Source organism: Rhopalosiphum padi, chromosome 4, assembly GCF_020882245.1.
Source record: "Rhopalosiphum padi isolate XX-2018 chromosome 4, ASM2088224v1, whole genome shotgun sequence".
Taxonomy (NCBI): Eukaryota; Metazoa; Arthropoda; class Insecta; order Hemiptera; family Aphididae; genus Rhopalosiphum; species Rhopalosiphum padi.
Genome location: NC_083600.1, coordinates 48,669,019 through 48,806,368, shown reverse-complemented (window position 1 = coordinate 48,806,368; position 137,350 = coordinate 48,669,019). Strand labels below are relative to the sequence as shown.

General features: G+C 27.2%; 12 protein-coding genes and 1 long non-coding RNA gene across 18 annotated transcripts; 7 read left to right on the top strand and 6 right to left on the bottom strand.

Annotated features, from left to right (window-relative positions):
- Positions 1–29,778: 29,778 nt before the first annotated feature.
- Positions 29,779–30,725, bottom strand: LOC132930782 (uncharacterized). The gene is made up of 2 exons (XR_009662277.1): positions 30,516–30,725; positions 29,779–30,109 (listed from the first exon to the last, which is right to left on the bottom strand). It is a non-coding gene; the product is annotated as an uncharacterized LOC132930782 (long non-coding RNA).
- A 4,154-nt stretch (positions 30,726–34,879) lies between these two features.
- Positions 34,880–35,615, top strand: LOC132929234 (receptor expression-enhancing protein 5-like). The gene is made up of 2 exons (XM_060994428.1): positions 34,880–35,375; positions 35,452–35,615. The coding sequence occupies exons 1-2, from the start codon at positions 34,880–34,882 to the stop codon at positions 35,613–35,615; spliced, it is 660 nt and encodes a 219-aa protein (XP_060850411.1).
- A 4,126-nt stretch (positions 35,616–39,741) lies between these two features.
- LOC132930781 (cytoplasmic aconitate hydratase-like) lies at positions 39,742–42,313 on the top strand. Its single transcript, XM_060996827.1, has 7 exons — positions 39,742–40,052; positions 40,985–41,220; positions 41,290–41,426; positions 41,496–41,643; positions 41,710–41,832; positions 41,878–42,063; positions 42,135–42,313. Exons 1-6 carry the CDS (start codon positions 39,959–39,961, stop codon positions 42,034–42,036), a joined length of 897 nt encoding a protein of 298 aa, XP_060852810.1. The 5' UTR covers positions 39,742–39,958; the 3' UTR covers positions 42,037–42,063; positions 42,135–42,313.
- A 1,900-nt stretch (positions 42,314–44,213) lies between these two features.
- Positions 44,214–51,106, bottom strand: LOC132929929 (vacuolar protein sorting-associated protein 54). Its single transcript, XM_060995572.1, has 19 exons — positions 50,780–51,106; positions 49,466–49,724; positions 49,255–49,377; positions 49,089–49,191; positions 48,484–48,662; positions 48,273–48,415; positions 47,914–48,013; positions 47,666–47,808; positions 47,431–47,560; positions 47,086–47,349; positions 46,712–46,788; positions 46,497–46,640; positions 46,208–46,403; positions 46,008–46,140; positions 45,814–45,907; positions 45,492–45,754; positions 45,194–45,374; positions 44,975–45,127; positions 44,214–44,894 (listed from the first exon to the last, which is right to left on the bottom strand). Exons 1-19 carry the CDS (start codon positions 50,866–50,868, stop codon positions 44,762–44,764), a joined length of 2,907 nt encoding a protein of 968 aa, XP_060851555.1. The 5' UTR covers positions 50,869–51,106; the 3' UTR covers positions 44,214–44,761.
- Positions 51,107–52,394: 1,288 nt separating this feature from the next.
- LOC132929162 (structural maintenance of chromosomes protein 2) lies at positions 52,395–57,942 on the bottom strand. Its single transcript, XM_060994304.1, has 3 exons — positions 57,732–57,942; positions 54,328–57,197; positions 52,395–53,619 (listed from the first exon to the last, which is right to left on the bottom strand). Exons 2-3 carry the CDS (start codon positions 57,188–57,190, stop codon positions 52,976–52,978), a joined length of 3,507 nt encoding a protein of 1,168 aa, XP_060850287.1. The 5' UTR covers positions 57,191–57,197; positions 57,732–57,942; the 3' UTR covers positions 52,395–52,975.
- A 14,144-nt stretch (positions 57,943–72,086) lies between these two features.
- LOC132929760 (farnesyl pyrophosphate synthase-like) lies at positions 72,087–75,680 on the top strand. 2 transcript variants are annotated; one of them, XM_060995317.1, is made up of 8 exons: positions 72,087–72,415; positions 72,491–72,677; positions 72,735–72,875; positions 74,010–74,213; positions 74,442–74,606; positions 74,668–74,745; positions 74,802–74,936; positions 74,994–75,680. In XM_060995317.1, exons 1-8 carry the CDS (start codon positions 72,324–72,326, stop codon positions 75,192–75,194), a joined length of 1,203 nt encoding a protein of 400 aa, XP_060851300.1. In that variant the 5' UTR covers positions 72,087–72,323; the 3' UTR covers positions 75,195–75,680. The 2 variants fall into 2 exon arrangements, with proteins under 2 accessions (XP_060851300.1, XP_060851301.1); XM_060995318.1 differs by having other exon boundaries at positions 72,089–72,415; positions 72,509–72,677.
- Positions 75,681–76,204: 524 nt separating this feature from the next.
- On the bottom strand, positions 76,205–79,008 carry LOC132929762 (ribonuclease kappa). The gene is made up of 3 exons (XM_060995321.1): positions 78,780–79,008; positions 78,569–78,694; positions 76,205–76,690 (listed from the first exon to the last, which is right to left on the bottom strand). The coding sequence occupies exons 1-3, from the start codon at positions 78,846–78,848 to the stop codon at positions 76,589–76,591; spliced, it is 297 nt and encodes a 98-aa protein (XP_060851304.1). The 5' UTR covers positions 78,849–79,008; the 3' UTR covers positions 76,205–76,588.
- Positions 79,009–79,148: 140 nt separating this feature from the next.
- LOC132929761 (NADH dehydrogenase [ubiquinone] 1 beta subcomplex subunit 10) lies at positions 79,149–81,218 on the top strand. The gene is made up of 4 exons (XM_060995320.1): positions 79,149–79,378; positions 79,498–79,633; positions 80,684–80,823; positions 80,893–81,218. The coding sequence occupies exons 1-4, from the start codon at positions 79,243–79,245 to the stop codon at positions 81,009–81,011; spliced, it is 531 nt and encodes a 176-aa protein (XP_060851303.1). The 5' UTR covers positions 79,149–79,242; the 3' UTR covers positions 81,012–81,218.
- LOC132929759 (ATP-dependent RNA helicase Ddx1) lies at positions 81,113–83,621 on the bottom strand. Of its 2 annotated transcripts, none has more exons than XM_060995316.1 (2): positions 83,543–83,621; positions 81,113–83,367 (listed from the first exon to the last, which is right to left on the bottom strand). In XM_060995316.1, exon 2 carries the CDS (start codon positions 83,346–83,348, stop codon positions 81,171–81,173), a length of 2,178 nt encoding a protein of 725 aa, XP_060851299.1. In that variant the 5' UTR covers positions 83,349–83,367; positions 83,543–83,621; the 3' UTR covers positions 81,113–81,170. The 2 variants fall into 2 exon arrangements, with proteins under 2 accessions (XP_060851299.1, XP_060851298.1); XM_060995315.1 differs by having other exon boundaries at positions 83,434–83,586.
- Positions 83,622–84,958: 1,337 nt separating this feature from the next.
- Positions 84,959–101,817, top strand: LOC132929757 (meiosis regulator and mRNA stability factor 1). Of its 4 annotated transcripts, none has more exons than XM_060995312.1 (27): positions 84,959–85,095; positions 86,382–86,557; positions 86,842–87,266; positions 87,331–87,474; positions 87,549–87,710; positions 87,772–87,894; positions 90,051–90,223; positions 90,703–90,803; positions 90,870–91,014; positions 91,099–91,243; positions 91,909–92,014; positions 92,092–92,204; positions 92,305–92,451; positions 92,544–92,720; positions 92,805–92,983; positions 93,074–93,323; positions 93,453–93,634; positions 93,725–93,936; positions 94,057–94,280; positions 95,064–95,387; positions 95,496–95,651; positions 96,513–96,731; positions 97,948–98,154; positions 98,217–98,487; positions 98,585–98,733; positions 99,937–100,189; positions 100,262–101,817. In XM_060995312.1, exons 2-27 carry the CDS (start codon positions 86,527–86,529, stop codon positions 100,309–100,311), a joined length of 4,668 nt encoding a protein of 1,555 aa, XP_060851295.1. In that variant the 5' UTR covers positions 84,959–85,095; positions 86,382–86,526; the 3' UTR covers positions 100,312–101,817. The 4 variants fall into 4 exon arrangements, with proteins under 4 accessions (XP_060851295.1, XP_060851297.1, XP_060851294.1 ...); XM_060995311.1 differs by lacking the exon at positions 84,959–85,095 and adding an exon at positions 85,210–85,392; XM_060995313.1 differs by lacking the exon at positions 84,959–85,095 and adding an exon at positions 85,957–85,971.
- Positions 101,818–108,532: 6,715 nt separating this feature from the next.
- On the top strand, positions 108,533–112,289 carry LOC132929925 (V-type proton ATPase subunit H). The gene is made up of 10 exons (XM_060995566.1): positions 108,533–108,733; positions 108,830–108,911; positions 108,990–109,173; positions 109,286–109,504; positions 109,995–110,200; positions 110,268–110,352; positions 110,556–110,734; positions 110,812–111,039; positions 111,116–111,229; positions 111,862–112,289. The coding sequence occupies exons 1-10, from the start codon at positions 108,676–108,678 to the stop codon at positions 111,938–111,940; spliced, it is 1,434 nt and encodes a 477-aa protein (XP_060851549.1). The 5' UTR covers positions 108,533–108,675; the 3' UTR covers positions 111,941–112,289.
- Positions 112,290–113,620: 1,331 nt separating this feature from the next.
- LOC132929121 (putative cystathionine gamma-lyase 2) lies at positions 113,621–123,658 on the top strand. The gene is made up of 6 exons (XM_060994229.1): positions 113,621–113,997; positions 116,651–116,938; positions 118,784–118,918; positions 119,802–119,937; positions 120,413–120,740; positions 123,379–123,658. The coding sequence occupies exons 1-6, from the start codon at positions 113,833–113,835 to the stop codon at positions 123,539–123,541; spliced, it is 1,215 nt and encodes a 404-aa protein (XP_060850212.1). The 5' UTR covers positions 113,621–113,832; the 3' UTR covers positions 123,542–123,658.
- Positions 123,529–134,331, bottom strand: LOC132929122 (cystathionine gamma-lyase). Its single transcript, XM_060994230.1, has 7 exons — positions 134,173–134,331; positions 128,604–128,774; positions 127,887–128,174; positions 125,383–125,517; positions 124,626–124,761; positions 123,945–124,272; positions 123,529–123,811 (listed from the first exon to the last, which is right to left on the bottom strand). Exons 2-7 carry the CDS (start codon positions 128,766–128,768, stop codon positions 123,661–123,663), a joined length of 1,203 nt encoding a protein of 400 aa, XP_060850213.1. The 5' UTR covers positions 128,769–128,774; positions 134,173–134,331; the 3' UTR covers positions 123,529–123,660.
- Positions 134,332–137,350: the final 3,019 nt, after the last annotated feature.

Here is a 137,350-nt window from a genome sequence, read left to right as displayed (position 1 = left end):
TTTCAGTGTTGTAATTTTATCTATATATTATGTTTTCATATAATACTATAAATATTTTGTTTAGTTAATGTATTCAAGAAGTTCTAAATGCAATAAACTACTTTCTACTTAATTTAATGTTTTTTTTTCAGTACCTAGCTACTTAAAACTATTACGTTTTTAAATAAAAACTAAAAGGGCTACGTGGTTGATTCTTTTTTCACCGTAATAATGGAAAATAGCATTCGAAAAGCCGTAAAGTCGTTGAGGTTTTACAATAAATGTCTCACCGACATGGACCGGCTACTTTTATCGAATATATATAGTTCTATGGTTACAATAGCAAAAGGATAGGAAGTTGTGTACAGTAAACAAACAAAGGAAAAATAAGAAACATAGAAGAAAGATCAAAATAAAACGAATTCTTTTATAGAAATATGAAACTTACACAGTTACTCCTATATTACAACATGAATACTATAACTTTAATTTTATTCTTTCTACTCTCGTGTAAAGAAAAATCTGATGTTTTTAATAATACGTATCGGTTTATTAAATTATAATATAATATATTATATTAACATTTTTTTTTTTTTGAATTATATACATTAAATATCCCATTTGAACAATTTAAAATGTATGTTAATTTATAATTTCTACATATAAATGATAATTAATAGTTAGTAAAAATCAACTTTAAATGAAAACAACTTATTAAACAGGTGATTTTTACAATACACATGAGCGCGTTGCAAGTAAAATCCAACCATTTTATCATCGTATTTAAAAAGAATAAAAATAATAATTTTTAAAATATTTCTAAAATATAGTTAATTTGTATGCATAAAGATCAATGAGTTTAAATCCAGGAAACATAATGATTAATGAGTAATAAATTATTATTATTATGCCTGTATTATGAAAATTCTTAGAAACAATTGATTTTATAAAGGTGACTTTTTTTCTCGGAAATTATCTTTCCGAACAGTAAAAGTACTCTAAAATATAATATCCCCATTATTGATTGAATATTGAACACACTAGATATAATACCTATTTTAACGGGTAACTTTTACAAATTAGTAAAATGTAATAATATTTAATTTTGCTGTTTTTATAATTTTAATTTTTAAGTGAAAATATCTAATTGAAATTTAAAATATCATGGAATGTAGATTTATTTTAGTAATTTGAATACTACGATAAAAAGTTGCCTTTATTTTTTAAATTTAATATTTTACAAATAAAAATCAATTTTGCTGGTTTTATGATGTTCCCTTACACTTGTTGCTTGTAACTACTAAGAAAAATGAAAATTGAATACTACGTTATGTTGACTCAATTTACTATCTATAAAAATCTCATATGTAATTTTTATAAGAAAATCGATACAATTTTAATAAAAGAAATAAAGAAATATTTATAAATTAACCATGAAACTAATAATTGCTCACTTTAAAATTCTATACATTCTTCATTTCGGTCATAATCTAAGAGTGTATTTAATAATATATTATTTTAAATAAACTTAATTAAAAGATTGAAATTTATATGATCCAAGACCTGAAAATTAAAAATCTTATATTAGCAATATCTTATGAGCACTTCTTAAAGACGAGTGTTAATCGAAAAATATGTAAATGAGCAAATCGTGCAGCAAAAGTTAATATTCCGAAACCCAAAATTGCGTATACTATTAGATTTTTAAAATAATAAACACTGTTATTTATTTAAACGAATCAAGTAGGTACCTATATAGCAAAATATATGCTTAACCACTTTAACTAATTTCAAACATAACCAAACAATCGTGATAAAATTAAGTGTCGAAAATTATACTTTTACACCATTAGTTTCATTGGAGAAATAAAATCTATGTAAGTTGCAAATTAATACGAAAATATATTTTACTCAATATCAACTACATTTTACTAAAAATAGGGCTCCACTGTGTGTAAATTGCAAAGTCAGCATTTGTTTAAATATTTTAAAACGTAAATTGAGAGAAAATGTTTAAATATGTTGTATAGTATATTTTTAAATTAATAGGTAATAACAATTTATTTTATTTTATTTTATTAATTATATATTTTAATTTTTAGGTTTAGATAGACATTTTATTTTATTTCGCGTAAATTCCTTATGATTATGTTAAGAATATAAATGTATAGAATAATATTCTTGAAAATCTAAAGCACTATAATATGAAACTATTATAAAATAAATTATATTATTACAATTAATTTCGTTATTATTTTGGTGTATTTCAGTTTTTATATAATATATATACACATAGGATAATACATTTTAAGTCAAGTTTTAAACTAAACATTAATTAATTCAATCTATTATTAAACATAATACTTGTTTTAATAAACAGAGAGATTATAATTTCACAAAATTTGTGCGTATAATATTGTTTTTCTATTTTAAATCAAAAGTTTTTGGCATTATTATCAAAAATTGTGTCATTATTAAATATTTATTGTTGAAATTCAAATTCGTTAATTTGCTATTCGATCTAAGTTGTTTTGTCAAAACCGGTGTAAAAATATTAATTAAAAAAAAAAAAAAAAATTGTTTCCGTCGAATAAACGTTTTTTATTTCGTTAAATGTCGCTATGACTGCGACTATAATGACACAGGTAGAAATCATTCGTCGTTACATAAATATCATCAACATATCATATTGTGTACGGTATAACGGTGCATAATAATAATATTATGTCGATATCTATACAAAATAATAATAATACGCCACACGAATTATTAACGTAAGCGGCGTAATTAATTGTATAAAACGAAAATTACCTTTTACGCGGCGCATCATCGGAGGAGACGGTTCGCTTTCGGGTCGCCACGCGTGTGACTACGGGGCGGTTTTCAACCGAACACTGCCGGCGCGCTCGGTGGTTGTGGTATGCGCTTGTGTGTGTGTGTGTGTGAGTGTTTGTATTTTCGGGCAAAAACGCAACTCTATGGCTTAACACACGGACGGCGGCGCGGCGGCGGCGGCGCAAACTCCACGGCGGCGCATTCTCGGAGGCTTTCGGATGGTTCCCCCCTCCCCGCCCCGCAACACCGCATTAACCAGCCCCGCGGTCCGCGTGTAGGTATACCGTGCTGGCGGCTCCTCTTCGTCTACCACGATTATGGTTAGAACGCTGACAAAATCTAACTGCACTGTCCCCCGCACACGCGCGCGCACGAGGAGGCCCACTTGCGAGCCTTACGCAGAGCGTGCTACACGTTACACAGGGTGTTGCTGGAACATGTGACGTGATTGTAAAACGAAATATTATAATAAGCAAAGTGTCGTCGAAATATCTATACAGTCACGCGTCTACAAGTGTACGAGATAAGGTACACTCTTCGCTCGCTAACCCTTTCGAGGCAATAAAATTAATAGTCATTAGAAGACAATATATTTATAATATATATATAATATATATATTGTGTTTGGGTACACTCTTTGCATACTATATTATATTGCCTAAGATCGTGAGTATACGCACCACTGCCAATTTACCTGACTATTGGAAGCTGCTGAAGATACTTAAAGTGATCTGATTTTAGTACGGTATAAAAAAACGATTATGAATTCATCAGGCTTAGAATCATTTATTTTTTCTTAGAATAAATAATCAAATTTTAATAAGTCAACATAAAATTGTATTCACAAGAAACCTAAAACTAAAGATAGCTAAAATAGTTTACAAAGAATTCAATTCAATTCGTTCTAAACGACGGCGTTTGATAATAATTTAATTAAAATGTAAAATATAAAACTAAAAATTAACAATAATAACGAGAATTCGCATAGCACAATCACTGCAGGCCACCACACACTTTTTAATTTACTACTGAACACTTACCAACGTTCCACATTATTGCGGTATCTCGTTCTGCGTCATACAATCCCAGTCGCTTCAACTGGGCAAACCGTTTGTTCTGGTTTTCTGAAACGGAAATCAAACTCACTCGCACGCGAATACGATTCTTGTGTTTTGTCAAAGAATTCGCATTCGGTGCCGGTTACAGCCCACAAGTCAAGTCAACAGGTGAAACAAAACGGAAACAAACACTTTTGATTTACTGCCGTAGTACACACACACACACACACACACACACACACACACACACACACACACACACACACACACACGCATACACACACAAGACCACCTCTTGTGCACTGTCGTCGCCGCGGTGCGCTCATCCCACAGCGATTGATTCAACAAAGTGCTTATACTATACGTTTCTTTATTATATTAATATTATTGTTATTTTTTTCCCTACTCATTCGCACTACCCGACTACCACTGAGCGACACTCACTCGCCGTCCCCCGTCTACCACCGTTGTTTACATTCGTCATGTTGCCGATACCGTCGTGTTGTTTGTTTATGCGCGTCGAGTTTGTATTTGCGTTCACGTCCGCCCCACGCGTGCACACGCCGTATGAGCTACGGTCGGCGGCGAACAACAGGTGTTGATCCGTTCCTTAACTCCTATCCACCGCAGCTAGTCTCTCATCCCCCGTGACGCGCGTGGGGTGGAGTACAGGTGGCGTAGTGTAGTGGTGCGTGCACATATATATATATATACGTATATATATATTCTACCCACACGCTATGTGTTACGTAGGCACTCGTGCGTAGTCGCCTACGCGCAAAAGGCGTCTAAAAACCTCGAGGTGAAAAACGAAAGAGATTATCGATAGTGGATTGTTTTTCTCAACGTCGGGACGTAATATTTTTCTCGTAGATTTTACACGTTATTTTTCTAGGGATAAGCACAAGTCTTGCTCAAAAAAAAAAAAACAATAATAATAATAAATAATCTACCTTAATATTCTATTTTGTTATTTCTCGACGACGACTTCATATTTCGTCGTGTTAAGTGCTAGACAAACAATTTAATAACAATGAGTAATTTGATTAGTATAACAAAAATGTTTAAACATTAATACAACCCTCAAGCGTTGAATTTTAAAAACAATGATTTTATCACGGCGTTATGAATAGGCTTTTTAAGCACATCCCTGTCGTGTGGTCATTTTCAGGTATTAAAATATCTAAATTATGTTAAAAATTAAAGTACGGGGTGGGATACTAAAAGGCCGATTTTCAGAGTTCAATTGGGTTTTAACAAATTATAATGAATTATTCATTTATTAAAATTAAATACATAGCATTGCATGTATTTAAAAAAAATAATTTCCTCAAACCGACAGTCTTCTTCGTAATAGATCATACCATATGAGTTTGAAATGAACGCAAAATTAAAGACAAGGTGTTGAGCAGTCACATCGTTATTTTTGTAAAATGATTAATTTTTGTAAACACATTGTTTATCACTATGGTGCTACATGTTTACCAAATAACGTTATGTCGATAACTAATACCATTAAGTGAGAATTTTTATCTTAAACCATTATCGAAAAACCAATTTTTGTAATAGGCTGTTTCATTTTGCTATCATATTATATAACATAAGTAAGTAGAAATGTAAGTAAAATAAAATTAGTACATTTATATTATGTCTATTATGTACGAATATCATTTTAAGTACTACCTAAATATAAAATAATTATCAATATCCAATAGACTGAAATTGTTATAAGTTGTTATGAAAAATTATAATTTAAATTACAATTATTTAAAAATAAATACCCAACTAATTCGTGTATTTATATATTTTGGTAACACTTGTTGCATTAATCTAAGATACTTTACAGAAAATAGTTTTATGTTTATATTGACATTATTAAAATAATAAGAAACACATACCTATAAACAACACGTCAAAAATGCAGATACCATACAAAATTATTAATGTATTATTAGATTCACAAAAATTCCCTAGTAAGAAAACATAATGGATACACTTATGTATAAAATTAAATGATAATATTATAATAGACACATATGTATTTTATCAATGATAACTTATCATACTTACTTTTGATAATCAATTTATTATATCTGTACTATATCCGTACTTGAGCATTCCAAGTGTTGATTAAAATAAATAATGATATTTAAATTTTAAATTGGTAACCAGATTATATTCTTATGCATTCATAAATCTATGAACATTTTTAAGAATTAGTAATCTTTTAAAAGTCTAGGGTTTTATTTTATCATATTTTTTTTTTTTACTCTGCCTCTACTCGCCCATCGAAATAGTAATAATAATGATGTAACATACACATACTCTTATGGATGTCAACTACCTGAAAATATAGATAATAAAATATATTGCTAACTATTCTTATCCATAATATAATAAAATAAAGAGATTTAATGCTTGTGACCGCTATTTTTAAAAAGGGCAGCTTTAAGGGTTTTAATATTTATATATATATAATAACGACGTATTATCATAATATAATAGCTGATCCTAGCATTGTCCGTGACAAATTAAATACCCGTGGATTTACCCCTTCTTAAACTGTTAAATGCAAACTGCACAGATTTTTAACACGATTAATTGGGTTATTTGACCAATATAAAATACTGCATATCCAACATTATACACAACCATAAAAACTATTTTATTTTCCGTAACTAATGATAATAGTTCATAAATAATAATAAAAAAATTATACATTTTCATGAGTCGCTGTATTCATTATTGATAGATTAAAAAGTAAAAAGTAAGTAATACATAACAGACACTGCGGTTTTTACCGATTCTATTGACGAACATTTTATGAAAATCAGTTGAAAACTGGATCATTATTCGTTTAATACCTTGGATTACAAATAGTAGATAATTTTTAAATTATAGCTAGTCGTGCAAAGCGTTGCCCGTGACAAATTAAATTTAACCTGATTTAAACTCCATTCAATTTAAACTGTACATACGTAAACACATTCATTTGGAGGTGGTTTTGATCAAATTTAAAATTAAAGTCTAAAATAAATTATATTCAATTATTTTATTTTGTGTAACCAATGGCAACCTCATTCAAACAAAAATGTATGCGATTTCCGTTTGCCGAAACAAAATTCCTATATGAGCTCATCTTTAAAATCCCTTCTTATTGGACATCTAGAACATGAGAGGAACTGATATTTCATATTCCAAGTTAATATAATATGTTATCGTTTTTGAGAAGAGTGACGATCGGTGAGTGAGTAAGTGGTGTTGAGCTTTTATTTAACAATATAGATTTATATTAAATTTACTAAAAAAATAAATAGTCAAATTAATGTAGTGTACAATCACAATTAGTAATAAATAGCAAAATATCAAGTAAAATGAGTCAATACAATTAATCAAGTTGTAATGATAATTTATCATGAAATATATTATTTAAGTTTACTGGATATTAAATAAAATTGTTTTATTTAATTTTTTTCCCATACTTATACCTACTTTTATTATTGGATTGGTTAAGATTCAACTGAATTAATTAAGTCATATACTTATTTAAATATATGTGGCTAATTAATGCATATATTATTATTTAACATGGAGTAGACTACATATAAGTCTACTTTGTGTTCATAAATCAAAATTTATTCACAAAACACATATTAAAATACATTACACATAATATAGTTGACTGACATTTTATTCAAAGAATTGAGGAAATTTAATTACAAAATATATTATTCATAGTTATTTATTATAACTTATAATATGAATTATATACTAAATATTTTACCAAATAAATAGATACTTAAAAAAAAAATTGCATAGTAATATCTTGCTCGTCACTATTAGAACAACCAAATGCAATGTACTCGTAACACGAAACTGCCATGATGGAATAGTGTTCTTTAACATTTTTAAAGTTTAAATTTATGAAATAAAATTATAATATTGTTCATACCATTTTTAAAGATAGTTGCACAATTAATCTCTGACTTTACTTTCTATCATAATTATTAGTTACCAATCTAGTATTCTAGTGTACTGTCAATGTGCAGTTTACTACTAACAAAATTCGACATACAAACGTGTCTTACACTTTCATCAACACTTCACTATCACAACCACCTCATTTATCAATTATCACATATTATGAAGAATAAATTAAATTTTTTTAAATATAACTGATATAGGTTTAACGAACTGTGCTTATTAAAACTCAGGAAATCGGATATACGATAATATGGTGATACTGGTGTATCTGAATAGTCTATATACAACGCCGTGTAATTATTTATTATTTTGTCATTTATTTTCATCATATCAATAATATTATGAATACTGAAAAAATCGAGTAGGCCGTTGATTAAAAATGTATATGCACATAAGTTATTTTACTGTAACATAATCGGTGTATAGATAGTTAACAGAAAATTAGATAATTTCAAATAAAAAAAAAAATCAATCCTACTGCCTACTGTTTTAAAATAATATGTACTTAAAAATAATTAGCGTAAAATAAATATTTCTATTTTATACTTAAACATTTTTTTTTTAATATATTAAAAATTTATTTGTTTAAATATGCTTAGTTTTACATCTAATTGTCAGTATTTTATAATATATAATATATTATTATTGCAAATATCATAATTTACTACTCCACAAACAAAACATAAAACATAATATACATTGTATATATTAGCTAGTTAGATTTGTTGTTATAACTATTGGAATATATATATATATAACATTGGTTATTAGCTTATGCACTGTACAGCTGTAAATTGTAATAATACACATTTGCAGACGATGATGTGAAAAACATTCGATCAAGAATCGAATGGAATGACGCACAGACGAAAAAAATATACAGTGATGACCCGGTTTTACTAAGGTTTTATAAAAATTAAATATAAATAAAACCTTGAAAAAATAATGGTATGATGATCAACTCTTCAAATACCACGTGTAAAATAAATATTTTTAAAAAAAATGGTCCCTACAGACTCTAACTAGGTATCCTTTGAAATTTCAAAATCTGAATTTGAATAAATAAATTATCTAAACACAAAATTGGATTGAGCGTGATTAAAAATCACCCTGCATAAATATATTATACACGGGACTAGATACGTATATTTATGCAGTGAGAAGATCGTTCTGGTTTGTGCTTTTTTTTATATGGGAATATTTGCATTTGTAATGCTTTGTATAACCTAACCTTGTTAGCTGTTAAGCAGGATATTTCATTTATCTCGTTATTATCCGTCGATTATATAAAAACCAACTAAAAAATACTATCCTGTGGGATGTTACTCTGTTTAAAATTATGAATTACTTTAAAAAATTAGAGTTATGGTTATTTCGATTATATAGTGGGGGGCGTTAAATTGCGCCTGAGCGTAAAAATGTTGAATACGATTTCTGACACACATCTCCGTTCGTAGATATGTAGTTAAAATGGTAAGTACAATACATGATTTAACAACACGCGTGACACATAATAGTCTTTGTTCATTAATAATAATGCTATACCATGTTATCATCGACAATTGTTCAATACATATATTTGTTTATTTAGATAATGATATTAAAAACATTGATAAAAACCATAGTATGTTGGTAACTCCTTATAATTTTAACTGTACACAACTAAATAAACACTACTCTTATTTTATTCATCATTATTCACTTTTCGAGTATCAAGGCCACTTAAACTTTCGGCGTTATTAAGGGGTTATGTGTAGACAATTCTTTCAATCCCGCAGTTACGGATTGTCGTACAAAATCATAATCTATGGTATCAATATGATTTGGTTAATTTTTATTTTTTTATAATTAACTTTAATTCATCATATTACACTTCATTACGATCAAATGATGAACTATAATTTCATTCTGAATATTTTCGTGTACAAAGTTAAATAAATAAATAATATAATAAAAAAAATGTAAAACTTATAACTTAATATCGTTTACCTGAAATCTTCATGGTTTTATGAAAAAATGGCATAGCTGAAAAATAAAATATAATAATTATTATTCACAAATGTAGGATTTTTTTTTTATAATTTCTAAATATTACAAATACAAATGTATATATTGTTTCACAACAATATTCTTCCGAATTTGTGTGACAGTCCACTTTGTCCAATAATTTCCATCTCTATAGGTTAAATGTATTCATTAATTATTATTAATGTACATTAAATTAAATCATTGAAACACTGGAGTAGCCATGATTTTTTTCATGGGAGGCTGATCAATTTTTGTAAAATACAATTTAAGATTTTTGTTGCGATTTGTATAGACCATTAAAAATTAAAATAATTTTTTTAATTTTCTGAATATTTCAGGGAGGGCTGCAGCTCCCTCAGCCACCCCCCTGGCTACGCCACTGCGATTGAAGTATACTATAACGTCTGAAATCTCCTATCATAAAAAGTGAGTAATTATGTAATTACTCTTAGTCTTAACGCTTTACGTATAATAAATGTACACGAGTATAAGCATCTAAACTTCAAACCAAATCCCATTAAAGTAAATTTGGAACAATATTTGTTTTTAAATTTGCATGATATTGGAGACACTATTGTGTATCACATACGGCAACACAATATTATGTTTGTCACAAAGAAATACATTTAGTTTAATCGGATTTCGTGGAAAAATATTCATATAAACGTTATATAATCTTTGTCAACAATATCCGTTTTTTTTATTTCGTGTTCACTCTCATTAACATCGACCAGCAGTTTCTTTTTTTGTTATAGGTCATACATAATAGTATAAAACAATGTCCAGATTCAATTGTAATAATTTGATATTCATTTTGAGATAAAAATCTGGTTTTATGCTCTGAGAAGTCAACGAACTACTAAATTCATTCATATACATATTTAAACAATTTGTATAGAATTTAGCATAGTGAGATTTTCGGGGTAAAAAAGATTACTTTTCAGAGGCCGTAAATAAAGTGCTTAAAGTGAATGACTATTATGGTATAATGTTATTATCAGAACAGTATAATACACCGAAAGTGATTCAAGTTAAATGTACGTGATGAGATTTCTTGGATAATTACGTGTATAATAGTGTATTCTATACTTCTATAGTTATTACTTATTAGTAAATAATAAGTAATAACGGATTAATTTCAAAAATAAATTAACTGTTTTAAATCTTAAAATAATGAAACCTTTAAACAAGTTTATAAATTTCCAATTACTATTAATTGTAGGTATATTAATTTCTATATCAAACTGTCAAAACTAAAAGCTTGACGCCATTGCGTATTGTCTGAAATCTGAATAATTGATAGTTTCATAACCTTATAAGTTATAACATTAATAGTGACAATAGTGGCATATAGTTAATAATTAATATTTCGTGAGAACAATGTATATACGAACTCAAAAATTAATTCAATTTCTTAGAGATTCTTAGCATCGCATATTTTATTTGTTTTAACAATATGTTGTTGTTGTAAAAATGTAATGCTAGAATAAAATATCCAGGTAGTGGTTCATTAAAATTGATTTTTAACAATATTTTTAAATAAATTAATAATATAACGTTTGTAAGACAGATACGCACTTTAAATTGTATATATTGGGATGTAACGGAAACCCGATAACATATACCTATACTAACATGATTTTATAAATATTTTAAATTATTTATTATTATAACAAACTACGGTTTCAAATATATTATAAGAGGTGATTACACTTTTTCCATAAGTAGATTACACGCTAGACTAACCTACACGTCATAATATATATATATATATATCGATTATCGAGATACATCAGAGAAATATCGACATTTTATACGGTTCAATGGAGCGGCGATAACAAATAATTATTGGTACTTTTTTGATATATATTATACTATATAGTATATACTAATATAACGAAAATAACAAAATATGAACAATATATTTTATTTGCCAAACCATGTAGAGATTTATTTAATTAATTATATATTTTAAATGATTTATAATACTTACTTTTTGTTTAATGTTTATAAATGTTTAAACTTTAAAGTTTGAAATACGGCAAAATGTACTATTTTGATTTATCCGGCCAGGGACCGGAGATGACGTCTTCTTTTAAGAACAACTTTTATGAAATATGTAGGCTACTTTTAATACTAAAACTTGAAAATGTATTATAGAATCTTATACGATTATTTGTACGATTGTAACTTATAATTAAATTCAATAAATGTGTTAAATTTGCAATTAGTCAGTTTTTGATAGTAACTTAAATGTTTAAAGACATTCAATAACGCAACACGCGGTATAGAGCCCACACTTAAAATTGCTTTTGGATGCTTTCCAGCAACGAATAATATCAATATAAAAACATCTCTGTCCTGAGTTCTATTATAAGTAAATATTGTAAGACAAGTGAGTAATATACCAATCTGTTGCAATGTGCAGACCTTCTGTATTCCGTTCGATTTGTAACCATCATCCTTATGAAAGGATAATCAATCAATTGATTTGCATTACATTTTATTTATTATTATTAAAATTTAAAATGCACTTAAATATCGAAGTATAAATTATAACAATACGAGTACATATTATTAGCTATTACTGTAGTTATCTAGTTTTAAAAAGAACTAAGTGTATGCTGCGACTTACAAGTTTGGGATCTGGACTCATAGTTGATCCTTTATGGTCTGCCACTGTATATATTAATATATAATATACATTTGTGTTCAAAGTATGTTTAAACAAAAATCGATTCACACATAGAATTGAGTACCTATTGCACACTCGTCTCATTTAATTCAACTAATAGTATAGAATAGAAATGTTGTATTATACATTTGTAATATTTTATTTAAAATCAGCAAAACGATAATCGTTCTATTCAAAAAACTATTCTGAATCAAGGTTAGTGTTAAATACTCGGTGATAATTCTTCTAACATTGTCCACTTAAAAAAATTTGAAATAAAACGTATGCATTTTATTATAATCAATTAAAGAAACGAGTGATAAAAAAAAATTTAGTCTTTAAATAATTAACTTTAAATGTTTTAACATAATATATTCATGTGTTATTGGTAGTGTCTACTGCCTATACGCAGTATCATTATAATCACTGATTAATATACTAATAAGTAATAACTAATATAATATATTAAACGGTATATATTATTATAACCACAGAATATATTGGCTATAGTATTTAACAATACGAATCTCAACTTACTAAAATTTAAACCGGTTTTATACACATTTTATACCGATAACCCAATTATCCAATTTACCAAAATTTTAATCCCAGACCAGTTTATTCGGCCTCCATATATGAAGTCTTTGCTTCATACCGTCCTTGAGTTTTTTGTACGACAAGCATAAGACCATTCTTTTTATTATTTTAAATACATTTATTTAATACAATATATAACTAATGTTTTAATATTTTTCACTTTAAAATGTTGAACAATTATTAAAACATTTCTAATAAATATTTAAAAAATAAGTATTTAATGTATATTTATTGTGGTATTTACTTTAATTATTTCTGATAGATAACACAAATTCATTAATAAAACAAATAATAATTAATTTATAGATATTTATTTACATAATAATAAAACTATAAAGTATTATCATTAATACATACATTGATACATGTCATACATATAATATAACTATAAAAGACTTAAAAGTAAGAATTTTAGACAGTAAATCACTATAGAGTACATCAATTATTGTATTTAATTACCTATACAGAAACCCAATTTAAAAAAAAAATAATATAATTAAGGAAATAATAATATATTTCTAGTTGTACGATAAGATAAAAAATAAAATCCCATTTTTAAGTTGGGAAAATATTTATTTTTGTAAATCTTATATTCTGACGACGGAGTTAACCACAACTTTATATAGGTGACTGTATAGGTAAATGTTATACATCCACCCATTTTATCGTTAACAAAACTATCACCCTTTAATTTTTATAGCACTATATTATAACTATAATTATGGTACTAATTTACTTTGTTATATATTAACTGTTCGTTATTTACTTAACGCATTTAGTCAGATGAATCACGTGTTATAATATTATTATTTACCGTGTTCAAAACTTTATATGGTACCCACTACTATTATCTAAATTAATACGCACCGATGGTTATTATTTAGTATTTACGTAGATACAACCTGTGCTTGAATCAGGGTTATTCTATAGCATGTAATTAAGATATGCCATGACAGCATTTTCTGCAGTCTCCCAATCAACCTAACTTTCAAAAGGATCTGATTGAAACTAGAGTCTTGTATTATTATGCGTAGATACTTCAAATCAAAGATACTTAGAATGTATAATAACCAATTAAAATATGGAAGGCTAAACCATTTTCAATATTTTTATTTTATACAATATATATACTACACAGTATTTCATAACAAAAATGACGAACAATATGTATATACCTACCATAGTGCTGGAATTGTAAAAATAAAGGAGGGACAGGTCTAATCATTTATAAATAATTTACATTAACCAAATACGATATATTGATGTTTAAAACTTTTATAAAGTACTATTAAATTATATTTCATAGCTGTAGTGCCACATACCATAATATTAGTAATAGTTGTGTATAATTTATCAAATTGAATTTTAATATCTCATTCAATACAGTTTTGATAAATAAACGTTACAAAAATGATGTGTGTTAAAAACATATTTTGTAAAAATGATCGCCCGTTCTAATGAAAATGACTAAGTAGTTAGGGTGTTCTACCAGCTGTTCTCAAACAATAAAAACTATACAACTATATGTATAGCAGCTCTGTTGCTCGTCTCTTCAATTCGAGACAATAGGTGTACGTACGTCAGAATATTGTGTGCTCATCTCGCTTCGCTCAACTATATAGTGGTATGTTGTGATATCAAATTCGAAATTAATAATAAAATCATCAGTCATCGCATTCGAAAAGATCGATTCTAATCAAAACTTCAATGGTTAACTATGGCTCACGCTTGCAGGAACAACTGTGGGAAAAAAAATCAAAATATTGCCTCTATTGGCTCTATTATATGTTATAATAATATATACCGTCAAAACTCTATTTCCGATCGATAGATATTGCACGTAAGGAAAAGAAATTCCGTTCGAGAGAAAAAAAATGATAACCGAAATTTTAAAAAATGTGCGAATAATAAACCAATATCACTACGTATATATTATTATAATATTATTAATATTCCGTCGGTGATGGAACGGTCGATTTCAATACCGTATAATACTAATCTGCACATATTATTATATGTGTATAATAAGTACGTGATGTGTAGTATATTATGTGCGTTATTGAAAATCATTTGACAGAAACCGCGAAAAGCTATGGGTCAGGAAGGGATCGTTGTTCGCACTGCAGGGAACGCGCCTGCTAAAAATTCGTTATTTAAAACATATATAAGGCGGTACTCGTTGAAAACGCTCACATAATCCGTATATAACTCGCAAGTTATTATTATCATTACGGTTCGTATATATAAGAGAGTATCCATATACACCTATATATATATTATATAATAAACGTGTTGTCTGTATGCGTGTGTACAGGCGTGCTTAAACGGCGGACGATACCCGCGTACCCAATAATACCTATGTATACCTATAATACCTATAATATTATAATACACATTATCTATACGTATAGTGTAATTTTTTTTTATTTTATTTTTTTTTCAGCGTACGCGCACGCGTCATCCCACCCGCCGCGTCCGACCGCCGTCCGGCCGGCCGACTATAATACGACGATAATAATATTATGCAGTATTGCAGTTGTACATATATATATTATATATATATATACCACTCGTACGTTTGTCGTGTGTGACCGTATAAAATATTATGTTACATACTCTCTCGCAGTCGTAACGCTAACGCAATAAAGAATCCCGCGGCCGCCGCAGTCTCGGGGAGTTAACGAAATGTATCTTATACCAGGCCGCTGCTATTATTATTATTATTATTATTATTATTGTGTTCTCGGTGCGAGGTGGGTGTACCTACGTTTACGAACGCCGCTAGGAAACTATGATATCGATTGTATATATACCGAGCCATAATAATGGACAGTGATACAGCAGTGATTTATTTATTAATTTATTTTTATAAATCATTTAACAAATCGAGTCTTGTGTTATAGATGATGTCTTGCAGGACTCCTCGCGGAGTCTCTATATACATGCGAGTCGCACAACACGGGAATGTAATTTTGCGCGTTTGCACTTTATATATACTGTATAGGTACAACGCACACGGGTACATCCTCACAGCCGAAATGGTGAAAGGCCGTTGAATGCTTGTATTATGCTCTATTCGTTATACGTCTTATAATATACGAAACCTTCTCATTATACAGTGGCCGAATCTCTATATTATATATATATTATATTGTTCGTGGTAAATTGTATTTTATAAGACAATGCGTTTTTATTTTTAACAACAGATTTTTCTATATTATGTACTCGTATACGTGTTTGTAAGAGCACTATTATTGAAACTATTTTAACTGTTCTATAATGTACGGTTTTGAATTCGATCTTCTTTTACATCTAATAGTTGTGCTTATTACTTTTTTATTAGTAATATTTTTTTCAATTTTTTATAAATATTCTATCGTACAATACTATTTCAATATATTTCACTGTATTATACTATATTATAATATCCATGGTTAATATAAGACAAATTATTATTTGTCAGATACACAAGATTACCTAAAAATACATTTTTTAATTCATAAATATTTTTATTTTATTCTATTATTTGTACGATTTAATCTCCGTGTAACAGAAATAATAATAAGTATTTTTAAAAAATAAATAAATGTATATAGGTGACGTACCGAGTGCCGCAGTACGTATTCTGTTTTTGCGAATAGAAATGATTTTGATGGAACAGAGTACAGAAGACACTGGTCTTTAAGGCCTCATATGTTTGGAAATACTACATTTATAAGACATTTGTTCAACGGAAACATAGATAGTACCTTATAACTACCTATGATGGCGTGGTACACTTATTTTACAAATATTTATAAGAGTTGTATGATAGCGTGTCCCGTGCGGAGTGTGTGAAGTGTTTTCCTTTTGTAGATCCTGTGAAAACCTAATTATATTATTGTAAGTGTACGACTTTTCATAGACGTACCGAACGGGAGATAATGTTAAATAATTGTACTTGGCCGCGTGCGCCTCGAGAATCTCCGTCCGCACACCGCACGACAGTACGACACTAGATTTAATGTACAGAAATCCTAGTTAGAAAAAAGACAAGTCAAAGTGGCGACGGCGGCGGCGGCGGCGGCGTCGTGTAGCCCGAAAAATATTATAAAATTTCCGTTACGGCGGTCGTAGACTTGGGTGAGTCTGGTGCGGGCGGTGGCGACGTTTAGCCGGTCAAACCTGTTTTCGTATGCGCAGACGGACACCCCGGGTCTCGGCGGTCCCCGCGTCCGTGGACTAGCTCACGGGCGAGTTGTGTTCAGCATCCGCAGCCGACGACGGCGATGACGATGACGGCGGCAGTTGCTCCGGTTTAGACGGTGGATTCTATTTTTACACGGGCGTCCAGTGGTTCCCAAACGGGGTGCCGCCGCCGCCGCCGCCGCCGGTATGATCAACGGTAATGAACCGCTGTGAACCGATCGGCGAGGGGAGGGATGAGATCGCGGCGGCGCGAGTCTCGACTATATAGCTCCGGTGACGCGATCGACGGATACGAAGACGTTTTAGTGCACGGAGAGCGGAGACTTAAACTCTGGAGAATGTGTACGCGTACAATATTATGTACCTATAATAGCGGGTATAATATTATAATGGGTGCTTATATTATTTTATTATATCCGACGACCTTGAGCTATAAAATCACCACTGTTTCTCCAGATACCAGCGATATCAGAGCCACTGCAACGCGGGGATACCCAACGAAATATTATTATATTATACTTACCCTCTGGCGAACAATATAAAATTAACTTATACCGGTGGAATATAGACATACTAATACGTATAACTAGTAACGCATTACATAATAGTGTATTATACTATTATGTGGGTACACCTATATATTAGTGTAATGGTGTATGCAGTGTGTGAACGCGTTATTCATCCAAAAATTAAACGCTACTGCGCGCAGCACAGGGTTATTATTATACGTCATCATCACGAACAATGCGGTCGTCCAATCGATCTCACGCTAATCGTTAATAAAAATACGTATACGTACAGGCATATTACAAATCGTATTTAAAACTACCTGCAAGCACACATTAACGGCATGGATGATGGATGTCTCGAATAAGTGCCTAAAACAATTATTTCGCTGTTATTGATGCATAAAACTTAGTATAATATCTCAGTAGAACTTGTATCAATTTAACAAAACGTATCGAAAATTAAAATTCTCATTTTTTAACTTAGGCACCAAATTGTAACAAAAATATAGTCAATTTTGCAAATAATTTATGTTTGGAGATATAGATATCGAATATTAATTGAGTAGCTAACAACTATTAATCATGAAATGTAACTACTTAGGCGTTATAAATTAATTAATTAATATTTTAAAAAAAATAGTAAGAGGACGTTGTACTCGCATGTATTGACTCTGTCTTACTAACGTACATCATAGCAAATTTACGTTTAACAGAACACATTTTATGTTGTTAACTTTAATATTGGAGTCAATTTATCTATTATTAAACTTAAAGCTAAGAATATTATCTAGGACTACATGTCATTTATTTTTATTAATATTACCATTTTAAAAGTGAGTTATGAATATTTTAAAGATGTAATATTTTACATAGCTATAACTCACAGTAAATTATAAAAACAATAAAAGCATATGCTGTGTCCTGAATATTATTGTTACCTTTAAGTTTGATAATAGGTATAATGTAAATAGACTCCAATATTAAAGCTAACAACATATTATAAAATGTGTTCTGCTGAACGTAAACTTACTATTATGTTAGTAAGACGGAGACAACACATGCGGGGGATAACGTCCTCTTAAAATCTCTATTATTATCAGTTGTTTTTAATTGTTAAACTGTACATCACATCTCTTACTATATATTATTTCCTTTTGTGTAAACAATAAATGATGATATTATATAATATATATTTTAGTCTAACTATATTTATTTACCATTTATAGTACATTATTTTTTTTTCATTTCTAATTCATAATTTTCGAATCAAAACATCTTTATTCTAAATAAAAATGCGTGCTTGGAGTACATAACGTACCTAATGTTATGTTTATGCAGAACGAAAAACAAAAATCTAATGGAGACTACATATTTTATACTGACGTCTGACATCATATTATTTAGTCTTATGTCCTTCTATAGGAAAACAATATTATAATTTAAAACACAATCAGTCGTATTGTGTAATATAATATTTTTTGGTTCCATTTTTAATTATTATAAATTGCTAAGTTAGTAATATTAGTTTATTATAGAAAGTATAAGTATAGAAAACTATGTATTCTTAATATTAGATTACGTATTTTAACAAAATAAAATCTATATTGTTTTTCAGTTTTAATTTATCACATTTCGCTAGTTTTTTTTATATGAAATACTATTTTCAGCATACTAATATACGGCTATACTGCATATAAGTAGGTATACAACATAGCATAGAATACTGGTTATATTGTTTCGACTATGAAAAACATTCCAAATAGCCTGTTCTAACATTTTTTTTTTTCATAATTTTATTTTAACCTAAAATTACAATTTTGGCCAACACAAGAAATATAAGTGCTAAGTATTTTTGTTGACTTTACAGTACCTAAACAATACATAAAAGATATAATACAAATATTTATTATATATATATATATAATACATATAATATTATCCATCGAGATCTACTACTATTATACCTATTACTTTTCTTATCATTATACAACTACATGTCTACACGAGCGTTTCTCTAAATTATTTGTGTAGTTTTTTACATTAATATTATTTCTAGAAGGATAATAGTACAACTGTCAATTGATTTTCATGAATCACAACATTTGAATAGATATTTGGCACAACGGCATTAGAATATACTGGAATCTATAAAATTACAATTAATATTTGTAGAAAATAGAAATCAAGAATTCAATAACAACTCATGTCTGCTTTTATTACATTTTAAAAACAAAATGTATAGAAATGAGTATATATTATAGGTAGATAGTGAAAATTCATAATTTTTATCATAGCTATTGTACATTTAATAAAGCTGCATAGTTATTTACTATAATATCTGTTGTTACCCTTGATTGTTTGAAGTATTTGAATTTTCCCGATAGACATCTCGTTTCAATTTGGTTTCCATTAATTAACGATCAATTCGGTAAAAAACGACATTGGACGGCAAAAAAATATATCCGGTTCAAGATTTATTGGTCTGAAGTCGAAGACCTTTATAAGTATAAAGAAAGAAAGAAAGAGAGAAAAAACTGTCGAATCGTGTATACTGCACAATAATTTAATAGATGTATAATATAGTACTCAAGGACGCCTATAATAATTATTATTGTTATTTGTTACAGAGCGTTGGTTAGTTGCACAGCATCCGTTTACGAAGAGTCAGTGCCGGGTGCCAAATTAAATCGTTTATTGTTTAAACCATATAATTTTCGAATTAAACAAAACTACAATAATTATTCATAATAATATACACTGTTAAAAAATAATACCAATAAGTAATAGTAACTATTATACACATCTTCTTCTTTTCCTTCGCCCTTCGTGCCATTCCCCATTCGCTCAATAACTAAATATACAATATTATATTATTAAGAGAATGTAAGTGCAATATTTGTTTTACTCTCAGACAGACGCGTTACATAAATAAAATGCATTCACATACAATCGTTTTTATCATTTTTGAATAATATTAAAGTAACATTATCTATTACAAAAATTAAAAAGTTAATATTTTTGCAGGTTTGACATAAAGTTTTTATTATTATTTGACTTAAAAAAAAATAAAAATAAAATAAGTAAATTTAATTGGATATTAAATTATTTTAAGACAACATTTGAACTAACTGATACTTTATATCCTCAAAAATGTAAAAAAGATACACAAAACATAAAAAAAAAAAAATTTACTTGAATGCCGTTTGTCTATATTTTATACGAGTGGGCTGCATAAATAGATAACATACATTGTGCTTACATGCTCTTAATAATACTTATTAGTTTTACATCTCGATATAAAATTTATATACGGTAATATCTGCATTTTTATTTGTTGTTAATTTATTTTACTAACTTAATTTAGCAATATTTAGTATTTACCTATTTGTTTAAGAATGATTAGTTAATAAACCGACCTTGGTAAATTGTTGGTGAAAATGTTTACAAATATGTGTTTAGAGTGCATATAACATGCATTACTTTTTTACTAGAAACTTTAAGTACATACGTTTATAATCTTTTATTTGTATATATTTTAAAATTCTCCTATTTTAAATTTAGATATTATTTATGTACCTATACATCAATAAGACGTAAAACTATACCCAATACCCACATACAAGTACATAAAGGTACTAATTTTGTTTTGTTTTTTTAATAAAATCAGTAAATGCTTCATATTTTACATAAAATGTAATTAATAAAACTAATAAGTATATACATCTTAATTGTATCATTAAATTAATTGTGTTCATTTATGGTACAAACGTAAATAATTAAATTTATTGTTGGATTTAATAAATAATATCAATATGATTAATTGAAATGAATTATAAGAAATAAATCATAGATCAAACGCATAATAACCGCTTTGAATTCAACATAGATATCGGGATAGGTATGTAAGTATAGAATCATTTTCATTCTATATTATAAATACAAGAATCAACTGTTGAAAACCACTGATCGATATACAGCCACATATATTCCTCCTTTTCATTTGCTATTCGTATTGTCTCGAATTCGAGATTTTTACGACGAGACAAAAGAACAGGTTCTACATAGAGAATTTACGAAAAGAAAAAAATATATATTCGCAACTGCTTTCTTCGTGTGGGTCTGATATGTTGTTTCTCTCTCACCCACTCTCATTCTATTTTTTATTTTATGTACAACACATATTTAAGTATTTAACGATCCATAAAATATGAATAGCCCAAATAAGTAAGCAGTTTAAATATTTTTCAAATTGACAACTGCAATCTACCGACTAAAATGAAAATATTATTCTTCGTATAATGTTAATTTAAGATAATACCAGTAGGCAGTATGATAATATTAGGTACAATTTATATTTGTAGACTATTTCCATAGCTTTTATAATCGTTTTTTGTTCTTAAAAAACTTACATATCACATGACTTTCACATAAATTTAATGATTTATATAACAGCCCAAACAGACCATATAGACCACATATTATATCACAACATTATTCAAATATCCATACCATAATATATCTTGATATTGAAACAAATTTTTATACAAAAAAAAATGAAACGTGAAACGTATAACGTTGTATACAATTTAAATTTTTCTATATAATATGTACCTCTATAATATATATTATTATAATATAAAATATTGCATTATAAGAATACGTATACTCGTGATATCCGCCACACTCTAAATATTATATTATACCTATTTACTTATTTATTTAAATATTTGAATTATTTTTAATAGATTTATAGTATACTTAAATATACTTAACTATGTAGAAATATTATCATATAATTAATATCCAGGTATCCTTCATTATTGTTTATTAATTATTTTGTTGTTTTAACCCCCTTAGAGGCCTATACATCTTTTCTATCACAATAGTTTTATATGAAATATTAAAATAATTAAATTTTATCTTTTGTGCATTTAAACTATAGCATACATTTTTAATAATTTTATTAAATTTTAAATATTTATGGGTTTCTGTGTTCTGAATAGATTTTTAGATGTCATTTTGTATTATATATATATATATACATCTTAATAGTTAACAGCTTCTAAGTATACGGTCTTGTAAAATATGTAAAATAAATAATGAAATATAGAATATGTATCATTAATATCATCAGTAAAAATTATTAATAAGTGTTGTTTTTTTTTTTGAAAATTGCGTGTAAATACATATAGGTAATACTGATGGTTATGTCTTATGAATATAACTAAAAATTTTTTGCTTATTTACAAAGTTAAATATTATTTTTATATTTAATATTTTAATACTGCGTTACTATGCATAATACATATATTAATATTACGTTTTACGTATTATACCTTTATTCAGTTGTTATATTATTAATCACGGAAAAGATTATCGACATGACACGATCAAATTTCATTATAAAAATCAATGACCATCCGGTAACCAATTGTTTTGAAATACCTTACCCATATCTTATGCTCAAATGATTCAATAAAATAATACATATAAGCACTGATAATTTAATAATATATTCATCTTAATTGAATTCTTATATAATATTGAATTTTAAAATGGTTAAACCAGCAAAAGGGTACAGACATTTCTTTAATCTAAAACGTAATAGGTATGCACATGTATTTAGAATGATTATAATTTCATAAAATAAAAACCATTAGATATTTTTAACATTAAGTATTTTATTTCCACTATATTTATGTAATATAGAATTCTAAACGCCCAGTACTTATTACTATCGTTAAATTATATCATCAAACAAGTGAATGTATTCCAACTCCAAAATAACCATTAATTCTAAACATATTATAGAAAGCCTTTAGGTACCTATATTAATTTATCGAAATAAAACAATTAAGCTTTGAAAAAATAATAAGTTTTGAAAAGTGTATATTAAATCTGTAAAATAAGTAAGTATAAATAATTTGTCTAACTAAAACACAATAATTAAACTTGATATACTCGTACATATGGATATGAATAACTATTTTAGACTGTAAGCGGAGTAATGAATGTTTTGGTTATCTAAAAATGAAGTGATTTTTTTTTTTTTATCTCTACAGTAAAAAAATGCTTCGATGGCGGTGTAGGGTAGCAAATTGAATGTATTTAGTAGTTGGGTAGGTCAAAAATGTCTAAGACTTTTCAAAATAATTAGTAAACATGAAAAAAATGTTCATGCAAAATCAGAATTCGACAAAATTTGTCTTGTTTTTTTGTTGTAATTAAAACTGCATAACCGTAGAACATTTAATTTTTCATCGAATATTGTTATTAGAATTTATCATACATAATAACATGATTTCAAATGTATTTTGATTCATTTTGCGAACTTTTAAATATTTTAAATGTTCAATTTTGTTTATATTTTCAATTTATGTATGATATGTATTTATGCATATAAAATGTTTGTTTATGTGTAAAAAAAGTAATGAAAATGTAATTATTATCTATCTAATTTATATTAAAAAAAAAAAACATAATATATACATTATTTTATAAGCGTTTAATACTCAAATCATTGAGAAATTAATAAAAATTATGAAAATATTTATAAATTATTAGTAGTAAAAATTTATAAAATTTTTAACTTTTACTACTATAATGGTTGAACGTGTAAAACAAGATTTTTCAAAAGCTGTTTTAACTGGAAATTAAAAAAAATTTCAGCGTAAGGGCACATACATTTTTTATGATCGATTGAAACTAAAATTTCAATATTGGATTTTCATAAATAAAATAACAACGATTTTTCCTCTAACGGTTCTTGTAGAAACTAGAAAATTTCCACTATTAGGTTTCTACTTAAATTATTTAAAAATTCTTATAAATATAATGACATTTTCAAAAGTGCAAACTATTTTTAAGCATTTGAAATTTTTTAATTAATTATTTTTTTATACAAATGTTAATGAAAAGTACATTCTATGAAAAAAATTTGAAAATTAATGTAACAAAGTTTTACTTATATCCATTTAAAAATAAATTTGATATAACCTAACCTGATATCCATTCCTAGTGTCATTTAGTATTTCCTTCGCTGTTCAATGGGCAATACCTCATTTGAGGTTATCATTTTATCAATGGTGGCTTACGTGACTTAAATCTGTATCTCCCACTACTTGTCGCTAATTCAGTATGTATTAGCAAATTGAGATTTTCAGTTATCTCATTATCGAATGAAAACCTGTTTTCTTTGAATCTTTGGAATATTGCTTAATACTGGTAGCCATTTCGAAGGGATCGATTTTAATATTCCCCTATAATCCTCATCCTAGTTTAACTCAGCTATCTAGTTACGTTTAGTGTGAGCACTATTGATCTAGATAGGTATTCCAAGTATTCCACTGTTAAATACACCAGTGTCAGCATACTTTGCATATAGCATTATTGTGTCAGCTCTCTGTTATGTACCACTCGACCTAGAGATTATATAATGGCTGATCATAATTTTTTCTGATGTCTTAACTAAATGTTCCTAAAACGTAAGCATTCTGTTTAAACATTACACCTAAATGTTTAGGTATCTCGGTCAGATAATAGGTTAATAAATGCCACTACTGAACTTCAAATGTTGACACAATTTGTCAAAATTACCAAAATTTAAACGATATATTTTTTACGAAATCGGATATTTAAATACTAAATAAACAAAATTAGTTATTTTGTCGTAAATTATAATTAAAAAAATACTATTCATAGGGCATGAAAATTTTCACCATTACCTACGTATATTATTATTTACTACACAGTATACATAACGACATTTTTAAAGCATTTAACTAGATTAATTTTTAAGTGTTTATACCACTAACCTAGCCACCTAGGTTATTTATACCCTTCTAAAGTTCATTGTTATTGACATTAAGTTAAATATTAATAACAGTATTATGAACATGTTATGAAATAGCATTATATAATATATGCGATGATTTTGGCAACAATTAGTTCAAATTACTGTTTTACTAATTGAAAAATAATTTTCCATTTTAACAATATAAATGTATAAAATATTCATCACTTAGACATGTAGGTTGACAATCTGTCAACCACTCAGAATCGTATTTCATATACAATAATTTATCATTCAATCCAAATTTAGCACATCTTCGACGCTTATTATTCAGCAAAATGACATGACTGGTTTTTAAATTATATAAATTACAATTTAATAACCTATATATGTTTTTATAATACATTAAATTCTTAATACTTTATGCTTCGACATCGTTTACTGTTAAACGTTTGTCGATAAATTGAAATTTATTATTCATGATGGTTAATGTTTACTGTTTAAGTAAATCTATTTAAATATTAAAAAAAGGATATAAGCATTATAATTTATCAATATAGACATTGTATACTAATATAAATTTATAATTATTGTTTATTAAATTTATAGTTAATTTATTTCACATAATACAAACCAAACATATTCTTAAATATGATATGAGTATGAAAAATGGTTCTTTACTCGTTAGAAAATATTTATATGTACTTCACTTGTACCAAATTCCATATTTTAGATTGTAATCATAGAGCGATGAACGATATTGTATTGATTTTATAATGATGAGTGTTTTTTGTGTGTGTGTGTGTGTGTGTGTGTGTTTGACGTCATCTTTATATGAACAGTAAAAATGCTTTAATCTTCAACTTTGAGTGCTATTTCTGATAATAAATTGAATCTTATTGGAATTTTTGGAGGATAAAATATAAAAATAATTTTTCGAAATTGTATTGATATTTTAAATATTCGTAATATATTTATATTATCATTTTCTCTAAATGGTATAAATTTAAAAATGTCTTAAAGTTATTTTTAAAAATTTATAATTTAATATAAGGCCTAATTTTAAGCTACTTTATAGTATTTGTGATGTTTTTGTGAAAATTGAATTCAACTCATGAGATATGCAGGGTGCGCAGCTTTTGATTTATTTAAATATTTATAATTATTATTATTAATTGCAGATAATATATGCATAATAACAAATAAAATTATATATTTTATTTATTAGAAATTATTTGAAGAGGTTAAACACGCTCTTATCAGCATTTATGTTAAATACCAGTTTTTACATTCGCATGATCTATTAAAAGTTTACTAGTTATAGGAATCGCGTACTCCACGCTAATTATTTTAATAATAAAGTAAATCAAGTGCCTATAACATTATTCCAGTTCAACTCTAACAAAATGCAATACACGAATAAAATTGATTTTAAATAATCATAAAAAACTTTTTATCAGAAATAGTGAAATGTATATCAAAATGTTGATGTGAAATAAATAATTAATATAATATTCTTCTATTTGTTTAAAGAAGAAAATTATTCTGTGAATATCGTGATTATACTTAAGACTTTAATGATAAAAAAAAAAATTCTTTTATGCAAACAGTAATCACCCATTATCACAATCGTATTAAACACTTTATGTACGCGTACATGTTTGGAATTTATTATAAGCTAGACCGAGGTATATATTGTGTTATACCTTAGCTCGCTAAATTGAATAGAAATAAAAAAAAAAATAAAAAAAAAACAGACGCGTATGCACACGGCTTTCGTATAGATTAGGAGATGGGCTAACAAAAGGTATGTTATGTGCGTGTGTGTGCTTGTGCCTTGTGCGTATTGGTGTTTTTTTTTGTGTGTGTGAGTGTCTATATTATGTGTATGCGCGACTGGTGGGATGAAAACCAGTACCTGTTCGTTAAATATGAACCGGTTGTGTGTGCACAGATCGCTGGACCTTACACCTACAGGTTGCCCATTAGTCAACAGTTTGGTGTCAGTCGTCTTCTTTTAGCCCTAACATTTTCTGCTGAACATTTTATAATAACAGTTTTCTTTTTTTCTTACTGTTTGTAGGTTCAAAAATGGTTCGTGCTTGATATTTTATTTCCCGAAAAATGTTCTACGAAAATATACAATATTGGCTCACCGCCCGAAAACAGGTAATATCTGCAATTTATTGTAAAAATATTATCATTAAAACATTGTATTATAAATACTTCCTTAGCTATTTCTTAGCCAACATTATATGTTATAACTTGTAATTTTATTGTATTGTACTACTATTATAGTTAAACGGTTTTATAATTCCCATATACTTTGAATTAAAACTAAAATTAATCTTTACACTTTGAGGTTATGTTTTTGAATTCCTACTCCCAAATTGTTAACAGTATCGAAGACTTAATTTTTTTCTATTTCTGAGCATTTTATTCATTTTTGAATATTCGAAAAATATTGCAATTATGTAATGTTAATCGTTTTATATAACGATGAAACGCGTTATTATAATGTCAATAGTTCACTTTCTAAAATATCTATTCGGTATTCACCAACTATTAGATGTAGATATCAAAATGATAAACTTATAGTTAAAAAAAATAAATATTGTAAAATTTTTATATTCAAAAAATTAGGTATACATAGTAGGTACGTTAGTCATAGTGGCCAATAGTAATACCGGTAATAATGTATTATCAGATATAAAAAATTAACACAATATTAACTTCTCTAATATCTTAATGAAAAATATTATTAATTTAAATTTAAAATTTAAAATATTAAATAGGTTAAGTATAAAAATTACTAATCATTAGGTTTTTTAAATAAAAAAACTTTCGTTTTAAACATTTTTTTCTACTATGAATATTTATATTTTTATATGATAAAATGGCTGTAACATAAATTTTTAATTACTTACCATGTATAAATATGATATATTATAATTAATAGCTAGATAAATAAATAAATTATCTTAATAAATAATAATATATTATGATGCCAACATTTTTTCAAATTATTATTTGTATTTTATTTTTTAGTAATTTCATTTATATGTAGTTAAAGTTAAAAATGAGCTTACGAATTTAGAAACATTTAATACAACTTATTTTAAATTGTTATTTTGATTACTTATAAAGCTATAAATTACACGGTATTCTTCATTTTTGATATTCTAATGTAATGTTAAAAAATTTCAATTCGATACTTCCTAACAGGTTAAACTATAATTGCTTGTAAATAATTGTATAGGTAGTAACATGAACCACTGAAAATGTGTTTCGTTATAGGTCGTTGAATTACCTTTCTAGTAAATTATTTTCATATTAATGAAATGATGATGTATTATTCGTTTTGTAATTTTATAGTATATTATATAATATTATAATGCCTACCTACATATCTAATTTGTTAAATTGTGAACTAACTTTTTAGTAAATCTTAAAATTAGTTTATTATTAATATTGTAATATTATAATTATTTTTCTAGATTTTTTCGTGTCATTTAAGCTAAATACCTATTAAATAGCAGATTAATGTGATCCAATAATATTATAAATGTATTTTTATAATTTATAAATATAATAGGCAACGCTTAATGTTATCATATACAAAATAATATCACATTTAAGATAAATGGCTTTTACATATTGTGTAACTGTATAAGATCAGAATTTAGTGGATAAAAACAAAGAAAACAAATTTAACTTATATTATATACCTAATTTTAATTACTTGGTTTTAAAAGAGCTTATAAAATATTACGATACGTGTATTTTGTAAACTTTACTTAATACTTTCGAAGCATATAATGTCTTTAAATATGTTATGTATGTATAGATATATAATATTTTATAACTTATCATCACTTTCATATGAAAGTTTCAACTAATTAAACTTAGAATTTATTCTTACCACAAATAACAATCACTATATGAATAAAAGGTATTATGAAACTCTGACACTATAATATAGTACATCTAATATATCTAATATTCAACTATTTTACAATTTTCGTCAACGTGTATATTCGTGATACCTATATATCCATATTAATACGAGTCACGTTAACCTGTCGGTAGGTGGGGAAAGGGAGTAAAGATTTTCGTACATTACAAAACCAGAAATCCTTACGTACATCCACCGTGATTACGATGTTTATTTTGTCAGTTTATTCAGTCTACAGATGAAACACACATTTCCACGGTACCATTGGTACCCAGTGTGTGAGCGCGCGTATGTGCGTGCTTGCGGTCCTGAACGTGCATAATACCTAATGATAATACTTAATAATGCTCTTGACTGAACAGCCGTCAATGCATCGTCGTCTACGAAGGGGTAAAACGCATCGTCGAGTGCTCTTGCCCACCACCGCTGTCGGACTGATGGTGCTTATACGCAAGCAGCAGGTGTCGAACACGAAGTGGGTTGAAGAAAAACCAAGAGGAACGACCAGCACTGTAATAATAATAATAGTAATAAATATATTATAATATCGTATAGGTACGCTCGGACGGATATCGTAACGCGCATCCGTCGCCATACGCTCGATCGTGATCTATATAATATAATATTATTATAGCGTCGAAGATCGCGGTTCGCCTGTGCAAATGTCTTGCGTGACATTAACCGCATTTTACGCCGGCAGCCGTGAGGATTGGTGGCTGCTGACCGGGTAGCTGGTTTTTCTCTTTGGTTATCTAGCTGTATGAGTGTTACGTATGAAGCTCCTCATAGGTCTAGGTGACCGAAGTTAAAAATCGCACCCACTACTACTCAACTGCGCCACCGCTACGCTGCCCGACAAGCCGATGGTCGTCCGCGTATAAAATATAATAATATGTACATAGGTACCCTTACTTACCTAATACCCGATTGTAAGTATATATAATATTATAATACCTAGGCCGATACTGCTAAAGCAGCAGCCGCGTATAATATTATATATGATGTACAACGAGGGAAGAACGTCGACGACGGCGTTCGATAGATCAAGAGATTAATGGGATTAATGGTTCTCCTCGCCTCCGCCACATCTTCGTACTGCTCCGCCACCGACTGCAAGGCTGCGAGGTTGCCAGACACACACACACACACACACACATAATATACAACGATACATATTATTATTATTATTATCATTGTGTGCCCCTCATTCTCCTCCCACCCACCCACATTGTAAGTGTGTGTGCGTGTGTCATGCACCTCTTTTTTTCTTTCAGAACCGGATTCTGTGTCATCTTGTTCTGGACAGTTATGGCCGCCGACGCCACTCCGGGCATTGTTAACCTTGGGCTGGATGTGCACAACGAAAATTACCGCGGTGGTGGCACCAGCAAACGAGCGTACATTATATTATTATAAATTATAATATATTATATATATATATATATATATATATATATATATATATATATTATGTGTATGATAAACTGATATTGTAATGCGAAGGACCGTACAAACAAATATTAATACATATATATTAATCACAAAACCGTTGTGCCTACACGCGCTGTATAACAGTATATAATATAATCAATACACGTAGGTAACACCTATATTTACCATAAGCGCGTAATAGTTTATGCTGTTATTAAGTATTAAAACCAAAAATATACGTATATATAGTTTTCCGTCTACTTCAAAGGAAAATACATTTTTATCAGGTTTTAAATTTTCAACAGACGATTAATTAAATTCTATGTTAACGCCAAATAGAGCGGACTTAAGCATGTGACTACTATATATTATCTACTATATTATAACTCGTACTATGTGTCTATGTGTACGGCTCAAAAACACTGAATGCTTGAAAAAAAAACCTAACCAATTTTGAGCCTTTGAGCTTATTTAATCTAAATCATTGGCATTAAATTAAAATTTTAAAAGGCTCTGCATTATACCTATATTATGACGTTGATTACAAAATTCAATTTGTTTTTTATTCAACATATCTGAAATAAATAATAATGTTATCTATGAAAACATACAATTTCAGCAATTTTACATTTGCCTTTCAATAGAACGTCTACGAATTAATACTTACCCATGTACTTTAAATAATATAGTAATCTATTAATACAAATTTTTCTTATCGTGTTGTATTATGTTTTTACTTTTTTTTAAATTTTAAAATGGATATTATTACAATCTGTTAACTAAAACAAGCAAAATTGTACATGGTAGAAATGGGAAGGTTCACACGATTGTTTTATAAAGGAAGCTGTTCACTATAACGAGTCGACACGTCAGTTGTTTCCACTTAGAGGTATATCTACGTTAAATTGTTTAAAGACAACTAAATAAAAATATATTATTTTTATACATATAGTTGTTGTAGTATCAATGTGTCATACTGTCATATACGAATACAATAGAAATGTATAGTTTATCATATTTATATCTATGTATAAACACAAAAACTGAAATATTAAATTTAGACAATCGTTTAAATTATTTTTTACTATATAAATTCAAAATATTATTTATCTGAAGAAATAAAAATAAAACTAATATTATTATACGTTATACTGCAATTCATTTTATCCCTAATCTGGCTAATCTGTGTACCTACCTATAATTTAATCATACTTACTAACGAAAGAACAAAACATGAATGTATATTATAAATTAGATATAAATTTAATAATTACTAAAAAGCAAATAATATATCCTATGCATTGGAATCATTGGATATGTATAAATTATAGTTAGATGCAGTGACGTATTTGGGGGGGGGGGGTGTCCACGGTGTCTGGACACCCCCAAACCAAAAAAAAAAAAATTCAATATTTAATGTCGATAAATTTTGAAGGGAATTTTCCAAATAATAATATGTGATTCGTTATTAATTAATTTAATATCATATAAAGTCATAAACTAATTCGGAGGGAAAATAAATTTAGTTTTAAACAATGTACTTATTATCCTATTATATTTTTAATTATTTATATAACTGTTATTATTATAGCATCACTGGTATCGAATGTAACAAATAAAATATATAGATTATATATTTTGTTAATTAATATAGTAATAATTAGTAAATTATTATGACCGATGATGGTAACTAATGTGTATTAATATGTCTTAATAATATTATATTATATTATTATTATATTAAGTATATTAAATTATATTTGCTTTTATTTTTAAATTAAAATTATGTTTACAGGAGGTATTTTATACCTGTATGATTTAAATTACATAAAAATTACTACTTTTAATTAAATAAATAAAAAATGTTTCATTACAATATTTGATGAGTATATGTATTATGAGCTTAGTGGTAGTAGATGTAAAACAGAAATATTGCAACCAATTAACAAATAAGTATATACCTATATTATCTGGACACCCCCCCCCCCCCCAAAAAAAAAAAAAAAAACATTCAAAAGACGCCACTGGTTAGAATGGTACTTATATAAGATTTTTTAGTAACAGGTACCAACGTAAAAACATTTTATTTTATATTGAGATTAGTTAAACTTATAATAAATAAGATTATTTAATACAGTTTAATAATTTTCAAACATTACAATCACAAAAAAAGTTATTAATGAAAACAAATATAGGAAACACTCAGTGTTACATGCATAGTTTCAGTAGTCATACGATGGCGTAATTAGAAATTTTCCATGAAGAGGGAGGAGATAATTTTATTTTTGGTAGAAAACTGTACAATTTATCATTTCTAATAAGAACTCTATTAAAAATACAATTATTTGTAATATTATAGTTAGATTATTACTAAATTATAAATATTGCGAAATATTAGTTAAATAAGGCTCGGAAGGGATCTACTCCCCTCATCACACCTTTAATTACTCTCCTGGTGTCATACACCTAGATCAGTATATCATATTCATATATATTTTTTAATTTGAGTTCAAAAATCTACCTATTAAGTAATAAACTAATAACACATAACATAGTATGTACTATGTAATATTATCATGTGATTATATGTGTTATTTTATCAATTTAAAATTTAGTCAAAAACAAAACTTACGATTAAATAATGAATAATACGGTTCATAGAAACCTATCGCCTTGTATAGCTTTACGGTAAGTAAACATTAGTTTTATTATTATCAACTGTAACTATGTACCCACGGGCTACGGCCCACGGCTAAAGATAAACTATCTATAGTCGTGACTGGACCAACTCTGCAAATTTCGTATTCTATACATACCTACTTTATAGCTAAACGTCAAATAAAAATATTTTGATTTAAAAAAATGTGAATAGATGATATTATGAAAATAATATTATTGTCATTCTCAAACTTTTATACAGTGACGTCATTTTTTTTTTTTTTTTAATCACAAACCGTTAATAAGTCTTTGTAATATCTTACACATTCATTGTATTTCATATAATTATGTTAGTACTTTAGTAGAGAAGTTTTCCGAAAGTATCTTGTATTTATTATTATGCATAACTACTTTAAAAGTTAAGTTAAATTATATTTTCTGCGTTCTAATGTCTTGTTACGTCAAGTCTACATACTGTTAAAAGTGAAAGTGGTCGTGATTTAGTTGCTATATGAAAAGTATCTATACTAAATGGCGTGATAATGTCATATAGATAAATAACGTGGGTGTATTTTAAAATTATACCCAAAAAAAGACGTAGAAATTATTAGATTATTACTTATCAATTATAAGTATATTATAAATGTGAAATATAGATAAGTACCTAGTATAATTTTCAAATGATTAATTGCGATGTTGACTGTTGACTTAATAAAATACCGGAAGGAAATTTTAGAGCAATATGGTTTTTATATGTCTAATCAGCAACCAGTAATCATCATTTAATTTAGCTCATCCTTGGCTCTTATTTATAAAAAAATAGATCAATTTTATCAAACTCGAAAGGCACATATCATCACTGACAATAAAAAACCGATAGTTTTATATCTGGCCTGTAATAAATAATTACGTATAATGAAGTATTAAAATGCAATTTATGTATTTAACTATAGTAACAAAATAACAAAATAGACTTTGCAGAAGAAACATTTTTAAATTCACTATTACTTAAAGTAAATTTTAAATTCATACTAAATTAATTAATTACTTATCTACCTACCTACCTACCTAAAAACAAAGCTATACACCATAATAATCTGTAAAATTGTCGACAATAGACGTAATATTACGAAACGCATTATTAAAAATACTTATAAATTTTATAATTTTAATCACGGCGCATACACCAATATGGTGAAAGACGAACAAGTTAAATTCGTGATGGCCATAATCGACCAAATATTGCACGACACATCGAAACCATGGACGAATTGGTTCGGATGGATGGAGACCCGGACCAACGTACCCAGATTTAAATTACTGATAGGACTTCTGTTGTCAATTTCAATAATTCTGTTCGTTTTCGGGCCTAACGCAATGGTGTTGAGCAACGCAATCGGGTTGATATACCCCGCACAATGGACGGCGTCATTAGTGTTTTGGCCTCCAAAGCGGAAAAATTTCACTCCCGCCGCCGCCGTTGCCGAAGTCCAAAACAAAAAGTTTACATACTGGCTGATGTTCAGTGCGCTGTTGATCGTAGAACAGGTCTGCGGATTCGTCCTATTTCTATTTCCATTGTACATGCTGTTAAGAACATTTTTCCTGGTGTGGTGTTCCGCACCAATCCGAAACAACGGTGCGGCTCTTATATTCAACAAGGTCATATACAAACTCTTAAAGGTTAATAAAAGTCTTATAAACCTATACGTTTAAGTTATTATTACCTAAAATAATGGTTTTATTATTATTCGAATAATTGTTTGGTGAACGACAGCCAACGCGGCAGCCTTTCGTCAAAAGTTTCCGTACTAGTGTCAACAACTTGATGAATCGGCAGAAAGGTCTGCCGAAATTTCGGCCGCCTTGTCGGCCACCCCAACGATCACCTCAGAACACATCTTGGCGGTCGGCACTACGGAAATAAACGTGTATAAATTTAAAATTGTTGTATATTAGCATAATATGTCCACGGTTACTTAGTATAAATTCAATATTCTTTGACATTATAGTCATTTTTTTTAGATATCAAAAGTTTCGTATGTCAAGACAGCAGCTGAAATAGAAAAATAAATCCTATAATATCACAGTTTTATAAAAAAAATATATGATGTATCATATTATTATAATATTTTTATCATCCGTGGCAAACGACAATCGTCGTCATTCGTTGAAGACTATTAATAGTTTTATTGAACAGTCGTTAAACAACAGCCTTTAGTGTATGACAAGGGCTTTCATTTGTATAGAGTATTTTAATAATTCCATTCTGATTTCTGAAGCGCAAAGAAGACGAATGAAGAAATAAGTTAGCTGTTTCTTCGGCGGTGGTGCACGTTTGAACTGTAAATGTGGTACATCTCGATTTCGCCGAATAGCGTTGAAGAATATTTACGTAAGTTTATTTTCCCATAATTTTGGAATATTAAATTTATTTTTTATACTTAAAATAAATATTTATTGACGTGTAAAAATATTTTATTTTCGATCATCCAATGCAATGGTCGGCAACCAGTGGGCTATTGTTACGGCCCGCTGTTCCACCTATATTTAATAAAGTTGATAAAAATAACAAAACTACTACCTACCTCTACCTATATATTTATAATTAAATATTAACAACATTGTAATTTGTAAAAGCTCAAAATATTCTAGTTCAATAATTTTCATTTGGACGTGTACAAGTATAATATTCTATTCTGGGAATTTTTTTCTTAGGGTTCGAAGAATTTTTATCTCGGGTTTTTCATTTACGGTTTTGTTTTTCCGTTAATTGTTATTTTACAATTATAGGGGGCTATTATAATTTATATATTGTGTATTTATACAATTATACCTATAAACTATTTTGATGGGCTACGGTTTGTTTTTTTTTTTTAACTATCAAAATTACGCAATAATTGCACTAAATATGCACTATTTTGTAATTTAAGTAAATAGTTCATGTACAACTCCAATTTTAATAAAGGCTGCCAATTCAGTAGAAGTAAAAACAATAAATTCAAAGCATCTACTTATACACAATTATTGTTTTAAAGCATGTTATTTTTTTCAGCATTTCACCATAATTTTTTTAATTTTATATATTAGAAATTATAATTGTGTATAGTATACAATAATTAATTAATAAATTAAAATTAATGTAACTTGTTTTATATTTATGGTGACCAGATATAAAAATTTTAAAAAAAGGCCATTTTAAAACTTAGCTCCTTCTCTGTCGTAATTGCCCAATGCCTATACTATTCTACCCGTTTTACCAATATTTCCATTGGTCCTTCTATAAAAATTGTTTTTTTTTCATCTGATTACGCTATTTATTTTATTATTATTATCAATTATAAAAACCAATTGTTTGAAATTATAATGTTAACTCATTTAGTGTGTGTCTTTATGATGAAAATACTTTGATATTGAAGAATTTAAAGTAAACACTGAAGTATAAATTATTTTTTATAGGTAAAATTACCAAGTGTAAAATTTAAATATACACGATTTAGTACATCATAAGACGAAACATAAAATATAAATTAATAATCCAATTATAAAAACAGTAAAAATACATAAACACATATTAGCCAATAATAATTTAAAAAAAAGAGTACAATATCATGTATTATTTTTTTCTAATGCTATGATTATTTTAGAGCCGATGCACAACAAAAAAATGAAAATCTTGAATTTGAACGTAATAACTAATAAAGAAAGATTCACCTTTTTGAAGGTACTTTGATAGTAAATTATTTAACTATATTAGTTTTTTAAAAAAAATTTTAATAAATGGACTGTATGTGTACATTTTTAGTGGGGAGCTAAAGCTTTTCTCTCCAAATGCAAATTCTCAGTGAGTTCTGAGCAGATGAGCCATCTAATAATAAAAGTCTAAAAATGTATAAATTAAATAGTTTTTGGAAATATTTAGTTCTCTGTGCAACCAATGGCGATGCGCTTTGATTACCGTGCACCCACACACATCTTTACAACCCCCATTACTCGTATATAGTTTTTGTAGCATTACTGCATACTGTATAAACGTCAATTCCGATAAGAATAACTTTGCTATGACAATAAGTCAACAAACAAAAGTACAGTGTCATACATTGGATAATGTAGGGTTGTAATGTTGTATCTACACCAATCTGTATTTAGTCATAGTCAACTTTATAAATCTAAGAAAAAAAACCCCGTACCAACTAAATACATTATTCGTTATTTTATTATGATTTACATGATTAAATATAGGTAATCATAACATTTATCTTTGTAACATATTTATAAGTATAGCTGAAATCAGCATTTAACATTGTCAATAATTGTCATTTGTCATTTGTATATTATATAATTAAAAAAATGTTAAATAAATTATTTAAATTATATACAAATGACAATTTATTTATTTTTTTAATTATTTTAAATTTTTACCCTTAAACATTTTTTAAATTATGTAGGTACAAAGACAATTATCGACAATATTAAATGTAATGGTTATATTTAATTATGCAAATCATAATAAAATAACGAATAATGTATTTAGTTGATACTGGGCTTTTTATTCCAATGAATGTTGTTAGAGGCTTTTTTTGTGATAACCAACTTTATATTGCCATGTTAAATGTTTTGAAAAATTAAAAATACAAATAATACCAAACAACAACAAAAAATATAATGAATAGTTTATAAAAAAATTCTATAGTAATAATAAGAAAATCATTGACATTTTCATTTGTTTGTTTTGGATGAAATATTTGCAGTTTACCTACATGAAAATGTTTGAATATATCTAAAAATGTTATTAAAACTTAAGAAATTTAATTACTTTCTATTTTAGTTTTCCTAATCATTAATGGCACATTATTATGTATAACAATATATAGATTTTTTAATTATTCAACAATCTTATTTTTTACTGTAATCCTGGCAGCGATGTGTACTTTAGCTAGTATACTTTAAATTATTAAAAACTGTTATTTAAATAGTTACGTAATGTGGTGTAGAAATTAGGTACTATTTTGTATATTAAAAAATAACAATCATTATTATAAGAAACTTTATTTTAATTTTGTTATTTACCCGCGCCTTTTTGTATTAATATTATAATAAATAAAATATAAAATTAATGGTATTATGTAATAATATGCTATTTATACAAAATTACAATAGGTATTCTAAATTATATAATTTAGGTATTAAAAGTATGTTGTACTTAGTATCATTTTAATTTGTAGGGAATACAAATTATTTTAAACAAAATATTAAAGTAAATATTTGTAAAAAAAAAATGTTTTTAAATTTATTTTTCATTGCATTTTATACTTTTTAGTTATAGTAACACAAATTATATTATTTTTAGATTGGATTTAAAGGATTTAACATTAGTCCAGACAAATTGAATGCCAGTTGTGAATTCGAATTCAATAATCAAAAATATACATTAAGACATGGATCAGTTGAGCTCCATTACAACAGCATGTACATTTGCGACTTTTTGAATTTTGTTTTATACATTATTTTGCGGATAATTTGCGTGATTTTGCGGACTAGTTTTCAATTTTTGCGGACAAGTGGTTTTTTAGCAAATCAAAAAAAACTGTTGACATGCTGGTGAAATGAAAAAAACCACTTATTTTATTTTTTAATATACCATAATTTTGCGGATAATTTGCGTAAATGTATGTACTACTTTTTAATTTCTGCGGACGAATAGTTTTTTAGAAAATCAAATAAAATGGTTGATTTGCTAATAAAATTTTACAATTTTGCGGACTTTTCAAATTCACTTGACAAAAATTTTTCATATTATAATAGGTATACCTTATTAAAATTATAATTTTTACAAATCAAACAATTTTTTCTCAAAATTTAAAAAAAACTCATTAGGTACTTTATTTTTTATTAATCTTTTTTAAACATGTTATTATTTTGACTATTAAAACCTGCTTAGTTTCTCAGTTTATTTACGCAAATTATCTGCAAAATTATGGTACATTAAAAAATAAAGTAAGTTGTTTTTTAAATTTTTGCAGTTTTTTTTGATTTGCTAAAAAACTATTCGTTCGCAGAAATTAAAAAGTAATACGAAAATTATCCGCAAAATTATGGTATATTAAAAAATAAAATAAGTGGTTTTTTAAATTTTTGTAGTTGTTTTTGATTTTCTAAAAAACTATTTGTCCGCCAAAATTGAAAATTAGTCCGCAAAATCACGCAAATTATCCGCAAAATAATGTATATAACAAAATTCAAAAAATCGCAAATGTACATGCTGTTGAAATGGAGCTCCAACTATATTTAGCTTCAACGCTGTTGGTCATTGCATACGCGATTGTTGGACGCATGGACATCGACTTTGAAACTGAACCTATAGGTGAGCGTTAAAAATTTTTTCATATAAAACGCAACCTCTATATCTGATTGTTGGGACACTTGACAACTTACGTGGTTGTTGTTATTTAAAGTACCCCTTATTTTTTTATTCTCATCGACTAGATGCCCCGAAAGATAAATTATGGGGAAATTGCATATTTCTCGAATTCTCTAACTCTCCCTTTCATATAATTATATAAATTAAACATTATAAGCATTCAAGCTCCTTAAACAATCACCTATTAAGGCTGTTGGAGTAGAATATTTTGAATATTGGCAACTTATTGTACTTGGAATGTATGTGTTTTTTTATTAAAACTTTTTTTTTGTCATAAAGTGCCGTAGTCAGAATTTTTTTTCGGTGGGGGGCTTAATTTTTGATGGCCAATTATAACTACAAATTAAGTTTGCATTATATTTCTGACAATATAATTCATATAATTATACATATTAATATATTACCAAATCAAGATCAAGTAGGTGTGATAGAATGGCGTTGCTTTATCACCACAATTCACAAACAATTAATGAGTTTTTTTAGCTATTTTCCGTATTCGGGGCAGCGGGTAATCACGGCATCAAACATATAAAATTGTATTTTCAAAAAAATTAATAAAATTATTGTAGCCTGACATTTCTGGGGGGAGCTTAAGCTCGTAGGAACCCCCTGACTATGGCACTGAAGAACATTATTACGTTAGTATGACAGAGTTAAAATCACATACAATTTTAAAATATCCCATTTTTAAACGCTCCTTAAAATTGTCCATCAAATATATTTATCTACTTAAACTGTTAAAAGAGAAACATTTTTCGAGTACTACCAGTGGTCCGATTTAAAAAATATATATATTTTTTTTTATTGAATTTAGTAGGTACACATTTTTATTAAAATAGAATTAATTTAATGTATTATTATTTATATATTTTTAGGTAATGATAGAAATGGTAAACCAGTATTTTTGATAAATATTTGGCCATCTAGAGCATTGATCCAAGCTGTTGAAAAACAAAGTGTAATTCCTGCAATGTTCCAAGATGTCTATGCTTGCATTGAAAATGGTTCTAATGCTTGGCAATGTTTACAAGCCCCAGACGGCCAAATATACCCATGGGATGTATCATCTATTTACATAAAAAACCCTCCGTTTTTCAATGGCATGACAAAGGTATAAACCATAACATAATAAATAGTATGAATAGTTCTCATAGTTTCAACACAAATATTTATTGTTTAGACATTACCTGGTGTTCAATCAGTGAAAGGGGCCCATGTATTATTGTTTCTTGGTGATTCTGTAACAACTGATCACATTAGTCCAGTTGGTAGTATTGCAAGAAATAGTTCTGCAGCTCGTTATTTAGCTTCGAGAAAGTGAGCTTAAGCATTTTATTAATTTCAATAATTATATATGTTAAAAACTAAAATTCCAATTATTTTTAGTATCACTCCTAAAGACTTTAACTCGTATGGCTCAAGACGTGGAAATGATGATATTATGACTAGAGGAACGTTTGCTAACATACGATTAGTAAATAAGTTGGTGAAGAACACTGGACCAAAAACATTGCACATTCCTAGTGGACAAGAGGTTATACATATTCTTAATCTAATACTTTTTTGTTGAACTACCTAATTATTATTTGTATATTTTTAGTTGAATGTCTTTGATGCAGCTCAAATTTATGCTAAAGAGGGAAGACCGCTCATTGCTATTGTTGGCAAAGATAATGGATCAGGTTCATCAAGAGACTGGGCAGCAAAAGGACCGTTTTTACTGGTAATATATTTATATAATTTTCTCTTTAATTTAAATTGTCTATAGGGAATTAAAGCTGTGATTGCTGAATCTTACGGACGTATTCATCGTTCCAACTTGGTTGGTATGGGAATAATTCCATTGCAATTCCGTTCCGGAGAAAATGCTGAAACATTAAAACTTACTGGTCATGAAATATATGACATAGATATTCCACAAAACTGAAAACCATTGCAAGAAATCCAAGTGAAAGTAAATAATAAATAAAAACAATGTTTTTGGGAATTTATTTTGTAGCTTATTTATTTATTTTATTTTTTTAGACCAACACAGGTGTTGAGGTGTCACATTCAATGCCATTTTGCGTTTTGACACTGAAGTGGATATACTATATCATAAACATGGAGGCATTTTTAACTATATGATAAAAAAAAATGCTTTAGAATCAATAATTTAATCTGTGAATGAATATTAATAAAATTTATATATAAATAAATATTAATCGCCCATGCTAATTATTTTTTTTTCATATTACTTGTGTATTTTAAATATTCATATTTTTATGTTTAAATAATTAGGTATGATATTTTAACACAACTCCACAGTCCACCTTTAGGCTTTTGATTCTCTATTTCAAAAATAACTAATCAATAGCTTAACTAACCATGAAGTTAAATCCAATTAAGATAAAGTAATACCTATTGATAAAATATAAAATGCATTGAAAATCTAACAACCATATACTATTAATATACTATTGAACAGGGGTCCTCAACCTTCTTAGACTACCTAGTGACTTACTTTTACTAATCAACAGCTCATCTAAAATGAAATGCAATAAAGATAAAATGCATTAAAAACCCTGACAACCATATACTACAACAGTAGATAGTTATAGACAGATATTATATATTTTATAGATACTATAGAATATAGTTAGTTTTATTGGTTCTTGGTTCAGTACTCTTTTGGAGGTTTACCTTGCGCTTTGATCAACTAGTGTTTGTCATTGCCAAGATAAAACAGTCTCTAGTTTTTATAAGTTTTTAAATTCTTTATTATGTAAGTAAATTATTTTTTGTTTTTTCATGTTTGTGAATATTTTTTATGAAATGGTTAACTAATGTAATTGTAATTGTCAATGTGGAAACATATTTACATTTTTTAAAAATCAATTGTTATCAAAAAAATCTTTATAGGTAAATATAAAAAAAATTCCACATTCTTCTACTAAGAAAATATAAATATTGGTTCCATCACAGCTCATTTACTGCTCCATATAAAAATATAAAATTATGGATGAACATTATTTAAAAAACCATAGTCTCACACATCTATCTCCTGTGTTGTAGTTTTTTTCCGTGTAATATTATCATCCGACATCCAATTCTAATATGTATCATTTAGATGACCACAATTATATTCTTCCTAATCTTATAGAAGTGAACAGTAAGTACTTTTTCAAATATACATTTTACAAATAACATAAAAAACTAATCAACAGATATATCCTACATACACAATTGACACTAGTGCTGCAGCAACGACATTTCCAGAACCATGTATATCCAGTACTGCAGTATCTTTATTACAAGTAACTAATTAATTATACATTTATTTAATTTTTTATATATTATGTAACTGTACAAAGTTGTATTCAACATAACGATTAGGTACTATGTAAAACTTGTATTATTGGATAAAAATTGGATTCAAATGAAATTACACTGTTTTTTAAACATTTTTTACAGCATATTTAGGTATTTTATTTTCTAATTATTTTCAGGAATCGTGTACTAATCCATTTTTAAGCTGTCAAAATAATAATTCTCAAATGCAAAATGTTAAGGTACATATGCTATTTTATATTGGCTTTTTATTGTTTTAAAAATGGTTATAACTTAATTATTAATGTATGTTAATAACAATACTGGAAAGAAAATATCTGTAACTGGTATAGCCATATTAAAAGATAATAACAGGACAAAAAATATCACAATTGATAAAGAAAACGAATCTTATTTTGTTATAAAAAAAAAAACAAGTAGGTAAAATAGATAATTAGAACTGTGTTGTGCTCATACATGTAACTGCAAACATTTAAAGCACACATGTAATTGTTTATAAGTGTTAAATATCTTGGTGTTATTTTTGATTATGGACTTAACTTTAAAGGACATATTTCTTATGTATTTAGCTCTAGCACAATCTATTTTGTGACCATTAGTTACTTAATCAAAATAATTTAGTTCAATCCAGAGAAATTAGAAATATCAAACACGTAGCACTTATGATTTTTGAACTCAACAATACAAATCTTATTCTGTTCGAATGAGTAAAAACTCATTGTCGAGATTATATTAATTTCATTTTGTTGAATATTAAGGATATATTAAACAGGAAAATGTAGAAAAATTTTAATAAAATTATTAATAACATAGGCAATACAATCTTAAGTCTTCAATATTATGCTTTTATAGGCCAATATTTTTTCTGACCAAGCATATTCAGTCTTTGAACATGACACCAACTGACTAAAATAATGAAATACAATGTTGAAAAACAATAACGATTAATATTCTTATAAACATCCCAACTATGAAAAACCAAAAAAATAAAATAAGGAATAATAGTAGTAACTAATACTAGAAAAAATAATACATATTTTTGTAATTGATTGTAAGGTTAAATATAAATGTATAACTCCACTCTAATTATAAAAATACCAATAAACCAATAAACCAGAAAAAAAAAATTTGAATAATTCAACAAAACAAAATAGCTAATACAATAAAAATATATGTAGTATTGGACCATTATTACATTGGTTTATTGGTAATTTTTATATTAATCAGTACATGGATAAAATTATTTTTAAAACAATTTTTATGTTTACTCATTAAAAATAGGTACAAATTTGTTCAACTCAATTTTTTTCTGTATAATTTTATTAATGACTGTTGTTCGTTGAAAAATTTTCATTCCATATATCATTCATCGACTGCAATGCCATTTCTTCTTTGGGTAATGCGTCTATGCTTTCTAATGACTTAATGTAAAACATTAATTCTGACGACACAATTCTAAACATTTTAAAATTTAACAACTAATTAATTATAACTGAATAACTCTAAAACTATATAAATAAAAATATTTAAATTACCCGCGTAAAGGTCCGTCATTATTAGTGTTGTCCATTTTTTTTATGCATTCGTGTAGAATTTCTTTGAATGTTATATGTATTCGTCTATACAAGTATTGAATTTGAATTTTAGGCAGAATACTTGCTATGGCCTCGTGAAGTTTACATATATGCCTATAAAATAAAATAAAACAAAATATTAAAATTATACAATTTACTACCTTGACATAATTTTCCTACTTGCAAATAGTTTGAAACGATTTGGATGGAATAGGAGGTTTAGCTTCCCAGTTTGACATTTGCTGTATGATTATCTGTTTTACAATTTCATTCAGTTTGTCTTGTACATCTTTAATGTGTTTTGTCATATCATTTTTAACTCTGTTTAATATTGTGTTTACTTGAGATTCTTCTAAAAACCCTAAAAATTTAATGCAGAATAAATAAATAGTACAGAGAACAAAATGAATTTCTTTTGATCATTTTACTTGGTGTAGTATTGTTACAAATATAAGTATATTGAAACAATGATAATTACTAGAAAAATGTGTTTGTATGTAAGGTACAATCCATAATAATAATTGTAAAGCTCTAAGTGATAACACCAAATTCGTGCACGTTATTCTTTTCAGACCAGTTTTGTTTGATATTGCCTTTGCTTGAATTACCAAATAATGTGATCTAGAATTATATTCTCTTAAAATTTCGCACACATAACGTAATAAACTTTGAGCGGCCAAATTTATCTCGTCAGCCTTTGTACAGTATTCAGCTACCATTTGAATCAAAAGTAACACAGTCCTAAAATTATTGTTTGATTATATTACTCTGATTTTATTAACAAAAAATTATACACTTACCCAACCACTGCAAAACTTTCATCATTTACCATCAATATCTGAGCTGGTTTAGTGGGTGTCTTTGGCGATAATGATTTGGGCACTGAAAATTGACCTGAAAAAGTATTACATTACATTTTTTTAATTTTACTTTATTAACTTACAAAAATTATCCATATTAATCAAGTGTAAATTTAAATAATCAGCATAAATACCAGTAGTTTGAATGTATTCGACTAAATGTTGAAATTCTGATGGCACAACTGTTTGCCGCCAGTTTTCACTATCTAAAATTAATTGCAGTTTGTTGATTTTTTCGGTGTGAAATTTTTTAATGAAATTGTTGGCCTGGAATATATTATATGTTTGTAAGGATTATAACCTAATATTGAAAATTGGTATTCAAGAATACAACCTCTGATTGCATGGCAGTCTGCAATATTTTAAACCCAACATCTTGATTAGGACACACTTCTACATAACATTCACTTAATTGTTTTATACATTCGGATAATCGCAACAACTGTTTTTGATCTGATAAACAATAATTTCTGGATTCATCATCTCCATTAAGTTGTTCGGTTATACCATTTACTTGTTCACTCACAGCACTATTGGAAACATAAATAAAATATTAAATGAATAATTTTATTTTCTTAATACTTATATGTTATAAACATATTTATTTAATAAAAAGCACATACTTGGCACTTGAACTTTTAGAAACTAATTGAGCATATTTAACAACAGCACACTCAGTTATTGAGTTTAAAAGATTTGTCAGCTTTGCTCTGACTTTGATATAATCTTCTTCAGTTAAGTTGTAGTCAAATGATGGTTCTTCTAAACTAAAATTAATTGCATTTAAGTCACTGAATAAATAAATATTGTTCATGAAGTCAACAAATTAATATCTTACTCAATAGTATTTTCATTAGGACTATTCAACTTGTTAGCGCTAACATTAAGAGCATGTTGCATGATATTATATCCTGCCTAAAATACAAATACAAAGATGTCATACAATTTGGTTACATATTTATATTTATGTTTATTACATTTTCAATAATAAATTATTTTTGTTAAAATTAAAATGTTTAAATAGAATAAGTTCTTCTAAAAAACTAAACCATAAGCAATAGAAACTAAAATTGAATAATACTAAGCAATACATATTTAGTTTATTGATTGTAGAAAAATTAAATTCAATAAATAATTTCCAAAAAGTATTGATCTAGAAAAATTAATGTTTCAAATAAAGGTAAAAATAAATTTAATAATCTTTTAACTAACCTTTATTCTTCGTAAAAGAAGAGACAATGTGAAAGAACAGTCTTCTAGCATATTCAACCATTCGTTAGTAGTTAAACAGTGCAAATAACTTTCTAAATTTGATGACTGATTGATCTGATGATCAACATCACTATTTGCAATTGTATCTATAACACTTTTTTTAATTGCAGCACTTATTGCTGTTTCACATTCTTTACTGTATGCTTCTAAAAATGCCCAGTTTTTACGTCGTAACATCCCCATAAGTATTGAAAATAATTTGTCCTATTAAAAAATTGACAAACAATTAAATTAGTAATATTATTTTACTGTTTAAATGAAGCTTAAAATTAAAAAAAAACATACTTTTTCCAAAACCTCGAAGTCAGTACCAACTAATGGACGATTGAGGTCTGCTGATGAACATCGTTCAAATTCCCCAGCCATTAATGCATCTATCATTTTAATAATTTCATTTAATTCTGAAGTCAAATGCCTGAAATACATTTTGAAATAATGGAAAATTATTACACTATTCAAATGTCACTTCTACAAACAATGTTTTAAAATGGTTATAATTATAAATAATAATAATTAATACCTGAAGCAGTGGACCCCAGAAAGTTCCTTAGATAATAGATCCTTAGTGGTATAAATTAAGTCTAAAGCAGCAACATAATCAGCAGCTGACAATAATACTTGTATTGTTGTTTGTGTGTGATATACTGTAGCCATTAATTTCAACTATTAACAATTAAAATAAGATTAGATGCATGAAAAAAAAAAGTTATAAATATTTTAATTATATTGCCACATTATACGATTATATAATTATTATTTTATTCGTACCTTTTCAATAATATTGGTATGATTTAAAATGGTGGTTTTAGTTTTTAAAATCGTCAACGGTTTTGATACAAATTTTTCATTTACTTGTCTGATTCTACAACTAAATAAATAAACAAACATTATATCAAACATTTATTACTTTTAATTAATAAAATAATAAAATACAATAAGTTCAATGCGATTAACTGGCGGTAAAACAGCTTTTAACAACAAAAGGTGAATTACAACTGGTTTATTACTTTTAAGAATATATTCTTAGACTACTTAGTATTTTATGACAAACATAAATATTAATGTATAAATATTAAAAAAAAATAGTAAGATATTAATGATAATATCATAATATATAATTTACATACCGTAGGTTTTGAGCTAGTTGTATTGATAGACGAATTTGTTCCATAAGAGTATCGTGTGATGTCATTGTATGAAAAAATGCTTCTGATTTTGAACTTACTTGTTGTGCAATTTTTACCTCTACAGTATCCAAATAATGGCTCAACTAAAAAAAAACAATATCAAAAATATCAAATTCAATTAACACAGCACAAAATAAACATTTAAAATTACCTTTTTCTCGTGAATAGATTTATCAGATATTCTAATATTAGCTGTATCAACATTGGCATGGGTATCTGATGTGAGGAATATATTGGGAAACACGGTAAATAATGTTTCACGTTTACTGAGATCAAAATGAGGCTCCAAAAATATAGACGGAACCTCAGATAAATCATAATTGACCCTGTCTAAAAAGTAATATAACATTAAACATACATATAATTTTGCTAAATTTTGCTTCAAAAGCAATTTAGATCTATAAAAAAAATTCACAGTAAAAAAGAAAAAAGTTGTTTCAGTATGTTGGTTACATACATTTTATTATATACTCATAACATTACCCAGCCACTTTACAAACTGTAAAACAAAATTTTTCATCTCTTCGCCTATTAAAACATTTGGATGCGATCAAAATAATTTTCATTTAATTTTTGAATTCCAATAAAAAACCTTTGTTATAAAATTATTTATTATGATTCAATTACTAAAGAATTAATAATTATAACAAACAAAACTTTGTAATTGATTTACTTTAATAAATAAATTAGTTTATTTTCTCATAGTTTTTTTCCTTAGACTTGTTTTAAATACATAATTTATGTTTTCATTCTTACCTGTTGATTTAGTTAAACGTAAATTCGGAAATTGCTGAAGGATTTCAGAAGGATAATCCTGTTTATCTTTTTTTTGCTGATGTTCCACATGTTTTTTATGTCGCTAGAATTTAATAGTTCACACAAATTATATTCAAAATACTGAAAAAATGACTACATTACTTACTTTTGGTATACGTTTAAGATAAGTTTGAAAGTATTGTGGCCTTACTACAGGCAAATGTTGAGGTGGAGGAATTGGACTTGTATCAGTGAATTTATCACCCCATATCTTAGTAAAAAAATCTTTCTAAAAAGAAATGAAAATTAATTTTTATTTTTTTACATACATAATTTAATTTTTAATAAAAGATATTTATTAAAAAACATAAACTTACAGATCGAGGCCGCCTTGGATCGTTTAAAACAGTAGCAAGACTTTGGGAGGCCGAATAGAAATTCCATTCATCTGATGGCCGTTTATTATCTGATGTCTTACGATAAGGTACGACACAATTAACTGAATGGAAAGCATGGTTTTGTACAACATGTATTTTGTAATCAGATTCATTAGACTTTTTGCAGCAAATTCTAGTGGCACCATACTCACAAAAATATTGACCATCTTTTCTTCTGCTATGCACATCATATAAGTGTCTATAAAAATAATTTTAAAAAATTGTTAGATATTTGAATGTAGTAATGCATCTTTATTAATTACCATAAATAAATAATAAAAAACAAAAATTCAAAATTGATTTATCTACTCTTAAAATTTTATAAATTTTATAATACATTGCTATCTTTATATTGCATATAATACCTACATGTATAGGTACCTACAATAATTAAATTATTAATACAAAGTCTATTTATTGTTAAATTAGGTATTTAATCTTAGTATGATTTATTTCAATTTCAGTAAATTTAACAAATATTTGGGTAATTTCTATTTAATGTATTTGAGTAAAAATGTATCAATTGAAATAGTCATACACATACAAATAAAATACTATAAACAAGCAATTGTATATTTATGTTGATTTTGTTAAATGAATACATTGTTCAATAACTTTGTAAAAGTTCTGTATGTCTATATACCAATAAATATATTTATTACTTAATTAAAAATTATAAAATAGTTATGAATCAATAAAATATAATATTTATTTACATTTTTATACAATATTTTAGAATAAAAAATAGAGATCTATTGAAATGTCCACTATTATAAAAAAAAATTTTAAAAAAAATTGCAATACAATTTTTTACATAACCTTGAGTACAAAAAAAAGTATTATTACATTACTACAATGTGATTCAAGGCACCATATAATATTACTGAAACTTGACAATCCCAAATAAATGTAAAAGACAATTTTAATTCAATATTTTATCATTTATCAGGCTTGAAATACTTAGATAGACCAAGTAATTTACCGAGTTTAATGCAGTGGGCAAGACTAAATTTTTCAGTATTCAGTATCAAATTTAATTTTTTAAATAATTTTAACAGATTTAGGGCTGGTAAAAGATTTAAGACTCAGTGGGACTGTATTTACCATTTACGTATTGTAATTAACTATATCAAAAATTAGAAAAATTATTCATGTAAATATAACTGTGAATGAGAACAAAAATGAGGAAATGTCAATACAGTAATTTTATCAAATTGACCATTTGATGTATAGATCTAATATTGAAGAACTTACCGTTCAAATTGATGCAATTGTTCAAACGTGGCATTTTGGCAAAATCTGCACTTCTGCCAGATTGGTTCTCTGGTCACAGCCCTATCCATAATAACACCAATAACATATTTTATGATTTTAGATGGGTGTACAATAGTGTACTGACGTTTGGTCAACAGGTGGACTGACAACTCGTCGCCCTAAGACGTAGGACGTAATATTTTTGTACCCTAGGAATTCAAGATCCTACAGGAAGTGTATTAACAGATCAACTTTTTAAGTAACAATACTCAATACTGTTAACAGTTTAACTCAAAAATTTTGTGGAAACTTGGAAATATTGTCTAAATGTTATCAGTGACGTCGAATTCTGATAACAACAAAAATCGATAACAGATATTACACAACTTAACACTTGTCTTATCAGTTGACACTGGATTATCAGCATTCGTTCATTCAGCAATTCAGCGACATAATAGAATAATAAATATTATAGTTTATAGTTTTTATAATATTAATATTCAAGGTGAATTGATACACCTTGATTATATTATATTATACAGACTAAATACTATAAGAGAGTAGAACTAGAAGAAGGTTTACAATTTACATTACAAAATAGCTAAAATGGATAATATAATCCATGTTTATTGTTTAGGAGAGGAATCAAGGCTTGATAAGTGCTTAATACCCCATCGGTAAATAGTACTATAGCCATTTTTACTTTTTATAAATATTAATTCATCAAAATCTAATGTTAAACAAGTATTTTCTTAATTCAAAGATAATCCTTAATTACCTTATGATGGTTTTACACAAAATATTAGGTAACCTAAATACTTGATGTATCACCTAATATTTTGTCTAGAACTATTAATACTTATGTATACTGAGTGATGCGTTTTTGAAAAAACATTATTTTTCATAATTTCCAGTCGAAATGAAATACAAAGTTTTCAAAATATATTATTTAATATTGATTATCTTTTTAATTTTTTACGATACGCCACAAAATGTTGGTCTACTACTCTACTTACCTAAACTTTTAACTCATAAGCTACTCATTCGGATTTTTATGTATCAAAATACTATGAAAAAAGAAATTAAAAATATTAAAAATTATAACAATAAAAAAAATATTTTTTTTTAAATGTTTCATTGCAACTGATAACTATGAAAAATTTGAATAACATTCATAGATTTTGAAATAATGAATGTTTGATAAGAGAATCACTCATTTATAGGATATATTAAATTGAAAATCATTTTATTACAATCAGCTAGATTTTATAAGTACTTAACCAAACACTAAGTATCACAGTCAATTTTTACTTTGAAATGAATAATTTGAATTCTGATTAAATTTAGTTTTGCTCAAAATATTATAATTATGAAAAACACAATGTTATGCATTAATCTTATAATCCTAAATTCTATTTGTGAATTTTAAAACATTAAGAACATAAACGTATAGTACTAAAAGGTATTATTATTTTTTTTTTTTTATATTTAATAATAAACGGATCAGTTAAGTTCATTAAAGCATAAACCAACTATTTTGACCCTAAACCAAATTTACAAGTAAAACAAATTACAATTAATGTATCGTCATATAACAATCAATAAAAAAAAAAAATAACCAATGTAAATTTTAAATTTACTAAAAATAAAAGTGCAAGACATATTTTGTTCTCTTCATTTATACTCAATAATACCACTAAATTTTAAGTTCTACAATTTAAAAATGTAAAATGTTTGGTATTTGTATTTTATATTATTACATATTTATAAACGTACATATAAAACTTGTATATACATAATTGTAAAGAAAGTTAAGTATAAATTAACTATGTCTATATATTTGAAAAAAAAAATATTTGTACGAAAAATAGCATAATATTAAAATCTATCATCTAAAACATTGTAGCTGTACTTTTAAATATCAAAACATGAATAAAAAATTTAATTATAAAATAAATGTATATAAAAAAAAAATTGAAATGCCTTGACAAATGCTTATTAGGTGATTAATTAAAGTAATATTAAAAATTAATACAAGGTATGTTAAACTAATGAATACAATTTTGGAGCATAGAGCATAGCAGAAATAAAGGAAGCAAATCAAACTACCTTTATACTATGTAAGTTGGATACAACTGTTAATTTTATAACTCTGTTATAATATTATATAATAAAAAAACAAATTCAATATTAAATTTATGTTTGATTACAAGTAGTTCTTGTTACTGCAGAAGATCCATCAACAAATTTTGTTCTAAACAAAACATTAGCATTGCTAAACATTCCATCCTTGAGCGATACTACAATAAATTGGGATTGTTTAAAATGTTGTTTCAACATTTTGCCTATGTTTTGGGTATGAGAAAGATCTAGAGCAGCATCTACTTCGTCCAAAATGTAAAGAGGAACTGGGTTGAACAGCAACATTGCTAAGACTAAAGACAATGCAACTAAAGAGCGTTGCCCACCGCTTAGTTCTTCTAAACTTTCTTTCCATAGTCCATTAAATGCAACACAAATCTCTAAGCCAGCTGTGATGTCATCTACGTTTGTTTGTTTTAAACGAGCTTGGGCACCAGGTAATACACTACTAAATATTTTTCCAAACTCTATATTCACACGATTTGAAGCATGTTGTAAATGGAGACGTTTTTTTACTTCTAATTCTTCAATTATTTCATTAATTTTAATTTTATCCTTTACAATTGTTTCCAGTTTTTTTTGAAGTCGCTTATACTCTTGAATATGTTTATGAAAGTTATTCAATTTTCCGGGATCTACAACTTTTGCTAATTGGTCATACCTAGCTTGCAGTTCATTGACTGACCGAATGCATTCCTCTGTGAACAAATAATATATAATTATTTAAACTATTCAAAATACTTATTGATTAACATATTATGATGTATAAATAATATGAGCTATTTCATTAATTCTATAAGCCTACAATTATAAACTAACACCAAACACACACATTACTTTGATGAGTATACATATTATACATCAGTTATTCTAATTATTGTTTAATTACTAATTATTTTTGGGAATATTTTACTTTAAATAAAATATGATAAGAACATAATACTGACATTTTTTAGAATACTTATGATTATAAAGTATGTTAGTGCGTGTTTTTACATTTTTATTGCTGAGATTTACCCAGACATAAAAAACAACTAGATAGTCAACCTCATGATATATTGAAGTCCACAGTCATATTGTAAAAGGGCAATGTTTACAAAATTCTAGTATTATACGAAACTGAAAATAAATTCGTTATTTGTATTATTATCACTCAGTATAGGTAAATTATTTATTGAGTTATTTTGTAAACATTGCCCTGTTGGCATATAGCCGCATGACTTCAACATTCCTATGGGAATATTATATGCAATCCACATATTTAGTTTTATAGGTCTATGGGCTATCATAACCAATACAAAATCAGCATTGTTTGTTGAAAACAAAAAATTATCAATACTTATAAATAACCCAAATTATATTATTCATCATTGTAATAAAAAATGGTATACTATGCTGTATCTTACCAGATTTAAAATTTATAAAATCCATTTTAAGTGCCATTTGTTTTTGTTCGTCGGGTAATCTCTTATCAATATCCTTAAATTTTTCTTGAGCAGTTACTGATCCATTAGTCACTTTAGTCATTTCTGAAGAAAGCTCAGCCAGATTAACTTTACCAGTTGAAATTTCTTCCATCAATTTCTTGTAATAAAATTTATTTTGATGAATTGCATTAGAATTTTGCATTGCAATTTCTTTTTGAGCTTCATATTCTTTAGATGCCTCCTTACATTTATCATCAGCTATTTCTAGTTCAGACATCAATGTGAGAAGTTTTTCTTCAAGTTGTTTCTTCTCCACATTTAACTCGACCAATTGATTTTCTTCTTCTTGCATCTGATCAGTTAAATCTTTTATTTCAAGTTCTAATTTGTTGTAGTTATTTTTTTTTTTATCATATTCAGTTTTGTTTTTTTTTATTTTTTCCAAAATATTTTTTCTAGTGTTTTCTGCATCACTTAGCTGTTTTTTTAGAATATTTTCAGCATTTTTCATTTTGTTTTCTAAGTCTTTAATTTTTTTTTGCAAATCTTTTTCATTAGCTTTGCCTTCTGCCAACTTAGACTCTAGTTCTGCTATTTGCTGATTAATTTTATTAAATTCAGTAACTTGTTGATGAGGTTGTCCTAAATGTACATCTGATCTAATTTTTTCCAACTCCTCTTGAACAGAGATTTGTCGATCTTTAAGCTGTGCTACCTTTTCTGACAAATTATGCATGGCTTGCAAACTATTATCCACCTTTTCAAATTCAACTTTTTTTGCTTGGAGCTCTAATGAAACTTCATCTTGTTTCGCTATTGATTGTAAAATAAGCCTTTGAGTATTTGCTCCACCAGTAAGACTACCAGAAGGATTGAAATGATCACCCTCCAAAGTAAAACAATGTTTATTGACTCCCTGGTCAAAACAAACTTTTTCAGCAATTCCCTTGGTAGTACATATAAATGCTTGTCCAAATACCCACTGTATAGCTTTTAAGTGTTTTTTATCATATTTAATAAGTGACATGGCAGGAAAAACTTGATCAGCTCCACCAATTTGCTGAGCTCTACTTATAATTTTAGGATCCAAACTATTAGATTTGATTTTACTCAGAGGAATAAAATTCACACGACTTGAAAACTTATTGGTTTCTAAAATATCTTTACCAACAGTATCATCTTCAACAACAATAAAGTATAATTTACCTCCAGCCAAAGTTGTTAATGCAAGCTCAAATCTAAAATCAATAGGCGTAAATAAACGGCAAATAAGCCCATGCACTTTACGTCGATCAAAATTAGGTCTTGGATCATTGTATCTAAAGAATAAACTCGGATTGTTCGATTCAAACGATTCAGTTTTTGAACTTAAATTGCGTACTTCTCTGAGTAAATTATCACGACTTGATTTCAAATTATGATGTTGATTTAATGCTTCACTAGCTTTTATATATTCATCCTTAACTTTCTCATATTCTTTTTCTTTAGCTGTTAATTGAGCCATTTGTATATTATACGTTTTTTGTGCTTCTTTCATACCAGTTAAGTGTTCATTTAACTTTTTTTTTAATCCATCAATTTTAATTGCACATTGTTGGTTTTCTGTCTGCTGGTTTTGTAATTCTAAATTATATTTATTAATATTTTCCTGCACTGAACCATTATCTTCATCACCAAATATATTTCCTGAATTTAATGATCGTATTTTTTTATCAATCTCATCCAAGTCATTTGTATTTTTTTTATTCTCTTCTTCTACACCTACATTCATCTTATTAAAGTCTTCCATCTCTTTTTTCTTTGCTTCATAACCTTTCTTACTATTATTAATTTGTTTTTCAAGATCTTTAATTTTTTTAACTTCAACATTTATGTTTGTTTTACATGCATTTACCTGAAGCTGTACTTTGTCTTTTTCTTTTTCTATTTCTTCAAGTTTAACTTTTAATTTATTCAAATTAGTTCCACCATTTATTTTCAGCAATTCCTCATTTTCTTTAATTTGTTCCTCCATAGCTTTTACCTGAATTTTTGATGTTTCTATCAATTCTTCTTTTTCCTGTTTTAAAATATTTAGTTTCTTAAGATCGTCAGCTAATTTATTTACTGTTTTCATTAATTGCACATAATTCCAATTATCAAGCTTTTCCTTTAATATTCTTAACTGACCATGAACCATATTTAATTCTTCCAACATCTGTTTTTCTTTTTCAATAGTCTCCATAGTTGGAAGAATCTCTTCATCGGCAACATCTCGCATTTCTTTTAATTTGTTATCTTTCTTGCCCACTGTCATTTCAAGACTTCTTTTCTTAGACTCATACATGTTAGTCCCAGCAGCCTCTTCAATCATAGACAATATTTCTATAGGTTTCATATTTAATACTTTTGTAATTCTACCTTGCATAATAATGAAATGAGGATTATTGACATTCATTTGTAGAGAATTAAAAAAATCCATAATTTTTTTAGCCGGTACAGTAAGACCATTAATCCTATAAGTATTTTTAGAACCCATTCCTACTTCTCGTGAAATGACAATTTCATCGTTGTGTGTATAATGTGGAGCAGACCTTGATTTGTCTTTATTGTCAAAAGTGATAGTGACAGTAGCTGTATGAACTCCAGCCTGTCCACTTTTATAAATAACATCTTGCATAGTTGAAGCACGTATAGTGTTCATAGCTGATATACCCAAAGTAAAACATATTGCATCCAAAATATTTGACTTCCCTGTACCATTTAAGCCAGTTATAGCATTGAATTCTGGATCAAAATCATTCAACTCCACGCGTTTTCCATACGACTTAAAGCCGTCAATGACCAAGGATTTTATATGCATTATAAATCTGGAAAAAAAATATACTAATGTTAATAATAGCCTATTATTTAGTCTAACAAATTTATAACAAAATAACTAAACTTAAAATTAATTTTTATTAATTATAATTATTAATAATTATTAGTTATTATATTTATTATTATTTTTTGTGGTCATCTGTGTGGTTTTAGATTTGGACTTCATTTAGATAGGTGCCTACACAGCTACTTGTTTAAAATACTTCAATACGCAATTTGCATTCTCAATCCTTTTTAACCACAAAGCACAGACTATATGAAAATATAGTTTCATATAGTCTGTAGTATGGTATCTCTAGCCATGATTTCTGTTACAGTCGCCATAGTCTTACTTAACTTTAATTATCAATTTTGTTATTTTATAACTATTAGTTATATAACCTACATCCTACTTATACATTTATTATAACTTAATAGTTTAACAATATAGTTGGTTTTCTGATAATTACTCTTTTACAACAGAAAACCAAATTAATTGAACAGTGTAAAACATATAATAATAATTGTGTAATAGGGTTACTTACTCTTAGGCAAACGTAGTAATGAAAAACGAAATCATAACATCAAAATCAATAACTGAGTAACTGTTAATAACAACCTATAATATTATGAATTTGCTTTAAAGTTTACTTGAATACTTGATTTATCGTCGGACACAAATATAAATTAATTGTAGATTTGTAAAACCCACAAACATGAAACTTAAAATATAATATAGTGTTATCAGATACATAGCTTTAACCGCCATTTTACCGCAACGCAAAAGGCAACATTTGTTATCATAACAAAAAAACACAGAACGAGCCTTAGAGTAAATATTTAACGAGCCAAAAAAAATTTATGTTGGCTACACCGGATCAACGCGGGAATATAAAAAATTAATTGTTATAAATATTTTTATTATGATTATTTATTTGGAAAAAAAATTACATATCCTAATTATATAACTCAACCATTCTTTAAATTAAGAAGTTAGTCCAAACAATAAAATTCATGAAATAACACAAATAATTTATTGATGTACTGAAATTGTGTTTTTAAGTACCTATACCCAGGGGCGGAGTGGTGGGAACCAAATCCAGACCGGGAAATTAAAATTTATCCAGGCCACCCACCAAAAGAATTTGTTTTTCTATTTACCTATTTCAAAACTATTATATCAATAGATTTTATTTGAATACTACTTTCAGTATTTTAGAAGTATTTCAATCACAATTTAACTATTTCTTTTAACTTATGTCTTCTAACGCATTAGGATATATTATATTATTACCTATATTTAAATTGTAATGTATCGTTATTTTATGCGATTTCGTAAAAAATGTAATTTCATACGCTCATAAATTTTTTTTCTATATTGTGCTAAACTGTTGCGGGGTTATGGCCTGTGTCCCACTGTGAAATTTTTAAGTTAAAAAAATATTACGATATATCATAATAGATATAACTATAAATACCGGATTTTTCTGCAACAATCAATTTCAATTACATTTCCAAAATGTATAAAATTATATTGTTAATATCTATCTATTTTTTGAATTAGAGAATAACACTTTTTTTGGTGTAGCCTGTAGATTGGTAGAGGTGCGTCAAATTATATTTATTTAATATCATAACATATTTTTTTATATAATGAGTAATGGCCAATACTTAGGGGCGGTGCTACTCGGGGGCAAGGGTAGGCAAGTGTTTATGCTAAAAATATGTAAGTAAAGAAATAAATTGTAAATCATAGTATTAAAAAAATAGTATTAAATAGTATTAATTAATCTATTATAGTAAATACGTTAACGGCATTGTTTTTGATTTTCAATAACTCAAGTTAAAAGTATTTAGCCCCCCACCATAAAAAAAATCCTGGCTACGCCTCTGAGTATTAGTATATAAGCTAAATACATTATAAAACATATAAAATATAATCTATAGTAAAAATATAATCTATAGTAAATTATCTAATCTAATTATAAATATCAAACGAGTAGTACATTTCTATAAGTTGTTTTCTTGCAGTCGCGACGGGTAGAGACGGTAAGTGATATAAATGACTACATAACAGGGGTCACCAACTGGGGGACCGCGAACACTTTTTTTACGGACCTTTATCTACAAAGTAGATTTTAACATATTTATAATATAAATAAATAAAACTATAAGTGTGTCATATAAAATTTATATTACGAAAAAAAAATTAAATTAATCTGTATTGAACAAATGCATAAATAAATCAATATAAATATTAAATACTAATTAAAAAAAAAAAAATGTATTTATTAACGTGATGTGTAAATTATTAAAACTGTTAGAGACCACGGTCGGTATAGTAAGTTTCAAAACGGACCTCCATAGAAATTAGTTGGTGACCCTTGCTATATACTAGTATTTATAGTATATAGTTTCCCGTGTTTCGGTCGTATCTCGTATGGTCTTCGTTATCTTTGTCACACCGTATATTATCCAAGTTCAATGACATTGATAAAGTAACATATTAAACTACAAAATAATAATACCTATTGTCCTATCATACCTACAATGACTATGAGTACAAAAACCCATGCATTTTGATGAAATAAAACTGAAAGTATGTATTTATATGCAAAACCCCTAAAACGTGCAATTATTTGCAAAATAAAACTATTATTATAGGTTGTTCTGAAACATGCTATAAAAAGTTTACTCGAGATTCAGGTATTCCTATAATATTATATAAATAATTCCTTTAATATTTTATGTACATATGCTGATTCCCCTAATTAATAACCACAGAAATTTAAACCTGAAAAATATTACCACATAATATAATAATAAAGATTATGTACACAACATATTTACTGCAGGATTTCAATGTCAATTAAAAATTTAAAAAAAATTGTATGGTGTATATTTTAGTCTTATAAGTAATTACCTACATACGATAATATATATAATATAATAATATACTTATACAGTCGTTTGTGATGTTTGTATTTAACCGTTCGTCACATTGGGTTTTTAATCAATTTCGAATATTTTTATTTAGACATTATAGTTTTGAATTCCTATATTATTTTACAAAGCAAGTTTTGTTTGGTCTTTCGGCAATTAATTTTTCATTTTTTGCTTTAAAATGTAAGGATATTAGTGATATTTTTTTTTTTACAATATTTCTATCGTTTAAACTATAAATTGCTAACACATTTTGTGTAGAGCATACATAATACACTTTTCATATATCTTTTTTTGACATAATAACTTCAAACAGATATTATTAATGATTAAATCACATTAAAGAACTGCATATACATACGTAATACAGTACACAACAAATATGACAAATTTTATAGATAATCACTTCCAAATTTAAATAATTTAAAAAAAAGTACATTGTTTAAATTAGGGGTTTTGATATAATCAAAATAATTATCAAATAATTATACGTAGCTAAACATAACAGATCTTTTGGGATCGTAATTATTGGCTATTTATTATTTCACTAAACATGAAGCATAAACTTACCAGAAGTGATATAAATAATTTAATAAGTATTAGTTTATTTTTTAAATACAAAATGGAACCTAACTAACGAAAAAAACACAAAATAATAATAATGTAGTTTCATATAAAAATAAATAATAAAGAAATAAATGTTATGTTTATTTAATTAGTTAATCAGATTTTCAAAGTTCCCCTGCACCCGACTGTAAACAAACTTGAACTCTAAATGAAACACTTTTTGTACCTAGTCCTTTGTTTTAACGACCGATATTCGATTCTAAAAAAATTAAGATAGTAACCATTAACAGCGTATAACTCTGCAATTATGGAAGATATGAAAACTAAACTCATAAAGTATTCTAGGTATTATTTAGTAAAATAATACACAAAAAAACCCATACTAAATATTGAATTATTTGTAGTAATACGAGATTTATATTTAAAAATTCTAACTTTTAATAAAAAATGTTTACTTTTTCAACTTAATAATAATAATTTGCATAATTCTGGTTTAATTGCGCATGTTGCTTGATAGGATAATTAAATAGCTTTAAATTAAAAAAAAATTATGTTAAAATGTTGAAAAGTTTTGGAGAAACATAAAAAAAATGCGTGGTAGGTTTGGTTTTATTTAAAAAAAATTGAATTATAGCTTAAAAAATAAAAAAGTTAGACCCCCTCTTTAAAGGGTATTTCTTCATAATTTTAGGTATATACTTTCATATGACATCGACCGTACATACTGAGTACTAAATAAACAACTGGGTGTTAAACTGTAAGTATAATAGCCACACTAAAATGCACTATTGCAGCTTGCACGTCTATCGCAATGAACTACTTTGTTGGTAAACGAGCAAGCAAACAGAATAAAACAGGTTTATGAATTCTGGTTACGGATTTTTGGTGAGAAATCGTCGTTTCGATTTTTTTGAATACCTATCGCCTATTTGTATTATTTGAGTGTCGCAGTTATAAGGATATTTATTTAATTATTTTTAGTTCTTGAAAAATTGAACAGTTAAGCCTAATATCAATTTCTCGTTGCTCTGTGTGGCTGTGTTGTACTGCCTGCAGTACCTACACTAAAAAAATCAGTGTGTACTTAATAATTACTGTAATACTATGTAAAATGTAAATATATAATATCCGTATTACCCAAAATTGTATTCAGTTATAAAAACTATTAATTAGTAAATTATTACCTATTAACATAATATTTTTTAAATGTCCCTATCTCCCAACAGTCCCAACCTGCAATTATTTCACTTATATAGTTTGATATGCCTAAATAACTAGGTATTGCATATACAAATTAAAATTATAAGTTATAAGGCTATCTTAGATAGCACTGCGACTAAATATAAAAATTTAGTATGTTCAAACAATAAACGTTCAACGTAACTATATAACTAACCTTATGTTTGTAGTTTGTTGATTAGGTATAGCAACTTATGAGTAATTATCGAAATGATAATTTGTTCCTTACAGATATTTGAATCGTAGTCCAAAACTAATTATTATAATATTATCATACAACAATATAATAGAAAATAGCCAACATTTGTACTTGCCACTTGGCTTTTGGATTCCCACTGCAAACCCAGTTTGTCTATTTGTTTTTTAATTACCTATAGAAGGGAGGTAAATTTGTCATGCTTTCAAAATAAACATTTATAATATCTATCTATAGACTATAGTTATGTATATTTTTCATAAAAGTCGGAATTTTTCTATACCTATATTTTATTTTATTAATGCATTTTATATCATACAATTTATTTTTAAATTTCATGTAGGTAGATAATTTTATTTTTATTAAATTAAATTGTAATATATTTATTTGAATTGTATAAACAAAATGGTTTAGTGAATTTTATTTTTTTTAAATTTAATAACGATAGTTAATGAATTAACAACTATGATGGTATTCAATAATATAATTAAGCAATTACAAAGCGTCTTACAAACGTACAATGTGGTAAATTTTCGTTGAGTATAACAAATTTTGTGTCATTAGCTTAAATATTTGAATGAAATTAATAAATTACCTATAAAAAACTATAGTAAGTTAAAACATCCTTTTTACATCATTTTTATTTTAAAGTGAATTATGAACATTTTTAAATGTTTGCCACGTTGTAAGACGGAGACAACATATGCGGATGTAGCGTCCTCTTAAGGGCCTAAACTTGTATGCTGCATATCAGCATATCATATAATATTATACGAATTGTTTTAATTTATTGTCGAAATACAATATATTTCTTAATATTTTCATTCAATTGTATTATTGTACTTGACGATGAACGATTGATATTTATTTTGCTATTTTGAATTTTTATTGTCATAGTATTTTATTTTTTGGGGGTTGACATTCAGCCTAACGTCGGTTTATGATTGTTTCAGCGACCAAAATAAACTTTAAGCCACACAAGATGATAAATTATATATAATATATTTTTATATATAGATTAACTTTTATGGTTTCATAGCATTTCCGTTCAGCAGCTGTTGGTGCTGTTCTGCAGTTGGATGTTTTATTTATTTTAGTAGGTACCAATAATGGGCTACAACCTCACTTTACAATTAATTACAAATCAAAATCCAAATAGGTATTATAATGCACTAAACGTCTATAATGAACAACAGTCATATTGTACAATAAATTTATGGTATCGTATACATACCTATTAGGTACGTAGATATTATTTAGACTAGAGGTCATACACGTATACCTACATATTGTAAATTAAATATAGTAATAAATTTAAAACATGTATTTAGTTACATAATCGCAATACTTTGGATTGAGATATAATAATTATTAACGATTTAATATATTATAATATTATATACATAGTACCTATTGATATTAAACATTATAACTTATACCTACCTGACTCGTCAATTGAAATTTGATTGGTATCTAAATGACTAAATCTATATAGGTAGGTGCACTTTGTATGCAATTATTGTTTGAACTACATAATATAAGAACTCTAACTATATTTTCGTAGGTTAATCTATAGCACTTAATTTTTATTTATATTATTATAATAGTATTATACTCAAAGTTGTTTAAAAAAAAATTATGATGTTTATTATTTTTGCTAGGTACCTACATATCACATTTATTATTTTGTTATTAAATATTACCTATTTCTTTAATAGTATTAGTATAATAGTATATTACATAATATTATAGTATTTACGGTCATTAATTATAATTATTCATATCTTTTTTTAGTATATAAGTATATTATATTTACATATATTATGTAATTATTGAGATTTATTGTTTATTACCCCGCGGTAAGACGGAAAGTAACTTCCTTATCATACATACTTTTACAGTACAATCATGATATTTTAATTATTTTTAATTTTCCATTGGAATTGGTGCTATTTATTAATTACCTATTATTTAATGTAAGCATAATAATTACTATTATAATTTAATGCAGTAATACAATGTTCATTTAACATATCAACAGTCAACAATATATATTGGGTATTACTTATTATACATTTATACGTATAATATTATAAGTATTTATGTATACGTTTTACATTCACACACATCACACGCGTTACAATTATATGAACTGCATGTGTGAATATTTGATTGTGTCATTGTACAGTGTACATTATTTATATTTTATACCAACAAACATAATTTAAATAAATTTGTTTACACATCCATGTCTTCCAGAAGTCATGTGACCTATTTCTGAAAGCTAGATATAATTTGTATATTAATATGTACCTGTATGTAGAGAGTATATATTATAGTATATTATAGCTATATTCTATATATTACACTAATCTTCTCGAGAGTCGAGGGTTTTTTAAAATAATTATCTATTTTATGTCTTATACTCATATAGTCATATATAATTATATTACTAATAAATTTATAACGAATTATATAATTTAAAGTATAATAATAACAATACAAGAAGACGAAATGAATATCTAATTAAAATAACAAAACAATTATTGAAAAAGTCCTGATCGCTATACTCATCAACCACATTTCCTTAACCTCCTCAGTTATTTCCACAATTCTTTTTTTTTCAAACATAACTTTTTAAATATATATTTTATATTTTTATTATCATTATCGCAATAATAAAAAATTGAATAATATTTTAATATTTAGTAAAGAGAATATCAAAGTATTTGAACATACCTACCTAATAAACTAGGTTACATTGTGCATCGTATCTACAAGCACTGGATTATTTTTGCAGTAGGTAAGCCCATACGTGTTTTAAATCTACGTAATTGAAATTATAAATATTTTGTCAGAGAATAGTATTACTAGTATATTAGTAGTAACCTAATATAACAGCACAAAAAAAAATAGTAATAATAATAATATAATATAACATTAATACATTATGCTATTCTACATTTTGCAACATATACTAACATATAAATGTACACCTCCCTACATAGTGAACATTTTTTAATTCCTCACAAATGTCCACTATATAGAGGTTTCACTGTATACAATTTGGGCGAGTGTTTATTTTACCAAAAATTCTGTTGGACGAATAAGTATGAATAAAGGTTAGGTTATAAGTAAATTAATTTGTATGATGCATAGTAAATAGTATGCATAGTAAAATAATATTTAAAAAAAGCAAAAATAATGAAATAAAACGACTATTTATACAATATTATACATAATTCATTATTAATAATTAATATAACTATAACTATAAAAAGATATTGGTATATATAGTTAGTATATATACTAATATATAATACAGTCAAAAATTAATGAAATCAAATCATGTGTGCATCTAAGTCAATATTAATTTTGCTGGTAAAAATAATTTTACTCACCCAAACAGACATTCATTTTTTTGGTAAAAATTATTAACTCTCCCAAAAGACCATACCGTTCATTTATATGTATTTCTATATAATACATTCAAATTTGTGTAAATATAAAGATATTATTTTTTTTAACTTATTAATTATTTTAATATAGGTACCTACTTTTAAAACTTAAAAGAACAAATAAATCGTATGGAAAAATAATTAATTATAAAAATAACAGTTATATAAAACACATCTGGTTTAAATTAAATACAATTATATTTTATATAGGCATGAGGTAAACATACAAAACTATACAAATTAGTTAGTAAAATGGTATGGTACATATAGATACAATTTTACCGTAATACACTCTATTGTAGTATTGTGTCTATTGCCGTAAAATTATTTACAAATATTACAGTTATTTTACCCATATAATTACTGACACGTTTAACTTTATAATATATGATTGTGATATTGCAACTTGCAAGCAGTAAATAGTTATAATATTATAAATAATGAACATCTATAGTTTTTTATTCATAAAACTATATTATATAATAAATAATAATACCAGTGAGCTCGTTCTGTTATACCTTTAGATTTTTAGAAGGATGTATCATGTATATATTAAACATTATACAGGTAAAACGTAAAACACTACCTTTGAATAGGCCACTAACCAGTAACCATTGTAATAGGTGTGTTAAATTAAATAATAGATCATTATTGTATTCGAAAAACGATTCTGTGAGAACAAACGTGTATAGGGTCTAGATGAATATCTGTTTTTTGACACTTTATTATATTTAGATATATACTTACAATTCACAAATGTTTTCTTAATATACAATGAATAATTCAATAATTGAAGGTTCATTTTACCAAATACATAATCTATACCTATTTTTACCTTTTTATTATTATAAAAGTAATTTATTATGATTTTTAGTACATAATTATTAATTATATTAAATTTATTTTTAAGGCGTATGCATTGCTGAACAAAAGTATAGCAACTTCTTCAAGAATGTTTAAATAATAAAAGATTCTGTTGTAAGAAATTGTTTAGTATATATAGCCTAAATACATTTCATTATTTCAAATCGAATTTGAAATTGGTATGATTGTTTCTATTAGAAAAACTTTTGGCTATGGCATCTATTAAAGGGTGTTTATTCCACTTTCGTCAAACTATTTTCAAACAATGTTTATATAACTTTACCAGATATTTAAGACAATAACAATTGTTAACCTGACGATATAAATAAAATTAATATTTTTTTAAGAAAAATGAAACAAAATTCTTTTTTATTATGATTTGGCGAAATGGGCTTAAATCACCTAAGTACCTTACGTAATTTAAGTAGAAGTTAGTACATGTTCATCCGATACTATATAAAAACTTGCAAATCCTTAAAATAATAAATTTATAACATACACTCATTCTAAATATTTTTCTAAATTGCATTGTCCATGGAAAATAATATAGGTGCGTAATTAAAGTCTCATCCAGTTAATATTTTTTAAATGCACCATAATAAATACAATTATTGGAGGATCGTAAAGAATAATCGTTATATTTCATTTAATTTTGAAATTTTGTCAGAATTTGAACCATTCATAAAATGTATTATGTTGTCTATATTATTCATTAAGTTTGTAATTGAACTTGAAACCCTTATAAAAAATATATTGTGACTAAAATGTTGATAAGTGGCGATCACACCCCCCTCAAGATATCTTAATCTTTATTATGCAAAATATTTTCAAATTTAAATCTTATGACATTCAAAACTACAAAAGTAATGTTAAAATTCTTTATCATTTAAGATTTGAACTTTCCAAAAATGTATGGTCAATGGTAAAGGATATATATATATAATATTTTATTAATATTATATTATATAATACGCAAATACGCTGTTAATTTTTATACTAAATAGTAAGTCAATGACTCAATACACTAATTTTTGTTATATTATATAAACCAGTGTATTACCAAATAAGTCTAAATGTGTCACGAAGTATTTAAATGACACAAAATATTCAAATATTTACTCTATTGTTAACTACTCTAAAAGTTAACTCTATTTACAAAAATTAATAGGTATTATGATATCATTTCAATAGTAATAATAATAAATTATCTGTTATCGACATATTTTACATATTTTATATTACCAATTAAAATTAAATAATAATCATTATTCTTATTTTTTTATTGTGTGTCGCAAAGTATGAAATATTTTAACAGTGTGTCGCCACTCGCCTTAACACAAAGGTATAACACTTGCTGGCTAATTTTATTATAGTTCAAGTATGTATACAAGATACAACCTACAATACCTACCAAAAAATATTGCCCTAGCCCCTAAGCAAAGAACTTATTATAATAATAATTTATATTTACAGCATATTATATAAACGTATATAACTTAAAATGTAATACAATTTTTCTATTAATACCGTAAATCAATGTGAATAGTTTATAGTATAAATAAATAATATTTTAAAATAAATCAAAAATGTAATTTGTGTATAAGTAGTAAAATGTATAATAATGTAATATATGTAAAACTTTTAAGTTCCTGCGAATAATGTTTTTAATTCATAACGAAATAATTACCAAATATTCTTATTTATCGTTTAAATATAAACAATTTCGTTGACAATTGAACTAAAAAAATCTATAACTTTATAAAAAATAATTGTCTTTATATGGTTTTTTAGATTTTATGGTTTTAGTATAAATAACTTCTGATGAATCTTGTATTAAATTTTAAAGACTTAGATATAAAACAAAAAGTTTTTATGCATTTTTAAATACAAAATAATAATAATTTGCAATGTTTTGTAATTTTGACAAATGTGGTCAAAATTCTTACTTCAAATACATATAAAAATAATTGTGCATGTATATTTTTAATATCTTTATACGGATTTACATGAGTTTTGACCCAGTGAATAATTTTTTTATAGACATTTACAGAGAATAAAAACTAAAAAATTGAAAAATTGTCATGCCTATAAAAAGCTCAAGAAGAATTAAAATAGTTCAAAAATTATACCTTGTCTAGAAATTATAATTTAAATATTTGGTAAATGAATATCTACTGTTATTTTTAAATACAAAAAACTATCAAAAATCTTTTGAAAAGAAATAATTATTTTACGGGTTGATTACACAGTGTTGTAAAAGTTTGAACTTCAAATGCTCATAAACAATTAATTTCACTGTTCTGGTTTAGCGTAAATTTTACGTTTTTCCTTAATTTTTTGTTTGTTTTTCCAGATAATTTTGACCTCTCTAAAATACAAACTAAATTCAATTCGCTATCGAAAATCTCTATAATGTTAAAGATCGAAAAATTGTATTAACTACCTACTTATCGTACTTTATCGTGTAGTGTTTACACAGACCAAAAAAACACACATAATACCTATATCAATGGAAAATCAATAAACTCATCGCTTCACTCAAAATTTAAAAAAGTATTATAAATACCAAGACAAAATATACATATTTATTATATTAATATATATTATATACATATATTGTCATGATAAATACCACATAGGTATTAATATAAATTATTATGATATAATATATATATTACGCGAATATAAATATGATGATATATTAATAAAATTTATTTTTTTTCTAGTTATCTACCTACCCGAATTGCCAATTACTTACTTATTTACCTAAAATATTGATTAAAATACTATAAAAATTATAATTAGTAGATATAATATAGTATTCAAGTACTGTATAATATTACTTTATAATCAATTACCATATTCTTAATTATACTACTACGTCTATACGTAATCTGCAAATAAAAAAAAGATTCAAAGATCAATATTATTTTAAATTATAGTTATGTAATATGTGTGTTAACATTTTTTATAAAAGTATCTATTATTGCTACTATAAGTACCTATTGACATATAAACGATTTTATCATCAAAATATTACATATATTATGTATTGTGTTTATTATACTGTATGACGCATCACGCTTGTATACTAATAGTAATTAGTAACTATTAGGTAGGTATTACTGTAAAACTGGAGCGTTGATGTCTTTTGAAACGTCTATATATAGCATAATTATTTTCTAAAGCAAAGCACAAGCACCCACACAATTATCCACAAATAGGAATAAAAGTAGGTACTAACAAAAAAATTGTCCAACTATGCATTTATCTATGACGTTTGCAGTATGCAATACTAATATTTTCGGTGCCACTGCTGTAGAAGATATATAATATATAAATACGAATACATAATAATATAAATAATTAGAAAATAGTAGGAATCTTACCTATTACCCATTACCTTATCGCTAATGAATATAGATTTCTTAAGTGTTATAATTTAAAAATTATATGACACTATAACTATAGATTTTTAGCGGAGCTATGAATGCATTGATTTTACAATGATATGTGTTTTTTATTTTATCTGTGTACGTGTAGACCTTAGGGCTTAGAGTAATAGTAGTAAAACAACTACACATTATTGTGTAATGTGTATACATTAGGAGAAAAATGATTCGTTACTGATAATAAATTGTATCAAGTTGATACTAATGATCAAAAATTTAATACTATTCAAAATTATCACGAAAAACGAAAAATAAATGAGGGGAAATGAGAAATTTTTACTTAAAACCAGATTTTTGGCGAAATTATTTAATTTGTTTCAATTCAAAAATAAAAACCGTATAAAAACTTATTGAAATTTCAAAGTATTTTAAACATTTACAATAGTTTTTAAAATATTTTAGCTTTTTTTGTTGTCTTATTTAGATATATCTATTTTTTTTCAACAAGAGCTTTAATTTTTAAGAAAAAAATCGTGTCCGGTTGATTACGGGACATTTTACGGTTCTGTTTTTTCAAAACAAAAAATGTTGTGTTTTTGTAAAAAGTTTGTTTGGACCGACTTAAGGGCACTTATAAAAAATAAAAATAAAACTATTAACATAAAATGTATAATAAAATATGTATAAATTATAATATATTTCTAAACTTCAATAAAAAAAAAAACAATAATAATATTTTAATAACACATTACTAATTTAAAAATGTATAACGTTTATCTCTCTAAACTATTTTTGTCCGGCTTTGACATCTTTTATAAAGTTAAAAAGTATTTATCAGTTTATCGGTCGATGGCCGATACTAATTGTATATAGTATATTATTTAATATTAAATTGAAGTACGATGTACGATACACGAATAAACGACAATATAATTTAAACTTCCAATTTTTCAGATGTACAATTTTTTTACTAAATTAAAATGAAGAGATTTTTAATTTATGTTTCAACATATATTATATACATATAAAAACAATGGGTTCAGTAAAAATATTTGTAATATCAAATTATACTTTTTGATTTTTACTTAAAGATTTTGTTTTATGTTGACACCACCCGGTACACCCGGAGCTATTCCGGTACACCGAATAGCTCCATCTATGTAGGTAAGGGCATTGCATTTTTATTAGCTCCGGATGTCAAATGTCCTAAATCCGGCACTGCTCGATCACTACTCTGCGTACGCCTGTACCTATGACAAAACGGTTATTATTATGTATATACCTATAGGGGTTACCACTACTTTGCCCACTTCTTGAAATTTCGATTTATATCATTGCATACAAAAATCAAAGAAAAAGTGCAAACAATACAATGCCATATTGGATTACGTGTATAGTATATCCTATAGTGTATAGATACCTATCTAAGTTTCTAATTAGTAGATAACTCATTAAGCAGCTATGTACAATATACTAATACAATAGCTACAAAAACGGAAAACTTCAATTAGTAATAATTTTAAAACGAAGTCTGTGCGAGAATTTCTGATAGCACCATCGTCCTTAATTCGATTAGATACGATACATGATATAATTTTTTTAACAATTTAATTTCTATAAGATCATGCAAGACAGCGGACCTTGTTTGACAAACCTTTTCAAAATATGCGACGAATTTCGATTTGGATTTTGAAAATCAATTGTTTGAGTATTTTGTCCAGTTGTGATAATAATTTATAAGTAGGTAGGTACTAACTAAATTTAACTATAAGATTTAAATCGAATATATAGATAGGTAATAGTGTAACACCTTGTATTTTGTAATTTCTATATTATAATATAGGCATATAGCAATTAGCAAACAATTAATTGTTGTAATTCCAAAATTTAAAAAATATTTTTTTTTTAAATCGTGACGCATAGACGCATAGTGTCGGACTTTCTCTCGACGAGCTTCGACGATATAAGTGATATAACATTACGAGAAGTGGATAACCCGTTGAATTGGGTGTGTAATAATATTATCATAGCTGCAGTCTGCAGGTCAAACTATAGCTGGATTGGATGATCGTCCTATTGGTAAGCGGCGGAACATAAATCGAAAATAATATGCAAGTCCGGTCAGGACGTACAGACCGTATAGTTACGCAACTGGTGAAGATGTGCGTGATAGTTGTCGCTCTGCCGTATAGAGAGCGCCGTGGCCTTACGCACATTTTTCTTCTGAAATTCGAAAACGAGATTTCACTTGTGCCGCTACGCGACGACGACGACTGCACGTCTGCACGTCCGCAGTTTCAGTTTCGCCGCGGCCGTCAGCGCACTTCTAAAGCTGTACCCTCGATCGTGTTAATCGCACGCGTAAAGTCACTCGTCGCGCGTCCGGTTCCGATCCAGGTACGAGACGCTCTTCACATCGACGAACGACCCACGGAATCTAGCAACCTATCATTCACCTGTTCATAGATACCATTAGAGATGAACAAAATGTTGACATTCACTAGATCCCTTAGCCGTCGAAGCGCTTATTTCCTAAGCGACGCGGCCGCCGTCAGAGAGAATTTATTTCGGTAAGTCTGTGATTAATACTATTACGATCGTATGAGGCATGGTCACATATTATTATTGTAAAATAAATTAAAAAGAAATTCATCCTGTTTCAGGCCCATGAGTACCGTTCGCGCACCGCCAGTGCCTCCGGCCATAACCGGTACAGCCGTCAGCAAAGATGAGACCAGGGATTTCATGGCAGTGTTTCCAGACGTTGTCAGAGATCTGACGGATACCGGCCGTAACTTGGACATACCCGATGTCACAAAGTGGCTTTCAAAGGTATTTGACTATGATTTTATGTAGCACTTATGTATTCAACGTTCTGTTTTATTATAGGTGTTGCAATACAACGTGCCCGGTGGTAAGAAAAACCGAGGATTGGCTTTGGTTCTGTCATTCAAAATGCTTTCCTCACCTTCAGATCAAACCGATGAAAATCTTAGACTGTCTTACATACTGGGATGGTGTGTTGAAATTGTAAGTCGTTTTGAGTTTTAACTATAGACAAAGTACTACTTCTGACCTAGGTACTATTATACATGTACATCTTTTTCTTTGGACCCTGTTAATTAAATTATAATTTTTAAATATTGACTAAAAATTACTAATTGATTTAAAACTTAAAACTCATTAGTAAGCAAATTATATGACAAAGAAAATATGTAAGTTAAAAATGTATACAATACGATACAATTACATAATCTTTACTTAATAAGTAAATAAGTCATATTTTTAAGATACATAGGTAATATAAATTATAAATTCATGTTTCTATGATATAATATAACTTTATTTCAAATAAAGTCATCAATTTTATAAGAGTTGGTTGGCTAAAATCATAGTTAATAATATTTAATTTTATGATATAAGATCATTCACACTATACAAAATGTAAAGTTGGTGCATTTATTAACCTTGTTAATACTTCATTATTTTCATTAGGTAAGAATTTTAATTTTATTATTTTTCAATGAATTTGTTTGATTAATAGGCAATTAATGACAGTATAAATTGTTATTTATGAATGATTTAATAATAACAGGATATCCATATTGTAGGCTATTATTAAATTAATTTCTTAAATATTAATTTTATAGGCTATATTTAATGAATTAATTTATTACATTATCAAATATAATCATGGATTATTTATTAAAATTGATACATTTTTTTTTTGTTATACTTAGTCTGAAATAATAATATGAATTTTTTTTAATTGTGCGTGTAGTAATTACTTAACATACAACCGAGTACAGTATATTTTATATATATTATAAAATACAGGTAGTCCATTTATATGATTATAAAAAATGAAAAAAAATTAATGCAGTAGTTATTTAATATAATGTCTATAAATACTTGAGTCAATTTAAAAATATTATATTGCACTATTTTTTTTTTCTCTCAAAATATAAAATAAATATATTTTAATCACTTGTGAACATAGTTTTAATTATTCATTGTTTAGTAGTGTTTTGAATAATAATTTTATTTCATGAAGTACAGGATTAATTTTATACTATTACCTTAATTAGTAATTTGACATACGCAGCACAATGTCGATGGGAAACTAATAAATAATTATTTACATATATGTTTGGGTTTTTTTAGCTACAAGCTTATCAATTAGTGTTGGATGACATAATGGACAATGCTATTACTAGACGTGGACGTCCATGTTGGTATCGACACAATGATATTGGTCTAATGGCAGTGAACGATGGTATTCTCCTCGAACAGACTATTTACCAGTTGATTAAAAAATATTTCAAGGATAAGCCTTACTATATACATATTCTGGAGCTGTTCTATGATGTATGAAGTAAAAATATTCATTACACAATTTAGGGCCGTGCTTAGAATATTTAAGGGCCTTGGGAAATATTTACATGGTTTATTTATGTTATTAATTCAATATCAAAAAATAAAAATTTTATTTTATCTATACAATTTATATTGCGGCCTTAAATGTAATTAAACTAACATTGGTCCCAGGGCCTGAGTCTTGCACTGAATACGGCCCTGATACAATTCAATAATTAGGTTACAATGAAAACGTCGATGGGTCAGTGTCTTGATATGTTAACTGCAAACAGCTTCAAGACAAAAAAACTTGAAAAATATACCATGGAAAATTATACAGCTATTGTGAAATATAAGACTGCTTATTATTCGTTTTTCCTTCCCGTATGTCTCGCAATGCGCATGGTAAGTATAACATGTTAATGTTAATATCCATTAGATTTTACTTTATAAAATAATATTACAGACAAACATCAATGACCCAGAAATCTTTAGACAAGCAAAGACCATATTGCTTGAAATGGGGCACTTCTTTCAAGTTCAGGTATAAACTATTTATTTAAATCAAGTACAGTTATTAAAGTAAATAGTTTTTTTTAGGATGACTTTTTAGATTGTTATGGCGATCCAGAGGTTATGGGAAAAATTGGTACAGACATTGAAGATGGCAAATGTTCATGGTTAGCAGTAGTGGCTTTGCAAAAAGTCAATTCCGAGCAAAAGAAAATTATGGAGGTAACATATTATATTACTGTATGGTTTGAAAGTTTAACTAATTGAGTATTGTTTTAGGATAACTATGGTATTGACGATCCATCAAATGTTGCAATCATCAAAGATTTGTATGCACAATTGAAATTGGCAAACACATTTCAACTCTATGAAGAAGAAAGTTATAAATTAATATGTACTCATATTCAGCAGTTATCACGAGGTTTGTCACAAGACATGTTTTTCAAATTTTTGGAAAAGATTTACAAGAGAACACTCTAATTAGTAATTTATAATTTTATTTAAATGGATTTATGGGCATTTACATAAATCAAATATAAATAATATAATTATTATTATTTATTAGTAGCTAATCAGTAAACAAATTGTTATTAATATATTTTCATGTTAAAGTTAAGGGCAATTTTGTATAACTTATTATTATTATTTTTTTTTAAATCAATAATATATTGTCCCAAAGATATTTTTATCATTATTATTATAACTTTAAAAGATTGAAATATTTTTTTGAAAAACCAATAGGTAATAGGTGTACTGTTCAAAACGCAGTTATGGAAAGACTATTATTATAAAAATATCTTCTCACATATTTTAAAATGTTATATGTTAAAGTTATTTTTTACTTGAATGATATATTATTGTACAGCTATTAAATAATGATTTTTTTCTACTTTTAAGATACAATTGTTCATAGTTTTAATACCATTATATTATTTTTGGAACTAATAAATAAGAGTAACTGTTAAATGTTGTACTTAGAATTTCAAAAAACCCTTTAATATATTTCAAATATTTTATTTCTTATTTGTTCACATTGTAATTGAAGCACTTGTGCAATTTTATTTATTGTATTACTCTTAAAAATTCAAAGTTAAAAAAAAACCCGAATTCTCCAAGGAGGTAATGTTATACTTTCATGTTCTGCCTTGTGTTATTCACTCTAAACATAATAAATTCAAATAAGTTTAGTCAATGAGCAGTTAAATATGACTATATAGAATATTATAAAACATTCATTTTTTAGCAGCAATTTTTACTTTACTATTGACGCACACCAACAAAATATAACTTTAAATGCAAAGAACATAAAATGAGAGTTTTTTTATGTACAATATGTGTACTCATTACTCATACATATGCCTTAATAAATATTTACTACAATCAATATTGCTAGTAAATTTTTATTCGCATACAATTAAGCCACAGATTTAAGTGTAATTTATTTTAATTAATCTATGGCTAAATATATATGACCTCAAAAGTAAAACATATAGTGTTGAATAGTGTCTAGTCACATTTTATTTGTACATTATTTAACACACAAATTTTAACTACCTACTATTTATAAATATTTAATAATGTTAAAAGATAAATCTACAGATGATAAATAATTTACAATTTCTGGTCGTAACAGTACAAAATACCAAATGTATTTTTAATTATATTATATAATATATTCCATATTTACTTCTTAAAACCTATGACATTTTTTGAAAATATGACAATGCGAAAACCCAATAATAATCTTACAATCTGTTAACAATGTGGAATAACTCAAATGTGATCGTGGAGGCAATTGAAAAAAAAAATGAAGAAAACAAAAAAAAAACCTCTTAAAAATAATAAAAATTGTAACATAAAATATAAATAACATTTTACAAACTCATTGTGTTGCGGTTGTTCATATAGAATTGATGTCCTGATACAACTAATGTAAATATATAAAGACAGGCAGCAATCCAACAGTTATATGCGTTCTGAAAAAAAGTGAAAAGGTTATCAATTGTTTACATTGTATGTTGATCACAAAACAATTACAAAAACTTAGACAATTCAATGGTTTGTTAAAATATGTTAAATAAGGTCATTATAAATTTAAATATATTATAACAACAATAATGTTATATTCTTTTCAAGTTAAGTTTACCCTCTCTCACACATGACTGAGGAATCCCAGAAAAAAGAACAAAGTAAAAAAGATCCAAGGAAAAGAAAAGAAAAATATTTAATATATTTTTTTTAATTAGTAGTAGATTAATATTCCTGGACAATTAGTAGATTTTTTTGTCAGTAACAAAATAAGAACTACACATTAACACATTGATAACTGTTGATTGATTGTCAGGTGTTAACAGACAAAATTTTGTTCATTCAAATAATTACACAGATAAAGTTAATGAATGAAAGAAATTTTAAAAGATCTTAAGGTAAAATAGGGAATTTATAGCAATAAAAACTTATTATACTCTCCATTTATTATACACTCTTCTTATATTTTATTTAAACGAAATAAATGCAAATAGTGTAAATTAAATAATATTGTTTATTTTAATATTTTTATCAGATTTTAATTTTTTTTTTTTGTTCTTCTTTAGTAGATTGTTATTTTTTTTTTTATTGATTACATTACTGAATATATTATTATAAAACTATGATAAATAACAACACATTTTGACTGTTTTTCCAAAAATTGAAACATAAATTATTTTTAATTTCTACTTTTTTAAAATTTAAAGGGATAAAATCTAAAACAATATTGAAAGTTAATCTTATGTGTACTTGATGAAAAATTAAAATCTATTTTCAGAATTTTTATTACATTACTACATCAATCAGTATGTTAGAAATACAAAAAATTTAAACTCCTATATTTTATGTATATTTACATTTTTTTAACTAAGACAGATAAAATCATTCTTAATTATTTCCTTGAACATTTAGCAAAAAAATTGGTTTTAAAAAAATTTGAAATTTACAAAAGATAATCAATAAAAATCAACAGTTGGACAAAGTACCAAATTATAATAATCTACATAAAATGGAAGATTAACTTTTTTGTTAGGTTGAATCAAATATAAAGGGAAAATTGCATATGTTAAGAATTAACAATAATGTTTATGTCGTTTATGACTTACATATTTTTGATTTAAGTCATACACAGTGAACATTAAATTATAAACATTTTTTGATAGTCATATGAAGTTTCACATATTTATACATACAAATGTTTTATAATTTTAAGCCATTATTGTTTTTTTAACTAGATTTTAATCCAACACACTTATAAAATATATTTAGGTCTGTTCTTACAATGTCCAGTTAGTGTCTGTTAATGCTAACTGGCAGAATTTCTTATGTGTTAACCGATAGAATTCTACTGGTTAGTCTTAACCAACACTTAACCAGTCAATGTAAGAACAGCCCTTAAGATAATAAAGATATTTTAATGATGGTACCAAAAAAACATACAATTTTTATAAAATACTTAAAATTAAAATTTTTTATGTAACGATTATATGAAAACAATTAGTATTTACATAGGTAGTATTGAGTTATTATGATAGCTTGAGAATCTAACACACGATTGAAAACTTTAATTAGGCAACTTTTTAATTCTAAACAAACATTTTTAATGATAATAAAAGAAGATTTATCTAAATTTATGGTTAGTACAAGTGTACAACTAAGCATAGGCACAAACCCACGCCCATTTTTAAAACCAAGTGCTATAAAGAACCCTACAGGAGAGTCTACCTCAGCATTAAATAGGCAAACTATGAGAAAAATTGTAGATTTTACATGGCCTAAAATTTGTTGATCTGTTTATTATCATGTAAGTAATTGTTTATCCTCACCAGAGAATACATTTTGTCAGCGTAGCTGTAGAAATCTTGTGAATTAGTGAACTTGTGTTCTTCAGGAATATTCAAGTCTTCAATGAGCGCTACACTCCGGATGTAATAGAAAAATCCCATCAAGACCTGTGCAAAGATAGTTATTAAAGTTTTACAATAATGAAAATATCGGTTAAAGCCGATCGACAAAAAAAACTATTTATTTACTCACCAATTGGATTATTCCCCAAATGCTGATAATGATCCCGCACAGGGACAGTTTAGGTCCACAGAATTTCATGATGTTTGATTTAAGAGTGCGGTTTTTAATAAAATTAAAATCAAATGCGAGAATATAAAGTGTAATATCGAGAAATCAAGATTCGATTCTACCTTGAAAGTGGTTCATTAAATGTAATCTCGATTCTTGAGTTTGTCTATCCGCCCAATTTTTTTTAGCGAATGTTAATTTCTTGATAAGTAGTAAGTATAGGCACAGTTTCACCATCAGTGCTACACATAAATACCGTACTGTCGCTATCGAATTCTCCTGTGATCGTTCCCAAAGGTCGTTTTCCCGACTGATTATCTATATAATTGAGAATCCGCTGATAACACCAAACACGGCGACATTCGTAAAATTTTCACTATTTTACAATTTTTTTCGATTACATATTTTTAGAACGACTACAATAATGTCTTCGGATTCAGACACCATGCCCGGGAAGATTTTCGGTTATGAAAAACAAAAGCATACCGGTCGGAACTCAATCGAAGACTTTTTAGAGAACCTAAAAGGCGTAATCCTTGGACCGGTAATCTGGGTTAGAGGTAACACCGTTACTGTTTACTCTATTTCCTAATATTTTATTTTTTAGATACTTAATATTGAACCTATTTTTTAAAAAATTGTTGACTATTTTCTAAATTAACTTGTCTTTTATTTTAAGAAACCATTGTAAAGCCCAATCAAAAAGATTACAACTACTATCATGAACAGTTACGTAGAGTGCCTACAGTTGATCAATGTTATGACGACGATAGGCTGTGCAAATGGGAAGCTAATCAACAGTTAATTCGGGATAAGTATGTGTAACAAATCAATTAATCAATAATCTATAATTAACAGAACAATAGTATTTCTTTTCTTTTAAAATTGAAGATTGTTCTTTAAAATAAATGGTCTCGACATTTAAAAACCATTAGTTTATATTTATTGTTATTGCCTTTTGGATATATATTTAAACTTAAACCTTAATATTTTTATTAGCATATGATCTTTTATATGACAATGTTAATATAATAGCCATATCAATATTTATAATATTTCATATTAAATAAATCCACTTTTTACGGTGTAAAACTACGAAACAGAATTGAATTCCAAAATGATAAATTTTGTTAAAAATATGATAGTATTTAAAATTCATTATGAGGATGTGCATAACATTAAGTATTACAGTTTATCTGTAGTTAATATTTGAGAAATTTTTTTTTGTTGCTTATTCGAATTCGTTATATGGAAGTTTCACAGTATCAACATATACATTTTGCAGTTTTAATTTTGTGTATTTACTTTAAATAATAGGTAAGACCATTATCTGTGTTTACTCGTCAGTTATTAATTTCTTTTATACTTGACAAAATTAAATTAAACTTATCCAACTTTATACAAAAAAAAACATACTATTCTTAGCATGGAGTATCTCGTCATTGAATTAGTCACTATAATGAATGTATTAAATTTAATTTCAATAATCAATCACTGCATATGTCATATGAATAAAAACGACTTTGTTCAGAGATTGTTTATTAACCTACATTACTAATGATATTTAGTCTGGATTAATTTTTACCATAAAATATCTCATGAGAAGTGATTAACATAAGTCAATACCATAGATAGAATTTGTGTAAATAGCTTAAATTAATTTAAATATCTAAATAGTAAAACACAGTACTAACTAAATCCATTTAGCTACCAGAAACCACCGTCAAATTCTACTAAAGACGACATCACAAAAAAAAAAACATGCATTATTGAACCAATACATTTTATCTCTTCATTTAGAATCTAAAATATACATAATATATTACAAAGATTATTGTTTTAATTTATTAATTTGACTGTTATAGGTTGATAGATAGCAATATTCTATCCATTTTAAGACAAAGGTATGAAGATTGTCGGATTTATGAAGCACCAGATGGTATAAGAAAATGCAAACCATTGTCTGAAATTTATCAAGAAGCTGAGGAAAATTATTCAATCAAATGTCAGTATAAAACAATTTTGAATTTAGTAAAATGGAAGTATTTAAAATTTAAAATAATTTGTTTTGTAGACGGTGATTTAGGCGTTGCTGTTACTGCTGAAAGATGCTATGCAAAACAACTTAATCGCATGATATGGGAGAGACGCCACGGACCCGTTGGAACAGGAATGAAAAAAGATAGCTTGTAATTCATGAATTTTAACACACAGTATATAATTATACAGTAGTGTATAAAATTAGAAAACAAAATCCAGTCAGGAATTTAGAGAAGAAATTATATTCTGAAATGTTCAGTATGAAAATGTATGTTTTTTTTTAATACAAGTACTTTGTACAAAATGTTACAGTTAATTATTAAGCATGTGCAAATACAAATATTGAGCCTTAGTTTCTAATTGTGTGAGTTCATTGATAGTAGACAACAATTGGTCATAATGATTTTTATACGAGGGTCCATTCTTTGCTTTTTTTTGACCATAAACAACTTTTCCATCAAATTCATTCATAGGAATATCCAGTTCTGAACCAACTTGTGGTATAGTTATGTTCAAATGATCTTCAATTTCAGCCAAATATTGAGGTTCATTGTACCATATGCAACAGCCTTTGTTGGTAGTTAAATTAGTATTTGAACACCTCTGTCCCCTGGATGGACACCATTCACCGTGATACCAAACTTTTTCTGGGGTAGTAGCTACAAATGAAATGGCCAATCCCATACGTTCTGCTCTACCTACACGACCGATTCTATGTACATAATTTGTCTTGTCATCGGGTAAAGTCATATTAATCATAAAAGGTAACCCGTTAACGTCAATGCCACGAGCTGCTACATCAGTACAAATTAAAAACTTGATTTCGCCATTTTTAAACTTTTCCAAATTCATTCTACGATCGTTTACATTTCGCGACCCATGAAGAGTACAACAAGTATAAAAAGAACCAAGTTGTTTAAAGTATTTTTCTAAATTATCACAGTCAAGTTTAGTGCGGCAAAATATAAGAGCTTTGTCCATTTTGTGTTTGTTAATAGCTTTGATACAGTATTCGCCTTTTAAAAGCTTTACACCTTGAGATAAAGCTTCAGATGTATTCAGTGCTCTTATATTATCTCTATCATGTACACCATCAGTTGGAATGTGATTTTTCAAACAAGTCCACGATGAATCTTTTTGGGAGTCAACAGTAACCACAACATGGTGTACAGTCTCAGGAACAGCGTCTTCACCTTTAAGATCTACCCACGTTGGAAAGTGCATGAGACGTGTCGCCAATTTTTTTACTTCAAAATCATGAAGTGTAGCAGAGCAAACAATCATTTGTAGTCTTTTACCATCACATGAAACTTTTGGCATCTTTTCATGTAGATTGTCTATAAGTTTTGTGTAACGTTGTTTTAGTAATCCATCAGCTTCGTCCAATATATAAAATCTACAATGAGATAAAGATAAATGGCCGCCAGATATTAGATCTTCCAGACGACCAGGGGTAGCAACAATAATATCAACACCAGAAGACAATGCAGCAATCTGGTCTTTAATGCTAAAACCACCTACTACTAAGAGATCTTTAACTTGCGGTTCTTCAAGGTATTTTTTAAAGTTTTTTATTTGATTAAAAGTCTGTTCAGCCAATTCCCTAGAAGGTTCAATAATTATTGCATATGGCGCATTACTTGGCTTTTTTGTATTTGAATCTATTTTTGGAGCATTACACTGAGAGAGTTCAATACGATTGCTAGGTGCTTTACTTATAGCAGTGAAGTCTTTAGGAATATCATACTTAAATGATGATTCACCAAAATTAAATGATATTTCAGCATTTTTTAACACAACAGCTGGATAAAATGCAGAGGTTTTCAAATTTGCAGGTATTTTAAATGCATCGCCAAGATATTTACCATTTTTACTGAATCCAATAGTCCAATTGTCTAGATCTAGCCAACAGCCAATTGTATCGTGTAAACCAAAACTTTCTCCATAAGAATCAAACTGTTTGTTATTTGACTTCTTGCCTGTTCCACCAAAACCAAAACCAAATTTATCTGTACCCAGATCTAACACAGCTCCTGGTGTAGACCAGCCAACTCGACACAGACCTTCATCAGTGACAGTTGTTTCGAAATAATATTTTCCCGAATTTTTAACGCCTTTGGTAGCTCTACAACCATGCCAATCCTTTTGCTCTCTTGATTGACATTTTTTACCGTCTGGCGTCACGGCTACGGCAGATGAACGGTCCCACACGCTCATGGCCCATGGATCTGTGACACCAGATACATTGACCGGTAAACTATTCCGGTGTTTACCGGTTTGTTTGAGCGTTTCCCACACTATTTGAATAACCGGCAAACAAAACGCTCCCGTTTTACCACTACCAGTCTCTGCGGCTATTAACACGTCACCGCCGCCAAGTATTAGAGGTATCGCTTCCGCTTGAATGTCCGTAGGCAACAGCCAATCCATTTCTTCAATGGCTTTACCTATTTCGGGCAAAACTCCCATCTCTTCAAACGCCGCCGCCATCACTAAAAAAAATTAGGTCCTAGACGAAAACCAGTTACATCAATGAAAGAATAGCACAAGACGAGTAATTAAATATAACATTTACCAAATCTGATAAGTGATAATTTACAATAGCAATTATTATTTATTAATGTATTTACTATTTAGGTAGCCAATATTTGTGAGCTATAAAGTTTAAAAAACATAAAAAATACCTTTTGAATAAAATATTGATTACAGATTGGTCTGTCTACTATCTAATCACCACGGTCTGGATATTGATGGTATTTTCTGTGATATTATGGTCACAACATTAATGGGGCACGTTTATATATTATCAATGTTATCATTAGTGATTACATGACGTTTGTAAATTCAGATAGATAACGCTAGTAATGATTCTAATTCTACGGTTACCGTGGCCAGAACCCCGATTAAAGATATTATATATTATTATATTTAAGAGGTATGTATATCTTTAATCGTGGCCAGAAGCCCAGGACTGCCCCTCACAATTCTCCTTACTTGACCAACCAACATTTCGTACCATATTATACATATTATTATCATTTATCGCAGAATAATTCATTTATTTTATCTCTTAAGTCGTGACCTATTCATTACTCCTGCATAATATTTTAGTCCATGTCACATACCTATTACCTACATTGACCTCTGCATTGACCTCATAATTGCTTACATATATATGTTAGATTAGGTAACTGACCTATATTGGTGCACAACTTTTGAACTTTATAAAACTCATTTATGCTGATATACGTGTTGTTTGAGTTTGCTTACCATTGTTTTTCGAGATATTTACGGGAAAGTACCCCAATATACTTGAAAATCTTGAAATATATTTAAACTTTGGTTGATGAGTTTAGAGCATACTTGAACAAATTAAATCGAAGTACTCGAGTGAGTGAGTGACATACCTAATCCACCCGCACCCACCGCGAATGTGAATTGTACAATTCGTGTGATTAATCATGCACGTTCAGGTAAAAATTGTCGTAACAAAATAGATCTATTTGTCATAGAAATTTAAACTAGTTATGAATTTATGCGATGGGTAGTAGACACTCAAACACGGCTTTCAACACCCTTAGCTCATTTCGACTTTCAGAAATAATATCACACGAACGTTTGTATCCGGTCCATCGATGTTCGATTTACGTCGGTAAATGGTTATTGCCTTATTAGCAATGAACAATGAACAATGATTGACGCCTAAGAGGCCAAAACAGCGACTGTAGACATTAGAAATTCGTTAGTCTAAAATGGTGTAAAATTCACCGGGATCACGGTTAATAGACATATTCACTAACTATGCATCAGTTTAATATTATAATGAACCACATAAATGATATGCTGTGTAAACTGCAAAGTACTTGAACACACCAGTACGCTATTTTTCACACTGGTTTGGGCCAAGCATTTTTCTTGTTCAACTCGGAAACAAAATCTTTTCCGCCTTTAAATTCAGCCCGCCACAAGCGTAGCCCCCCACAATCAGTGGCACCAACATCGCGGACATCGGTACGGACGTTACAAAATACAACTTGCCCGTTCAAAATACCAAGTATCTCAAATCTTCTTGAGTAGTTTATTTAACACCTTAACGTGTTCTAGACTTCAAGGGACTCTAGGGTACTCGTTTAAATTTATTAACACGAGTTACACAAACATGATACAGATTACAGGTCCATAATAGAATAACGAGAAGAGAAAATAATAATTGAAAAAAAAAAACGATAAAATAAAGGTAACTATAATAATTATTGTTATTTTATCGTGATATCTACTATCTATCGGTGATGTACAAAAACCACGGTTGTAGGTAGAACCTTGACAAAACAAGCAATTTACCTATAGCGATAGACTAGACTTACTATATAACTTGCCAGAGTACCGTGCATTTGTGTCCAGTAAATCTCTATTCGTGTTTTTGTTTTCGTCGGGTTAACAAATTTATTTTTATAAAGAAAAATTCCGTTTCAATATTGTTTTTGATCTACTCGGCATAATACATTTACGATTACTATTTTTTCCGTCCGAAAAGGTAAAGTATAATGCACGCATTATTTTTATTTAATTGTAATTTTATATTGTTGTACAATATAGTCAGCAACTATGCATTTAAAATCGACACGTCCGTCTGTAACTTATAATTAAATGTATGTATTATATATAATATCGGTGATTACGTGAAGGCGATTGTTGAATATTAAGCTGTTCTAGTGGATCGTGTATTAGCAATTAATGTTTGAATGCAGTCAGTGTCAGTTTATTACAAATTGTATCAATAAAAAAGTTGTTTTATTTTTTTTAAATTTTGATAGTGTATGTTGAAATGGCTTGCAATAGTATATTTCTACTTTACTAGGCTCTCTAAATTTTATAATTTTTTTTTTTTAATCTCGTGAGTTTCTTAACAGAACATTAGTACAAACAAAATTTAGTTAATCTTTAGTTATAACCATTTCAATTTTTCATTTTTTATATTTTATTAAATAAAATGTACTACGAATTATTTTTAACTACCCTTAGTTTGTTTTAGTTATCCAATTTGTAAATAATCTTTTAAGAAAGAATATGGCGAGTACTTGTGTGTTCAAACAATTTTTACATTATAGATTAAGTAAGAAATTATTTTAGTGTTTTTCTTGTAACTTGTAATTTTGTTACTTAAATATATTTAGTGAATCATGTTGCGATTAAACATGGAAAATTATTTTAAATTATTTAGTATTCTTAATATCATAATAAATCTGTTAGATTGAATTTAAATATTTCTATTGGCTCTATTTGTTTTCAAATTTATAATTAAATTACTTATTTCTAATCACACTTAAAGTAATATTATACATATTTATAGTCTAATTATTTATTAATACTTAAAATTTAAACAAAGATTAAGGATTAAGCTATATAGTATTTTAAAAGATAAAATAAGATAAGTTATATGTTATAAAAATAATAAACTTTATGGTTAGATGTGGTTTATTGAATCTAAATTAATTCTTAATATATAATTATTTTTATTTGCAGGTCTATTCAGTTGGTACATAAATGATACCAAGATTTTAATTTAGACTTCAAGTATTTTAATACATATTTTTCATCAGTAAATGCAGCTTTATACCTCATTTTATTGTGGTATAATATTTTAGCTATATAAGTTGTTGGACTTATTATGGATCATCTTATTGTCTGTACAAGAAAATGTAAGTTTCAATATATTTATTTGATTGAGTTTATAATATTGGCACAGCAATTTCTTTTGCAAAACATTTAATTTTTCTCCAGCTTATAACATTTGGTGTTTGAGATATTGTTATTTTGGTAATTAATAAACCATCAATAATTTTTGATTTTTGGAAAAATAAATTAGTAGGTAATCTGTAAACATGTCTCCAGCTATCTGATAAAAAGTTAAAATTTGAACCAATGGTTGATACCTATTATAGTTAACTATACAAAAATATTAAATTATAATTTAATTTTTAAGTGTCTTTCAATCGTCAAGAAAATATTGGCTGCTTTGGAAACATAGAACCATATCCATGTGACGGTCAAATAGAAACAAATTTTAAATTTCCATCACCACCACATCTTACAAATGGATATTATATTTCACCAAATGAACCTTTACCTCAAAACAATACTACATCATCTTCATATTCACACAGCGATTCAGATTCTGCATCAGATTCTGATTCGCTATGTTCAAATTCTGATGTGTATGAGCAAGAATGTCTTGCATATGATAACCAGTTGTTACCGTACAAGAAAAACAAAAAGTCTGTAAATAGACTTCGTTCTTCTTATACTTCACGTGGATATACAAACAATTCAATTCCATATAGTCATAAGCATTCATTTGCTCATTATTTGCCACCTATTGGTGTTTTTTGGGATATTGAGAACTGTCAGGTAAGTCATTACACCAATATGTAATGAACATTATCAAAGTACATAATGCAATGAATAATTTTAGGTTCCCAAAGGTAGGTCTGCAGTAGCAGTAGCCCAAGCCATAAGAGACAGATTTTTTATCGGTTATAGAGAAGCTGAGTTTCTCGTCGTTTGCGATGTTAAAAAAGAAAATGCACAAGTTGTTCAAGAACTAAATGATGCCCAAGTAAGTTGATTCTTGTATTTTATATTAAGTTGTTAAATTAATAGTGATTTTATTCTTTTTTTTTTTTTTATTAGGTCAATTTAGTTCATGTTACATCTGTGTGCAAAAATGCAGCCGACGAGAAACTTCGCCTTTCAATGAGACGATTTGCTGATTTACATGGTTCCCCTGCAGCTGTAGTTTTAGTTTCTGGTGATGTGAATTTTGCATCCGATCTTTGTGATATTAGACATAGGTATATCCATATTTTTATTTGCCTTATATCTTTTAAATCATTTTGATTTTAATTTTCCAGGAAAAAAAATGCATGTAATATTATTGCATAATGAACTTTGTTCTGAAAGTCTTATTTTGTGTGCCAATGAACATTACAATTATACTCATTTAGTGGAAATGTTACCATTAAGAAATGCTCTTCGAGTAAGTACAAATTATTTCATTATGGTTCAAGTCATATTGTAAAATATGTTTTACATTTTTATAGGCATAATGATAGGTTAGGTAAATTACAATTAAACTACAATATTATTCTGCTTAAAATATATCTGAAAACAAGCTATTTTTTTTAACTAACTTTCATATAATGTTCATGGATAACTGTCATGATAAAAGTTAAATTTATTTCTGTATAAAAATAATAAAATATTGATTAATATCAAATATGTGTTGAATAATGGAATATTTTATAGGTATTTAATATATTTATATTTATTGAATAGTTTTGTTATTAAGACTAGGGTTTAAATTTGCTATGGTTTTTCATGGTTAGGGAAATAAGTTAAATCATAATTTATTCTCATTTTTGGGAATATGAGTAAAGAAAATAAAAATTTGCATTCAATAAAGTATAAAAATATGTATTTTATTATTTTTTTTTTACTAAAACATATTGTAAATTAATTTTAAAATCACTTATCTTTGGTTTTTCTTAATGAATAGATTATCATTGACCATTATCATTTTTAAACACCATTTTTTTTTAGTGAAATGTTATCGAATATGATCCTTTTATGAAGTATAATAAAATAAAGTTATTGAAGTTCAATTTTTAGTATAAATCATATTTATAACCATTATAAAAGTGTTATATTTTTTTTAGACTATTAAAATGTGAGACTTAATTATTATACTTAAGAAAGAGAATTAAATACCTTAAAAATCTATTAAATATAATCATTAAAATATTGTGAATTATATTATTTTTGAAATTGTTTTCATTATAACCATTAGTTTTTTAAAAACATGTTGACATCATTTAATTAAAGTCATTATAACTTGTATTACCTAGCCTTGTTTTCATACAAACCAATATCACTCAGTTCTTCAAAAATATTTTTTATGCTTGAAACAAATTAATTTATTTTAAAAATTGTTGGCAATGTTTTTTCTACTTTATTTGGGTTATACAAATTGTCAAGCTTGACCAATTTTTGCTCGCCAGCTCATATGTATAGAAGCAGTTTTTAATAAGTGTAAGGTATAAACTAGCTACTTTTTTTTACCAAACTATAAGATGCAAAAGCATATATGCGTTTTTTTAAATTTATATTTTTAATTTCACTTAATATGCCCATTATTATATGCTGTAATGTTAAATTATAAGTTCTATAATAAAAAAAACCAAAAAGAAGTAGTATTCTAAATGTTTAAGATTTATTGTTGAACCTTATATAATCAGCATAACCAGTAAGTTTGTAAGAATAATTATTTTTTCTCGAATATGTACTTTGTTCATATAAATGTTATTCCCAAAAACTGTATTTCATTGCCGTTGAAAATTATATACTTAAAATGTGGTCTATTTTAAAATAACATAATATTATTATTAAAATTAATTAGATGACAGTTTCCTATTGGAATTATATACTTAAAGCATAAGCTTGATATTTATTTTAAATTATTTAGATTTTAAGATTATAACGGTTCGTTTCAAATGTAATTTAGTATAGTGAATGTAACTTTTGATAAACCTGTGTAAGTCTAGGCAAGCTTAGTTAAAATGTGCTAAAATAGCCTGACCAAATTACGCCAAAACTAGATTTTCCTATATGCAAAATACATCATAATGGCAATTATAATAGATCACATGATGTCTACTCTGTACAAAGTAATTGATTTTATTTATAAAAATCTGTTCACTGGTGATTCTTGTCTAATTTTTAATTGCTTATTAGTTATCATTTATAAGTAATTACTATAAGTTTTTTTTTCAAGACAACTTTATCAATAAAAATTATATTAAAAGTGACAATTTATAATGCTCCCAAATTCCCAAAAGTATTTATTAATTATAATATCATGTTTATTTAATTTGATTTATTTTTCATTGAAGCTTTTTAACCAGTAATTAAAAACATTAGCGTGATAATAACCATCTTTAATTTTATTTAAATTTGAAATATTCTCTTAATATTTTCTTAGTTCTAATAATTGATGTATAATATATTTCAAAATTATTATACATTAATATATTCCTTCTTATTATTATTAGATCATAATCCTTGGAATTTACATTATTTTAACATTAATAAATGTATATAGGAAAAAGAGCTTTTATCTAGTATTTATTTTATTAGCAATGTGGGAACACACCAGTTGAAGTTATTGTATCTAATCTACCAGTTGGCATTGATCCAGCAAAAATTAGAAATCGTTTAAAGAGATTATCTGAAAATTGTGGTGGACGTGTTGGTGTAATAAATAATTGTTCAACAACTATTAGATTTCCTACCAAAGAAATGGCTGCAAGGTAAATAATAATAATAATAATGATGATAAGCAATTTAGCACAACTATCATGTTTATCAGTTTTATCACATTAAATATCTTTTTATTGCTTTCACAATCTTGTATGCTTATTTTTATACAATTTTTCCCTGTGGTATTCCCTGTACATATTTGGTTTATGTTACCATTGAACTTTCAATAGTATTTTTGGAGCAGCCTTCTGTTGCAGTCATGCACTCAATTACTTCATTGAGCTTTAATTTATTTGTTTAATAATTTCATATTTTGTGTCTTAATTTAATTTTTATAGTTTATTTAAATTTGTGATTTATATTTATCATTGTTTTAATGTTATCTAGTCCTTTTTTTTCATACAAATTTTTATAAAGCATGGTAAATTTTTTTATACTTATTTTTCTTATTATACAACACAGTATAATATTTTTGTAATTTAATTTAATTTGCTTCAATGATAATTATTTAAACATAATTTCTTTTTAGAGCTCAAAAACGAATGAATAAGGAGCGCGTGTTTAATAGTCAAATTGTTGTTAGTTTACCATTTGCTGTAAAAGAAGAATCATCGTCCACTAGTTTCTTAAGTTTGTTCAATAATCATATCAATAGTTCCTATTATATTTTAATGTTAAATACTTAAAATTATTTAGGTAGACCTATTCCAGTGCAGACTAGAGAAGAAAACATACAACACATTGCTACTACCATTCAGTATTCTTCAACTAATAATATGCATTCCCGGTTCAATATGACCCCTGTTACTCCCCCTGCCACATTTGAAAACCGAAAATTTGGGTAACTGTTTAACAAAATCTATTTCTACTTTTAAATCACTCGGGCTTTTATACCTAACTATTTTTCATATTCTATTTTATTTAGTTTGTACGGTCAGCAAATTAAAGGTGGTTTTGGAATGTCACAAATGAACTCTAGTGTCGACAACTCAATGAGAAATCATAATCCTTGGTTAAATTCAAATTCTGTTGGTATACAAACATGGTTGAATGGACCTCAAATACCTGTAGTAAGTAATTTAATTAAATACATTATCAGAATTTTTATTATTCCTAATATTAAGAACATTTATTTTAAAAACAAATCACATTCTCTTTTTTACTAAACAACATTCCATTCAAATTTAAAAATAAAATCACAAAAGTTTGTCTGAAATTTTATCTAATAAATTGATCATTAGTTAAAAATATAATAATTTTTTTTATATTAAGTAATTTATACCTATATTTAATGTTTAAATTAATTTATTATTATTATTATTATTGTTTTTAATATTTAATTATTTAATTATTATAATTCTAAGTATTCAAATGTTATGATTGCCAGTGCAGATTTACCATATTAGTGAGTCTCAAACCTTTTCAAGTCTGTGTTCCTTTTTTAACCAGCTTTTTAAATTGAATCACAATCAATCTAAGAAATCCACCCCTTTATTTTTATACCATAATATATTATTAACATATTGTTTATGTTAGAATTTTCTATGCATAATTTAATTTTTAAAATATTTTGATTATTAGAGCGTATTTTATATATCTGTTCTTAACTATTATTTTGATTGAGTTAGGTGAGATTGTACATTTGAAACTCTAACATTAGTTATTATCCCAAGGCAGCAAATTATATATTTAATAGATATTAATATTACTTAACTATAAACTGACTTTTGACTAGAACGGAGCAAGAGGTCCAATTAACTACAAAGGAAAACAAATGACCAAGGACAATCAGGAACAGCTTGATACCACTCATACTCAATCATTAACTCCACAAATACCTTGTAATATACTATTGAATTTAATTATAGTGTTAATTTTGATTGGTGTAAAAATGAATTAAAAAAATTATTTTCCACAGTAAAACAAAATGAAAACTGGATGCGACATGGTTATCCAACAACAATGGGTCACGGTACACCAATAACAATTTTGAAAAGAGGACTAGGTGGAACATCACAAATAGATACTCAAGTAAGAAATCAAAGCTATAATAATTAATTATTATTTTATTTACCTTAAGTATGATTTTGATCATTATGTACTAACAACTAACATGTTATTTGGAATTTAGGTCGGTTCAACTGCAAGCATGATCAGTTCGAATGGCCCACCACCATACATGATGTTTGGTGTCAACACTTCAGTTCCACCGCCTCCAATAGTCAATGTTTCTAGGAGAGTTAGTCCACCAACTCTGATGGAGAATACCAATCCAGATGTAAGATATTTTTATTTCTTTATTATGTTTAGTTTATAAAGTATGTATACAATAAATATTTTATATATATATTAATTTTAATATTTCTTCAGCGATATTTTCACCCCATATCTCCATCTTATAACAATTTGGCAACAAATCAAGCACCACCGGTACTTATGACCCAACAGAGTAATCCAGTAGACTTGCATGTTACAAATTTAGATCAGAACATTGACTCTGTTGAGATGAAAAATATATTATTTAATACGTTCAGGGAACATGTTATGGTATGCATATTAAACATAAGAGTATAAGATGTGAATGTTAACTCTTTATTATGTTGTTTATTATATTTTTTTTTTTAAATACAGGTGTTACATGTGTCTGTGTTTTATCAGTCGGATGGTAACTTTGCAGCAGCAATTCGTGTATCTAGCCCACAGGATGCACAGTATGCCATTTCTAAGCTCCACAGACGCAAAATTGGATTCAAAAGAATTATGATTGCTTATGCTCATTCTGGTTACCCTCAAAATCCCACATTGTTAAGGTATTTAGGCAATTCTAATAATATATTATAACATTATTTCACTGTTATTTTATTCTAATTTCTTGATCATGCATGTGTTTGCTTTTATAGATCTCAGATAGCCTATATACTGATGGAAGTTCCTGGGCAACGCTTACCCCTATTCAAGTTCCGTGAAATGTTTGAAAACCGCTTCATGACTTCTGTATCCGTATCGGATCTTTATAAAATGAAAGATGTGTGTTTGATCACTGAAGAACCAAATCATAGGATCATTAGTTTAAACCCAGAATACCGTAATACTCCATCACCCCTTCACCACCAGCCTTCTTCTTCATCTTCTATGCCCATGTCTAATTTAGTGAGTTTTACAATACGGCATTTATCTGCTTGCTGTTCAATATTACTTTGTACTTAATTATGTATTTTTTGATTTTTATCGTTTATTTTATTCTTAACTTTCCATAATATATATGTATCATATGTTTAGGACAAAAGCGATGCGGTTTCGTACTGTCCGACTCACGCAAAAATAACAAAACCTACTGACGATAAGGGTTGGGCAGAATTAGAAATGCCTGCATTGCCAAATGTTAAAGTCTCGTTAAAAGAGTTCTCTAAACGTTTACATTCTCTAATATCATCTCACAACAATTATCTAATCCTGGCCACGTAAATAATAAACAATTAATTTTTACTACTCTACAACTGTGTTATCATAAAAAAACTGTGTGTAATGAATTAAAATAAATTTTTTTATAGTATTTGCGATTGCTATGAAGCTTCGTTTAATGAAACATTACAGACTGATGAAGACGGTGTGCCTTTGGAACATATTGTGACTGCTGTCAGCGGTGTTGAACTGTTGCAGAGTTGTAGTATTGGTATTAAATACCTAACAACATCTTCGGCCTCTGATATCGGCAATATGTCTGTCAGGTCTTCTACTCAAGAGTCTGACACTAAATCGGAAGGTAATACATTGCAATGTTAGATATATAATAAAGTTGTTTTGAGTTAAAAATCATATGATAATCATTCATTTTACTATATTTAATATTTATTAATTTTATCTTATACTGAATGTTTCACAGTCAGTGTGGGTGGATTGAAAAGTATTAGTCCGCCATTAGCAAATAATTTGGCCTTGCTGAGCCGTGAATTAGTTGATTTGTTAAAGACCTGTACTCATTGTACTATGTCTTTCAACCGCTTTATACCAGCATACCATCACCATTTTGGCCGTCAATGTCGTGTTGCTGATTATGGTTTTACTAAACTCATCGATCTCTTGGAAGCACTGCCCAATATTGTGCAGGTAATTAACATAAATAATTGTTGATATATTCAAAGTTGATTTTGGCTACTCTTTTCTCCTAAGATATTCTTATGCTATTTAAAATATATATTATTTTAAAAAGTCTTTATAAATATAAATTAGTTATATATATAATTAGTTGACATTTTATTGGTTTATTTTTATTTTTAATATATCTTTTTGTACATTTTAGATAAGATAATTTTCATAATGTAGATACATATATTATGCTTCGTAACAGTGTTACAAATCAAACAGTCAAATATTAATATTTGAAGTCTTTTACTTCCAAATATATTTTTTTTTAAACTAGTGATAATTATATCTTATTGCCTATAGGTATATAGTGTATTATTTACTTAGATTAAAATTGAAAAATATTTTTAAATTATTTAAATATTTAGGATCTTTTACATCCCGATTTATTGTTTCTGTTTTATAAGTTACAAAATATAACGTAGCAAATGCATACTCAGAATTTCACATTTATCTTCATTAAAAATTAGAATCAATTGACCTATTATAAAATTAATGGTAAGAACATTCAACATCATCAATGTTTTTATATTGGTTTTTTAAAATAATTCAATTTTTTAGTGAGTTGTACATGTATAAAATAGGGAAATAAAAATGCTCATACCTAATATTGTATTGTTTATTTTTTATGGTACAAGAACAAACAAATATTTAGAAAACGAGAGTAAACATATAACTATTATATTATAGGTAACCCCCTTTTTTCCATGATACACGCTCTACTAAGGACGGCATACATTTTTTCAGGTATTTGGAGAAGGTAACAAACGTTTCATGACATTGTCGCACAAAGCACAGGTACGGAGATTTACATCCGATTTATTGCGAGTACTGAAATCTGTGGCCAGCAAACAAGTTCCCATCGTTGATTTCGGTACACTTTTCGAGAAAACCCTGGGTCGTGCTTTTGATCCAGTTGATTATGGGTTGTGTTCTCTCGATGATTTATTATCGCAAGTATCAGAAAACACAGTTGTCATCGGTCATCTGGACGGTCAAAAATCAGTGGCGATCCCTAAACGAGAACAGACTCCAGAAGAGATCGAACGCACCAAAGCTTTTGCAAAAGAAGTAAGTTTTATTGATGATTGTATGCAATTCAATTTGATGAAAATTTGGCGAGACCCGGCACAATCGAATTTTGAAACATTATTAATTACAATATTAATCTTTATCTAGGTAATAGAGTTATTAAGTCACGCACCACAGTGTTGTCTATTATTTAATAAGTTCATACCTTCGTACCATCATCATTTTGGCCATCAATGTAAAGTAGCCGATTTCGGATTTACAAAATTAATTGAACTGTTTGAATCGATACCCCACATCGTAAAGGTATTTTTAAGGTGTCATTATTTTGTGTGTGTGAGTTATTTGGTGTCGGTTTATGTGATATGTACATATAATTCATATGTTTTCAACATTCTAAAAACTTAGAAACAATTTTTTTGGATTTCCTAACAATTGAGTGTTAAATATACTTAGGTATCATTATGTCATTGCTTTTGAACATTCGGTTGTAGTCGTTTTATGCGATGTTTTCTAAATCTCTGATTCAAGGTCAGACATACTATTTTGTTATACAGGATCATCCTATTAAATTAATTTATGTTTTGTAATTCCTTTTAATCCTTAGGAGTTATTATGGATACTGTGAAAATATTAAATGAGATATGAGAACAATGATAATACTTGTAAATTATATGATTTTTTTTTTTTTTTTTTAACTCGAATAAAAAACTATTAATTTTTAATACCAATTATGATTTAGTTTTGTTCAACTTTTTTTATTTAAACTGCGCTAAAGTTACTAATTATATGTAATATGTGTAATATGTTTGATATTTATAAGTTTTATTTAGTTTATATTTTAAAAGTTAAGTTTAAATTAAGTTATTTAAATGTAATTAACAATTTGCATTATAATTAACTTGTTCTCCAAAATAAGACAACAATCAAGACATATAGTAAAATAAGAGTTTTGATTATTTAAATATTATGTTGAGAGAATAAATTATAATTGTTTAAATATTTTTTTTCATTACGTGGTCAATAATCAATATTATTACTTAAAATATTGTAAATAAGAGTCTTATATTTTTATTTTGAAAATTTGATTGTTGTTAATTTACTAAATTTATTGAAATATAATATAAAATTCTTATTATTATAAGTAATAATTACTGTCTATTATAGATTGAAGACGATTTGGAAGGAGAACGCCGTGTTTCGTTGACAACTGATGTAAAACAAAATGTGCTTGGCGATCAGTTGGCCGCTTTAGCTGTTTACCCATTGCAAATCAGTCAACTACAAAACGCTTTCTTATGGCAATACGGCTATGGTCTCAAACCTTCTGTATATGAATGCGAGACACTCATTGAACTGTTACAAAAGCTTGATGACGCCGTCAAGGTAAAAACAATATAATATTTTAATTTTAGTAGATGTGTAAATTATATATGCATCAAATTTGACTATAATTAATAATAAATATATATAACCAATTCCATAATTGACAAAATACTATTATATTTGCACAATATTATAATTATTGACCATAAAAAATGTTTTACCATTCAAACCAATAAATGGATGACAATATGAATACAATTTTTGTTAGAATTTCTGCAGACTTAATCATAATTTTACTTTGATGTAATATTTCTGACTGTGTACCATCTACAAATATAGATAATACATTTTTAATATATTATACTATATTTATTTCATGATTGTTTTTCAACATGTCCTAATCCATCTAGTACATTAACATAAAATAAATATTAAACTGAACTTCCATTGCTAATATATTATATACTTATGATATTTTAATTGGTAATCAACTGAAAACTCAAAGAAATGTTATGTTAAACACTTTTGGATGAGTGTTTTAAATAAGTGATTCTTAAACTGGTTAATGGCTGTCCCAGAGTGCGTGCGGGTGACCCTTATGTCAAAACAATTGGAAGGTTATGACAATTTAAACTTAAATGTCGAAAAATCTTTAGGTAATCTTTATATTATGTAGAACAAAGTATGCTCTTCCTTACACCTGTTTTTGGATAGACAAACATCTATGGTTTTGTTAGTTAAAAAAAAAATAGAAATGTTATTATTTCATTCAAATCTTAATTAGTTTAAATTTTATTAGGTATTTTGCATTCTTTGAGTTCCTCTTTTATATGCAATATTTTGTCAGTAGATGTTTAATTATTAGTAATAGTGTTAATCTGCATATTTGTGAATCTTTCTTTGACATTGAAAAACCATGTGTTATTCTGTTGTGTTCAATTTTTGGTCTATTAGGTATTGTTTTTTCTCTTTTTATTAATTTGAGGTACTGCCAATTGTGTATTGTGTTTTTGATTTTTGTTTATTTTGATGCCAATTTGTTTGTCACTTGATTTTGATTATGTCTTAAGTTTGAATTTTAAAATAAAATGTCCATATAATTATTCTCCGAAGAAGTGTTGTGTTGATTAGTTCTTAAAAGCATTAGCCTTTACAGACTTCATATATTTTTATAGTAAATTTTACTCTGTATTTATTTTGGTGAAAATTATAAGATTATGTAATGTAAGCAGTATGCATTTTTTTCTAATAGTTTTAAATGTTTTTTGTGTTACAGGTAATAGACAACCACGGCGAGTTGTTTTTGATAGCAGTAGACCGCAAAGAGGCCCAAAGATTGTCTCTGAAAGTTCGTCGTGTACTGATGGAACACTCGTCTAATGATAAAATGTCTGTCTTGCAGTTTCAGTCTGTGTACCAAACAATGTTTGGCGAATCTATAAACATTGAAACCATGCAGGAGAAACTTAGTGAAACTATTAAGGTAATAACAAAGAAAACTCCTTGTTTTCGGATATATTTTATAAATGCAAAATTTGTATTTAGATTGTCAAAACTAAATTTGGAGAAGAGTATGTACAGCTGACACCTTTGCAATTGTTCGCCCAAGACATGTATCGTCTGTTAATGATCTCAGACGGTCGATTGTTATTGACATCTCTTGAAGCCGCTTACTTACGACTGTTTGGCACTGCCATCCAGCCTGCTGTTTACGGATATCAGTCTGTAATGGCACTAATAACTAGTATTTCGCACACAGTCCTCATTGAAAACAAGCCACCTAAACGATACATTGTGCTCAACAAAGAACTAGCCAGTAAGTCAATTATTTCACGGAGTGAATGCATTTATCATATAATATATTATTATGAGTATATTAATAAGCCCTAACCTACTTTATGCTTGTTTAATAGGTGTAGGTATTCATTTGCCTAACAATATAATGAAATCGCCCATGCTAGATCAAACTGAAAAGAATCATTGTAATAAACCTGATACGGACTTAATGAACCTCAATGAGAGTTTCAACGAAAATAATGTTTTGCTGTCTGATGAAAATAAGGTAATGATCATGCTATATTTTTACTTTGATTTACATTTTATATCCAAGACAATAGTGTATATTAATAAATAATTTGAATAACCCATGAATGTATGTAATTGTTGAAAATGATGATAACAGGCCGAGTCTGACTTAATGTATTTAACAAGGTTTCATATTAATCTGTTGGTTGAGATCATTTTCCCAACATTGAGAGATATATTTTAATCTGTTAAAAACATTGTTTGTGTGATCATTTTCGGAAGCGACTTTATAAACTGATCAACATTACAAATATTTTTAAGTCTTAACAGTTAACCTTTTTGATCATTCTTATATGTACATTTACCACAATAATTCAAGTATCTACATAGTCATACTTGTTGTAATTATATCTTTATTAGCTTTACTTATTCTCCTTGTTTGATTTTAAAAATTAAAGTTAATTTTATGATGCAACTATAATATACAAAATATGATGAGCCTGGGGGCCATATGATAAAAATGGGTTGTGACGTGGTAGATCTGTTGACTTGTTTTGTCCAGTTTTCCATTGATCAAAAAACATTATTATATGCTTATTCCCAAATTCTGATTTTGTATATATTACACAAAAAATGTTAATAATTAATTATTCATACATTACAGAAACTTATTTAAAAATATATGCAAATTACATTGTTTTTTATATGATTAATCAAACTAAAGTCATGATGATATTTCAATAGGCCGAGCTGATGATAGTTATTTGCTTACTGTGTATAGTATGTCTAGAAATCAGTAGAGGTTTTTATTTAACTTCCAGATTTCTGGTACAACTTGCTCAGTAGATCAATATCAATTCATGTGATCAACTCTCGGAAGCGATTTAATAAGATCTGAACTTAAATTTATATTTATTGTTTTTATATAATCATCTTAAATTATAACTGAATAAGTTTTCATATATGAATGTAATTATTTGTATAAAACATAATAACATTTCAATAAGCCAATCTGATGTTTAATATATGTACGCGGTATGTCAAGAAGTCAAGTCAATTTTTTTTATTGAATTTTAAGGTTTTTTGTACAGCTAGCTTGATAGACAAAAATTCATTCATGTGATCAACTTTTGGTAGTGATTCAAATGTATCTGAATTTATAGCTTTTCATATTATTGAGATAACAAATAAAAATGTTAATGTATATATTTTGTAATATATTAATGTTATGATTTTTCAGACACCTGTGGTGGTCAAACTTCCAGCTTTAAAGTTACATCCAAACATATTCAACATGAGTCCTATGTCATTGGTAAACTGTACTTCACCACAAGCTCCTCATCCATCACAGGTGCCAATGCCAACTGAATTGTGTCCGCCATTTGGTGACAAGTACAAACCCATCACTACAATCAACAATAACAATCATTACAATGACAATCAGTTTTGCTGCCCAATGGGCAACAATGATTTATCAAATACTAACGATCAAGGTAATTCTATGATTAATATTTGGTTTTTTAGTAATCGAATTTTGTACAAAATACTTTATTTTTGATTTTCAGATGATCAAAATCAACATTTAGTTCATCAATTAAATGATCGTTTTCATTAAAAAATTTAAATCGTCCAAGACGGGTTTCAATAGTTTTTTAAAACGAAAGACGTCAATATATATATATAAAGATAAAAGAAATTAAATTCATAAAATGTTTATAGATTAATATTTTTTTTTTTACATCAGGACTGACTCTCACTCCTAATTAACTAAAAAGTATTTTTATTCGTTTGATTTTTAAACAAAACATTTTTCCTGGAGAAAAACTTCTTTATATTTACATTTACAAAGTCTATTAGGTTAAGGGATAAAGTGATATATTAATGGATCTCACTTTTGATTTTTTATGTGTTCACTAGATGTTTTAATTTATATTAGATTTGTCGCATAGTTAATATGTAAAAAATAATAAGTATAAATTAATTTATATTTATATATATTATATACGCATGTAACTGAACAAAAATATTAATTAATAGTAATAATGTGTGATATTAGTTTATTACAATATCACAGAGTATTTTAATTTTTTCAAAATGTCAAGTCTTTTATTACTAATTTTGCTTGAAGTTATTAATTAAGTAAACATGCATAATTTATTTTGAGTACAGTTTTGAAGTAATCAATTTTGTTAAAATGTTTCACCGAAAGGGTTAGTGTTAAATTTTGTTAGGCATTATGTTTAAACACATTATAATTTATATATTACGTAAAATATTTTATTTTTATGGATATTTATTTAAATATATCCTACTATAACAGAATTATAAAATAAATACTTAAGCTACGTGTTTTGAGGGTATACAATTTTTTTTTATTACCAAACAAAAAAGACACAAAACGAAAAAAGTAGAATAAACTTTTATAATGTTAATTTTTTTTTATATTAGTATTTATTCTTGTATTGTTAACTTGTTATTAGTGCTCTCGTAATATTATTTCCTATATTAGAAGAGAGCAATGTTATTCATTTTTTTTTTTTTATCAATAGGATATTTATATCAATCATGTAGTTTATAATAATTACATGTACACCTCTTTGTTATATTATTATTGTTACTCAATTGAAGAGGTATTTTTTTTTCTAAATTATATTTTCTATTTAATAGCTTTAAGTAATGTGTACATCAATAGGACAATATGTTTATATATATATAATGTGTATATATACATATTGTCTAATGATCACTAAATATCCTAATCATTTAGACTCCGCTTGGAGTAATATTTTTATTTGTATTGACGTTGTTTTGCAATACGTTTAAAAGTATTCTTTAATATACTTTCATTTTTTGTTTATATAATGTTTTCTAAACACGTGCCAAATTTTGTTTTTTTTTTTTTTATCTAAATTACTTATTTACCTTTTTAATATTTACTAAGTGAACAACCACTCAATGTGAACGTTTACAATGTATTATTATTTATAATAAAAATACCTAACTATTGTACGGGTGCTTGAATGTCAAAAATGCATGGACAATAAGTCAATTCAAATGTTATGTTTACAATGTTATTTAATAAAAAAAATAATAAATAAAAACATCAATAATTTGTTTTAGAGTTTGCTTGTATTATTTCTTTCTTTTATTCCATCTGCCGCTTTTTTAAGTATCCATTTTTATATGACTGATATAATTAACGTTGTAATGAAAATAATGGAAAAAACTCATCGTTTTGTACTCAGAAATATTATCAAAATTTAATTTTATAATAGGTATATTTTACTCGAGTGGGCTATAGAAAGAAAAAACAAACTGTGTGTCATCCTCTTAAATCTGTATAATAATGTTAAAGCTATACAGGCACGTTTTTTTTTATATTCGATTTAAGTTTAAATTTTTACAAATTTGTCAAAATCACACAAATGTACAAGCTACAAGTATTTTACATAAACATATATGTCATATGAAATCTTCAATTTGTATAGCTAATAAGGTTTGAAAATTCCTCATAAATATTTCATACCAAAAATAAAAAATTATAAGATATATATAGCGATTATTATTTTTATAGACAATTAAAGTTCAAATTTAGTCGAAATTACATAAAATATTTCAACTATGAATAACGAGTATTTAAAGTAGGTTAACTCGGAAACTTTTCGTTTAAATTTCGATTACGAAATCATTAGGCAGCGACGACCACACCTAGGCCTTTTTTCTATGCGACCGCTGGAATACTAGATATTGTGAACGTAACTATTTTTCACTTTTATTATAAAAATATATAAAAGAAGAAGATGTAAAATCTATGAGGGTTTTTCCGACAAATTTGACAATTCACTTTGTAACAGCGATTGGCCACAGTCGAGTTAATTGCTCAGTTTTTATAGGAAATCAATAAAAAAAAATATTCATAATTAGGAGCCTATAAATAACAAACCTAACTAAATTAATGTGGATAAATGTATTACCAAAAAATAAATCTTGTATTATAGACAATTATTATATGTTACAATTTTAAAAACTCTACCAAAAAAAAAAAAAATTAACGTTTTCGTAATGTGTACAATGTTTCGAACAGATTCGTATGTCATTCAACGGCATCGCAGCCACCGAATAATCGGATCAGAATCGAATCGCACGCGTTGTCAGATCATCACAGCGGCACACGAGACGGGCAGCTCAAACGAGAGCGATACACCCGTAACGCGGAACTCTTAAGAGTCACTGGAACTGTGCCATTTACTCACTAGATCTGACGTACGCGCGAATCGTCATTTCTGCGGAACGTAACCAGCCGTAGCCCTGCGCGTGTCGTCAATGACAATACGCACAGGGAAACGGGGTTTTTACGAATATACGTTCTGTTTGGGAAACATAATTGAACACTTACGATCAATGTATTCCTACGAATGGCTGTTTATCACATAATAATAAGGGAATATAAAAAAAAATAAAATACGCAACACACCAAACACTGGCAGTGCGCCCGAACGGTGCCAGACTCATATAGGCCACGGAAAAAAGCCAAGGTCGAATTTTGTTTGTGCATACCAGAGCTTGAGCTAAGGAAATGTTAGAGCTGCGAATAGGTATGAATATAGATATGAATAAAATCACTATTTAATATTACGAATACAAGCAATGTAATGTGCAGGCAACATAATAATATGTTAAAGATATAAAAAAATATATGATGAATATATACCTGATGCCTTCCTTCATCGCGCAAGTCTGCCCGGGTGGGTCTTGCTGCGACGGAGGACAGACAGTGAATGTTAATGCTGGTCGTTTCGCCGGGCCTTTTATACCCGGTGTTCTGTGGCAGATAACAAGAAACCGTAGAAACCCCAATAGTGCAATCGCCGATAAACGCACAATTTAAATAAAAGTTATTATAAGAATATTAATAATAATAATAAGATTAGGAATAAGAATAATAAAAATGATAATAATAAAAAGGAAAAGAAGAATCTAGAACCTTATCCGTGCGTCTCCCCCACACCGAACGGAAAAATCCTCCCTCTAGGACAAAAAATTAAAAGTTAAAATATTAAACAATTATTTATTATGTACAAACTTTTCACGGGATCTTAAGACTTTTACAGAGTTTTTTCCAACACGTTCTTTTCGTATTCGCGTACCTATATAGTTTGCGTCTTTTGAAAGCCGTGTGTATATACGATTTTTTCGCCGTACGACCGCCGACAACAGTCCCCCGGACGTTTTTCTTCATTCTTTTTATTTTCGCATCACATAGGATCGCGGACGCCGATCGATGTACGTGATATTTATTCTATTGTTATTGCTTTAATGTACATTGTACACGTATACAGGGCCGTCCCTAGGGCAGGGCGAGCGGGGCCCGGGCCCCGCGCACTCGCCACAATGGAAAGGCCCCGCTTCATAGATACAATAAAAAAAGCCAAGTTGATGAGCAAAAAAAAATTTACATATCATTTTTTTTTATGTAAAATTGTAAAAGAAAATGTCACCAACTTAGTTATAATGTCTATAGAAAAAGAAATTGCTGACCAATTAAAATATGATTATATTATTGATCAATTCGTGGATTTAAAAAGTAGAAAAGTTAATTTTATATTGTACCTATTATTATATTTTATGTTTATTGTCTTATTTTTTCAATATTATTATTTATTATACGTTTGATTATATTATGACATGTAGGTGTGCAAGATACTATATTTGCTAAGACTATTTGCGCACACATTTGAGTTTCAAATTTGGGGAGCTATACAGGGTAATTCTTTTATCATTAAACACCCATTATTTTGTCAAGTATATTGACTTCTTAATTTTTTTTTTTCAAAATATTTTGTTTAATGCTTTTCTCAAACTGTATGAAATTTTTATTTTTGTCACCCTTTTATTTAATAGGTTACCACTATCAACTTTTTATTTTCAAACGGCAACCTATATTTAAAATGTACTAAATTAATAGGGCTATTTTTTTATGAACTTCAACGTTAAAATTATTATTTTTCGTTAATTGTTTAGCGAGATATAGCTTTTAAAAGTTTGTTGGTTTTCGGATTTTATAATACTTCTTGTTTCATATCTCATATGTAATAAACTTGTTTGTACCTGTAGTTACCAATGTCTCACAACCGTAATAATCTGTAGGAAATACACCTAAAAACATCAAGCTACCCAACTTTGAGTAGCTATAAGTCACGGTTAAATGAAAAATAACAATTTTAACGTTAAAATTCATAAAAAAAATAGCCCTACTATTTTATGTCATTTTAAATATAGGTTGCTATTTAGAAATCAAAAGTTGATAATGTTTTCACTATTAAATATAAGGATTAAAAAAATAAAAATGGTATATAATATATATAGTTATAGAAAAGCATGAAACTAAAAATGTTGAAAAAAGTTAACACTTTTTGATATAACAAGTGTTTAATGATAAAAGAATCACCCTGTATATGCAACTAACGCGCAGTAGTGATATTTTAAAAATTTTAGAGCCCCCCAATTTTACTTTGCCTCGAGCCCCTCAAATCATTGGGACGGCCCTGTACGTATATAATATATGTTTGATTCGAAGCCCATTTGTCGATGTACATGCAATACTGTTTTTTTTTAATAAATTGCATTATATATTTATATTATTTTTGCTGTTCTCGGTAGCTAAACTTTTACGTCATACTTATATCTTCAACCACGGGTTGTACTGTATATCATAAAATCGTTTCTCGACGATGTTTGTGTCGCACAATACTGTATGTCTGTATGTCTGAATACATGGGTGTATTGCCGTATTGGTTTATATATATAGGTAATAATACATGATAAGTTTTTTGTAGGTGTATTGATGGAGTTATTATAATAACATGTTATATATCTTTATAAATCGTAATTTAAATTATAATGTCATTGGATGATGTGTAATAAATAAATAAGCGTTTCTTTATTTTAAAATATTTTTGTATAATAAATGTAATGATTGGGGACTATGGGTGGCTGAAGGTGATGTTGGGGGCTTTGCTCCGCACAGTAATGTAATATTGAATTTTGTGCGGAACGCTCGTTCATCCAACATCCACTGAGTCCCCCTTCTAGTTTTTTCCAAATCAAGCATTGATTACAGCAATTAGTTTTTCTGAGGAGCTAAACACATTAATTATTTGTAATTTTATAGGTAATTTTAGATTTTTTTTAAATCGTGGCAATATATTAAATATATATTAATGTATATTTTGTGTTTTTGTGATAAAAGATTAGCTTACAATAATATATAAAATATATAGTATATACACAGACTATATGAAAATAGTCTGTGGTATATATTTGACACCCCCCACCCCCTATAAAAAAGCAATGCTTGTGAAACAGTTAGTAAGAAAAAAATAATATTATAATACGAAATAATAATAATTAGACTTAAAAATTAAAAATTAGCGATTCATTTTTATTAAAAACGAAGAATCTAAAGTTTTTAAACATACGTAATATGAATAGGTATAGATAAAATGAATATAATAGGTATTATAAATTAAACGTTAAAATTATATAGATCCAAAGTATACAAGGTTTTTTACGATTAATTTCGGGTTTGTAATAGATTAAATAGTATAGTATAGATATAGAATATAGATATAATATGTGATAATAATAATTAATAAATAAAAAGTTGGTGATATTTTAAAATTTGAAATACCGAAAATACTGATAGTTGATACAATAAGTGCGGTAATTAATTTATTTAATGCATAACAGTTAAAGTATTAATTAGATATAATTATATAAAAATTAAATAAAAACAAAAAGGGTAATTTAAAACGGGGTTATGGGCATTGTTAGTGTTTAGTAATTGTTTTACTTATTTAGTCTTTTTCTTTGTCTTAAACAATTGGTAGGAATGTAGGATATCTAGTTGAAAATTGGTACTGACCTGTCACAATTGATGCCAATTTATACTACTAATAATTTATAATGTTTTTTAAAAAATCGAATCACAACCAAATTTTTTTTACAGTAATATAAAATCAAAACAGGAAACGTATTTTTCATTTTTTAAGAACCGAAAAGAAACCGAAACCCAAATTTACAAACCGATAAGGTTAGGTTATTTAATTATACTTTAATACTATTTATACTTAAATACTAGTTTTTTTTAAAACCGAAACCGAAATTTTGTCCTTTTATAAGAACCCAACCGAAACCGGAACTGTAAAAATCATTAAGTCCCTGTCTAACAGTAATGTTTCCACTCTTGAGAAATCTTTTCGAGTAGCCCATTGCAGTGGTGTAATTCCATATGTATCCTTAACGTTAGCATCAGCACCGCGACTTAATAAAATCTCAGCAATTTTTAATTGATCATTTAGCACTGCTAAGTATAATTGAGTCCCAGTCACATAATAATTGTTCTCATACATTACCACATCTTCATCATCTTCTTTAGTGTCTTCTGTAGTGCATAATCATAGGCGTGTTTACGCGTCTTGCCTGTCCTGCACAGGCATGACCTGCGAAATTTGATCTAGCTTGCATTATAAATTGTGGTGCATAATATACCTAACCTTATTTTTTTCTCAGTTTCTGATTTTATATAATATTTTTTTAATTTTCATCGTGTGGACTTGTAACGTTTATATTTATAAGACTATAAAAATTGATAATTCTAGTGCAGTAACCCCATCCTCCTGGCTCCTGAATATAGGATATGCCACTGTTGTGCACGACTTGCGAATGAAGCCTAGACACGCCTATGTGCATAATAATAGTTCACAATTTTCTGTCAGTTCAAGATTAGGATTAGCTCCATATTTTAAAAGAATTTGGGTGGTATTTATATCCCCTTTACAATGTTTTTTATTTTTAAATGTTTATCCTATTGTTCTTAATTAGGCTATTAGTTATATAAATATTTTAATTAAGTTTTTAAATTTAAATTTATCCCAAAAGTAACTAGAAACAAAATATTCAGCAAAAGTACGATGAACGAATCTAGGCTTATTACCAACAACTCGTTCAATAATACCTGTTTTTTCATACCGTTGTTTTATCTCGTCAATTAATCTAAATACTTTTTTTATTTCTTTTTGAGACACCAATTTCCTTACTTCATCTTCGTTAAATATTGCGTATAAAGCTAATATTCTATGATCTTTTATACATTTTTCGTATTCCTTCTTAATCATTATTTTTATATCTATGCTAGAAGGCTTCTTTTCTCCGAATCGAATTTTATGAAACTTAATGTTAAAAAACTTCTCATACAAAGTAACCAAATCCTGCTTTTCAATTATCTGTTTAGAAAGGTTTTGCTCATTAGAATCATAAAAATCTTTAAACGCGAGAAACGTCAGCAACCATAAATGCGTGAAGTGGTATACTCGTTAAATCTATGGATTCAGGGAGCTTTTCTAGTAATTCACCAATAAAAACTACTGACCGATACTCGTTTAACTCACAGATATTCAACTTGGTTTTCCAAAATTATTTAAAAAAATCATAGTGTTGTTCTGCCAGGGCCCAGGAGCGGCCCTCATATTCTGACTGTTGTTCCCATCCCGATCCATACACCATGATAATAAATAAACTTGTCACCATCAAGATTAAAGATATCTTTAATCGTGGTCACCACTCACCATAGACCAGAAGATATCTTCTAAGACCGTGCCATAGACATATAATAGAATATATATGTCTATGCTAGTCACGTTCGCGAATATAGATATGGTAGTATCTTTTAGCCGCTCCAAAAACAGCTGTCACACGGTATTATTTCGTATTGTATTGGTTACACTGTTTTCCATTAACAGTGGATAATAATAATATGGGTCTTTGCTTCTTTGGTTTTTACTCTTTATAGATAAAAACAACAACCATCATCTGAGTATTGTATTTGTTTTCTGAGTCCATTTTAAAAAGTTAATCTTTTTCTTAATTCCCTTAACCAAACGTACAGGATCTTATCCTTCGGGTTATCAGAAACTGTGGAATGACGAAAACAACGAACATGAAGGATATTCTGCCAGCGTTTCCGGAAGAAAATATCGGTAAGTGAATGTCCCGAATAAAAGGGCGTGTACCTTACGACAAATCACCACAAAGACCAGTTTAAACAATTTTTCGGGACTTGTGTATTTTCACAGATATGTTTGCCGCCACCAGCGTTCTGCAGCAACAAGCGGCTGAAATAAGAAATCTGAACCCCAATTGGTCTTCTTATTTGCAGTAAAGTTATTTTACTTGATATTACCACATCATAGCATCAATGTGTGTCTAATTATATAAAACCAAACTCTATCATAGGTCCCAAATGATAACGCAAGAAGTGTTCGATTTCATCAGTGCTTACGATGTGACTGATGCTAAAGGTCAATTTTTAATTGACAATCGCCCACAGTCTGCTAAGGCCTTCTTCAGTCTATTGGAACATATATCTAAGGAATCGACTATACAATATGTACTTGTACTGATTGACGATCTATTGACCGTGAGTTGTTAATTTCCTCTTAGGTACTCTGACCGAAGTCACTGATCATAGGGAATGAATCGTACGCAACAATATAAATAAATTAAAATGTTTATCAAAAATCTTCTCACAGGAAGATCGATCACGTGTGGAAATATTTCATGAATATGCTCTTAAGAAAAATGAACCTGTGTGTGGAAATTTTTTGAACCTGTTGAATGCTGCAGATGGGTTTATAAACAACATGTCTGCTCGAATCATAGCAAAGTTTGCCTGTTATTCAACTGATCTTATCAATCAAACTGATCTTCAGTTCTACTTGAATTGGATTAAAGAGCAACTACTATCTGCTGTAAGGCAATACTTTAAAACAAATATGAAAAAATGTATCTTATTAACAGGATTAGGATGTTGTGAGATATTTGTGAATAATTTGTTATTATTGTATAATCACCTTGCATTTATTAATTTATTGCTAACTAAACTAAACTTGCATCTTAAGTATTTAGAATCAATTTACATTTATTCAATGTATTCTATCATATTTAAAAATTTAGCTTATTATTAGTGCTTAGCACATTAGCTGCATATCTGCAAATCATATTTGGGTATAGCTATTGTGATATCATGAAGATTGTAGTTCTAAAAAAAATTCATAACAATATAGTTTTTATATATTTATGCAGCAATACTTTGGGAGACATTAATAAAATATAATAGTTTTATTGCAACTCTAGCCAAAATATAGTACATTTAATAATAAGGGACAAGGGACATGACGTCATCTGTAGTGAATGTGTTAATATGGTATATTAATTTCAAAATATTGATTATGATTTTAGAACAATGAATACATGCAGTCAGTTGCTCGCTGCTTGCAAATGTTACTTCGTCGTGATGAATATAGAACTGCATTTATTTCAGTTGATGGTATATCTACTCTTTTGAGTATATTATCAGGGCGTGTTAATTTCCAAATTCAATATCAACTGATATTCTGCGTGTGGGTTATGACATTCAATCCACGCTTGGCTGAACGAATGAACAAGTAAGATTCTAATAATAAAAGAAAAAGAAAAAAATCATTAACTAATTTGTGTTTTTTGTTTGTATAGATTTAACGTTATTCCCATTTTGGCAGATATTCTAAGTGATTCTGTTAAAGAAAAGGTTACACGAATTATTCTTGCTGTATTCCGGGTAAATTATAATTCATCAAGTACTAGTCTAGCGAGAAACATGCTATAGCTCAACAATAATTAGTTCTGCGTAATCCTATGTAAGTTCCTAAATGGAACTAGTTTCGATGGCATGGTGCTGAGTAGGGATGCACAGAATTAGCATGTTTTCTTGTTAGACAAAGTATATATTAAACATTTTTTAAATAATTGATCAAATTTTAGAATTTAATCGAGAAACCAGAAGATAATACTACTTCCAAAGATCATTGCATCGCAATGGTCCAGAGTAAAGTTTTAAAACAATTAAGTATTTTTGAACAAAGAAAATTTGATGACGAAGATATTGTTGAGGATATACAGTTTTTAAATGAACGTCTACTAGCATCTGTGCAAGATCTTAGGTATAATCAAAAGATTCTTAATTTTATATAATATAATGCGATTCACCAATTTTGTTTTGGACATTATTATTTTACAGTTCCTTTGACGAGTATGCAACTGAAGTAAAATCTGGTCGATTGGAATGGAGCCCCGTGCATAGATCAGCACAATTCTGGCGAGAAAATGCATCCCGCTTAAATGAAAGAAATTATGAACTTTTGCGTATTTTGGTACACTTGTTGGAAACAAGTAGAGACCCGCTTGTTTTGAGTGTTGCTAGTTTTGATGTTGGTGAATATGTAAGACATTATCCACGTGGAAAACAGTAAGTATAACATATAACTATATTTAACTTACATTATAACAAATTTAATATTACTTTGTCTTTTAATATTTTATAGTATAATTGAACAGCTTGGTGGAAAACAACTTGTTATGCAACTGTTATCACACGATGATGCAAATGTGCGTTATGAAGCACTTTTAGCTGTACAAAAACTCATGGTGCATAATTGGTAAGTTTTTAAATTATAAACTGTTTATTAATATTTTATTTTTTTTCCATTAGTTACTCGATTACACTTTATAAATATAATAAATTTCAAGTATCAATAGTCATATTTAATAATATATGTAAACTAAATACTTTGATTCTTGAAAAATAAATTTATATTTTGGAAATTGATTCATCATACTTGAGATAAAAATTTTTGACTATAGTTGTGGCCAAATAAATGTTTAAAAACGGTGTTTTAATACCAGCCACAAAAAAATTAAATTGAAATTCTAAAATTAAAATAATAAAAAAATGTTCAATGTCACAGAAACAATAATTGGACTAATATCCAACTTTGAGTATGCGTGCTTTAAATGCAATCTAGGTTAGTTTGTAGATTTAATAATATATTTTATTGACTATTATTCTCTTACATACTATTTCTTATGTAATGAATTATTATGGAAATTAAATTTTTTTTTTTTTTTGACACAATTTATACTAATATTTCCTTAAGTAAAAAGATTTATTTTATACTGAATATTAGTTTTAAAAAAATAAGTTAACATTAATTTAAATTTATGTATTATGTGCATTAATATATTATTATTGATTAATGAATATTGATTTGTATTATTTTATTTATTTTAGGGAGTACCTTGGTCGTCAGTTAGAGAAAGAACAGGGTACCAGTACAGATAGAACCACTGCTCTTACTGGAAAAGCTTAAAAGTAATTTATGCATAAAAATAAACTAAAAAGAAATTCAAATTTTTAATGTACAGATGTTAAAGTTTTATTTTGTAGATTCCTCGTAACACAACACTAGGTTGAAAAGATTAATATATTATAACTTCTTATTGAAGTTAATATATTTTTCTTCTTCTAATTTTATTATCTATGTATTATCATTGTTTCAATGCGGTATTTCGTGATTTATTGTTTTTTTTTTTCATATTTTAATTATACCATTAAATTATTGTAGTTGTTAATCATAGATATATACCTAAGAAATGTTATGCATTTGATCATTCCATTATAATTCAAAAAGTGAATTTATTAAACAATATTTTTGTTCATTCCTTTTAGTTTTTCATTTTATCATTTATACTATTATACTAAATGTGTATTGTGTATGCATTATCATTCTTATTTAAACATGATCAATGTAGATCATAGATAAATATATAGATCATCATTTTAATATACATATTAACATTACAATAATTGTGATAATACTGATGTAAATGTATTTTGAAGTGTTATAGTACATAATAATTATTATATCTGTAATCACCAGTTTAAACAATGATAGTTATTGGTATTTGGTCGTTAAGGTCATCTAAATTATTTTTAATAATTACTGTTAAACCATAATATAATATATTTGCAATGTTCAGTAATTAAAAATATAAATAGTTATTGGTTATATAATAATTTTACAGTATATAGTTGGTAACAACTGTAAATCCTTATTGGACACCTTTCAAAGAACCTAATCTATACTATAAAATGAAATCTTATTTACCTACCTATATCATTTATATTAGGTTACTTATTTTTTTTTGTACCTAAAAATTCAACAAATAACAGAGGTGACATTTTGTTTTTTATATTGGAAGGACCAATAAAAAAACAACAATTATAGGATCGGACCGCCGACAAAAATAATATTTTACAGCATTAAAAATAACCAATATGGGCTAATTATTATTTTGTTGACTTAACAACAAAAACATTATTTGTGAAATTTATCTTTGACATATTTATTTTTTAGAAAACAAAACCACAAATATAAAATTAAGTACAATAGTATCCAAAATTATATTAATTCGTATAGGTAATACACTATATTATATTACAATTATAAATACAAGTAGGTTATACTGTTGTATATAGTATTATTACACAAAATATAGTAGTATATTATTGTTAATTAAATATTTTCGTGTATGTACTGCTGCGTGTGTGAACTACTACTTATTTTTTTTTTATAGTCTGCAAAATTACCAAATTAATATGTTTAAGCCCGGTTTAAGGTATGGCAAGACATTTTCTGATTAGCGCCACCGCAGTTACTGATTAATAATATAATAATATTCTAGATAATTTTTCAATGGACATAATAATATAAATAGTATATACATATATGTATATGGCTTAGCAAATTTACAATAAATTATACTGTTTAGTAAAATATATATGCGCATATAGAATAAATTATAATTGTATGATTGTATGCCTTTTAATATAATAAAAGTAAATAGATTCCAAACTCTGCGGGATAGTCAGACGAGTTTATAATAATTACCTCGTACGATTAATTGTAATTAAATTGGTCGATATTATTATGAGCGTTACGAGATAATCATAGTGCACACGGAATTATGCTGTTGTAATTTGTCACAATCGATCAATGCTCTGATCGTGTCATCGGTCATTATAGGTCCGTCGGTGTACACGAAACAACTAGTTTTTGTACTGTAAGAATCAGTCGTGCTGACGTGCTGTATTCACGACGATCGGCAATCAATAACGGGTAGGTGTGCATATACATTATACATATAGGTACTTGGTTTTCGAGATCTTCGTCCTACACGTTTATTATATATATAAAAAAAAATGTGTGACGACGACTCCACGACAAAGTATAACCGCAGAGATCCGAAATTCGGGACCAAAATCGTGCACGCCGGACACAACCCTGCAGAGTGGACGTACAAGGATGTCGTGCCGCCGATCGCGATGAGCACGATATTTAATTCGTCGTCGCCAGGAGTAATCGAAGTAAAACATTGTGTTACGTTATTAATATAAATTATAATTAATTATGGACTTGTGGCGTCTGTATAAGTCTAATAACATATTGTGTATAGATGAGGTACATTATAGTATTTATTCTTATCGCGCATATATATTATATATTAGATATAGGTGGGCATAACATTTTATCAACGGTATATTATGGTTTATACTTTAGGCACCTATATTAGTTTGGTTATTTTTATATAATAAAAATAATAATGATCTGAATACGGTTAATGACGGTTATATAGGTAAGAAATGGTAAAAAAAAAAGATCAAGTTGAATAAAAATTAAAATATTTTTAACCATAAAAATAATTGCCTATTTATTTAAATATTAAGTTTTTTTTTACGTTTTCTCGTCAATACCATGAGTATATCCTGATGTAATATGCTTATATTATATTTTAGATATATTATAGGTTCTATAATATATAAACCATTCTACATAAGCAGTGATATGTAGAACGCGATTTATCCTAAAATTGTATGAAATTAACTTATTATTTATTATATAATATAATTAATAGTAGACATGAATTTAGTATTTTTCTTTTAAATAAATTAAAATGATTATTTACAATATTTTTTTATTAAATTTCATTTATTATAGTTTATTTGTTGTTTTATTAATATTTGAAACGATTTTTACTTTCGGAAAAACAGATAGCAAATAAAGAAAATAATTTTGTGAAATACTTGAAAACACGCAAATATGCATGAGTTTGGAGATTATTTGAGTTGGCTAAGGTGAAGCCGTAAAGGGTGGGACCATTTTACTGAAGAAATAAAGTAATGTTTTTGTAAAAAAAAAGAAGTAGTTTTCCATTAACTTCCGCCCAAATTTTTGGACTATAATCATATATCTATTTTCCTCAAAGTACTAAAACCATAACATTTTAATTTCTTAAATATTAAAATTACTTATTTTATTTTATTTATATTGAATTTAGATATGTATGAAATTATGAAACAAATTTTATAATTTGATTTTTATTCGTATATTTTTCTATTTTACTATTTTAACATATATATTATATATTAGTATTTAATATTACTTATATATTTAACAGTGGCGGCTCGTGTGCTTTGAAAGTGGTAGGGCGATATAAAATTTCTTATTTATGGAAAGTATCGAACACAAATAATATTAATAATAGTTATTTAATTAAATTCATTTAATATATATATAATGATAATGAAATAATAAAATAATAATTGATTACGAGTTTGGACGGCAAAAAGTAAATAATAAACACGCAAGTTCGGAATTCGTGCATATCGGGGCATCGGGCGATTAAAATCATCGCCCCGGCGGCAGTGTTTTTATTGTGTTCCCCCTTCTTAGTTTTTGTATTCCGATCATAGTTATGACGGGCGACTTTTAACATCGCCCAAGAATCGCATTCGCTGCTTGCGGATTTCGCCAAATTGTTATTGGTAATCGTTTCTCAGAAATTGTAAACTTCCATTATCTGATGTTTTCATAATATTTATTAGTGTAAATATAGGAAAAATAATTTTTATTTTTGACAATAATATTATACTACAATATAAATTTGAAATTTTTATTAAACTTATAAATTAGTAATAAATAATAATTTTAGAAGGGGGGCGACCGCCTCGTCGCCCCTATCTACGAGCCGCCATTGATATTTAACGCTGTTAATTAATATTAATGTATATATATAATTAAAAAATAACTATAATTTGTTATATTTTAATTTGAAATTATTATAAAAATTATTATTTTATCAAAACGATTTTTAATTTTAATTTGTTTCATAATTATTGATGTCTATCTATACAAAAATGTATATATATATATTCTTTTTCAGAAAATTATAGATTCATATTCGTATTAATATATAGATAAGTGACAATTTCTTATTTCGATAATATAGACAAAACGTTAACTGGACTAACAATGGTCAAAATTTTGTTGTTTTTTTTGGAGGGGGGATGAATAATAGAAAAATACGGTATCTCATATATTTGTACGAAAATAATGGCTACGAATTTACTTACATTTATGAACACTAATTTTGACATGGTGCTGGAAACTATTCAACTATCCTCTTTATGCAGAAGTTCTGCACTGAATATTTAATAGTGGTTATGATAACAAAAATAATTGATCGTCGATCGTATATTAGTTTACAAATTGCACAATATTATTGTACCTAAGCTTATTTTTTAACTCATAATAATGTAGGTACAGACGCACAGTCACAAAAATACAAAATACGCTTAAATCTTCAATGTTATTCGTGTTTTTAAAGTACCTATAGCCTATAGTGCAAATATAAACAAAAAGTATAATATTAAAATTATTATATTAGGTATATAAATAGTTGTATACAACTATGTTTTACCTAGGTACCTCTATATGTTTTACAACAATCATCCTAATTTTTATTTTTTTAAATGTTCTTGAACTTTCTCCTATAAATACGTATTATTACATATACCTAATTACTTATATCTATGATCGATGTATAGGTACCAAGGAACTTTTACAGTGTACCCGAATGGCGAATGGCATTGACAGTTTTACACCAAAATTAAATTTATAAACACGTAATAATTTTTCCAATTCAATCATATATATAATGAGCATATTGATTTGGTTTAGGGTTACGAGTACACGAGATGCGGCAATCCCATCCGTTCGGTCTTGGAAAAATGTCTGATCGCACTAGATCACGCCAAGTACGCGCTAGCCTACAGCTCCGGGATGGCGGCCATCTCGTCTATGGTGAATTTGTTGGTGCCCGGCGACCATATATTGTGCAGCTCCGACGTGTACGGTGGCACGCACCGGCTGCTGAACATGGTGGCCAAGCAGGCGGGCATCTTGTTTGACTTTATCGACTTCTCCGACACGGCGACCATCGTCACCAATATAAAACCCAACACGAAGGTGAGAGCCCTAATAATGTCATATTCGTGCCAATAATATAATTAGAGCCGAGAATTTAATGCATGAAAAAATCTTTAAAATTCAATATAAATCCCGAAAAGTGCTCTATAAGAAACCTTATTAATGAATAATGAATTTAAATTTTAAAAAATTCAATATATAAAACGCACTGTAAGTTCTTAATAAGTACATAAGTTTTATAAATTAAAAATATAAAAATGTCTCAACTGTAAAATATTTTAATTTTGAGATAGTATTATTAATTAATTATATGGTGTGCGTACAGATCGTGTAAAATATATAATGAGTGTTATTAAAAATATCAAGCAAAATTTAATACATATTCATATATATATATAATATATTTATCCGGATTTATTACATTCTTTAAATTTTAATGATCCTCAATCAATTTCGCGGTACTGTCCTACGTTCTCAATTCCATTTCATCATAGGTACCTCCCCTATGGCCATAATAATCTCTTATATATAAAGAATAAAGAGCTAAGTTTCCTTAATATTTTGTCGAACACCGTTTAACTTTATAAATTGTTATATATTATTCAATTTTTATTAATAAATTATTATTAATACTATTTATTTGTATTTGTATATTATGCTCTATTATTTATCATTTTATGTATAGTTTTATTACTGTAAATTTACCTATACTGTACTTGAACCTTACGGGCGTTTATAACAATAAATAAATATATGTATATATTTTTACATAGCGAAGAAAAAATAATTATCTAATCGTAGCTTTAAAGTTTACCTATACCTAAAAATTTTGTTAAACATTTTATGCATGTGTTATGAATTTATGATGTATAAAGTATTATATTGAATTTAACCAAATCCATCATTCATTTACACGCAATTATACAATAAAAAAAAAAATGAAAAATCAGTTTTATGAATTTTTATACTTTAACGTTTAAAATATTAATATTATAATATGTAAAATAACATTTTGTATCAAATTTGTATATTATTTATTTAGAATTCAGAATGAATTTTGTCGAGAAGAATAAAATCATTAAATTGTATTAAAATATGATAATTTCATTAATCAATATAATATAGGTATTATAAATTCCTCTATAGTGACACATTCTACAACAGCTAGTATATATTTTTAATTATAGTCCATTTCTTATCACTGGAGCTTTACCATAATAACTAACAATGGCAAATTGGCATGCTGAATATTTTATATGTGTGTATACTGTATATATTATATAGTATACTTGCCACTTGGTGTTAATAAATATTATATCTAAATCAATTATTTCGAAACAATTATTATTATAATACAACTCATCTGTCGCATCTGTATAGATTAATACCTTTTTATTTATCTGCAGCTACAGCTAATTCCTTATATTTCATTGTAATCCCACGAGTAAAACAGAAACAATTTTTATAATTACATATTAACTATACTAGGTATTGTTCTATAGATAATTATTTTACATATATATTATTTATAAATTTATAAGTATTAAGACTCATTGACTTGTATGTTTAAAATATAATTTTAAAATACCTTTATATACATTATAATAACGTTCAAATGAAGCTCTCTGGTCTTTATTTTACTCATTCCGAATGAAGCTGTTGATTTGGACATATACATTTTCAACAAACACTTTCATATAGTTTATAATTTGTGTGTAATTTTATAAAACCACAATTGTCAAAACTTCTGTGCTACCTATATTATATATATATGTTCGTGCATCAACATACCATCTAATTATATTTGTCGTTGGTTATTTTAATTGTCTTCGTACTTATAAGTACATATATTGTTATAGAATATTTTATTGTATTTTATTTTAGCTCGTTTGGTTTGAGAGTCTATCGAATCCTTTAATGAACGTACTAGATGTACAAAAAGTGTCTGAAGTCGTTCACAAGATTCGAGCAGATATCATAGTGGCTGTTGACAATTCATTTGTGACCCCCTATTTTCAGGTATTTATACGGAATTATAATTTATAATAAAACTAATATATATGTGTATATAATTAATTCTGCGAATCATTTAAATTATTAAGTTTATGGTCTAGATCGTTCACATTACGAAATCATTTAGCTATAAGTAAAAAAAATCTTTGAAAACCGTTTAATCGACGAGAGTAGCTAAAACATGAAAGGGCGTAATTTATAGTAGTAGAGGAATGGCAAAGTTTACATCTAACGTAACCAGGCACGTATACAGGGGGGTTCACCCACCAACGAAAAAAACTCGAGTAACGAGAAAAAAATTGTTTTATTGTGTTGCGGCACAATTGGTATTGCTAAATTTTGTAAACCCCTCCCGAAATTTTTTTTTGTATACGCGCCTGAACGTAACTATATATAGGATCTATATATTTCTTGTAATTTCGTATAATACGTACTTGTAATTTTATAAGATATTTAACGCCATCATCGCAAGGACAAAGGTATTTTAGGAAAATGTTCTTGTGGTCCATTATTATTAGGTATCTATAAAGACCTAGCTGTAACGGCTGTAACCGGTTTAATGTGCGATCTTCCGACGAATTCGTAGTCTAACGATTTTATATTTAGAGAATCAATTTAATCCATTTATTTTAATTCACGGGAAAGAATGTTCTACAATTTTAATCAATCGACGAATATTATAGAATATTTTTTTATTACTTTTATATTATATTAGGTACTTTTTGTTTATTTATTCCGTTATATTAATATATAAATACAAGATTTTTGTATATCTATAACAGAAATTAAGCAAACTATTACTATGTTAAAATAGCATGCCTACTTTGAATATTTAAATCATAAAAATAATACAAATTGTTTTTATTTTATTATAACACCATACATACAGAGACCGTTGGATCTAGGCGTTGATGTGATAATGTATTCGTTGAGTAAATATATGAACGGACATTCAGACGTAGTTATGGGGGCATTGGTTACTAACAACAAGGATTTGTATGAAAAATTACATGTTTTTCAATACAGTAAGTGATGTTATGTATATATAATATATATATATTGTTTATACATCTTATAATATAATAAACTATTGTTTATATTTACGCAAGAAAACATTTTCAAATTCTAAAACATAATTAAGTTAAAAAAATAATTTTGTAACGCGCTAACGAGATTTTTAATTTAATCGGATATTATTAACCGTAATTTTTCGAACGGATCTTTACGACGTAAACATCGAAATTTCGAGTGGCAATGAAAAATTTAACGAGAATAATTATTTATTAAGAATAAAAGTCCATGTAAAAGACTTGAAATTTCGCGGTCTTACATTTAACATTTTTTTTAATTTAATAAAACAAATTTTAATTCAAAATTTACTAAACAATTTTAGTGCATTTATTAGGTGCTTTATTTTGATTCTTTAGGACATTACATTCTTAGCTTGAGATTATATCGATATACTCATAAAAGAAATCATCGATCTGTTTCTTGTCGTAGCGTGTGGAAACATACCGTCATCGTTTGACTGTTACTTGGTCAACCGCGGGCTGAAGACGCTGCACGTGCGCATGGATCAGCACATGAAGAACGCCACGGCGGTGGCGGTGTACTTGGAATCGCATCCGAAAGTGGTCAGAGTTAACTACATGGGCCTACCCAGTCATCGACAACACGAAATCATCAAAAAACAGTTTACCGGCCACAACGGCATAGTATCGTTCTACATCAACGGCGGTATCGAAGTTAGCACAAAGCTATTGGAATCGTTGAAGTTGTTCTGCATTACGTGCAGCCTGGGCTGCTACGAAAGCCTTGCTGCTCTACCGTGAGTACCTATGCCACGGATAATTTAAACATTACGGGGTTATTCATTTAACACGAGATGTTCATTGTTTCAGTAAACAACAATTTTTGGATTTATTTTAATTGTTTTACTCTTTTGAATGATAGCATAATATATATTTTTAATTTCATATTCTGAAACAAAATATTATAAATTCATGATTTAAAAAATTATAACGATAAAAAATTACCAAAGAATACAATTATTTTATAACAGTTTGGTTTTTCAATAACTTAAAATGATGTAAAAAATATATCTTCAAAAACGTTAAGTTATGTTTTGAAATAATGAGTGTCTTATAGTCTTATTACTTTAAACGAATCGTCCAGTATGCAATGTACCTATAGTGTTTATAAATATTTTTTAAGAAAGTTATTTTGAAATAGTTGTGTTTAGTTAAATGGGTCACTTTATTTACTATACTACTTATACAATAATGGTTGTACTTTGTACTTATAATGTTGTTATTTTGAAGTTTGCTTTCCCGTCGACTTTAATCTGAGTAGCACTATTCTATACAAAACCAAATAGTTCCCAAAATATATTGGTTTGTTTGGCCTAATTTGAACGTGTGTGTCGGTTTTAAAATGTAAATAAATATAAATACATAATTATGTGTAATTTTCTTAAAAATTATAAATGTATAGAGATCACAAAAATATACATTTAAAAAGAAATGATACCAAAAAATGTTGAAAAAAACTGTATAATTCAAAACAACGCGTATATTTAACCAAATTATTACGTCCACGTAAATCACCTAAAAATTATAATCAAAATAAAGATTTGTCCATACATTTATATTTAATCGATTTAAAATAAAGAAATAAAAAAAAATAGGTACTATTACAATAGGAACAAAGTAGAAACACAAAGAATTAATAAAATTTATAGTTACTTTGTTTCCACTTTAAAAATTTCTAGGGGGTTTTAGAAATAACAGGGTAGAAACAAACATATAAAGTTTAAATTTTTTAAACATTTGTCAAAATCACGACACTTTAAAACTAGGAGTGTTTTGTAAATGTATAATAAACAAGTTTGAAAATCAATAAAATGTTCCTCATAAGTAATCCATACTGGAACTACTAAAAATTTAAAAAAAATATACAATCAAAATTGTTTTTTATAGATATTTGAAGTTAAAATTTGAACGAAATATCGAATTTACATATTTTAACAATTATTGTAATTCAAAAAAATTATTATTATTATTTTACTTAATACTTTTACGAACATATGAATTTTACTAAATGCAATAACATTTATATAGGTATATAGTATATTGTACCAGTAGTTTCACGACGAATCGGTAAGGACATTGCGCTCTAACCGCAATAATTGTAGTCAATGGTGACAGTATGTCACCGCTAGAGTGCAGTGTTCGGATTAGCTCTACCTTGTCAGTATTGGAGTAGACTTGCTTTATATTTATATAACCGAACTAGCATCAACCTCATGCGAGGACGCCCGCGGTAATCGACGTAAATTCAGCCGTACGGCAGACCTCTATTCCCGTATCGGAAATAGTTGAATATACTCATATGACAATTATTAATTCCCCACTTTATATATAATAAACATCATTGATCCATTGTGCGTACTGACTTACCGGCCAGTATGACACAGGTATCAGTTCAGACGTCCTACGATTAACCTGCAATCATTTGATCGGCCTCGCCAAAATTTTTATTCATGTTTTCAATGTTTTCTACCGTTCTACCCTCCTGTTTTCAGCCACCGCGAGAGTCATAAAATCCTATTATTATTACATATAATATTGTAATCAACGTTATTGTATTATCCCACATCGTCAAGAGGAATTCGAAAAACATAATTTTTTTCAGGATTTTATATGGGCTAATACGATTAGTAACAATAAGTGATCATTATTATTTATTATTGTATATTCGGATCGGTAGGTACAGGAAGATTCGCTTGTTTTTGGACGCATTGCACATTTGCACGACACGTCGACGCACGTCACTTAGTGTTTCGCGATTAAATCGGTATAATCAATTGATATATTATTTCACTGTTCAATGTTAATTGCTAATATTATTCTCTCTTTAAAAATCAACAATTTCACTATACGATTCCGATCGGGGCAATAATGCAAATTTCATATTAAAAACGCGTTTATACGTTTCCTTAGTTGCTAAGGATTAGTATAATTAGGTGTACGTAAGTACTACCTACTTTACGCTCTACCAACAATATTTTTCCATTTATTTATTCAAAGATGCGTTTATATAAATATAATCAATGATATAATATTAATATGTCATATCAACGCAGCAGTATAAGTCACAAGTAATCAGTAAGTCAAAAAATACTCACAAGCACTATGTAGCCTTATAATAGTTGGCCGGCTAAGTAATATTGATCTGGAGCCACAATATATTATAATTTACATAATATATTATATGTATTTTTGGCCATTCGGTCAAACGAAATGTTTAATTACACACGCGTTTGTGATGTATATGCGCATAGACAATTCTCTAAGAAGCCACAGAAAATACTGACGATAGAAAAACGTTATATTATTTTAATGTATTGTAGATTATTATGTATACCTACAAATAATTAATATTTTTGATTTTTCTGATTTGCACAGTTGTAAAATGACGCATACTTCGCTTACGGACGAAGAAAGACAATCCACGGGCATTCACGATAATCTTATTCGATTGTCCATAGGTTTGGAATATTACCAGGATTTGATCGACGACTTAGAACAAGCAATTCAAGCAAGCGGAGCAATGGATAAATCTCAATAAATATTTTATTATATTATAATAATTATAATTATATACCTATATATATATATATGTTTATATTAACCAATTAACATTAACGTAATTTGACACAATTAAAATACTATTTTAACTAAAAAAGATTATTTTTTAACAGAAGCTTTTAGTGCTTGATCGAGATCAGCGATTAAATCTTCTTCCGATTCTAATCCCACAGACAAACGGATTAAATTGTCCGAAATGTTTAATGCTGCTCGTTCTTCTTGAGGAACTGAAGCGTGAGTCATAAGTGCTCTGAAAAAATAATGTATTATTACATAATGTACCTCCCGAGTATACCTATGTAAAAACATTTTGTCAACCCCTTCCTACCACTCCATAGAGTATACCTTAGTACACCTCTGGTTTAGATAATAGGTGTACTTACGGATGATCGGCCAAACTTTCGAATCCACCGAGACTTTCAGCTAAACAAAACACTCTTAAGGCTTGTAAAAATCTAGTGGCTTCGCCGATACCGCCTTTGATGTAAAACGACAACATGCCGCTGAAACCACTGGCCTGTTTTAAAGCCACCTTGTGTTGGGGGTGCGACGGCAAACCTGGATGCATCACTTGTTCAACGAGCGGATGCTGTTCCAAGAACTTGGCCACGGCTAATCCGTTCTTCATGTGCTCCTTCATTCGCACGTGCAGGGTTTTCAGGCCGCGATTGACGAGGTAACAGTCGAAAGGCGACGACATGATACCGCAAGCTGCGAGAAAAGGCAAGGAATATTAACAATAAATATTTAAAAATATTTAATTATTAGTTAACAGTGGCGTGACAGACACTTCCAATGCTGAAGGAGGAGAGGTTACATTAAGAAATATATTAAGAAATTTTTTATTTAAATACATAATAATTTATACGTTTATATATATTTATATATATATATATAATTAAATACAGTTTTCGTACATAACATGTCAACAAATAGTATATTATAAATAATTTATAATATATCGTATAAGTCACCCTGTATATTATAATTATAAACTACAGTAGGACTGTAGGAGTCAGACTAAAACATAATATTTGCACCAATTATCTTTTACGAGTACTTACAATTCTGAATGTAGGCTAGTTGATCGAATAATTCTGTATCGTTTACGACAAGTGCACCCATTATAACGTCCGAATGACCATTCATGTATTTACTTAGTGAGTAAAGCACGACATCTGCACCCAATTCAAGCGGTTTCTATGTACAAATAACCAATCGCAATGTCAACGATTAAATCTTAATACTATGTTTGTCATTAATATTTAAAAAATACTTAAAAAGGTTATTGTATGATAAAAATAATGATTTTATACAAATTATGCATGATTGTAAACATGATTGAATAATGATATATCAAACTTCACACAAGTCAATACGACTTTCGATATTTACCAAAATCATTAAAACTTATAATATAGATATTATAAACAAATAGAGCTTTCTTAATTTCTTAGTAAAATATTTTAATACCTAATATATCATTTAGTTGATAGCTTATGATTTTGAAGTTTTTGTTTTACATTTCTAAAATTTACGTTAGTCATTTTTTGAAATTTTCTATTCATTCTTTTGCAGGTTTATAAATGCATTTTACAAGACTAAGAATTTATTTTATTAGATATTATAAAAAAAAAATTTGTAAATTATACTTATATAGCCTTAATAGTTAATAATCATATACATCCGTACGTTGTACCACCAATGTGAATATATTGTAATATGAACTGCGAGTTAAAAGATAAAATACAAAATTATATCTACAGGAACTTATAGTAAAATTATGATATCGGTGATTTAATGTTACGGTTATTTATTTACCTGGAAATAAGGTGTCTGGAACGTGTTGTCGACAACTACGATGATGTCTTTTCGTATATTATGAACAATTGTCGAAATCGATTCCAAGTCAGCAACTCTCATGCACGGGTTTGTAGGGCTCTCCATCCACACCAACTAAATACACACAGGATTTATTTTTTTTTAGATGTTTTAAAAATAAGACATCTGTATTATATAAGTACAAGTCAAATAAAAACACTTATAAATAAACATCGGAAACGAATTAAATGTCAAGTACATGTACCTATATTTTTTTTGTATGTTCATATTTCATTACCATAATATTATTATAATTATTATTGCTGAAGTTATTATGACCTGTGTAGTAAATGCAAAATTAGTTCATTCATAAATTATTTTTTAAAGATTGTACTCAATTAATTTATAATTTTAATATCCACTTAATAACCACTTCACCGGACACGAGGTACAAACAATTATAGATAAATTATGCGTACCCTCACGCCCGTGTCAACGAGAATATAATATAAAGTATTATAATAATACTATAATTATTATGTATAGTAGTCATGCCAGTATAGGTAGGTATATGAACAATGTTTTAAAAATTAACTCTAATGTAGCACTTACACTATTATCTGATTTCGTTTTATCGATTAAAATATTTCCATAAAAGTTTTTTTTTTTATAAAATACCTACATAATAAAATCAAAATTCTGGGATAATTTGTCTTTATAATTATCTGATAATTTTATACACTATTAACTATTATCAACTCATCAATGTTTTAAGTAAAATTTAATAAATTAAATTACTATAGTATAGTTTTGAACTTTTGAACGATCATCACAGATATTGAAATAATTATTAAATTATTTAAATTATTTTTTGTTTTTATTTATTCGTGTACCTACATATTTTTATTGTTGCTACTATAATTCAAGTATTTACGAATCTGTTATTATTAAATAATTATAAATATATATTTTTAAATAAAATAAATGATATTACCAAATTTGTAATAGGTACCTAAGTAAATTAAACGGTTGATAATACATAATTTTGTTTTTAACGTATTAAATGTGATTCAGACAAACTTAATCACGTATTCACATAATTTTAACATATTATACTCATATGACATTTTAATTTATGCGTTTAGTGTTGGTGTTGCTTAGATGAAATATATTTTTTTTAAATGAATATATTTTTTTGGCTGTGGTTTATCTAAAATGATTAAAATACTTTTTCTGTTACATCTGTTTTATGGTGACTATGATGGACGCGTATAAAATAAAGGTATATAACTTACTAAACAAAATTATTGTTTGAATTAAAATTCTAATCAATACATACATTTATTTTATGCTACGTCTTTCCAAACGATGTGGTATAGATTTTTTCTTAATTTGTAGAAAATAAATTAATATGAAGGCTAAACTGGATTGGATTAAAAGTATATACCTACAACTTGAGAAGTATAATCGTATATTTGTAGCTATACCCGTCTATCGCTATGGTCTATTTAACACATTGCTATAAATTATAATTCATAGTACCGTAGTAGGTAGTGCATATCGTACTCACAAAAAATAAAAACATGTAAATGTGTATTATCGAAGATTCGTGATCTAATCATTAAAAATGTTGTATTGGTTTTCATGCACAAATACACAATAATTCGTGTCTGTGCGTAATATGTGATGTATTATATTATTATATGTACTTATATAGACGTACAATGGCCGGTATACGTGAAAATCGTAAGAATATGTAAAAACCTTTGAACTTTAATAGGTCGACCCAAGGTCAATCGCGTGGTGGTTATGAGATTGGAATGATATAGATACGTACTGTAATCTGTAGTTATAAGCATGTATCAAATGTATTTAAATCACACGGTACATATTGTTAAGATAAATTAAGCGATGATATAATATGTCATATATATATATATACATATAAACTTATATATAAATGTTATTTATCGCATAATCAGTGCTAATAAGTAATAAGCGTGTGTTTTTAGGATATGGCTTAGCTTGATAGCTTGAATTAATCGGTTTTTACAATCAAAATGCTATCATGTATAGCCTATATAGTTAGGTTATCTATTATTCAAGATGGTTTTTTAATAATTACTTAACATTATTTAAATTTATTAGGTATAACTGTAAAACTATACGTAAAAATATCAAATCTATATTACTCTTTTTCATGGATATATAGCAAATGTACATTATATACCTATATTGGCTATATTGTAAGTAAATAAAAGTTATCGGTGATTACTTTAATCTTGATCTCTCCTCCTTGAATATGTTGGTATACGCATTTCTAGCAGGTTAGGTGCTGGTCTTCATAGACGCAAATAGCTTGATTTTTTTTTTTTGGGGGGGGGGGGTGATCTAAGTGCTATATTTTTAATTGAGGGATTAAGTCCTATCCCCCTATTTACGCCAATGTGCAATGTTTATATTTAGTTAAGTATAATATAATTAGCTATAAAATCTAATCTCACCTTAGTCTCGGGCAAAATCAATTTTGCTATGTTCTTGTCGTTCGTCATGTCAGTCATTGTGAATTTCACATTGAATTTAGACGCAATCTTCGAAAAGTACCGATTCGTTCCACCGTACATGTCGTCGCCGCATAGGATATGGTCTCCGGACTGCAACAGTTGGACAACAGCCGTAGTGGCGGCCAGGCCAGATGCATAGGTTAAACAGTGTTTGGCACTGTCCAGCGAAGCTATGCATTTCTGCAAAACATTTCTGGTCGGGTTTCCGCACCTACTGTACTCGAATCCCTGCATGAAAAAGGAAAAATAAAAAAATGTAATTCTGCGCAAATGAAGCCTAAGAAGTAAAAATCACTATTGTCTTAGTTTAAATACAAAAATCTATAAACTATGATCAATTGAACTCAAATATTGATCAATATATATATTATATTATTGCGACCCATATGCAATGTGCACATAAGAAAGTTGGAAACTTGAACAACTTGTACGCGCATATGATGTTTGTATTTGTTAAAATATTAAATAATAAATATATTAAATATATTGTCCCTGCAGTGTTGCATTCCTAAACTGGTTTATTGAATAATTTCACTTATATAGTGAATATCTATAGATTATCTATAGATATTGTGGTGAAAATGCAATTTTATTTTGTGTTGTTACTCTGTGGGTCTGCGATGAACTGTGTTTGTCGAGGTTGAAAGAAAAACTTACAGCGTGATCATTTGGACCATATTGTTTGTAGGTCGTGGTCAATGAAATCGGAGGAACAACGTCTTTAAAAGACCACTGATCCGGACTTTGGCCCACGTGTATAGCTTTAGTTCCGAAGTGTTGATCGATCTTCTTCTGGCACGGTAGGTTATTCGAATCTGCCATTGTTTACTAAAATATTAAAAATAAATAAATGATAATTAAACTAACACCTTCAAAACCACAATACAAATTGTACTAAAAATAAAAATATGGAACAAATTACGATTTTTTTCTATGGGAAATATTTTTTTGAATATAAAAATATAATATTCAATATTGTACCTGCATATAAATATATATATATACTCATAATTCTTTTATACCTAAAAAAAAATGAGTTTTAGTATTAAATTAATTCATTTTCACCTCGATACGAAAAAAAATGTACCCATATCATCGGTTACGTATAGTAAAACCTCATGTGTGTTGAAATTCAAAAACTGTTATAAAATTATTCCTATATGATATTGTTGTATTTTGACTAATGAAGTTTTCCTACGTAGTACGTACCTATAGTTATCGATATTCAAAGGCGAGTATTAAAATTGCTGTGTCTCAATATTCCATTATAGAGCTTATTTTTTAAAATTGTATATTTGTATATACAAATAACATTTTGGCATTTACGTATATTTATATATTATTTTTTGACACATTGTTTGATCGAAGTAAGGTATTTTTATTAAATCTACTTGAAATTAATTTCAACTCTTATAGTTTAAATAAGAATAATTCACATAAGCTACTTATATAATAATTGTATAATACTTATGTTATTAAACGTGTATAAATAAATAAGAACAATCGAGTGCGGAATAGGCAAAGAACTTGTGTAAACACTAAACTACAATTCATCTAAATAATAAAATCATTTTTTATACTTTGATTTAATTAGTTTTATCATATTTCATAGTCTTTACTTATCTCGAAATTCGTCTGGTTGTATTAAATACTCGTATTATATATTCTTTATTTTTTACTTTTTAAGTTCACATTTTTGTATCTGACGTCACTTTTAGCTTTAGGAACAGTAAAAATGGTCTGATTTTTAATTTTAATTTATTTTCCGGCAAATATTGGACCTATTAGATAATTCCAATTTCCAGTACCTCAGAATAATCAGAGAAAAACAATTATGAAAAACCTAGAACTTTTACGCAAATCCAGTTTTTAACCATCAGACAGATTTTGTTAACTTGTTGTAATTTAAAAACAAAAACTCGTAAGAATTTTCAAATTAATTTTCTTTTAAGTTATATTTTATTAGTATGTGAAAGTTTTGATTTTTTTTTAAAGTTATTTTACAATAATTTACGATAAAAATAGTATGTTTATTCTAAACAAAAACTGAAAAATGTAATACAAAATCTCACTTAGGTAAGTTGTTTTTATAGTTTCTAAAAAAATAGGTACTTTTTTTTTACAATCGTCTTTCAAATTTTGACAAAATTGGTTGAGTATTTAAAAGAAAAATAACGATTTTAGTTATTTTGTTGTTATTCAAAACTACTATTTAAATATTTAAATTAATTTTAAGCTATTGCCTATTTATACTACAAAAATATTCACGCTGTTCTGTACTGTTAATCGGAATTGAATCAAAAGTGAATAATGCGCGATATAATTGTTAACTATTATAATAATTTATAATAATATCTATTTGATGTTTTTGGCAAAAACTAATTCAACTTACCTAATACCAATATAAATATATAATAAAATATTTTTAGTAATATTAAGCTGACAAACCACAGGCTCCGCTCAGAAAAATACCTATGCGATAATTTATCATTTAATTAAAAATTAAAATTCAATAAATCTGTTAAATGACCTACTCAGTACTCAATTAAGAGATACATATCCATACCTACTATATAACAGAGCACTTACTTATACAATATATTTTATCATTTCGGACGATTATAATGGCTAATAGTCCTTGTAGGTATTTTATATGGAATTCGGTAATCGTACGTAGATCACGTGTCGTTTTTATGTTTTTCCGTTTTAGTAATGTAAATTCGAGCGTATTGAATTTGATTAGGCAAATATGTAACATTAGTTATTGATTTCCATTAGTGTGCCTAATGCCTATGTAGGTATAGTGTATTAGCATGTATAAATGTATAACACATTAATACGTACACCTAGGAATATAGAAATCAGAAGGAACTTCACATATCGGTAATGCAGAAGTAATATATGTTTTTCTTCACATGTTTTATAATAATTTGTGTAATAAGTTAATTGAATATTGAGAACATATTAGATAGTGATAATATTATTATACATATATATGATGTACGTATATTTATATTATAATTTTATCAAATTAATGTTCATACCTAATTAAATTTTAAAATAATTTTTACATGTTCATTTTATGATCCGAAGTATAAGATTTACTAAATCAATGAAACAAACTTACAAGTATAGCAACATTTACTCAATATAATAATAGGTTTCAATAATCTAATCATTATAATTAGCTATTTATATTAACACTTTTATTATTAAATACCTAATTATCACCTATACCTTACTAACTATAAAGAGATTGCACTAGAATAAGTATATAAAAACATTAAACAACTATAATTATTATTTTTATCAATATTATATCCACAAAAAAATGTTTGTTTATTTATTACGATACAATCAAAGTATTATTAGTATTTATTAAATACGCAATAAATTATTAAACTTGTGTAAAAATTATGTATAAAATCAACAAATTTGAAAAATAAATTATAGAATTGAAAAAAAATTATTTTTACTAAATCTATAATATGATACCTATGGGCTATGTTGACGTGGTGAATTTTAAATATTATCCGGCCCAGAAAAATGTATTTCAGCAACCTCAATAAACAATAAATACAAAAAAATTACTTTAATTGTGAATTTGGGATAAATATGTGCCTATTAGCGCCTACTCATTTCATACATTAAGCTTTAAAGTTACATGTGTAAATCAACATAATAAGATATTGATTTTATATTTGTGCATGTCAGGTAGATACAAAAATCATTTATAATTAGATAAAAAAAAATACTAACATTGTTATTTATATACCTATATAATATTATATCTGGACGTGGCGTGATCTCAGATCACAGCCGAGTATCTATCACAGAGACAATACAATGAACTTGTACAATTATATTATTATCAGTGATTATTGGTTTGAGTTTAGTTTAGTTCTCTCTTTGTTATACCATCATGCTCTCAAAGACGTTATTACAATGAACAGGACAGGCACAGACGTATGCGTATACCCACTATCCATGTTCTATAATATAGAATCTATAGAATATATAATCTATATAAATATATAATATATTTAAATCTAAAATGTTCAATGTCAATGATAGTATAATACTGTACACTATACAGTACTACACTATTATTATAGAAATTTGTGACCGACGCAACACACAAATGATTGCTACTTTTGATAAAAAAAAAAAAGAAATAATTAAATAATAATTTTGAAATTTAAAAATTTAATAAAATCGATTCGATTTATCTGAATTAATAAGTTAGAAGAATTTTTTTAGAGTCTTGACTGGGCCACGGTCTTCCAGGAAACCTAGTGGCCATCTATTGGCTGCACAAACCACCACTATCTAGATAATGTGGCTAAATAATGTATAAAATATAAATACGAAAATATTGTAAATAGACTTAAATTACGTAAAACAAACGATTTAGCAAACTATTTTTACAAAATATAAAATATACAAAGATAAGTTTTAAATGGTAAATTTACGTATAAAAATATTTTTAAGAAAACAAGAACACGCTCAGTCTTATAATAGTAGTTTAGTTATAACGTATACAGATTCTGATTGGCCTGTGACTGTTATTCTTTAAACAGTACAATTGAAAATAAAATTGATTTTGTCAAAAACCGGGTTTGTGTTAAAAGTCCTGTTTTTCTCTATTATTTTTTTGTTTTTCCGATTATTTTGAAATATTGAAATTATCTACTAGGTCTAATTTTCTTGAAAGAAAAAACGTGGTGGTGACGGCTCATCGCACTCAAAGTTGAAGATTGAAGTTTTTTTTTTTTTTTTTTTTGTTGTTCCCAAGTTTAACAAACAGGAAATATAATTATTTTAGTAAAATATTAGATTTATAAACTGTTTATTGATCGTGTTTTCTGTAGTTATTGTAATTTTTTGTTATACGTGGTATGTGTTCACGAAATCTTAAAATTCTTTAAAATTTTATAAGTAAACGATAATAATAACTATTCGACTAGAGTATGACGGAAGTTGTATCTACTTAAAAAAAAAAAGTTATTACAGGAAATGCATTTAGTAGGCACATAAATTATCTTCTTAATTAGGATTTTGAATTTATATGGGCAATGGTGCAAATACGAAAAATGATTATGAGGGGGCTCAAGCTCAGATAGTTTTTTTAAAATTATATCATAAATATAGGTATATTTGTTTACACCTATACCATTATATCATAAATGATATATGTATAAATATAGTGACATACTCTGTAACAAATATTTTTTTAGTAAATTAGTGCATTTATTTTATTATAAGAAAATCAAAACAAAACAATTTATTATAAAATTATTTTATTTTATAAAAATATTATTATTTTATTATTATTTTTATTATAAAATTATTTTATTTTATAAATATTTTTCTAATTAGTTTAAAAAATATGTCTAATTTCCGAGTACAAAAAAAAACCGTGAAAACAACTTTTATTAAAAAATGATATACCTGAATTCGATTCTTATTTTTTAAGGAGGCTTCTAGAATATTTGAGAGGCTAAGCCCCTCCCCCTATTTGCGTCATGATTATAGCCCTATAAGTATACTAGAACAAAGTTTAAATCAAATTTAAATTTATTTTCGTTTTTTATGTTTTATTTTATATTATTACTAAAAGAAAAACAAAGATTCAACATTTAAAATATTTGAATATTTGGTAACAGTATTCAATTCTAATTGAAATTATAGAATATTAAATAGGTGCTTAATAAAATTTGGATTTGCCATTTCGTATTATTACCTATTATGAGTTATATATACTTTTTTAAATAATTATTTTTATACCTATAATGGCTATAATATACATGCATTTTTTTAAACTGATATTTTATTTTAGTTTTTTAAAACATAAATTATTGTTTATTCAACACTAAACATACCTATATCTTTGACTAAATTATGAACAGTGGTGGGTTTATAAAATATAAATACATAATAATTAATTTATAGGTATAAATTATATGAATTTTTCTAAAAAATGTAGGTACCTATCTAATACTTATATAAATATTAATATTAAAATAACATGATATTCAGAATAAAATATTATGACGTAAAGGTATTAGAATCGTTTTTTTCTAAAGTATACTAGTATACTTACGAATACCCATGTAAACGAAACGACAACTAATAGTTTACAATGTTTATATTATAATATTAATTATTTTATCGAGGTATATAAAGGTATAATTTAACACAAATTACATGCGAAAGAAATACTTACAATATTAGGTTGCGGTGTTATTAGTTGTTGGACAACGAGCACGTGGCGTAGCAAACTGCGTTGAATTTAAGTAAGACTCACCTCCCAACAAACTCAACTTGATTGCCACACTGGTGGTGCACTGGTGTTGTGCGATCCGGTATCGGTGTTTTATTCGTTTTGTCGACTGTAACGACGCGCATGCGCAAGCGAAACCCTTCTTCGCCGAATGCGTTCGTGTGTGTGCGGCTATACTCAAAATATTAAATAATAAAGATAATAATAATAATAATAATATATGTACCTATAGTTCGGCTACGGACTGAAAAAGCGGACGCGGAAAACAAAAAGTAACTGGTTAATTCAAGGGGGGGGGGTGGCTGGTGAGCAATGATATAATTAAATAATATTTAAGTACTTGTAAGTTTGTTTGTTTGAAAAAAATCGAGTGTTCATATTCACGTTTACAAGTATTAAAATTATTATTATTATTATATGTTTACCCAATTATTGAACGATTTCAAAACAAAAATCAAAACAATGTATAATTATTGTAATAATTGATATATAATATATTAAACTTACGTATATACTTGATAGTTAATAGTTGAATACGTATAGTGATATATGTACCGGTTGTTTATTTATATAAGATTAGTGGCTACACCAATATTATTGATGTTTATCTATAGGTACGTATCTGATCCGTTGTCGAAAATCGATCGTTGAAGCGCAACGGTTAGAAACGTAGAATTGTTTTTTGCTAAAAATATTGCACTAAAAATAAATATAGAAAACCAGAAATTAAATAATTAAATAATAAGGCGGAAGTTAAAAAAAAGCTCAAAAAAGGCAACTCTGTGCGGCAATGTAGTTTTGATGAGGTAATGGTTTCTTTTTACAGATAATATACGTATAATTTTTCTGTGACGGAAGGTATAGATTATAAGAGTATTTGGTGGTAAACGAACACTTTGTAAGGTGAAAATAATTTGATAATAATTAATCGCGGACATTTTATACGGCAAAAATAAACCATAAAATACAAATTTACAACATGAAAGGAAATTAAATCGTTCAAAACTTAATCTTAAAAAAAATTCACAAAGCCCAAAAATAAAACGAACACAAATAATTGAATTTTTAAGTTTATATATATAACTCTGTTCACACTGACTCTTATTCATTTTTAAAAACCAGTAATTTTTAGTATTGATAATAGCCAATAGGTATATAATATATGTATTAATGAATAATGACTATTTATTTATTTCTGTTAAATTCTACAATAAAACTATAGGATTACTTTTTCATAACTATTTAAATGTGTAATAATAAATTATAAAAAATGTGTTCATTTTGTTCTGCCTAATATAGTACAAAGTGTGCGGTTTTAATTTTTTCTATATGTAAAAATTCTCTTTTTGTCTGTTCAAACCCCGTTAAAATTAAAATAAATCGTTTTCTTTACCTACAGGTGTTAGTTATAGTTATAATAGTGAAATTAAATATTAAAATATTTTAATACAGTTTCTTTGTATAATATTATTATAATATTTTTTTTATTTAAAATTAAGTTTAAGAAAGTCATCTTTGTGTAATTCATCCCTTAGTGACAGTAAATATGCACTTTTATTACTTTGTCACATATTTTATTGTTATCGATTAATTTAAGAGGATGTCACTATATCAGTACCTGATAGATATACCTATCTATTTTCTCTGTGTAACCCATCACGAACGACATAACAAATTTTCGTTCAGTTGAACCAATTCTTAAGTGAAATAGAGAAATTATTAATACCGAACTCAAAGTTAAAAACATTATCTGTGTGTTAGTACATTGACTTTTTTTATACGATATTTGAGATATTTCAGTTTTAAAGTAAGATTTGATCATTTTTAAATTATTGTAAAAATCGCACAGGAAAAAATATTGAAAACATGAATTTTTATTTCTGTGTTGATAAAAAAAAAAAACCAATAGAAACAAAAACATGGTCTAAGGGGGATATGACACCACCGTCCCCTACTTGTGAGCACGTCCCTATTGCCTAGTGTATGTTAGTTATATACTTATATACATAGGTATAATACGTATAATCAAAGCACAAACAATAATATTATATTACCTTGTATGGTAGGTATCTACCCTACTGAAGACTTCTTAATATTTATACTAGTTATACTATTATGTTTAGATACACTTGTGTTGGTGTCAATACGATTACAGGTTGAATCGTAAATAGAGTGGATTTTCATCACTCTTACTAAGACATCATAATATGTGTTATTGACTTAGATTATTATTATGATCAACGAGGTTAATATATTCAAAATTATAGACAATTAAGGTCAACGGCCAGTGGAAAAAAATTGTAGGTTTATAATTTAATTTGTATACGCTGTTGGTTTTCACGTTTACGCTGAAAATATGAGTAATATAAAGTTATGAATACTTAATTTCAAGATTTAATTTACGTCTTTTACAGGTGTAAGAACATCTACGATTTCAAAATGTGGTATGTATCATCGTTGACTCTAATTCTACATTAATTAAAAGCATATTAATAGGATTATCCATCATCATAGAATAAATACTAAATACTTGATGCGTACTAGCTATCAAAGTAATCTATAAGTATTAAGTAACTATAAAATAAACGTTTATAATTATATTTTTTATTTAAAAAAAATTAACATTAACACATTCTATATAATATTAGATAGATAACATTAAAAATATACAATAAAAAACTAAAATTAAATGAATAAAAACTAATTAAAACTATCGTTATAAATCAAAGTCGATGAATCTCAAATACCATATTACTATATTAGTTATCTTATTTCTCTTCGCCCTTCGCTCCCAACTATATATGGATTCCACCACCCCCTTGTTCTACACTCACGTCAGCGATTTTCATGTCATTCTCTGTATTCTTTTTATCCATCTCTTTTTTGGTCTCCTCTTATTATCGTGTAATATTTAAAACTATAAATTACAAATCATATAATTTATTATATAATGTATTTATTTGTAATATTTATAATATAATTATAATAAGTTTAACTAACTAAAAGTAGTCCTATAGATAATATCATAGTTACGTCATATAACATCCTAAACAATTTAAGAAATACTTAGTGAATTTGAGAAATGTATTAAAATGTTTACCTCATAAATATTGAATTATAT

Excerpts from the sequence above, each read along its gene's own strand:
- LOC132929234 (XM_060994428.1), top strand. The coding sequence starts at position 34,880 with ATGGTGAAAGACGAACAAGTTAAATTCGTGATGGCCATAATCGACCAA. Across the intron at positions 35,376-35,451 it reads ATACAAACTCTTAAAGGTTA|TTGGTGAACGACAGCCAACG; the intron begins ATAAAAGTCTTA and ends TCGAATAATTGT.
- LOC132930781 (XM_060996827.1), top strand. The coding sequence starts at position 39,959 with ATGGAGCTCCAACTATATTTAGCTTCAACGCTGTTGGTCATTGCATAC. Across the intron at positions 41,221-41,289 it reads TTTTCAATGGCATGACAAAG|ACATTACCTGGTGTTCAATC; the intron begins GTATAAACCATA and ends TTTATTGTTTAG. Across the intron at positions 41,644-41,709 it reads ACATTCCTAGTGGACAAGAG|TTGAATGTCTTTGATGCAGC; the intron begins GTTATACATATT and ends GTATATTTTTAG.
- LOC132929929 (XM_060995572.1), bottom strand. The coding sequence starts at position 50,868 with ATGGATAGGGCTGTGACCAGAGAACCAATCTGGCAGAAGTGCAGATTT. Across the intron at positions 47,350-47,430 it reads ACTTCGAGGTTTTGGAAAAA|GACAAATTATTTTCAATACT; the intron begins GTATGTTTTTTT and ends ATTTTTTAATAG. Across the intron at positions 46,404-46,496 it reads TCTAAAAGTTCAAGTGCCAA|TGCTGTGAGTGAACAAGTAA; the intron begins GTATGTGCTTTT and ends TGTTTCCAATAG.
- LOC132929162 (XM_060994304.1), bottom strand. The coding sequence starts at position 57,190 with ATGCATATAAAATCCTTGGTCATTGACGGCTTTAAGTCGTATGGAAAA. Across the intron at positions 53,620-54,327 it reads TTTTATAAATTTTAAATCTG|AGGAATGCATTCGGTCAGTC; the intron begins GTAAGATACAGC and ends ATTTGTTCACAG.
- LOC132929760 (XM_060995317.1), top strand. The coding sequence starts at position 72,324 with ATGAACAAAATGTTGACATTCACTAGATCCCTTAGCCGTCGAAGCGCT. Across the intron at positions 72,416-72,490 it reads GTCAGAGAGAATTTATTTCG|AAATTCATCCTGTTTCAGGC; the intron begins GTAAGTCTGTGA and ends TAAATTAAAAAG. Across the intron at positions 74,937-74,993 it reads AGCAAAAGAAAATTATGGAG|GATAACTATGGTATTGACGA; the intron begins GTAACATATTAT and ends GTATTGTTTTAG.
- LOC132929762 (XM_060995321.1), bottom strand. The coding sequence starts at position 78,848 with ATGAAATTCTGTGGACCTAAACTGTCCCTGTGCGGGATCATTATCAGC. Across the intron at positions 78,695-78,779 it reads TTTGGGGAATAATCCAATTG|GTCTTGATGGGATTTTTCTA; the intron begins GTGAGTAAATAA and ends ATCTTTGCACAG. Across the intron at positions 76,691-78,568 it reads CTGACAAAATGTATTCTCTG|AACGCATATAACTGTTGGAT; the intron begins GTGAGGATAAAC and ends ACTTTTTTTCAG.
- LOC132929761 (XM_060995320.1), top strand. The coding sequence starts at position 79,243 with ATGTCTTCGGATTCAGACACCATGCCCGGGAAGATTTTCGGTTATGAA. Across the intron at positions 79,379-79,497 it reads ACCGGTAATCTGGGTTAGAG|AAACCATTGTAAAGCCCAAT; the intron begins GTAACACCGTTA and ends TTTTATTTTAAG. Across the intron at positions 79,634-80,683 it reads CAACAGTTAATTCGGGATAA|GTTGATAGATAGCAATATTC; the intron begins GTATGTGTAACA and ends TGACTGTTATAG.
- LOC132929759 (XM_060995316.1), bottom strand. The coding sequence starts at position 83,348 with ATGGCGGCGGCGTTTGAAGAGATGGGAGTTTTGCCCGAAATAGGTAAA.
- LOC132929757 (XM_060995312.1), top strand. The coding sequence starts at position 86,527 with ATGGATCATCTTATTGTCTGTACAAGAAAAT. Across the intron at positions 91,015-91,098 it reads TTTGAAAACCGAAAATTTGG|TTTGTACGGTCAGCAAATTA; the intron begins GTAACTGTTTAA and ends TATTTTATTTAG. Across the intron at positions 98,488-98,584 it reads GCTCAACAAAGAACTAGCCA|GTGTAGGTATTCATTTGCCT; the intron begins GTAAGTCAATTA and ends CTTGTTTAATAG.
- LOC132929925 (XM_060995566.1), top strand. The coding sequence starts at position 108,676 with ATGACGAAAACAACGAACATGAAGGATATTCTGCCAGCGTTTCCGGAA. Across the intron at positions 110,201-110,267 it reads TTGGCTGAACGAATGAACAA|ATTTAACGTTATTCCCATTT; the intron begins GTAAGATTCTAA and ends TTGTTTGTATAG. Across the intron at positions 111,230-111,861 it reads AAACTCATGGTGCATAATTG|GGAGTACCTTGGTCGTCAGT; the intron begins GTAAGTTTTTAA and ends TATTTATTTTAG.
- LOC132929121 (XM_060994229.1), top strand. The coding sequence starts at position 113,833 with ATGTGTGACGACGACTCCACGACAAAGTATAACCGCAGAGATCCGAAA. Across the intron at positions 113,998-116,650 it reads CGTCGCCAGGAGTAATCGAA|GGTTACGAGTACACGAGATG; the intron begins GTAAAACATTGT and ends GATTTGGTTTAG. Across the intron at positions 116,939-118,783 it reads ATATAAAACCCAACACGAAG|CTCGTTTGGTTTGAGAGTCT; the intron begins GTGAGAGCCCTA and ends ATTTTATTTTAG.
- LOC132929122 (XM_060994230.1), bottom strand. The coding sequence starts at position 128,768 with ATGGCAGATTCGAATAACCTACCGTGCCAGAAGAAGATCGATCAACAC. Across the intron at positions 124,273-124,625 it reads ACTAGCCTACATTCAGAATT|CTTGCGGTATCATGTCGTCG; the intron begins GTAAGTACTCGT and ends CTTTTCTCGCAG. Across the intron at positions 123,812-123,944 it reads GAAAGTTTGGCCGATCATCC|AGCACTTATGACTCACGCTT; the intron begins GTAAGTACACCT and ends TTATTTTTTCAG.